General features: G+C 34.4%; 4 protein-coding genes and 1 long non-coding RNA gene across 6 annotated transcripts; 4 read left to right on the forward strand and 1 right to left on the reverse strand.

Annotated features, from left to right (window-relative positions):
- Positions 1-119: 119 nt before the first annotated feature.
- Positions 120-1103, reverse strand: mRpL35 (mitochondrial ribosomal protein L35). Its single transcript, XM_076409117.1, has 2 exons — positions 963-1103; positions 120-688 (listed from the first exon to the last, which is right to left on the reverse strand). The coding sequence occupies exons 1-2, from the start codon at positions 982-984 to the stop codon at positions 180-182; spliced, it is 531 nt and encodes a 176-aa protein (XP_076265232.1). The 5' UTR covers positions 985-1103; the 3' UTR covers positions 120-179.
- Mitofilin (mitofilin) lies at positions 995-5663 on the forward strand. 2 transcript variants are annotated; one of them, XM_076409114.1, is made up of 8 exons: positions 995-1159; positions 1267-1678; positions 1786-1905; positions 1965-2707; positions 2772-3000; positions 3192-3497; positions 3560-3704; positions 5226-5663. In XM_076409114.1, exons 1-8 carry the CDS (start codon positions 1109-1111, stop codon positions 5401-5403), a joined length of 2184 nt encoding a protein of 727 aa, XP_076265229.1. In that variant the 5' UTR covers positions 995-1108; the 3' UTR covers positions 5404-5663. The 2 variants fall into 2 exon arrangements, with proteins under 2 accessions (XP_076265229.1, XP_076265230.1); XM_076409115.1 differs by lacking the exon at positions 1786-1905.
- Positions 5664-9890: 4227 nt separating this feature from the next.
- Positions 9891-12787, forward strand: LOC143199359 (oxaloacetate tautomerase FAHD2A, mitochondrial). Its single transcript, XM_076409118.1, has 4 exons — positions 9891-10319; positions 11457-11673; positions 12044-12372; positions 12435-12787. The coding sequence occupies exons 1-4, from the start codon at positions 10051-10053 to the stop codon at positions 12583-12585; spliced, it is 966 nt and encodes a 321-aa protein (XP_076265233.1). The 5' UTR covers positions 9891-10050; the 3' UTR covers positions 12586-12787.
- A 24515-nt stretch (positions 12788-37302) lies between these two features.
- Positions 37303-81401, forward strand: Ems (empty spiracles). The gene is made up of 3 exons (XM_076409119.1): positions 37303-37983; positions 63547-63719; positions 81010-81401. The coding sequence occupies exons 1-3, from the start codon at positions 37449-37451 to the stop codon at positions 81253-81255; spliced, it is 954 nt and encodes a 317-aa protein (XP_076265234.1). The 5' UTR covers positions 37303-37448; the 3' UTR covers positions 81256-81401.
- An 8348-nt stretch (positions 81402-89749) lies between these two features.
- LOC143199864 (uncharacterized) lies at positions 89750-90721 on the forward strand. Its single transcript, XR_013006575.1, has 3 exons — positions 89750-90016; positions 90248-90343; positions 90410-90721. It is a non-coding gene; the product is annotated as an uncharacterized LOC143199864 (long non-coding RNA).
- Positions 90722-144179: the final 53458 nt, after the last annotated feature.

Below are 144179 nucleotides of genomic sequence, written 5' to 3' on the forward strand. Positions count from 1 at the left end.
GCAAAATTTCGTATAAAATTTAAGTTATTACAATCCTATAAGGCTTTTACATTTGTTAAAAAATATAAACATTCAACATGTTATAACGGGTTGCCTAGTAACAGTTAAAATAAAAAAGGTTTAAATACACTAATTTATTTTTATAAAACAATTTCAATTGATAAATACAGAACTATAAATTACTCAGGTGGGAAATATGGTTTTGGTTTCCTAGAAGTAATAGAAAATTCCTCTCTTGTGTGGTAAGGATTATAAGGATCATCGACGAAATATTTCGGTTTTCTCCAATAATCACAGACCATTTTATCCAAGAGCATACTCTGTGAAGCGTTGCAAAAAACGTGTTGTCGCAATCTTCTTTTTCTGGGGGGGCTTTTCTTCCATAATCTCTTATGGCGTCCACAAAGTGTCCTAATCCAAACTCCCCAATTTAAGCGGTAAAATCTCTTGACTACTGCTTTTACGGACTTTCTCTTTCCTTTACGAAAAGAGTATTTCGTCACGTTTCGAGTGTTGGTGAGAACTACTTGGTTTTTCAATTCTTGAGGCTGATTAAATAGCCTACATAGTGTTTGAGATGAAAGTAATGAAAATTGTCTCTGATAAGATTGTTGCACTAGTGATGGTTGATAAAAGTTTTGAATTTTCTGTCCATTAGTTGCAATTGTCGAAACAGCCCCTCTTGCAGCTAAAATTAAGGGAAGAAATGTATTAATACATATAGCTTCTCTTTCAGAAAACGTAATGAAATAGATAAAGATAACGATAGGATGTTTGACGTTTTACTGCCAATGTTAAAACAAATTCCCCACATTATAACCTAGAAATATCAAACAAAAAACAAAAGATCGTAATATTTTGACAAATAATTAAAAAATCCTCCAACAGTAAGCGATACCGACAAACCCATTACCCCCCTCATCATTTTACAAATTATCCGTGCCCAAACAACCCCAATTTACCTGAAATCAGGGTCCGAAACATTTCGACGTTTGAAGTTCACATATGACTTTTACACACTAAACCCGGTGTTGGGTAGTCGTCCAGAAAGAAGAACTGAAACTGCAGAAAATACGTTTCCACAGACCCATAGTGGTTTTACCAGAAAATGTTGATGCTTCAAATTGTTCGTAAAGTTTTAATCCGCAGATCAGCATGGGTGAGACCAATCATTTTATATCACAAATTACTCTTTTTCGATATTAAGTGTCGCTTGTTATGTCATCTTTATTTACATCAGTCGAATCAATTTTTTTTCTTTTTTAGAGCTTTTTAAACGTATCACAATTGAAACCACGACATATATCTCTGAATAATAATTCAATTGGTGCAAACTTAACTTTAGGAGTGAGACAATACAGTGACAAGAGTATATGTCCGCCAAATCCACCTCCAAAATCTGATCATGGTGGAAGCGGAGGCAAATTCTTTCTCACTCTTGGTGCCATAGCATTAGCTGGTGGAGCTACTTTGGGTTATGCAAAGTACGACTCAGATTTCAGGAAGACCCTTACAACTTACGTTCCCTACACCGATACAATACTGGAAACTCTTGATAACAATTCAATATCATCTCTTTATGATTCTACAAAAAAATCGATTTTAAGTGTGTTTGTAGGGGATGATAAACCTGTAGCAGCCAAAAAGGAAATTATTCCTGAACCTAAGGAGTACAAAGGTAGGTTTATAGGTTAGACATAGAGTTTTTTTGCTTTTAATGTGGCGCATACTAATCATTACTATTTGATTATCGAATGCCTTATTAACAAACTGTTTGTGTGTTAGCTCCGCCGCCAATAGTGCCTGCATTAAAAAATGAAGTGAAAGAGAATACTAGTGCAAATTATAATGAAATAAGGCTTGAAAAAATAGATGAACCTACTGGAGAACCCAAAGTTGATATTGGTGATTGCTTTTGCAAGTTTTGCTTGTATTGATAGAATAATATTAATAGTCGTTTTCAGCTGGTGATCCAAAACCAAAACCATTGGAAACTGACAGCAAACTGATAGCCGACTTAGAACAACAGATTTGCACTTCTGCAGAAGAAGCAGTGAATGCATACAACAAAGCTGTCCATGTTCTTCTCAGTTACAACCAGGATATTGAGTACATAATTGACGAAGCAGTAAATCAAGTCAAGCCAGAAGTTTGGGAGGAGGTTAGACAGAAAACCAGATCAAAGAATGAATGTATAAGAAGAGCCGAGGAGAAAGCCCAGGAGGCCACCAATGCTATAAACAAGCTTAAAAACCTGGTTTCTAGTCCCGGTTTTATAGCCAGCGATAGTACCAGAGTGATCATCCGGAATAACATCTCCAAGGTACAGGACGACGTCGAAAAAGCGAAAAGCGACTTTCAGCTGACCCTGAAGCACGGCAACGTCGCTGAGAAATACTGGGACAAAGTGGAAAGGGCTCGCAAGAATTTCTCTGAAGAACTGGAGATTCTCTTCCCCAATATCGATCTTTCGAAAAAGAAATTATCGGTAGACCAGGAGGAGCTGGACCTCTTCATTTTGCACGTGTACGGCAACGTGTTGTTCTACCAGAAAGAGTTGGCCAAGATGGAGACTATTCTGCAGGGCAAGGTCGAGCAGGCGGTGGAGGCGGCCAAGAGAGGGGGCTTGGAACCCCTGACGGTCGCTCAGATCTGCGAGGCTGTGGAACAAGAGAAAAGACGACTCACCATTTGCTTCCAACAACAGGTGGCTTATGACCGTTGATAATATGCGGTTTCGTGATTGATTTGTTGTTTTCTTTTTCCATCAGGTTTTGAAACTGAGACAAGAAGCTGAACAGGAGCTAAGGGAACAGTTGAAGAGGCAGTCGCAGGCCTTTAACGATCACCTCAACGAGGCGATCAAAACCCGCGAGACTGAAATTGAGCGTCTTTTGTCGAGGAAGTTCGACGAGCAATTGGAGGAGGAGAGGTGCAAGTTCAAGCTGCAACTATCGACCATGGTGGGCAGGCTGAGGGGACTGGACGAAGGAATCAAAGGTAAGACCTCGCACCTGAGATGTCATCGGTTTTTGTCAGTATTTTTTTGGCGTTTTATCCACATATGTTCGAGTTCTTTTTTGTTGATGGGAAATTTATTGGTTTCTGCGTCTACCCAGGTAGATTTCCATTTTGTTTTCGCCTGTTCGCTCATACCCCCGTTCATACCGACTCATAGAGGAATTCTTTAGCTAGAAACGATGCCGACGCGTCCTCCAAACAGGCACAGGTGCTGTGGAGCGCCTGCCAGTCGCTGCTCAGAGCCATCCGGGCCGGCTGCCCGGGAATACCGTGGAAAGACCAGATACGGCCGTTGGAGCCGGAAATCAATGCTGTTGTCAAAGCCGCGGCGCCCAACGATGAGTTAGTATCAGTGGTGATTCAAGGCATTCCGAAAGAAGCAAAGGAACGCGGAGTGTACCCCGAGGACGCGCTGCGGGAGAGGTTCCTGAAGGTAGAGAAGGTAGCGAGGACCGTCGATTTGATTCCAGCGGAAGGTGCGGTATATTTTCGAAGGGATATTGGGGAGTTGTTTAACGTTTTTCGATAACCTTTGCAGGTGCCGCTTTACCCGTACACATTCTCTCCTACATTCAGTCGTTTTTGTTAATCAAAGCCGCTAGTCCCATTCCTCAGTCCGAGCTGAACGACGAGAAGGTGGATTTCAGTAAGCTGACCACGAACGACATCCTGCAAAGAGCCAGGTAATTACTCGCCTACGTCACAGTAGATATGGAGTTGATTTCTACAAGACACTACAGCATAACATCTTTATTTACACGTACACAAACACTTCTCGAGGAGCCTTCCACTTTTAAATTTATTAGATGCGAACCTCTTGAAGTTGTCAATGTCTGGGTTCACTCTTCTTCCAGTAGAGATGGACTTAACAGTGATTTAAGTCACTGCTAGTTTTTTCTACGGTTTCTAGCATTTGTTGGGCCCTTTGTGCATTGCTTGAGGGAGGGACCTATCATAGTTGGCTATTTGTTAACGGTAACAAATAGCCAACTATGATAGGTACGACGGTTTTCTATCCATATGTAACAGTGAAGAATGAACAAAAAAAAGTATGATTTTTAATACCACTAAAAATATAAATAAATATCCATGTTTGGTCAATGAGCAAAATCTTTGAAAATTTATTTAATTGTTTGATATCATACAGCTAAGGTCTTATATATACAATTTTTTAAAATTAATTTAATGAACTTGCGCTGTTTCTTTTTTGTGTTTCACATCAAATGTGTTTGTAGAGCAGAAATTTCATTTATGAAAAACGATGTTATCTCAAGCTTTTATTTTACTTATTGTCTTATCGCTCTCTATGTTGCTTTCTTTGTGCCCTAGGAGGATTATTTTATTATATTTCTCTGCTCTTTGGCTTTTTCTTTCACATTTGTTAAAATTTTCCTTTTTTTTATTCTGTTTTTTTTACAATTTAGATTTTTTTTCAGTATATCACAATATATATCACCAACCACGACATATATCCCTGATTAATAAATTAATTAGTGCAAACTTAACTGTAGAGTATTTTAGAGAGACAGAGTATTTGTCCTTAAGTGCTCGTCCAATAGGATTGTTTTTTCCCTCTTTGTTTTGGCTTTTTCTTCACATTCGTCTTAATCTGCTATTATTATTTAGTTATTTTGTCTACATCCATTTGAAATTGCTGATCATTTTGCTTTGATCAGAATGAAACCATACTAGAACCAAGTAGAAAAGCAAAAAAAGCCACAAAAATAACAAACAGGATAATGTCACACGCGATAAATATGGTTCATCCTGGTTTGATAAGCTTATTTTCTTAAAGCACATCTTCTTCATTAAGTACATCTTTTATAAATGCAGTTATTGTTTCGGTTAATAGAGTTTTCATTAGTCAGAGTCACTTGGTTCTAATCGTGCTACTATGTTTCTAATTCGAGACTTTCGTTTCTCCCAGAATCTCTCTCATCATAATAAACACACAATTGTAACAATAAATAGAAAAGATAATCATAATTCCACATGGTGGAATGAGGCTTTTGATTTCGTGAGCGTATTTAGATATTACATCAACTTTGGATTTTTCGATTAGTCTAATGTTCTGTTTTGTTTTAAACTTACTCAAAGATCACTAGTATCTCTATATTTCACTGTTTGTAGATTCCGTTTTAGATCTTCACTACGTTTGTCATTTTTTCACAGCAGGAGTAATCGTGATGGTTTTTTGTTTTCAGGTATTGGTTGGATCGAGGAGACTTTGCTCAAGCCTTGAAGTACATGAACCTGCTGAAGGGCGCGCCGAGATGCGTGGCCAAACAGTGGATGAACGAGACCAGGATACTGCTCGAGACCCAGCAAGCCGCCAACACGTTGATGGCGCACGCCGCCTCAAGCGGTCTAATGTATTTGTAATAATTTATTTTTAGATAATAATCCACGCAGACCCACTAGTTTATCGGCCACGTCTTTTATTATTTTCCCCCGTTGTTCTTCACGTACCGCAAAGGAGTCCCGATCCCGCGTCGAGACCACGAAATTTCTGATAAAGTTTTCCCGTATTTTTTTTTCAATCGTTACACCGAGCAGACGTTCATAAAGTGCAGACCGTCGCGAGTGATGATCGAGTTGGTGAAATATTTTGTTTTTTTAAATAAAATATATATTGTTATTTACTGAGTGGTTTTATTTGTTCAACACACAGAGATACTTGACTGGGTCAGTATACGAAGATGTGCATTTGATTTCATTGCTTAAGAGTTAATCTAAAGCACCATCGTCATTTTAAAATGGAGGTTCTTTGAGGCTGCGGCAAAGATAATTTCTAATGTTTTATTATTTTTTGTTCAAAATCTGATCTAATTTTAATCTTGATTTAAACCATCAATAATTTCACATGGAGCTTCTTTGATATTTATTTAATTGCTCGTTGAAAAAATTCTTCCATAACGCAGAGTTAAAGAGAGCTGGGCCGAAATTGTATTTTTTATTGTTTAAGACTTAATCTAACGCACAATTATCATTTTGATATGAAGAGTAATAAATCATAGGTAGTTGTTTAAGTCTTAAATTCAAAACACCATCATTATTTTAATATGTATATTATCATTTGTATCATATATATATTATTATAGTTATCAGTTGATCAAAACGTAACCAAGCTTTAATATTAATTCTCTTTCTGAAAAAAATTGAACTCAGATTAATTGAAATCTAATTGTTAATGATTATTTATTAACCAGAGATGCTTATTAATCAAGGCACCATTGAAAGTTGGAAAACTACAACAATCAATGATTCACAATATCATACGTTAGAGTTTGAATAAAAAGAAAACACTTTGTTCAGGTCGGTAATTTATTGATTCAGTCTAGAAGGACCAAAATGTATTGTAGTTGGCGTTGATTTCATTTTAACGTGACAATGAATTTATAAGCATACATTATCTCGTTTAGTGGCCAAGACAATCAATTTAATCGTTTTGTAAGTCATCCCATTCAGTTTTGCCATTGCTTAATATCATTTATAGTTAATTGATTTGAAATTAAAAGTGGGATTATTACGATGGCAAAACTACTAAAAAAATGTACGATGATAATTTGATATACAGGCAAATATATTTGATAGGGCTCTCAAGATATTCATTTTACATAGTTTATAGTAACTAGAACACAAAAATAGTTTGAAATAATTTACATTTGATGATGGACATTTATTTTCTTAAACTTTTAGCAGCTCTGTGGAATGAAAAAGTGTATCTAGTATTGTATCAAATTACCTAGCAATATCAGGGTAAATAAAATGAACAGCATTGAAGGTTTAATGAGTTCAGTGAGACATTCATTTTCTTCCGTTTGTATGGCAAATGAATCTTGTTGAAATGTTTGCTGATTCGTGCACTCTTGTACTACCAACCTCACCACATTATATTAAATTTAATTTTTCATATTATTTGGTAACTAAAAAATGAACTTTTAGAGCGCGCATTTAAAATTATAGTATTTCAAACGTCAATTTTTCTTTCCCATCCTTTTTTTTGTAGAAATAATTTTTATTCAGGACAAAATAAATACGTTGAATTGTCATAAAATATTTTTTTAATAGTCATCCAGCCAGTTGTATGACATTAATGTCATTGATTTACTAGATTATTGTAAAGTTAGTGACACATTATCATCATCCATATTAATTAATTCATCAATAAATATTGCTGCCTGGTGTCTTACTCATAGTTCTTGTCTCTAAGCCACGGTTAATTAAGAAGAATTATGTCATAAAAGTCAGCTTACCATAAATATAAATATCATAATGATCGATAATAATCCACCAAGGATGTCGTGACGGAAAAAAAAGACGGTTTCACTTTTTTTGAACAACAGTGTCGATAAGTGGCTCCTAAATATAAACATCGAGAACAATTAAATTAATACATATTTACCGTTCACCGTTGGCAAACATTCGCAATAATTTTAGCCGCATAACGATCGCTCACGCAAGTGGCGTTTGGCGAGTAAATAAATCTCGTCGGTTCCAGGAAAATCCTCTCAAATATAGCGGCGTTCCGAGAATTCGTCCTATGTATTAGGTCGGCGCTCGTGGTGACTGCGTCACAGGCCAAAGTGCGAGAATTTATTGACGATAATAGGCCTCCTAAAAAAATCGCCAGAGAATCCAAGTTTTTTTTTTCGTCGAGCTTATCAAATTGATCACCCATGATCCGAAAACGAGGCGATGGGTGAAGGTTACCATCTACGTGACCAGCCGATGTATCCTAGGTCATAGTTTATATAATTTAACACTAACTGGAATCTGTATAATTTTTTTAAATTTTCAAACTTTTGTTTATTCTTATTTCTAGACTTTCGTTCTTATTCTAGACAACTTTCAATTAAATACGGTGACCATAGAAAATGACGGCGACTTCTTAGTGACATATGTCATATACTTTTGACACTGACAGTGACATTTAGAGCTACACTGAAAAAATCTTTCTATAAGTATCGAACGAAGTATCGTTTGTATTATATAATATAGAATGAGTTATCCTATCCTGATAATTTTGTTGATGTTGTCACATCTAGAATAAATTACAATTTTTATTTATATATTTTAGTTACATTTTCGAATGAATTTTGTACGGAACACATGCTTATTGAGATTATTAAACTCAATTTGTCACCTCAGATTCGCCATATTTTTTAAATTTCTTCTATTACAAAAAAAACTAGTGTTTTCTTTTTTTTATAATAAGTTTCATAAAATTATATAGTCCCTCCAGTAAAACAACCAATCGCATGTCACAAATGACGTGGAATATACTGCAAGATGTAGTTTGTAAAAAAGTAATATTCGTCTTAAACTCGGAGTGTATTTTTTCTTCTTATCTTACTCTATATATATAAATATATATATATATATATATATATATATATATATATATATATATATATATATATATATATATATATATAGCCCTTTTAATAAAACAGTGAACTCATGTCCTCTAAATTTATTATGTCAAAACGTTGCAGTGTTGCCACATCAACTTTGAATTTTAATTTTGTAATAGTGTTTTGGTTTGATAAAAGTATTTTTATTTAATGAAATAATTAAACAAGAATAATGTTATAAAATATAATGTATTTTAACATTACAGCATATCTAAGGCATATATTAGCTCGTTCAAACAAACAAAGCGCCAAAACAACGTTTGCCGTGTACAACCAGTATTTATAACGTTTTTTTTCATTATTTTAGTTACATTAGCATTTTGTTGTCAGAGTAAAAATAAACGAAAACTTAAATTTGGTGCGGCAACGTTGCATTATAAATTTTGATAAACTACATTGGCTGTTTTATTGGAGGCCTTCTTATATATAAGAAATTAATAAGTCCGTCAATGCATCAACAACGCAATCTTTAAGTATAACTTGTTCACTTTCTTGTAATCTTATGTCATGTCATATACGTTTGACACTGACACGGACGCTCTAGAAAAATCTTCCAAAGATATGTAGTATTGAACTAAGCCGTTATTCTGAATAAATGTGTGTGTATTGTAGAATGCTTTATGGGTGAGTGGTAAAATTTATTTGTAACAAGATTATGCAGTATTCCACACAAACCACGAAACAATCCATCTTTTATGCATCAAGTTTGATAAACAATATTCCATAAACAATCGACTGTGGTAGAAAACTGAGTCATGATCAAGCTGGTCAACTATTAAGTAAGATTCTTTAATATAAAACAATCATTTAATTTTTTTTTAGATATTTATGTCAATAACCTTATAAAAAATAACCCAGCTGGTAGAGTTCTCATTAAATATGCCGATATATCTGGCTGTCCTGTATGACAACAAATATTCAAGGCCCCAAATTTTAAATCAACTCGGCCTTGTTGCATTCAGGTTTTTTTTTTGAAGGAAACAAAAGCGTGTACGAACTGACATTTAAAACTACGCTGTAACAAAAAAGAAACAAAAATATAAATGTTGTCGAGTGGTGATTTGAGATGAATTTTGCTGTAGAATTTGCAAATATTATGTAACATGAATCTAGTAAACAATACGCACTCATCAACACACTCGATTATTTATACCTAAACGAGATAAAACAATAATTATCTTGTAAACATTTTTTTTCGCGGTTATATAGATATATAAAGGTTTGCTGCAGTTTTCGAGTGAAATGAATCTCAGATCTGTCATCAAGGCAAACCTAGGGGATTCATTCATGACTGATCCGTTTTAAAATCGTTCCCATGTGGTGTTCATATATTCCAGAGGATAACGACTTTAAAAATCCTAATAATACCATACAGATTCATCGACCTCCGATTCATTGGAGTCGCTAGACACGCGCAGGTACCTTATATAACACGTCCATTCGGAGAACGGTGCTGTTTTTCCACGGCAGACGCGATACTCTCTTATCGCGAAAATCCTGGACGTTTTTAAGAAGCCCCGTAGCCGCGGCGACGCTTTTTCCCCCGTAGCTATTTCGCCGATCGCATCGTCTTCGAGAGGATTGTTTATTTTCTCATTACGGTGCTATTATAATGACCCTACAACTACCGATAGTTAGTGCTCGAGTATTTACTTCGCTAGCGACGGCTGGCAAACAGTTCAGTCGCAAATTCAGTGTCACGAGGAAGAACAACATGAGGTACGTGCAATACAAGCTGAAATCGGGCGGGCCCCAGCACCTGGGGGCTCAGCTGTCGCCTGGAGGAGACATAATCGACATCAGCGCGGTGGACTCGACCATTCCCAACAACCTGGTGGATTTCCTCAAGGCCGGATCGTCGACATACGAAAAATCCAAAAGGTAAGACGTCGATCTGTGTTTAGTCGCCGTTTTATCGTTTAAATATTGCCACGTGTGTCCTCCGAGGACCTTAATTTAAAATCACATGTTCGTTCCATCACTGATACGGCATTAAAACGAGAAAACCATACGTGACACTTCGCGAGATGGAAGGAGATAACCCTATCCTGATACTACCCCAATAAATCAGCTGTTTTCATACCATTTTACAAGTGTTTTGTTTGCTTACCGATTGTTAAACACGAAACCCCGATTTCAGTGCGTATTATGTTGACAAGTTCAATGTTATTTAAAAATAACCACATAATAAACCGAGGATTGTATTATTACACGGGTATTTTAACACAAGTTTACGTGACTTCTCAAATTTATTGTCGCATGTTGTCCTCTACATTAAATATTAATCATCTCAAGTTCAAGCTATTTAGTAGAGTGTGCCATGGTTTCCGAACAATTAGGTTTATAACTGACATATATTACGGCCAGTATAATTCACAAGACCGTGTTAATTAAATAACGAACGTGGTTATGTAAAAATAGTCAGTGAAAGTGCTCAAAAGATAAGTTCAAACAATATTTTGCAATATTGTAATACATACAGAGTGAAACATATTTATATTTCACAATATACTGGTAATTTACTTAGCAGTAGATGTATCCTTACAACTATAATTGTAATCGTTACTAAAAACATCATCTAAATATACTTTTTACTTATAAAACACCATATATTATTACAAACATATTCCAACCTGTCAAAATCGTCGTGACTTGCCATTACATAAATAGAACTTGAAATAATTTGTTTCATTTGACAGATGATGTTTTGTAATTTCGAAAACTTATAAATGATATAATATAGCTCACGATCAAGATAATATTGACGAGGTTAGGTTATATACACACAGACATTTCAAGTGTTTTGAAATACTTTGCAATTAATGGTACTCTAATCTCGTTTGAAGAACATCTCTTGGAAAAAATGTTACGTTATCTTGTGTAGATAATTAAAAAAAATTAAACCGTACGTTATAAAACTAAAAAATATAATTCACTGTCAATATTAATAGATAAAAATAATCGTTTTAATCTTCCCTGTTGTTGGGTTTGAATTTTATTTATGACCGTTATTTTCAGAATCATTGGTGAGAGCAAATCCGTCACGTCCTTATCCAGCGCCGTGTTGCTCGCTCCTATCACGAATAACGATAAGGTCGTGTGCGTAGGACTCAACTATAGCGGACATTGCGATGAACAGAATATCCCTTATCCCAAGGAACCCATGTACTTTAGCAAGTTCTCTTCGGTCGTCGTGGGACCCAACGATAACGTTGTCATTCCTCCAATCACCAATGTAAGAGCACTGAATCTATTAGATGCGTGAAAAAGTAATCCGCGTTAAAATTAACTTGTTTTAATATAAGGCTTTCATTAAAAGAAAAAAGCAATTTTGAGATAATTACATTTTACCATCATTCTAAAATGGTGACACTGCAGGATGCAGAATTTAGCCTTTAAAATGAAGGAATTGCATGGATAAATGTCTGGACTATATGCTGCATGCGTTAAATCCTCTGTAACAAGTGTTCAGACATTATTTTGATGTAATGGCGGAGGCGAAGGGATCTGTTGGACTCAAATGTACGACAAAAAATGCGGATTGCTTTTCTACAAACTTAATATTTTATTTTGTCCTCTGGAGTAATCAATATCTCAATATCTAGTCAGTAGATTGGGAAGTAGAACTGGCCGTTGTCATAGGACGGACGGCAAAGGCCATCAGAGAAGACCAAGTACAAGACTACATCTTCGGCTACACCGTGGCCCAAGATATCAGTGCGAGGGACTGGCAGAAGAAGAGGAACAACGGACAAATGCTCCTCGGTAAATCCATGGATACCTTCTGCCCTCTGGGACCTGCCGTCGTCACTAAATCCAAAGTGGACGTCAACAATCTTAACATTAAATCCTGGGTCAACGGAGTACTGAAACAAAACGGCAACACATCAGAAATGATATTCAAGGTTAATTTCTTGGTTGCCTATCTTTCACAGTAAGTTGATATTAGTATATTAGCGATACATATGCAACTAACAAAACGCATTTTTTAAATAGAATCGTTACGTTGTATCCTGGCGATGTGATTTTAACCGGTACTCCTGCTGGCGTGGGAGTGCACAGGAAACCACCAGAATTCCTTAAACCCGGCGACGTTCTGGAGAGCGAAATCGAAGGGATAGGTCGTCTGAGGAACGAGATCGTTTGAGCGTTTGCCCGAAGCAATTTCCAAAGTGATTCGATGGTCGACAATACGAATTCGTCTTGCATTTATTTTCGTTTTTATTCGGAGTACGTTTATTTTTTATTGTACTATACCATGTACAAAACACTTAATTATCTCGTGTTTTCAACGAGGCTCAATAACGTTGTTTACATTTTGTTTAAGATAAATAAAAATTTCTATTTTATATGTTGTTTAATTTCTATTTGTTTTTTTAATATTTAAAATTAAATTACATTTAATTGATCTAGTAATATTCGAGCAACATATTACATATGCAACATACAACATATTACAGCTGCTGTTGTATTAAATATTACATATTGCCACTGAAAATAAGTGTTATACATACTGAATAGAAATATGGAATCAAAATAACCTGCACTATCTCTTATCTGATAATAAATCCTATTGGGAATCCTAACAATAAAATATTAGAGAAAAAATAATTTTGTTAAAATGGTGAAGGTATGTTTCTAATAAAATTTGATATTATAAACATACTTAAAAAACACATCGTAATTATATTTAGTTCCAAGTATTTAATATTAAATTATATCAGGCACTATATAATTCTAAATTTCGCTAATATATTATATATAGATATTTAATTAATAATTATTATAAAAGTTATATTGAGTATAATATGGTGAAGGTAAAATAAATTTCATCAATTTTAACTTCTACAGTTTTGAAAAAACTAATATTAATAACAATAAATATTTTAACATATTTTAAACGCGTTTGTTTTTATTGTTACTGACAAATAACTACTAAACTTTATTCATGTAAATACAAAGAATTCAGTAATACATTTATAAAATTTTGTACTATGATTTATTAAAAAAGCGTAATTAGTTTTTGTTTATTCTTTTATTTACTTTTAAATATTAAGGACCTGTTTTATATTATTTTTCTGTCGTCTATTAATTTACAAGGCCCAACAAACCGAAAACAATGGTTATAATTAATATCCTTTTCAAGTTTATTAAAAGAAACACCCGTTATTATACCGACATCATCAACTAATCGACGAGGAAGATCATAAATTCCGACTATTACCCCCGAGACAACACACTAACAAGAACGGCCATCGTTTAAATTAAAATACCGTAGTCTGGTCACCGTAAACACAGAGAGGGCGATGGAAAAAAAGATATAATCGATTGTCGAAACAAAAGAGCAGAGATCCTATCGCCTTTATAAAGCAATCAATTATAGCAAAGTGTCAAATCGGTCGAAGCAGGTCGGTAGACGAAAATAAACAGATGAATTAGATCGAACAGTCACGTGGAAGATTTGATTTTTCTACGAACTCGCTTCATGGGAACGGATAACGTTGGGATGGCTTGTGTTTTTTTTTGTTTTTTCTTTGATTTTTTTTTCGTTACCGTTTCTGGGTAATGGTAAAATGTGCGTGTAAGATACAGTATTTTTCGATCAACTTGCCGGGTAAATGTTAATAGATATTAGGAGTTTAATGAAAATAATTGATAAATTTGTATCAATTATTTTATATATAAGAAATAAGATATAAGAAAATGATTTTTCAGAATTTTCTATAACTTTTTCGGAAGCATGTATAGAGATAATACTTCACCAATTTGGTTAACTGATTATAACAATAATTTTTTAAAATGTAATCGATGACAGATGAATGTCAAAACTATCAAATTTGACAACATAAACCGTAAATTGATAGATGATAGTCATTCTAACCTATAAAAATTGACGTTCGTTAATCTAAGTTGAATTTGTGGTGGTAAATGACGATTTCAGTACCAGAAAAGCTATTTATCGACGAACCAAAGGGTTCGGCCCATCCCATGACCGTATCTTCGATATCGGTCGCATCCAACGGCCCGTTACCACGAAAGAAAGAGCGGCTTCAGCGTATCGAGTCCTCGCTGACGGTTTCCCTGTTTATTTTAAAGTGTTGTCGGGGGGTTATTTCGCAAATTGGGTGCTCGAGGCCCCGAATTTGTAACTAAACTACGTATTAGCGGCCGATCGAAGGCCAACTAATCCCTATAATCAGCCTTAAGGTCCGATTCGTGATGTTTGAATATGCTGACGCTGGCGGAGTCAGTGCGAAAGGTGTTCGGAACGGTTTCGCAGGCCCGGACTCGACACGGCACCGAGAAACGTCAGTAATTCAATTAATAAGTTATCAATGGAATAACAAAATAACAATAGTTTGATTTAAATCATTCGAAAATGTTTTGTTAGATATGTATGTAACTAAATATACACGTAGCTATTAGGATTTATTAAATGACAATTTGATTAGAAGTATTCTACTGAATATATGCATCTCAATATACACACTCTCAATAGAATTTGTATAGAAACTTAATAATTATTTATAAATAAATTATCGGTCTAATTCTATATAATTTATAAATATTTCAAATAATTCTAAAATAATAAATTAATGTTCTTAGAATGAGGATATTAATTTTTTTCATCACATGAAGTTTCTCTGAATTGTGTTGTCAATATTTTAAAGAAGTGTCAAATCCGATTTGAGTGACGTTGCCATATGTTCATATTTTTCATTATTTAAACTGCATGTGGTAAATTTACACTAACCCTAGTGTTAACTGAGCTGATATTATAGATTTGTCTTCGTGTTTAGATGGTAGCATACACATTAAAACGTGTATTTTGATCGTGTCGGTTCCAGTGACCACGAGATAAAAATCGAATCACTGCTACGAAGAGAAAAAAATCCGAGCAACGATGGCGACTATATATAAAAAAAGCCCCAGTCACCAAGAAGGACCAAAGCGAATTCCTACGGCCGGGGGAATCAATTATATTAAATGGTTTATGCTTCCGTTGATATGGATCTTCTTCATCATGCTTATCACTGTTTACCTTTGTTAGCGGGCTACTGCTGTCGCTCTCGGTGGACCAGTCCATTACTCATACTAATTTAGCATTGCGCTGACTAAGCAACAATTAATATTTCATAACAGCCATTGACAATCGGCATTCGAATCGTTTCGATCGCTGCTGATGAATGGGACGTTCTTTCTCAACCGGAAAATTCCTTCACTTATATTTATTTGTAATTCTTGATCGTATATATATATATATATATATATATATATATATATATATATATATATATATATATATATATATATATAAAGCCATTTGAAGTCCCCAACCTACCATAGTAAAACAATTTTTTTTTGGAAAAATTAGTTTCTTTATTCAATATAATTCCCTTCAAGGGTGATACACTGATTATAGCAACCCTCCAATCTTTCGATAACATTTTTGCAGTACGCTTTGTCCATTGCTCCAAAATAGGCCTCAGTTTCGTCGATCACCTCTTCACTCGACGAAAATTTCTTCCCAGCGAGCATTCTCTTGAGATCTGAGAACAGGAAATAGTCTCTGGGGGACAGATCTGCAGAATACGGTGGATGAGGAGGTAATTTGAAGGCCAATTCATGGAATTTTGCCATCGTTTTCACTGACTTGTGATAGGGTGCATTGTCATGTGCACGCTATGTAATAGTCGCTGTTGATGGTCCTCCCTTTTTCAAGGTAGTCAATGAAAATTATTCCATGCGCATTCCAAAATACAGGCGTCATGACCTTGCCAGCCGACTGTTGCGTTTTTCCACGCTTTCGAGCGGGTTCATCGTGTGCAGTCCACTCGGATGACGTCGATTGGACTTCGGAGTGAAATGATGGAGCCATGTTTCATCTGTTGTCACATATCGACTCAAAAACTCGGGTTTATTACGTTTGATCATCTTCAAACGCTGCTCCGAATCATCAACTTGTTGTTGTTTTTGGTCAAAAGTGAGTTCGCGCGGCAGCCACATTGTACAGAGCTTTCTCATACCCAAATATTCGTAAATTACATCATATATACGTTCATTTGATATCTTTAGAGTGTCTACTATTTCATGCAATTTTAATTTACGGTAATTCAAAATTATTTTGTGGATTTTTTTAATGTTTTCATCGGTAACAACCCCTCTTGGCCGTCCATTGCGTTCGTCTAAATTTAGCAAACCAATCCTTGATGGTTGATTTTCCTGATTCAAGTGCCCGGAAGCTCGGCATCAAGCCAATTTTTTGCTTCAACTGTATTTTTTCCGTTCAAAAAGCAATATTTACGAATACGCGAAGTTCCTTTTTATTAATTTTTTTTACAATAACAAAAGTTGCTTCACTCAAAATGCTATAACTCACAAAGTAATGATCCGACAGCTGTCAAATTTATACACGCATCTTTTGAGGGTTCGGGCTAACTAAAAAAGATGTGGATTTGTAGGAAAGTTCGTTGGGTCGGTCAGTCGGTCGAAACCTGTGGCTGCCGCTACGATTATTTGTCCGAATACTCACTATTATTTTTGGAAGGAATTTGCACGAGAACTGAAAACACTGGTTGAAGAAACACGGTTTATTTTAATATTAAATTATACATGTGGTCGACGGGAAAATTGACAGGATATTAGGTGAGGTAGAGGAAGTACGGTAGCGCTGTGGAAGTGGTACTGTTACAAGGGGATGGAAAAAAGAAAAGGGAACGAGACGCCGTTGTGATGGTCTTTTATAGCCTGGAACTGCATGGTACCAATCCACCGGCGTTGCCAACCTTTGTAATTGTTGTTGGTGAATTCGTGGTTGCCTAAAGGGTCGTTGTGGTCGCCACAGATTTAATTCTAGCAACGCCATCTACGTGTCAGCCCGGGCACTTTTCAATTAACCTGTTATATTTCTTAAATACGAACAAAACTGGTAAATATAATACTTTATGCGTCACATTTTAAATTTCAGTATTATTATATGGATTTTTGTAGGAATGTTCGTCGGGTCGGTCGGTCGGTCGAAACGTGTGGCTGCCGCTGCGGTTATCTATCAGAACACTCACTACTATTTTTGGAAGGAATTTGCACGGAAACTAAAAACACTGGTTGAATCAAAGTTGTTTATTTTAACTTGCGATTGATACATGTGGTCGATGGGAGGATTGACAGGATATTAGGTTAAGGTGAAGGAAGTACGGTAGCGCTGTGGAAGTGGTACTGTTACAGGGGGACGGTGATAAGAAAAAAGAGCGAGACGTCGTCCTGATGGTCTTTTATACCCTGGAACTGCATGGTACCAATCCACCGGCGTTGCCAACCTTTGTAGTTGTTGATGGTGAATTGGTGGTGGTCTAAAGGGTCGTGGCGGTCGCCACATTTTTTTAACCAGTGGCGTCCTCTGTGTATTGAGTATTTTTAATAGCTTACATCTTAAACTGTAATGTGTTTGCTTAAATCACAATTGGCTAGGGTAATAAATGTTTCTGCAATTTTCGAATTTCTAGGAATCCACGAATTAGGTGTAGTATATGTAGTATACTCAAATACGATTTTTTTGGGCCTGATTTACCTTGAAGCTTGAAGAGTCGCTTTTGGGGGGTTACCGGATTGGTAACGCCTCTGACAGGAATCTGATGTGGAAATTGTTGGAGAGAGCTGAGGTTGCATGGAATTTCTTGTATAAGGAGAAAACGAACCGTCTTATTTGTGGTGTGCCGGTTTCCCGATAAATTTGGGCATTTCTGACGAACCATGGCGCGTTCAGAGTTTGTCTGAAAACTAAATGCTTTATTTATTATTGAACGGAAATATTATTTAACAAAACTCGAGAGAGCAATCGAAATATTACCTAGTATTGGCCTAAAATCAGCCAAAAATCTTTTACTATTTATCACTCACGATTTAAATTTTTATATCCTATTATATTAGCAATCTTGAAAAATATCGTTCCAAAATGCTGGTATATTAATATACAATGTATTGTTATTTACAAGAAAACTACCAAAAAAATCATAAAACTACATATAGTACATTTTAATCTATGTAAGTATAAACTGGGTACATTTTTGTCAAGGCCGCGGTTAGCACGACAGAGACAGAACGTTAAAAATCAGTCGAATGAAACTAGTAGAACCAAAAATAGTAACTAAAAGTACACGACTGAAACTGTATATGGTAAATAGTAACCAAATAAGTCGGACCGAAAATAGCGACTGAAAACAGTCGACTGAAACAGTCGATAGTAAAAAGTAGCCAATAACTAAACAATCGATAGTCGTATTCAATCGATAGTTCCCAACGCTAATTTTTCCCAAATTGTAGTAGAATTTTGGCTTTTAATATTTGTTATTCGATATTATTGTTCTTTTAGATATTTTCAGCTCTCCATGATTATATCAAGTAAGCCATGTATATCTTGTTATCGTAAACAATAAAACAGCTATAACAATTTCGGTTATTTGTCATCGGATTAATTATTAGGTGTAATTATGATAAAAAATGAAGTAATTTATTCTAGTTTACTATTTCGGACCCCTCTGAAGTCTCCCCGCCATCCATCGTTGCCGTAAGTAGGTCTCCACCACGATAAACCATCACTACAACGTTCACTAATGACCGTGGAAGTGTCAAAACCGAAAGAAACTCAAAACGGACACCCTACGTTCTCGGTAAAAACAATGGGGAGTCGGCTTTCTCGATTTCTCTTCGCTTTTTTATTCGTAGATAAGGCCCCCACAAAACACATACACTATACATATATATTTCCTCGCTTATCTTGTCACACTATCGTTGCCTTTAAATACCGAAACAGATCCGAAAAAAAGAAATAACCAAAAACAACAACTTAATATGCCACGCGGTTCCAGCCCCGATAACATCTCGGAATTATTCAAATTTCCGACGCGTTTGCCATGGTTTCTCCTCTCTTTTGTTCGGGTACATTAGTTCCCCAGTGTTTTACGTAATTTCGTTAATTCAGATATAAAAGTAGGCGCTGGATTATTGTTTTATAGTTGCTACGTTTAATGTTTTATAGTTGTGACAAATGTCATGGTTGACATATAAATGTCAACGTTAACCTCTTATGTAGACGTGCGTGAAGTTTGTTTTAATAAATGTCAATTGATTTTTTGGTGTTAATTTTATACTATTATTTATTCTGTTAATTTTTTTATATAAGTTTTTACCTAAATACAATAATAATTTTCTTTATTAAGTATTTATGGAATTTGGAATATGGTACTCTATTATTTTATAGTTTTGACAAATGTCAAGAGTGGTATATAAACGTCAACATTAATGTCTTCTGTGGACGTGAGTGAAGTTTGTCTTTAATAAATGTCAATTGATTTTTTGGTGTTAATTTTATACTATTATTTATTCTGTTAATTTTTTTATATAAGTTTTTACCTAAATACAATAATAATTTTCTTTATTAAGTATTTATGGAATTTGGAATATGGTACTTTATTATTTTATAGTTTTGACAAATGTCAAAAGTTGTATATAAACGTCAACATTAATGTCTTCTGTGGACGTGAGTGAAGTTGATCTTTATTAAATGTCAATTATCTTCATTTTGATTGGGCAGGTGTCAATTATACAATTTTTTTAGTGTATTTTATACAATGTATAAAGTATAATAAATACAATAACTTTAATTATTAAGTGTATATGAAATTTGGAGTATGTTACGTTTATGTTTTATACTTATGGCAGATGTCAGGATTGACATAGAAATGCCAACGTCCACTTGTTCTGTGGACGCGAATGAAGCTTGTCATTAATAAATGTCAATTACCTTAATTTCAGTCTTACAGATGTGAATTTCGATATTTTTAGGAGCAATTCTTTACTGTTACGCCCAAAAAGTGTTTTAAAAAATGTTCTTACCTCTTTTTAGTATAAATTTTATATACTTTGCCTTGCTTACACATAAAGACAATAATTTTAATTTTGATAAAGTGGTTTTGTGGGTAGTTTTATTCTACTACTATATTATTATGAAAAGAAGAGCTCTAAAAGTGATTAGATTTTTAGTAAATTATGCTCTTACGTCATATTATTACTGGTGCTGATATATAGAGATATTTAAACAACCCAAGCGCAGAGTCTTGGGTTAGCTAAGCGTAAAACAAGCCATGATTTCTTTCCTCTTTTGTTCGGGTATATTTCCGGTTCCATATTTGTTCAGATATAAAAGTAGGCGCTGGATTTGTCTACGTTTATTGTTTTATAATTGCCAGAAATGTCAAGGTTGACTTGTAAATGTCAACGTCAGCGCATTCTGTAGACGTGAGTGAAGTTTGTACATAATAAATGTCAAGTACCTTCACTTCAGATTGACAGATGTCAATTTTGATATTTTTAGTGATAATTTTATACTGTTAATAATTAATGACACTGAAAATAGTTTTGGTAGATGAACAATGTTCTAAAAAAATTTGAAATTAAAAAAAAGAATGATGTAAATTATATTTTAACGAACATTTTTTGTTAATTTCATCAGAAAATCAAAGCACTCTTTGATTCGTACATAAATCATCTAAAAAAATAAATTTATAATGCTTATTAGAGTTGGATAAATTTATATCCATATATATGACAATTTAATTAAGTTCCATCTCGAACGGCTATTTAACTAAATTGATCTAATTTATTACCCAGCAACTTATACATCTATTAATTAACTAATAAACAGATGAATAACCGATTAGAGAGATAATAAAGGCTGAAAACTAACGAGTTTGACGATGGTTTTGTTTGACCAATGACCAATTTATATTCATGCGGTATGTGGGTTGTTTCTTGTTTTAGATTGAATTATTCGAGATTTTGATTTTGGTTTTGTAGCCTTAGTTTCTTCGTCCAAGTATGGCATTGACATATCGTTGAATTTGATCGACTATTTTGCTTGACAGTCAGAATAACTTTTAACGATTCACACGATGACGTGTAACCCAAAGCATTCCTTGATTTAGGTAGACATTTTTTTAGTTGGAAAGCACAAACTGGTTTTTTTGTCTTATGTTCTTTAATACAATTATTTTAACGCATGTTTGTAAACTTTGCACGTGGTATTCACTATGATAATAATTGTAAGTGTTGGTGGTTGTTTCAATATTTTTTCAGATTTTGAAATAGGAAATAGTTACAAGAGACTAAATCGGGAGAAATGCTGGACGGAGTAGTAGTTTGTAGCCCAATTTATGGACTTTCGCTATGGTGACACCATACTGGTCTGGACTAGGCTTTGCCTTGATGGATTCTGACAAATGAACACTAGATAATTTTAAATGAGACTTTTACACTTTTATTTATAGGTTCTTAGGTGGAAAAAAACTATTTTTAAAGACATTTACATATGAAAATAAAAATAATTCAAGGCACTTTTAGATATGGGTAAAAACAGTTGTAGGTATGTTGAAATTACAGAAATTTTTATTTCAAAGGCTTAATTTTTTTGTTTAATATAAATATAAATCCATGTTGTTTAAATATTAATTTGACAACTATTGTTGTTCATTAAAATTTGTTGACAATCATGTAAATAATCTGTTTAAATTAAAATCTTTGCTATATTTCGCTTCAGTGTCGATGTGGGTGTTTCCCATGGGCTAATCCATGACTTTTTACCTTTGGAATTACAGTAGTACATCCAGTTTTCATCACCAGTCATAATACGCTATAGAAAACCGTTCTTTCTTGCCTGGAAAGTAATCAAACCGCAATATTGGAACTTTTGGATATTTCTCATTGGATGTAAACGTCTAGAAACATTTGATTCATTAACTGCTCATCTACCTGAAGGCTTTTGGGAGTTTTAGTTTGATTTCTTTCCAAAAAGTCTTATCAGGTCAATTGGAAAATCCCAGTCTGACACATAGATGGCGCTACTAGAGGTAAATCCATATATTTTGTGAATTATAGCATTTTGAGTGAAGCAAATTTTGTTATTGTGAAAAAAATGGATAAAAAGGAATTTCGCGTGTTGATAAAATATTGGTTTTTGAAGGGAAAAAATACAGTTAAAGTAAAAGCTTGGCTTGATGCCGAGTTTTTCGATACTGCTCCAGGAAAATCAACTATCAAGGACTGGTATGCTAAGTTTAGACGTGGCGAAATGAGCACCGAAGACAGTGAACGCAGTGGACACTCAAAAGAGGTTGTTACTGACGAAAGCATAAAAAAAATCCACAAAATGATTTTGAATAACCATAAATTGAAATTGAATGAAATAGCAAACACTCTAAAGATATCAATTGAACGTCTACATCATTTCATTCACGAATATTTCGGTATGAAAAAGCTCTGTGTAAAGTGGGTGCCGTGCGAGCTCACTTTTGACCAAAAACAACGACGAGTTGATGATTCGGAACAGTATTTGAAGATGATCAGGCGTGAAAATGATCAAGCGGCTTTTGCCGTCGATATGTAACAATGGATGAAATATGCCTTCATCATTTCACTCCGAAGTTCAATCGACAGTCCTCCGAGACGATGTATCCGCTCCGAAGCATGGGAAAATGCAATAGTCGGCTGGCAAGGTTACGGCGTCTGTATTTTGGGATGGACATGGAATACTTTTCATTGAAAAAGGAAGGACCATCAACAGCGACTATTACATAACGTTATTGGACCGTTTGAAGGTCGAAATCGCCGAAAAACGGCCGCATTAAAAAAAAAAGAAAATGCTGGTTCACCAAGACAATGCACCCTATCACAAGTCATTGAAAATGATGGCAAAATCCATGAATTGGGCTTCGAATTATTTTCTCACTCACCGTATTCTCCAGATCTGGCCTCCAGCGAATATTTCCTGTTCTCGGATCTCAAAAAAATGCTCGCTGGGAAAAAAATTTCGTCGAATGAAGAGGTGATCGCCGAAGCAAAGGATAAATCGTACTACAAAGATAGTATAGAGAAGTTGGATTGTCGCTATAATCAGTGTATCACCCTTGAAGGGAATTTTGTTGAATAAAAAAAACTAATTTTGCAAAAAAATGTGTTTTACTATGGTAGGCCGGGGACTTTTCAATTGACCAGTTAATCATTATTTTAGTTATTTAATATATATTTTTTATATATTTTAAAGTCTCATTTTTTTTCATCGAGGGTTCCTCTGGACTCTTTAATATTTATTTACGTGAATATCCATTAGAGACATCTAATATTCAAAAGCGGGATTAAAAATTTGCCCATATCAATCGTGACGCGTCAATTTCAATTGTCAATTGCTACCAAGCGGTCACCATGGATAATCCATTACAAATAAATCCCTAAATATTATTAAACACAATTGTTCCGGTCTCTAAACTGCCCGCTTACTGTTGTAAGTACCAGATTAGAAGGGTATTATTATACGGTGGGTACCTATTTGTTGGTATGTAACAATGGCAGCGATTTACCGAAAAATCGTCGGCCAGAGATGACAGCCCGTCCTCCCGCGTTGCCGGATTGTTTACTCAAAATTGGCGTTGGCCGTGGTCTTTTGTTGGTGTGCGGTGGCCGCAAAACACAATGATTCAGCCGAACGCTCCTTTATCTGCCCGTAATCTTTTCCTGGTCCCTAGAAACGGCTCTTAACAGTTATCGATAGCGCAGTGGCGTCACGCGCAATTGATCCCGTGAAAACTACACATATACAGTAAATATCATCGTGGTCTGGAGATTCGACTACTTTCGGCTGTATTCGTATATCGGTCGGCGCAATATACCCCCGGCAAGCCGATATGCTAAAAGTCGATGTTGCCAAATTTACCTTTAGGTTACTTGCCTTATGCATGTAATTTATTTTAGAAAAATCATTTATTTAACAAAACTTTCTGATATTAATTTTTATGCTTATATATTTTTATATTTTATATTTTGTCTTGAAACAGAAATAATAATAGATTAGATACGTTTTTATTATTTAGTACAATATATAGTCCTTGCCTTTATATTTGGCAACACTGCGGGGTACTGCAAGCTAAGCATTTCTCATAAGAAATGGTGGAAGGAACATGTAAAGAAGAAAAGAAAAGAACTGGAATTGAAATATAGGAAAATGTACTGGCTAATTGGAAGAAAATCACAATTATCAGTACATAATAAATTGTTATTATATAAGTAAATACTGAAACCTATATGGACATATGGAGTTCAATTATGGGGATGTTCTGCAAAGAGTAACATAAAGAAAATAATTTTTTTTTAAAACAAAGTCCTGAGAGTTATTGTGGGCGCACCCAAATACTATAGTACTGATTACCTTCATCGAGACCTACAGGTACCCACAGTCAGTCAAGAAATCAAGATAATTGTAAAGAGGTATGATGAAAGACTCCATTGTCATGAGATTATTGAAGTACAACAGAACAGTATTAATTAATCAATTCGTAAGTTAAGTTTGTACTAAGTATATTTAACGTAATATGTAAATTAAAATATGGTGGGATATGCAAGGTGTAGGGTATTTAGAGTTATTAAAATCATACAAAAGTGCTTCTGCAAATGTCTATGGGCGTCAATTCAACAAATTAAACTGTTTGTTGCAAGAGAAACTAGCAATAACGACTAACAGATACATAGTCATCAACTTGCATGTTAACACTCGGTCACATGGTGCAAGTTCTGTCGCACAGACGTCAGAATGAATATAACAAATTCAAGTTTATAAAAAAACGAAATGAAACCGTGGTGTTTACATTATGTGACCGTTATTTATTGGCAATATAAAAAAATTGTACAAAATACAAAATAGATAAAACGGATGGCAGCGGTCTTACCTGGAGACGAGGCTTGGGCAGTCGATGGTGGCACATCTAAACCAAACGATGGTCGGTTACTGAATGATTGGAAATACCCTTCAATAACATCCTAGATAAACGTCTCGGGGTTGCCAGCTATTCGTTATTGGGTTCTAGTTGGCGCTGCTGGCACCCCGCCCGTGTTCAACATCTGGGATTAGACTCCTGGGTACTTTGTAGACCGTTATTCCACTATGTAAAATTCGACATGCCTCAATGTCGCTACACGAGCAAGAATTAAGAACAAATATCGATGTGGTAGTAGTTTCAACACGGACGCCGCTGTCTGTCGGTATTTAATTTAGGAATCTGAGTAGTACCACAGCGAGAGGACCATAGGTACGCCCATCCTAAATGTTTGCCTAATCCTCTTACAGAAAGATCTGCATGTAAATCGATGTAATTCCTAATGCAAAGTTAAAAGGATTAAACTACCTACAAGTTTACGATTATTTTTAAATTGTTTGCTGCTTGTTATCTTCTCCTTGCGGTTGTCGCTTTACTTTTCGGAAGCACCGGTCCATTGTCGACCCATAATCACCGGGTTTTAATTGAATAAGTATTGTCGTGGCTTTACTGACAAGTTAATAGTTTGTTTAGCACTTCTGCTACATGAGTATTATGTGGTTTCATTCTTATTCGTAGCTTTTTTCATATTTGTGGTGAAACTAGATACGAATGGAACTATGATATGAAGACAATGTTAATTTAAAAATTAATTTATTACTGTTGTTCTGTCGTAAGGATGCCGAAGATATATGAATATATCGATATTTTATGAAAAAAATATCGATATTTTCGAGCGATGTTTTTTTTACGATTTTCGACGTGGATTATCACAAGAGTGCATCAATCAACTTAATTTGACTTTTGGCGATGAGGCTCCATCAAAAACCACCGCGTATCGTTGATTTAGTGAATTCAATCGTGGTCGTAGTTCGCTGTCCGACGAGTTTCGTGAAAGTAGTCCAAAATCGACTCTTATGCCAGAAAACATCTATGCTGTGTACGATGATTGATTAAGCAAGATCATTATTTCACCTATTGTGAGATTGAGGCATCCCTAAGCATTAGTTCCATCAGCATATATAGCGATTTTACATGAATACTTAGCTTTGCGAAAGTTATGTTCGCGTTGGATCCCACAATATTTGGCAATCGCTCAACAAAAGGCTCGTGTCTATTGGTGCAAAGAAATGCTTAAAAAATTCAATGGCGGTGCTTCGAAAGACGTTTGTGACTTTTTATATTTTATCTGTCACAATTTTTTAATGGTGACAGATGACGAATTATGGATATATTCGTATTAGCCCGAAAGTAAGCAACAGTCGACTGTATGGGTGTTCCACGATGAACCAAATACAACAAAAGTTGTTCGCGTAGGATACACTTCAAAGAAAATGGTGGCCTGTCTCTTCAGGAAAACTGGTCATATAGCAACAGTGCCTCTAGAGGATGGTAGAACAGTAAATTCTGATCGGTACACGACCATTTGTTTGCCAGAAGTCTTCGGTGAAATAAGGAAAACAAACAAGAGACACCGGATATACGCCGTACAGCCCTGATTTGGCATCCAATAACTTCTTTTTTTTTCATCTATGAAGAATAAACTGCGTGATCAACGATTTTCATCGCCCGAAGAAGCCATTGAAGCGTTTAAAAATCATGTTTTGAAGACACCTCATTCGGAATGGAATAAATCCTTTGAAAATTGGTTTAAGCATATGTAAAAGTGTATCGATCATCTTGGCGAGTACGTTGAAAAACAGTAAAAATATGTTCGCAGCTTAATTATTTGTTTTTTTCTTATTCCCGAATAAGAAATAGTGACCCTCCAAAAACTCAGAGCTGATGCGGCAACATTGCTACGTTTTGATGTCACAAATTTAAATGACGTACGGGCAAAATAACTTTGAACGGACTAATATGCTTTTTGTGTTGCGTAATATATAATCACCAATTTCTTCCGTCTTTGGTGTTGTTTATGTTCACATAAATCGAATAATAGTGAGATAATTGTGCGACGCTTCCATTTATCTTCAAGGATTCAAAACTAATACCGTAAAGAAGCAACTTTGTAAGTTATTATCCCCCATTAATACCAGCAGACTTATCATCAAAATAAATCGACTCGACAAGACAAAGAGGGAAACAACAAACTTCCGTGAAGGCAATTAATCTTTCCATCGAACCATAAACGGTTTATATTATTTTCCACACTAAGTAAGACGTAATTTCTTAATCAATCCCGTCGCCATTAAACTAAACAATATGTTGCTTGGAACAATGAAAAGTCCATTAAAACGGTCATTTTTATATCTCACACTTCATAAAATAACACGTCTATTGAATGCGTAATAAGTGAAAAAGTTGTTAAAGGCACGGAGGAAAAAATTGTCGATGGATAATAATAAATATTCATATTTTTTAGAATTAATCGTTAAAAAATCGTAAAAAAACGGGTAAAATGATTTATAACGCTTTTTTCTCGATAGAGTGTTGTATAGGGTTCAGCCCAAGCATATTAATAGTGAAGAAACCCCAAAATATAATCATAATTTAGTTAGTACTGTCCTACTGTTTGATATTGAAACTTTGTATACCGAAATACCAATGAGGAATGAAGACACTTTGAAATAATATAATTTATGTGCTTTGTTTAATAATTAGTATAAGATCAATAACAAATATTGTTTAATAAATATATTTATTATGTCGAAAGGTAATTAATACTTTTTTACGTATGTTTATAAAAGGTTAGAATTAAAACGAATGTAATCTCTCCACATGGGCTAGAAACAATAAAGGGAAGCCCGACATTTTCTCGAAACACTTAAAAAATGTTTTTAAACCTTTCCAGTCTCAGCTCCAGATTCGCCATTTCAAATGAACTGGCCGCACGAGAAATTAATGGTCAAAAAAGTTAAACCAACGATAAGGAGAGAGATTAATATTAAAAAAGCTCCTGGTTATGACTTAATTACTGGTAAAATTTTAAAAGAACTATCAGAAAAGGGTATAAAACTATTAACATTCATATTTAATGCTATGCTACGAATTAATTACTTCCCTGGCATATGGAAAGTAGTTAAAATATTAATGATTCTTAAACCAGGAAAAATACCAGAAGATGTGACCTCCCACCGGCCTATAAGTGAATTACCGATAATCTCGAAAGTTTTCGAGAAACTATACATAAAGAAGCTAAACTATATAATAGAAAAAAGAAAAATTATTCCAGAATATCAGTTTGGTTTTTGCAATAAGCATGGGACTATAGAACAAGTACATAGACTTGTAAACAGAATAAACACTGACCTAAATGCCAAAAGATAGTGTTCGGCTGGTTTTCTAGACATATCTCAGGCTTTTGACAAAGTATGGCACACGGGCTTGCAGGTTAAACTAAAGAAACTTCTCCCTCATCCGCACTATCAATTACTAAAACCATATCTCACTGATAGACATTTTATTGTAAATCAAGGCGACGACATAGCAATCTTAGCATCCTATGAAGATCCAGTCACAGCATCATGTTGAAGATATGGCGCATTAAAGCCAATGAAACAAAATTCACGCATGTAACGTTTACTCTGCGTAGAAGAACATGTTCACCAGCGAACGTCAACATAAATCATCGTCAGCTCCCTCAAGCAGAGCATGTTAAATATCTTGGTATGCACTTAGATCGATGCCTAACCTGGAAGAATATCAAATGTATTGGCTCATCGGGCGCAAATCCAAGTTATCATTAGATAACAAGATATTGCTGTACGAGTCTATACTGAAGCCTATTTGGTCATATGGAATCCAACAATGGGGTACCGCTAGCAAATCTAACATATCCATCATTCAATGGTTTCAAAATAAAGTGTTGCGTGCCATTGCTGATGCTCCTTACTGTATTTCATATAAAGTGATACAACTCGATATTCCTCTAGAACTTATAACGAGTGTAATTCAACATGTTTGTGTGAAGTACTTAGAAAGAGTGTCAGTGCATCCCAATGTACTCGCTAATCAGCTAAATATGCGACGTGATAGTGAAGTGCGTAGACTAAAACGTTTAACACCACATGATCTGATTATTGGACATATATAGACTTTAGAAAAAGCTTTAGAATAAGACTAATTAAGATAATATTTTATAGAGGAGATTGTTTAATGAAGTGATTTTCTACATGCCATGTATATATATATATATATATAATATAGACATAACAAATACTTATTGCCGATAAGGCAGATGAAATCACAAAGAATAAAAAAAATACATATTTCCACATTTATAGGCGAAAGTTTTTTCTTTTAATACTAAGCTGTATTGTATATATTCAGTGATATCTAAATTCGGGTTGTTTATGATCAACTGAAACAGAGCTACAGAAAGGAGATTTTAAAAAAGCACTTATCTATCAAATTCATCCATCAAAATCACTTTGTTTTATTTAAAACCTGATTATTTTTTATTAATAACAAAACTTAAATCGTTATAATTAACATTAAAAAATTGTGAAGCAGTCAAAATAAAAATTAACAAAATTACATTTAGTGACTGGTCAGAAGGGATTCTCACAGATGACAAATTTCGCATGGTAAGTTAGTGATATTAATTTACAGAAGAAAACTGTAGTAATATCTTTAACAACACGCTATTATTGGAGCTTGAACATAAAGTTAGAAAAAAAATGTGGCAGATCAGAGTCAAATTAAAAAAAAATACTTGGACAAAGATCAAAGAGATTGGTTTATAATTAAATTAAAGCTACACGAAGTTGTTCGATTAATTAGTATTATTCATCGCTAGATATCCAACGAAGAACTGTATGATGAAATGGATTGACATTAAAAATGTTACTAAACTATAGCAACGTAGAAGCCATATAGATACTGGAAAATGTTCAAAAAATCAGAGGAATGACCCGAACCAAGCTAACTTTAGCTTTATTAGACTAATATAATTTTAAATTGTTATAATTTTTACTTCCTTGTGTATTGACGCAAGTACAATAGAACAATGACAATAAATTAATATGTAAACTAAGATTGTACTAAAAGTATTTAATGTAAAATGTAATAAAAAATGTTGAATATTATAATTATGACATCTGGAAATAAGTTTGGGATTTCTTGATAAGTTTTAATAAAAATTGACATTATCAGAGTACCAAAATATGTTATTTACACACCAGAAAAATGACAAGTACAGATATATATAAAATGATGATTCTTTAACACCAATATAGTTATTAGGTGGTTTGATGTGATTATTAGGAAACGATAACTGAGGCCAATGTTTCTTAGAGTTTCTGATTGGTGTTCAACTTTAACGCGAATTTTAAAAGTTTCTATTTTTAATTTTAGTAAAATCTTAGTAATTTCACTTTTCCTTTAAAATTGTATGTATTTTTAATAATCTCTCTATGGCATGTTATTATTATAAGCCAATATTTTTTTATTCTTTATTACAGTTATCTAGTCTGTTAATTGATACATCAGTCCTTTTAGATCCTAGATCAAACTGGAAGTATTTTTCGACTAACCAGTTCAGTTTTCTGAGTTTGATTCTAATTCGCCATAGTCTATTCAAAGTTTTTTTGTACATATATCATCAAGATGTTTAAGGTATTGCCTGTCGCAATGAGTAAGTTCGCTTTAGAATCAGACAATATTTTCCTTCTCATTTTATTCTAGTTAAAAACAGACTGGAAAATGCTCAATAAATTAGAAGAATGAAGCGAACCAAGCTATCTTTCGTTTTATTAGTCTGATATAACTATATTGGGAAACAGTAGAACAATGACAATAAATTAATTTGTAAACTAAGATTGTACTAAGAATATCTAATGTGACATTTAGAAATAAGTTTTGGGATTTCTTGATGAGTTTTAATAAAAATTTACATTATCAGAGTACAAAATATGTCGTTTATCAGTTATTAGATGGCTTAATGTGGTATTGGCTATTGCAATTGTGCGTTTTGACCTCATTAGCTTTATTTTTGAGGAATTTAGTGAAGTTGCAACAACATACAGACCATCGTTCAAATTAAACTGAATTTATATGGCCGAATAAGGGAACATTTTACGACTCGCATCCATGTCACCGTGAGAACTGAAGCTTCACATCGTAAAACAGCTTATTAAATAAAAAGAGAAAGAATTTCGTCAACTGAAACACAGCTTTTTTCGCCCCATTTGAAGATCGACTCGTCCTTGTTGAAAATCCCTGTTATGAATATGTCATGCAATACAAAACATGCAAAATCATTAAACAACAGAATATATCAATAAAAAATACGACAATTAGAATTAATTACAAGATGTGGGTATACAGACATCTCGACTAGAGTTCTACTAGTTATTACAGAGTTGGAGGCCGAATGGCAGGAGGTATGGGAAGCAGGATTGAAGGTACGGGTGTGAGCCATAGGTTTTATAGAGACTTCAGGATAATAGAGACTGTTCTGATTATATCAAACTAGCGACCCGCCCCGGCTTCGCACGGGTGCAATGCTGATACTAAATTAAATACACTACAGAAAAAATATGAACGTTGTATATAAAAACATAGCGGCCCGCTCCGACTTTGCACGGGCATAAAATATATATGCCTATGTCACTCAATGAAAACATGATTAAAATCGATCCAGTATTTTTGGTTCATTCATTACTGCCCTTGGCCTGCACGCATTAAATTTGGAGTAAAACAATTCCTCTTCCCCTATACTTACTATGAAGATTTCCTGCTATCTTTGGAATATCTAAATTCATACAATTTTTATTACATTACACATTTTTAAACGCAAATTTTAAATTTGTAATATCTCCGAAAATATTTGTTTAATTTACATGCTGTAAGGAACCATATTGATCTATATTAATTGCACACTGTATTTAAGGTACTTAATTCGATAAGGATTAATGCCGTATTGCTTAAAATAGATTCGTAAATAAGCCATTTTCTCACGTAAAAAGTAAACAATAAAAATGGTTAATGTGGGTTATCCCTAAAAGATAAACATATACCATCGCGAACTTTTTTGTAGACCTTTTTATGGTGTACAATACTGTAGTACATTAATTTGATCTAACTCGTAGGGTTAGGCAGCGTTTTTGCTAATTGCTAAATAAGCCTAAAAAAATAGGTTAATTTACGACATCACGTTAGAAACCTCTAAAATTAGCAATGTTGCCTTAGTATATTATGCATGTATTATACATATAAGCCTTCCTCTTGAATCACTCTATCGATTGAAAAAAACCGCATCAAAATCCGTTGCGTAGTTTTAAAGATTTAAGCGCACATAGGGATATAGGGACAGAAAAGGCGACTTTGTTTTATACTATGTAGTGATGTAGTGTTTTTTAAATACTATATTATGATATATGACACGGACAGCAAATAACACAGTAATAGAGTCAGAGAGAATTAAACTTGTAATTATCCAAATGTAATTGTGAAATATTGAGTGTTTAAAATAATTCTTTAAAAAATGGTAACTAGACCGTAGTACTAGTTGCATTAGTAACTTCATGATAGGAAGAAATAATATCCTGTAAATACGACGGACAGGCACACCACATGACCGAGTGTTGTCATGCAACAAAATCATTTTGTCACATTTCCGCTTGTATAATAACCGATAATCTTCCATGGTATGTCAATTTACCTATATTTTAACATAAAGACGAATAGAATTATCAATTTTATATGACAAATAATTAATTAATTTTATTTCCTACATATTGCAATATCTCTCATATGCTACTACAATAAATAAAGCATGTATTATTACCTTTATTTTTAATTTTATTCCCTTTATTTGTATATTTGAAATTACTCTTAAATCACCAAAATCGTCTTTGTGTTTATATAATAATTCAGCATATGGATTTATAATTGATGCAAAATTCGGGCTTGTGATTTTAATTTTTCAGAAATTAAATATGTACGAAAACCAAGGAATCAGAGACAATTTAATTATTAATATATATCTATTATAGCATACTGCATCTGCGTTTATCAACGATTGATCATTTTTAGAACAATACGTTTTAATATTTTTATTTTTTACGAGTTTTGGCAAATGCTAAATGATGTTTATACAAAAATATGCAGGAAAGTAGTAAATTTCTATTTTTGAATATGCCTGCTTACTACTTTTATTCTGAAAAAGTTTAAGAGCATATTATTATTCTAGTTATATGTCCGAATAGTTAATATTTTTCTTTTCAATGAAACACATAGGGTAACTTAATATAAAAAAATCATTGAAATTCACACAGGGTATAATATTTTACTCTTTTAAATAAGTAAGATTGTATAACATAATAAATAAAATTGTGGATTGGATTTTCCCGAAGGTTTAAGAGACAAACATCCTTTGAACGAGCATAGTTAAGCTAATTGATTTTGGGTCTAAAATCTTGGATCTGAATTTTAAGAACAATATTAAGCAAAAACTACTAGATAGTGAATAACTAGTTGTAATATGTATGCCATGTGTTTCTGAATAAAAGGATATACATACAGCATGGATATTCGAAACTCTCTGTACATTTGTACAAGAAATTTTAATTTGTATACTTCATTTTGTTAAAAATTTCTTGAAATGTGTTTCACTACACAATGAACATATTATATAGAGTCTTTATATAATTAGCAAATATATATCCAAATTATTAGGAATGGAATAATTTTAGATTAGCTGGTAAGAAATCAGACATAACATATTTTTTTTATTATTATTACTCTTAGTAGTTCCATAATCTGCCCAAAGGGCAATATGTATTTGTTATGTTAATATTATAAATACATGGCATGTAGAAAATCGCTCCATTAAGTGATCTCCTGCATAAAATACTATTTTAATTGATTAGTCTTATTTTAAAGCTTGTTCTAAAGTCTATATATGTCCAATAATCAGATCAGGTGGTGTTAAACGTTTTAGTCTACGCACTTTACTGTCACTTCGCATGTTTAGCTGATTAGCGAGTACATTGGGATGCACTGACACTCTTCAGAAGTACTTAACACAAACACGTTGAATTACACTCGTCATTGGTTTTAGAGTACTTAGTACGGAGCATCGACGATGGCAAGCAAAATTTTACTTTGGAGCCGTTGTATGATGGATATATTAGACTTGCTAGCGGTTCCCCATAGCTGGATTTTATATGGTCAAATACGCTTGAGTATAAATTTATACAATAACACCTTGTAACGTGGATTTGCTTGGTTTGGTAAGTAATATAATATATATGTATCATGGATATTCGAAACTAGACATTTGTAAATGTAACAAATTATTTATTGTGTTATTAGTTATATATTTACAAAATATATTGAACACCACCTTTCGATCTAACAAATATTGCATAAATTATAAATTCAAAAGCTCTAGTTAGCGTGAATATATATCGAAAGTGTTAGGAATGGAATGAGTTTGGATTGGAAAAAACGTCGTGGTCTAATTCCACTCTCCCAATGCCCAAGCTAATGAGGAAGTTTAGGAAGCATTTTTTTAAAAATAATTTAAAGTCTCCTTTTTACCAAAGAGGCTTTATCTAGACTGGACGTATAATTTAACGTGTGCTCTGAACCACAATCCTCGGCGTTAAGCCCACCGACTGGCGAGTGAACAACTTGAACTTACCCAGCCTGGTTACTACTGTCATGACTGGGATCATTTTCCTTGTCAGATTTTGCACTCTTGCCTAAGGACAATCACAAATATTAAGCAATTACAAACACATATTTACGACCATGTCCTAGCAGGATTCGAACCCGCGGCTATCGCAACAGTTGGAGGGCCGACCTGTCGCCTTACTACTGCGCAAACCAAGCAGGCTTTAGGTTGCAACTGAACAAGCAGGAAGCAGAAATTGTACGTAGTATATTCGAAACTTTCTGGACATATTCAAATAAATCTTATAAAAATGGACATTGCTATTTGTTGTAATTTTGTATATTTACATAATGTATTGAAAAGCATATTGTGGCGTAAGAAACTATGGCATAAATTAAAAATTAAACAGCTATAATTATGGTGAATATAACAGGTCAATTGAAAAGTCCCCGGCTTGACATATAGATAGCGCTACTAGAATTAAATCTTTATTAGTTATATTTAGTTAGTCCTAACCCTCAAAAGATGCGTGTATAAATTTGGCAGCTGTCGGATCATTAGTTTGTGAATGATAGCATATTGTCTGAGGCAACTTTTGTTATTGTGAAAAAAAAATGATAAAAAGGAATTTTGCGTGTTGATAAAATATTGCTTTTTGAAAGGAAAAAATACAGTTGAAGTATATCAAGGATTGGTATGCTAAGTTCAGACGTGGTGACATGAGCACCGAAGACGTTGAACGCAGTGGACGCCCAAAAGAGGTTGTTACCGACGATAACATTAAAAAAATCCACAAAATGCTTTTGAATGACCGTAAATTGAAATTGAATGAAATAGCAGATACTCTAAAGATATTAACTGAACGTGTACATCATATTATTCACGAATATTTGGGTATGAGAAAGCTCTGTGCAAAGAGGGTGCCGCGCGAGCTCACTTTTGACCAAAAACAACGACGAGTTGATGAATCGGAGAAGTGCTGAAAGTTGATCAAGCGTAATAAACCCGAGTTTTTGCGTCGATATGTGACAATGGATGAAACATGGATCCATCATTTCACTCTGAAGTTCAATCGACAGTGATCCGAGTAGACTGCACATGATGAACCCGCTCCAAAACGTGGGAAAACGCAACAGTCAGCTGGCAAGTTTATGCGTCTGTATTTTGGGATGCGCATGGAATAATTTTCATTGACTACCTTGAAAAAGGAAAGACCATCAACAGCGACTATTACATAACGTTATTGACCCGTATGAAGGGCCAAATCGCCGAAAAACGGCCGCATTTGAAGAAAAAGAAAGTGCTGCTTCACCAAGACAATGCACCGTGTCACAAGTCAATGAAAACGATGGCAAAAAATCCATGAATTGGGCTTCGAATTGCTTCCTCATCCACCGTTCCCTGTTCTCATATCTCATAAATAATTCCTGTTCTCAGATCTCAAAAGAATGCTCGCTGGGAAGAAATTTTCGTCGACTGAAGAGGTGATCGCGGAAACTGAGGCTTATTTTGAACCAAAGGACCAATCGTACTACGAAAATGGTATCGAAAAGTTGGAGGGTCGCTATAATCAGTGTAGCACCCTTGAAGGGAATTATGTTGAATAAAAAAAACTAATTTTGCCTAAAAAAATGTGTTTTACTATGGTAGGCCGGGGACTTTTCAATTGACGTGTTATATCGTAATCGTTATTAACTGAATTACTTTAGATTATCCGTTTTTGGAAAAAACCGTCGTCTAATTCCACCCTCTCGATTCCCAGGCTAACGAGGAAGTCTAGGAAACAATTGAACGAGCAGGAAACGGTACCAGAATCGCACCTTTTTGCAGTCGCCTAATGGCCATAAAATATCGGTTATAAAAGGAGGAAATGTCCACGCCGGCGTTAAAATCGAATTAAATTATCAATGAGCCCGCGCGCGCTCCTCTACCGCGCGGCGATAAAACTCCGTGAACCCCACCACCCCGACGCTCGTTCAATCCAACCAATTGCCGTGCGGCGCACGCACACGCTCGGGGGGCGGAGAAACGCTAATTGCGGACAAAAAGCGAAACGGCCGCGCCAAATTGTCTACAACCTGTTTGTTTTAAATTTATCGCGCGTCCTAAGTGTAATATCTGAGCGTTTACGGGGCTAAACTGGTTTTTTCAGGGCCGGCACCGCGGAGAGGCGAAAAGATGGGGCGTGGTCGCGTGGCCATATCGCCGCGCGACGCCGGCCAATCACCGCGCGGCGGGCGTGTCCCGCGCTGTCCTATGCGCGCCGCCGGAAACGCCCCCTTGCCCCTCCGAAGAGCATCACGGGCTCCGTACCGGCGGCAGGGGCTTATTAACAGTTGAGTAGTGTCGCGGGTAGCAGCGCGCGTAGTTCCATGTGATTTTTTTTGATGTCTGGTCACTGACAGGAAGAGCAGCAACAAAACAAAGGGAGAGACACGTCGGGATGGAATAGAGACCGAGGTGTGTGTTTTTGGGGGTGGCAGTGAATCTGTGATCGATCCGATCGACGAACGTCCGACGAAGCAGATGATGACGTGTTCGCGCCGCGGCCGATGAAGTAGCTCGAGACCCGGTGCCCCGAACCCAAACATGATGCCTCTGGCCCCGACGCCGGTGATCGCGGTGCCCTCCAAGCCCAAGATCGGCTTCTCCATCGACTCGATCGTGGGCGGCCAGACGACCAGCGCCAGTCCGCAGCCCCCGTCGCCCGTACACTTCTCCGAGAGTTCGGCGCCTCTGTCGCCGTCCAGCGACGTCGAGCCCAAGGTCAACGTCAGCCCCAAGCCGTACTCGCCCGTCGGCTCCCCCAAACCGCCCATCATGGTGCCCGGCATACCTGCCCACACGCTGATCCGGCCCAGTCCCACGTACGACCCCAATCTGGTCGGCAAGAACGGCTTCCTGCAGCCGGAGCTGATGCACAACCACGGCGGCCAGCACCCGTTCGCGCTCGCCGCCCATTTTCAGGGAGCCGCCCTGGCGGCCGCCCTCAGCTCCGGCCAGCACGGCTTCCCGGGACAACCGTCCCCCCTCGCCACGCCCACTCCCCCGCGGGATAGTTACCCCCTGTATCCGTGGCTGCTGTCCAGGCACGGACGGATATTCCCGCATCGTTTTCCGGGAGGTAAGTACCGCAAAACCAACATTTATCCACTTTTACTAGCCGAAAATCTCTCTTTAAAGATGAAACTAACCAAATGGTCGATGCGTTATTTCGAGAAAAGATAAAGATACATGTATACATTCCAATATCTATACCAGCACTGATACTTGCCAGAAAATTCTGAGTTTTGTTAAAAATACAAATATTATCCATTAGTTCGAAGCTATACCTTTCAATAGAATTCTGCGTTTCAAACGACAAATAAAGATAAATTAAACAATATAAAGATAAATATTGATCCTTCATACAGTTCGTTAGAAAAGTAAACTAAAATGAAACCGGACAATGATTTTTGAAACATTATTTGCATATTCTTCATTATCTTACTATTATATTATAAATATATGTTATAAGTTGGTTAAAGATTAACTATTATGGTTAAAATTTATTATTAAAGATAAATTAGTCAAGATAAAGATAATAATAAGCAATTAAATGAAATCGGTAGAATATATAAGATTATGTTTTATAAGATGGTTAAAGATTAATTGATATGGTTAAGATTGATGATGAAAGATAAATAAGACAAGATAAAGATAAAATTGCCATTTAAATTTGGTCAATGGAACACATAAGATTATGCGTTATAGGATGGTTATATAAGTTATAAGGCGATTCATTATTATAGTTAGAATTGATGATTGAAGACAAGAACATTTCTCAAGTTTATTTCGCTGAAAGAAACATTAAAGATTAACAAGAATTGATACTTGTAGAAAATAATTAAATAAAGATAAAAAACAATGTTGATATTACCGATTAATTCGCAACTATATTTTTCAATTGATTACCATGTATCAAACGACGATCTAAGATATATTAGACAATATAGAGATAAATATTGATCCTTCACACTGTTCGTAACAAAAGTAAACTAAAATGAAACCGGACAATGATATTTTGTAACAGTATTTGCATATTCTTAATTATCTTACTATTATATTATAAATATGTGTTATAAGTTGGTTAAAGATTAACTATTATGGTTAAAATTTGTTATTAAAGATAAATTAGACAAGATAAAGATAATAATTGGCAATTAAATGAACTCGATGGAACATATAAGATTATGTATCATAAGATGGTTAAAGATTAATTGGTATGGTTAAGATTGATGATTAAAGATAAATAAGACAAGATAAAAATAAAAATTGGCAATTAAATTTAGTCAATGAAACATATAAGATTATGCGTTATAAGGTAGTTATATAAGTTATAAGGCGATTAATTATTATAGTTAGAATTGATGATTAAAGACAAGAACAGTACAGATTAACAAGAATTGATACTTTTAACAAGATTGATAATAGTACAAAAGAACTAAATGAAGATAAAAACAATATTAATATTAGCGATAAGTTCGAAGCTATATTTTTCAATAGAATACTGTTTCAAACGACGATCTAAGATATTTTAGACAATATAAAGATAAATATTAATTTTCGACACTGACCCATACCGAAAGTAAACTAACGTGAAACCGGACAATGATATTTTGTAAAAGTATATGCATGTTCTTGATTATCTTACTCTTAGATTATAAATATGCAATATGATATGGTTGAATATTAATTATTATACTTAAGATAAAGGTAAAAGTTGGAAATTAAATTAAGTCAATTAAAAATGGTCTGATATTTTCTAATGTATATAGGAAAATTAATATTATTGAATGAAGAAAAAGAAGCAACATCTCGATTACCAATATAACACAAAAAGATCATAAAAATATTGACGTTTAAAGATAAAGTCTGGGGAAGATAAAGATAAGCATTGACAAATTCATTAATAAAATTGAATTAAGAAAAGTATTCCTCGATTTTACTGATTAAAATATTCAAACCGACTGTTAAAGATAAATTGGACAAGATAAAAATATATCTTAATTTCTATAATCCATAGGTTAAGCTCGATAATTTATTTCAAATTTGTTCATTAAAGACTCACCATTAAAGATAAAGATAATTGTCATGTTTGCTAAATTAATATATATTGTTCGACTTTTTCTTAGATAATAACCTTTATTAGGATAAAGATGTATTTTCTGTTTAAAGATAAGATAAAACTTGCCGTATGCCGTCGATTTTATTGGAATGGAATGAAGATAAGTGATATGACAAATTAGTAAACTCGCAATTTGAAACTAGGAAATTAGGTTAGGAAAAATTGATTAAAGATATCTTAGAGTTTATTGATAACATATATAACAGGTCAATTGTAAAGTCCTCGGCCTGACACATAGATGGCACTACTAGAATTAAATCCATTTTTCAGTTAGCGCTAACCCTCAAAAGATGCGTGCATAAATTTGGCAGCTGTCGGATCATAAGTTTGTGAATTATAGCATTTTGAGTGAAGCAACTTTTGTTATTGTGAAAAAAATGGATAAAAAGCAATTCCGCGTGTTGATAAAATATTGCTTTGTGAAAGCAAATATAAAGTTAAAGCAAAAGTTTCCAGACAGTACCCCAGAAAAAATAACCATCAAGAATTGGTATTAGTTTAGAAGTGGTGAAATGAGCACAGGAGTCGGTGAGAGCAGTGGACACCCAAAAGAGGTTGTTACCCACGAAAACATTTAAAAAATCCACAAAATGATTATGAATGACCATACATTGAAACTGGATGAAACAGCAGACACTCTAAAAATATCAACTGAAGGTGTACATCATATCATTCATGAATATTTGGGTATGAGAAAGCTTTGTGCAAAGTGGGCGCCGCGCGAGCTCACTTTTAACCAAAAATAACGACGAGTTGATGATTCGGAGCAGTGCTTGAAGACGATAAAGCGTAATAAGGCCGAGTTTTTGCGTCGATTTCTGACAACGGATGAAACACGACTCCATAATTTCACTCCGAAGTCCAATCGACAGTCATTCGAGTGGACTACACACGATGAACCCGCTCCAAAACGTGGGAAAACGCAACAGTCGGCTGGCAAGTTTATGGCGGGATGCGTATGGAACAATTTTCATTGACTAACATAAAAAAAGGAAGAACCATCAACAGCGAATATTACAGAGCCTTATTGGGCCGTTTGAAGGACTAAATCGCGGAGAAACGGCCGCATTTGAAGGAAAAGAAAGTGCTGCTTTACCAAGACAATGCACCGTGTCACATACCGTGTGCTGCTGTCCTATCCACTGTATTCTCCAGATCTGATCCCTAGTGATTTTTCCTGTTCTCAGATCTCAAAAGAATGGTCGCTCGGAAGAAAAAGAAAAAAAGGGGCCTATCTTGGACAAATCGTACTACAAATGAATAGTACTTTATATGAATAGAATAATATATATATATATATATATATATGATGTGTGGAAATATAGTCATAAATCAAATATAAAGAATGCCATAGATACAAATAGAATTTTAACAAATGATTAATTACTCAAGAGAACTAGAATCGTTCGATTACCTCTGTCAATACAACGAGTGATAAATATCCTCATAATGTATTATACAATAAAAAAGCGCTCTAATGTCTTTCTAAAATATCACCTCCGTTTAGAATGAAACAACTCGTTCAGTAATATAACCCACCGTAACTATTATCTTACAAATTACCTTGATTGTATTAAATAGCATCGTATTAGTTACCGTCACGGAGCAAGGAACGGTACGATATTCGGTCGGTTTTGGACGCGAAAACAAAATTAGAATATTAAAACGCATTTATTATCTTATTTTATGTAAACCGGACGATTAAAAACCCGTAAAATACCGGATAAATTTCGTCGGACGCAACGGTAGTGACGTCTCGCCGTCTTTTGTGTCCGCATCTGGAGCCATTATACGACGAGAATTTATTCAAATATTCCTCAGGACGATTAATATAGTCGGGGACATCTTAATTATCGGGTTAGGAACGCTGTTATTAGCATAAAATTCAACGGCGGTTGATAATATCGTTAATTTATCTCTTAAAATGTTATTACCGCCCGTATTATATAAGTCTAGATGGTCAACTAATAATCTAATCGCTGTTGGGCTAGTTAAGGGGATTGGACACGCTATTTACGTGGCAGTTTGAGATAAAGATACACGGGGAATAATTAACAACTTGTTAATTATAAAATACAACGACTAACCGATTTATATTTACATAACGGGCGTAAGATTAGAGATAAATTTTCATATTACTTGTTATATATATATATATATATATATATATATATATATATATATATATATATATATATATGCATATATTATAAAAGATATATCAAAAAATTGAACGATATATCACGACAAATGATGCACTGATATTTTCCTATGTTAAATATAGAATAATGCAAGTCATGAGGTTTAGATAAAGATAACGACTAAATCAAGAAAGATATTATCTTTATTATATAACAAAATATATACTATTTACTAAATATTTCAATATTTCAACATTATTTAATCACAATAACAAGGTAGATTCAACAAGCCAATATATATATATATATATATATATATATATATATATATATATATATATAATATAATATATATCTTTATCTAAAAAAAATTTATAGGATTTGAGACAACGTAGATTATAAATTAATGTTCATTAATAAAGATGAAAGGTTTCGTTTAATAGAAACATTAAAAATACATTTTCTTCATAAAATTGTGATTGATTATAATACATAGAAAAATGTAAATATTACACTGAATTTGAATATTTCTAAAGATAATTGATTTAATTAAAGACATAATTAAATAAATAAGCAACGAGAAAAATTATATCGATAAATTTGATGGTTAAAGATAAATTACGTAAGTTAAAGATAAAAGTGTACAAATAGATTCAGTGGCAAATCAATCATTTTTCCTAAATCATTTAATACCAACAGAATCTTCTAATGGATTATAAGACGTAAAATTGTAAAAGTTACATTTAACCGGATTATTATTAGAGATAATCGAACTAATTAAAGATAAAACTAATTAGAGCAGAAAGATAAAGTTAATATTTAGATGGGAGATATACAATAAAACTAGATAAATATTCAACAAAAAAATAACCATAAAATTGATGGTTAAAGATAAGTTACGCAAGTTAGAGATAATATTACATTATTACCAAGGAAATTATAACATTACTACCAAGCAAAAACTAAGCTCTTGTATCTTCTAATATATTATAAGACATGAAGATGTAAAAATTACTTTGAACCTGAACATTTCTAAAGATAATCTACTTAATGAAAGATAAAAGCTAACTAAAACCAAAAGATAAGGAGAATATTCAAATGAGAGATGCAGAATACGATTAAATAAATATGCAACAATAAAAATAATAACGATAAAATTAACAGCTGAAGAAAAACTGAACAAGATAAAGATAAAAATTGAATTAGTGATACTGAATGAAGTGTAATGATTAGATTTATCGTTTTCCGAAAAAAGCACTCATATTCTCTAATGGTTTATTAGACATAATGTAAAAATTATATTGATATTGAATATTTTGATAGTGAAGATAAAATATAACTAAAACAAAACGATAAAGATAATATTTAGATGAAAGATCTATAATAGAACATGCTATTAAATGACTTGAAATTTGTTACATTTAAAATTATCTTTCAGATGCAAACTACAGCAGTGGTAACAAATAATAAAAAGTTAGTATATTAAAGATATTAACATGAATGTATGCGCACTATACGATGAAAGATAAACACTGATTATTTATTAGTGATACAAATTAAAGTTTCATTTCCATGACTCAAGATTTAAAAGTATCTGAGTCATAAACTGTAAATAATTAAAAAATTATGATTTTAGAGATAAAATTTATTCAGGGATGTATGTACGGGATGTACACTCATGGATTGTTTTTTCCTTGAATATTGTAAATAATTATTATTTTATAAATTTTACAGATGTTTTAATCAAATATTGGCATCGATAGACACATTAGTTTGTTAAAGGAGTGACGGCAACAACAGAAACAAACTCGGGTCTCATTCCTACGACTGGATGGCATCGTTGAGATTCTCCTACGTCTTCCCGATAATTAATTACCGTCCTGTCATTCGAACGATGCCTTATATCATCCGAAACGGGTAACAAATCACCCGAAAGGTGCCGTCGGGACTCGAAAATATTTTTATTAGTTATAATTTAGCGTTTTTACGAAATATCCTGGACGTAGATCAGTGCGGAGTCCGCCAGGGTACGGGAGAGACAGCGGATGGTCCGACAAAAAGGCCAGAGGAGACTGCCAACGTGTCTATTACGGAATCCTTCAGGTAGTCGCGGGCAGTCAAGGTCGCTAAGACGCCAATCTGAATGTTTTGTCGAAAATGCGAATAAGGTAGGAACGTTGAAACAGGAACAGTTTGGGTTTCTCGTTAAAATCTTGCTGAACAAGCTTCTTTTTGGTATGTAGAGCTTCTAGTTTTCTTGTACACCTATTGTTGAAGATTTCTGATGATTTAAATTAATTTTAAAGGATTTATAACAGATAGTGTTACTGTACATTATATAGCATCGCGGGTACATTTATAAACATATTCATGTTGAAGCCTCACTTTTCATTATGTGTTATTTCGTCGAAGTGTGAATAAAAGATATTTTTAGCGCGTTGACTATGTCTGAATTAGTACCGAGTAAGTGGCATTTGCAGGAAGTTTTACTTTATACTTCAATTTGAGGAAAGAAACAGATGAAGGTCAACGAATACTGGATGAAGCTTACGACAACGATCTTAAAAGTGGTTATTTTGAGACCGAAGACAAAGAACTTTCTAGTCAGATAAAAAAAAATGGAAAGGTGGATTTGAAGGTATCACTCGATGAAACTATCAATGGAGATCGTTATAATTGATGTGTTTGAGCGTGTTGATGTGTGAGCCAAGCACAGTGCGAAAAACTGCCGGAATACGAACAAAGACGCAACAATGTTGTTCTTCTATTCGACCACATGTTGCAAAACCGGTGAACATACATCCATCATACCCGGAGACATTGAAAAGGGGAAGTGCTATCCTACCCGCCGTATTCTCCAGACTTTGCTCCTTCTGATTACTATTTCTTCTGACATATGAGGCACTGTTTCGATATTTCACAACAAATCTACAAATAAGCACAAAAAATTGAAAAAAACTTTTAAAACTATTTTAACCACGCTAGATATCTATACAGTTAAATCTATAATTTCTGTGATAGTTCCTATGTCTTTTTACATTCTTAATTTTGATATTTTTGTTATACTATTTTGTGAGATACTATGTTTTTTAAAAAATCATATTCACGATATTCCTTTAAAGTCATTAATTTAAAAAAAATCAGAATTTCCGAAAATATTCCATCTTCACTACAATAAATTGCGAAACTTATTGGACGAAAACCCAGTTAAATTCCCAAGGAATTTTAGGCAGCTTAGTAGTTATGAATCAAATGTTTCTAGATGTTCTAAAAGATGAATCGACTGAAAATATCACTTTAAACAGTTGCTTATCACCCAAAAAAGAAATTTCTGTAGTAATGAGAAGTGGATCTACTATGATAGTACCAAGGAGAATGATCCCGATCGACAGTGCAGAGGGATATTCATTGCCGTAAAGCTTTGCTGTAAATTTGGCTGGGCTTGAGTAAGATGTGATGTATTATGAACTGCTAAAACAGTTAATGCAGATGTCTTTTGACTTCAATTGGATAAATCGAATGATGTATTATTGCTAAAGCCAGTAACAGACTCGTCTTGTACACACGTAGATACACTGTTGATGATCGATGCATAGCTTGGCTGGTACACGGTTTCGAAAAACTGAAGAAGTACGAAAATATTTTGATTAATATATGTTGTATCAATTCTTGCTCTTAATACTCGAAAATTGTGTATTGTTTCTTTATCAACTTAATCTTACGTCTTAATTTTCTTTTCTTAAGCATCATTCTTAACATATTTTGTTGTTGTTACATTTTATTAAGTTTTTATGATTGGAAAGAGTGGTAAGATATTGACACAATGTCATATTTCCAAACATGTATCTATACGTATGTTTCTTTACGTATTCTCATTATCACATTAAGCTTTTTCTGACTTCAACTTGATGATTCAACTGATGAATAACTTCTTGATTTTCGAACGCTTCTTAGGATATAGTCCCATGTTTTATGAAACTATATTTGGTGAGCGCTTTTTATAAGGTGCAACGTTGTTCAGGTTCGATAATTTTCCTTATTTTGTAAAAATAATAACTATAACAGAACTTATATAGTAGTAACTGTACTTCACAGTGTTGCCAAACTTATGGCATAGTATAATGTGTTGTCAAATATTGTTAATTTTTAAGTAACAAGTAAAAATAACTTTTTCGTGGTGTTGCCGTGCTTTATCCTAATGTTTACTGAAACTATATTTGGTGTAATTCTATGTTGGTTCGTTTCCTTTTTTTAATATATAACGTTGTCAACTCTTGCTCATTTTCCTTATTTACTGAAAATATAACAATACCAGAGCCTATATTTCACAGTGTTAACAAACTTAATTCTTCACTTTATGAAATAATATAAATAACGCGCAACGTTGTCAAATGTTGTGAATTTTCCTTATTGAATAGAAATAAAGCAAAAGCTAATACTTCAAAATTATGGATTCTTTCTTTATGAAATTAATCTTTCCGGCTTCTTAGACTTCTTAGACATCATATTAAGTTTTAACGATTCAAGATCATCTTTAAAGTGATAACTGGCAATATTTATAGTGATAATATCTAAGGCACTTTATTCTTTGAATATTTTTGGTTATACCATCACTTATAACAAGATACTGTCAGAATGTCTTATTCCTGAACGTGTAACTCATAACAACGACCATTTAGTAGCGTAAACCTATGGTTTTCATACTATTTATCTTCTTTTACGTATTATTAATATTATATGAAGCTTTTTCTGACTTCAACATCATCCTCGGGCTTTCAAACAGTGAGATTTTGAGCGAGGTCTTGATTTTCGAACGCCTTTCAGGACATGTCCTCGTTTACGTCGTAAATACCGACGAGGCATCTTGTTTCCGAAAGTGTGGTCATAAGAACGATGCTTCGGTGTCGATCGCCAGCTGGATAAGCCGTTTTTGGTGGCGGAATCTGACCGAATCATTGCGGAGGAGCGTTCCGACCCTGTCCGCCGGCAATTATCTCGTGAACATTTTGCATGTCTTGAGCCTCCTCGGAGCTGGCGCTTAATGGCGCTGTTAGGAACTGAAGAGCCAATTAGGAGGGGGCAGGGGGGGAGCGGGCGTTTTTAACCGGGGCGAGCGATTACGCTATTAAGGTATTCATTTCGAAAGTTAAGGCTAATAGCGTGGTCCGACTGGCTAGATATAATTATAGCCGATCTCGCTAATGTGTAAATAATTATGGTCGATATCGTTGCCTCGACGGGCTACACCGCCCCACAACCCCCCGTCCTCCTCCCCGCCCTCACCCCTCGGGCTCCCCGACCCGTGTTATTCGGCGTCTAAATTATTATAATTTTAAATCATTATTTCGTCCGTTTTTTTTTGTTTCTTTCTCTTCTCCTCTGTTTCTCTCCATCACGCCCCGACCCGTTTCGGCTCCGACCCAATCTATTAAACGCGTATTATTATAATTACGTCCATTATTTACATATGGATACGTCAAACGTCGATAAAACCTCGGAGTTTCCTCCCTAATTACCGTCCACTGTTCTCCGCTCGTTTATCTTCCACATGGACCGTATTATACGCTTAATTTATGTTTGGCGTTTATCATTTCTTCATGTTCTGCGTCTGTGATTAGTGGTGTGACTGTAGGTCACGGGTATTTGGCGTTTTTTTCGAAGTTCGAAAATCATTTTTGGCAAAGCTATGGTTGTATGACACATATTCACGACTAGTGGTGCTGAAGTTCATCAAATACTTTTAGAAACTTATGGCGATATTGTTCCAGCATATAACAGTTGTCGGGTTTGGTTTCGTCGATTTAAAAATGGTGATTTTGATGTGAATAACAAAGGCCATAAACGGGCAATGAGAATGAATGTTTCCAATGCTTAATTAGGTGTAAGTTACCATACTAATTGACTGAAAATGCCATTTCGAACTCTTTTATTGTAGCCGGTGATGAAAAGTGGATCAACCACGGAAATTGTAAGCGCAAAAAGACGTGGGTTAGTCCGGAAAAACTATCCATATTGACACAGAAGTGTCTTGTCATTCTTATGGTGGCATCAGCAAACTCTAGTGTATTACTAGCTAATAAAACCAAAAAATCTGTTTACTGCAGGTATTTACAGTGGTAACTGAACAAACTAAACGATATATTATTTCAAGGCAAATCAGTAATAGCGGGTAACATCATAAAGTCATCCGCTTCCATGATAACGTTGCAAGAGTCCTGAAACCTAGACACATTGTTACATATAGAATGGAAAGTTTTTTTCCTATCTAGCGTACCCCCCAGACCTAGCGCCTTCTGATTACCACTTGTTTATATTGATACGACGCGACTAGCGCACGGTTTCGAAATGCTGAAGAAGTGGGAGAAAAGATGGATGGTGAAACCAATATCGCCTTCTTGTAATATATATAATAGTAAAAGTATTAAATATTACGAAACATTTTTAATAATGTTAATAAATTATTAAAATACAAACATTTAATACATGCAAGCACTTAATAAAAGGATTTTCTGCTGAAAAGACATCACTATAAAGGAAACAAAGTAGTGTAATAACTAGGGTTATTTGACTCTGACGCCAATTCATGTCCAAGAATTGAAAAATAATTTGTTACAATAACATTTGCGAATCCTTATCGAATAAACCTAGTATTTCTTAATTATAGTTCATTTTGTGTTATTTTGCTCAATATTTCTTCTCAGCTTCGAACATGTCTAATTACAAAGAACAAAACACCATCTTAAGTATCAAGTACGGTCAAGAGTCATTAAACACCGTATGAAATTTAAATACAATTAAAAATAATATGGATGGAGACTGAATACTTGATAAATCATAACTCCGGATATCATAATTATAGTTCATTTTGTGTTATTTTGCTTAATATTTCTTCTCAGCTTCGAACATGTCTAATTACAAAGAACAAAACACCATCTTAAGTATCAAGTACGGCCAAGAGTCATTAAACACCGTATGAAATGTAAATACAGTTAAATTACTATTAGATAGCTTCAAAAGACATAGTTTTTTAGAAATAATTGACAAACTTAAACGTTGCTTGAAAATAAAATCACTACCTAGCTATCAATAAAATGACTCAATATTATCATAATAGAAAACAATATAAAAAAGCCCTTTTTTAAATGTATTTCTAGTGTTTTTGTTTTGTTTTGATGTTTTTTTTGCTTTGATTAATATAACATAAATTATGTTTATAAAAAATAATTTTTCAATGAATCTCTTTACTAAAATAAACAAAAATATTTTATAAACATATGTAAAGTATCCTTAAACTTTTTTGCTACTCAATCTCAATATTTGGTTAAGGATCCTTGAAAGCTTTTGAGTGCATGCTTGTTACTCCATATCTGACATTTCATGTAGGAGTATTCTTTCTTTTAGAAACGATTTCTAGATCATTTAAAGTCGGTTTCTACTTTCATCTTCTTCTATGAACCTTTAAAAGATACATTCTTGTAGAATAACCTGCTTTCTTGAACTTTTTTAACTTTTTATTTAATGTTTTGAAGATTGGTGATTGATAAACCTAATTTAGTTTTATATATTCTTACATCCATTCTTAACAAACGGAGAATTCTTCGAAATAATCATTGCGAAATCATGAAGCATTTAGTCAAAAACCTCTCACATAAACTGTAAACGTTTGAACCAAACTAACCTAAAACAACATAAATAATCTTAATGGTTGTGATTTTATGATCTTGTGCTGCCAGTTTTATACGCTCGCCTCTAGTATAATAATTGTTTTAAGCATAACAACTTTTAAAACGACTTACGCTGGAAAAACGAAAAAAACAACAACGAGCAAACAAAAGAAACGTCATAATAACTGTGATAAAATCATAATTGAGGACATTCGTTATGGTTAGTCTTTTAATGTTATAACATGCACGTTGGTAATTACTTGAGTTAGGAAAATCTGTTGCCATTCAGAAATCTTATTACTGCTGTGAATGTTCATTATCTGAGTTATGATTCAAAAATGGAACGAATGTTAGAATGAATAAGAATAAAACATGACCAATGAGTATGGGAAGGGGAAAAGTATATAAATATAAGGGGACTTTTTTCAGAGTGACTTGTATAACTTGAATAGGGTTAGCTGTTATTTGACAGAGGGTTGAAGCCATCTTGTTTTAGTATTTATATTCGGTAAACATTAATACCAAGTTTTCTGCGATATGTAGCAAGCAGTATTAACGAATACGCGAGAAAACAATTCATAAAAAACTGACCAGGTACTATTGTATATTTAAAAATACACTGTAACATATGGTTTATGTGTTGGAGTCATCACCAGCCTTTATTTCTTTTAAAATTAACTTAATTGAAGAGTTAGTAAGTATAATTATTGTTGATGTCTAAAAACGCTGATCCAAAGTTTTCATTATTATAACTAACATTTTACCTAATATAATGTTGAATATACCATGGTGCCATATTTCATTAAATATCCGAAAACATCGGTAAATACATGTTGCCAGATTTAACGTTTTATCCCTAACTATCTGAAATTTTACGTACCACCATATATTGTTATTAGTTTTATTAAAAACATAAAGTAAAATATTTCCAGTTTCTTGTACGCTATGAATAATGATGAATTAACAAAATATAATATCGCTTCGATACCGGATAACTATACATCGTGAAAGTTATCAATGCTTGTAAGTATGTATTTGCAAGATTCATCCCTAAACACACCCATTTACGTGACTGGGAAGCCAAACGGGGATATCCAAGAGAGCCTGTTCTTCGATCGTCGAATATAAATACTCCGATATGCGAAAACGATTCACAGAATCGATAGTGGTTATTAACTTGTACGTGCTACTCTTTAACGCTGATTATGATTTTCCTCGTCGTGTCACCACAGGATAGTCTCGCTGATGCTAGCCGTTGATTTATTACCGGCCTGGGAATATTTTCAGTACCGATCGTCGACCGAGCAGCAGCAGCAGCAGGTACAAGACAAACTAGATCCTGCGATATTAAGTTCTTTCGCTATACGCAACATTAGGAAATATCATTTAGTTAATTAGTCGTAAATTAAAAATATTACTTTTAATAAAAGTGTCGAACATGCGACGTTGTCAAAAATTGTAAATTTTTCTTATATAGTCGAAAATACAGTACTTCACATTGTTGCCAAAATTATAATTTTATGATATACTATAATGACACAACGTATTGTTAAATATTGTAAAATTTCCTTACTTAGTAGAAATAATGGTAAAAATAATTTTTTCCTGATGTTGTCAATTATAACGTTTTATCCTAATGTTTAATGAAAATATATTTGGTGTTACTCATGTTACTTATGTTTGTTCGTTTCCTGTTTTACAATGTTGTTAAGTTTTTAAAACTATAACAGAATATATATTTTAGTATTACCAAATATACCATTTTATGATATAATATTTATGTTGTGCAATGTTGTCAAATATTGTTAATTTTCCTGGTTTAGAGTAAATAAGAGTAAAAATTTTTTTGCGGTGTTGCCAAATTTGTCGTTTCGTCCTAACGTTTGACGAAATTATATTTTATTAGAGCCCGTACGTTGGTTAGTTCCGGTGACTGACTTAATTTTGACGTTTGACGTGGGCAGAGCGCCCGACCGGTTCATTATACGTCCATTAACTCCGGTAAATAGCTTTTTAAAAACGCTTAACGTCGATATCTAGTCGGCGGTGTAGCATCGCGGCTAATTGCCTTCCCATGGCGGAAAATATCATCGGTGCATGCGACCGGTGTAAACGAGATAGCAGCACAGCGCTAGACTTATTAAATAGCGATTAATCCCTCATTCGACGGCAATCGTTACCAATTTCGTACATTCTTGCAGTGCTTCTTCGTCTCTATCACGATAATCGAGCTAGATAACCGAAATAACAGCGATAATTTACCACTTCCGTTACGTTCTCGAACTTGCACACTTGAGCATTAATGTGTCGTTGATGTAAACTCGTTTCTGAATTATTGCGGCCGAAGCGTGTCCCCGTAACCAGGTGATAATTTAAAGGATAATGTGGAGGATAGTTTTTTTATTGCTTTATTTTGACCGAGATACTCGAATTATAACTAGCATCTTACCTAATGAAATATTAAAGACGCAATGTTGCCGTATTTCGCAATATATCCCTAATTATCGGTAAATACAAGAAATTAACGTTGCCAGGTTAACGTTTTATCCTTAATTATCCGAAATTTTGTATATTACCTTTTAAAATATTACCTTGGCTTATTTAACAAAATGGACATTTAACTATTCGTTTTGTTGTTACTTTACTTTCACCGTGATACTTGGAATGTAACTAGCATTTTACCTTATGAAATGTTAAAGACATTGTGTTCATCATCAAATAGTTCATCATCAGAAAGTTATATTTCATCAAATATCCGAAATTATCTAAGAAAACATGAAATGTAACGATTTAACGTTTTATCCTTAATTTATTTGTCCCACCTTTGAAAAAAATTACCTATATAGTTTTAACAACATGGACAGGTATTAGATCATTGGCTTTCATTATTACATATAGTCATATGTAATGTGACCGAGATATTCTAATTAAACTAGCATTTTAAATAATTAAATATAATAAAGACAGTGTTTCACCAAATATCCCTAATCATAGGGAAATATATGCTATTAGTGTTGCCAGATTTAACGTTTTATCCTTAACTATCTGAAATTTGATTTTGATTTTATATCATTTATCTTTAAGGAAACCTATCTTTAAAATGATTGAATTTTATCACTAACATCTTAATCGTTGTTTAGCGTATTATTAACTACAAGAAAACCGGTAATAGTTTAATATAAACTCGCGTATATTCTAACCAAATCAATTACAGCTGACCTTACGTATTATTTAATTAGAAAAACGATTAATTAAATGATAGGTTGTAAAATAAAACGCAGGCGGACCTTAAGTCGTATGTTGCCAATCTTAGCGTTAATTATTCCGAAAAATCACCATCAAATTGGATCAGGCAGATTGTTTCGAATCAATTATTATGTCACACCGTTCGTTATGATATTTAATGAGCCGAACGATTAATTAAATAATGGGTTATAAAACGAGACGTAATCGGACCTTTAACGGCGGACTATTTATTTTCCGTGACGCGCGGCGTTGCCAAATCCGGCGCGTTTTCCTTAAAAGACCGTATACTTTTTTGTATATATATCTCGACGGATCTCACAAAAAATTTATACGCATTATCAGAGGCATCGTAATGGCTCCGTAAGTAACTCCGTAAATGGTCGGTGCTTTGTTTTGTTTATTGCCGCGGTGGATTAGATGACAACTAAAACGAGAGTGTCGTGTCCTTCTGTACAGGGAGTTTTTAAATTGAATTTCTTAGCATAAGCCGTTTATTTATTTGTACTTGTCTTGTACCCGATGTTGAAAAAAATTGAGATAATTTTTGTTTGTATATCGCTTCGTGGTGGAGAAATTTAACCCCATGAAATTAAAAAGCAAAGAAATCAAATATATGTTTCTATAGTAAATAAAGTAAGGGTAGGAACTCTAGCAAAGACTAGCAAAGGTAGAAATACGAAAAGTTATCTTTAATATTTTGAAATAATAAAACATTTTATTGCGAAAAATAAACTGAATGAAAAACGCCATATTTATATACAGACCATATTGGATCATCAAGTCCTTGCACCATATATATATAAAGATTTATTTATCTCAAAGGGAAATCTTTATCTTGTAGACCATCGTCCTTTTCACATGAAAGAAGTCACCAGTCAATTTATCATCACTTTTGAATAACAAAAATTTATTTACCAATGGTCTTAATTAAAAATATATTGTTTTTTCCTTGTTTGGTTTACTGTTCCACCTTCCCAGTGGCAATTAAATCATTAGGACATCTTTGATGATTAATATTATGTTTTGTTCTCCACTATTTTTGCATCCTGCAAAATCCTATCTAATTTCTTCTCTAATTCTTCGCTCTCTTTGGCTTTCGCCGTCAACAAATTCTACCAACATTTTTACCAGTTACTGCAATTTTTGATGGACAAGTCCCACTAATGAATTGACTATCTGCAGTTTAGTAAACTAGGTTTTTATTAATTTTGTTGACTGATCTATGTATTTGTTCTGTTGTTCCGTGTTTATTGCGGAAGCCAAATTGATGGTTCGGAATAATATTTCTCTCTTCTGTTTTCTACTGTTCTGACTTATTCCCAAGTTTTTCACAGCTTTCTCTCTTAAGTAATTTTTTTGTTTAATTGTAGATGATATAATTAAACTTTTGATATGTCGGGCTATTAGGTGTTGCGTACCATGTGACCTTTTGTATAGTTTTTGTTATAATTTTGTTGGTTCTGTATCTCAATCTGTTTTGAGATTGATTAAACTGTCTAGTTTCTCTCTAAATAATGGTCGGTTAGTTTTGGTGTTATGCAAATAAGGTGGTTTTGTGAAAGAAGTGATCAAATGATAGATCAAAGCATGATTCGGCTTGCCATTTTTTGGTGACAATATTCTTTGTAACACAAAAGTCTGTGGTATCGGGAAAACATAAATAAGTCAACAAATTTTAGTGGATAGAGAAAGAGCGCAATATATTCGACTGAGTTCATTCAGAAGTATTTCTTCGGTAAACGATAGACAAAATGTCGGCGTTTCAATATTACCACGCCACATGTTCACCCCATAAAAAATTACCAGTTCAATGGATCGTTTTTTTGTGTGTCTCTTGCTCTATTATACGCTTCAGGCGTCAAATTCACGCGTGGTCGATCGCGTAACGTTCAACCCCCGAAATCAAAGGGCGTGAAACTAGATTAAAGCCTATTGTTGCCGTTTCGGTATTATTAAATTAATTCGGAGTCAATCATGATCTTGTTAGCCGGGTCTTTTCCACGAGTGTTCGGCATTCTATTGTAGAAGGGAGGGTCGCTCGTACAATGGGCTTGATTGGCAACAATATCCTTTTTTTTGGTTTGATACAGTTTAAAACGTTTTCGTATATGACAGATACGGAGTCCCGTGGGGACCGTTAACGTATGGCGACGCCATCATCGACACTAACGAGCTATAAATCGGGAGTAATATAGTTCATGATATCTTTTTTATTCATGGTGTCTATTTAAACGAATATTTCAGTCTATTGGAGTGTTAACATATTTATTTACGTTATGAGATATGGAAATAATTAATAGTTAATATTAGTTTCTGATAACTTAATTTTTTTGTTCGGTCCTGTCATTTTTTAAAAATTATTAATACATTGTCTTGTTTCTGTTATCTACATCAGTGTACCAGAAAATCAAATGGTTTGATTCTTTAGAGTCTGTGTCCTGTTCTGATTTTGTCTAAGAATTGCAATATTTTGGTATTAGTATGAGAATGGTATCTCTACTCATGTCTCTTTATGATTCTCTCCATTTTCTGAGTTAGAGTGGATATCTGTAGGTCTCAGTGTAAATGAACATTCCTATACTATCTGGGTTTATTTATGATGCTCTTTTATTCCGAAAAATTTGTGTCATCATCCCCATAACTGCATATTTCCACAACTGGATAAATCCATATTCCATATCCTCTTTCTTATTTTAGAATTTGCTTATACAACAACAACTTATTATGTACGGGTAAATAAAGTTACTTTTAAAGAATATTTGATTTTAAAGGAGTCGCAATGTATTAATTTTTATAATGAGGTTTGAAAGCATTTAATATTTAAACCTACTTTCTGATAACTATAACATCTAAAACCCATTTTCTCTACATTTATCTTCTACCATTTATTAATCTTGTAGAGGTTGATATTTGACGTTCATTTTTGGATAAAAAATATTCTCGTAATATTTCCAGTGTATATGAAACTGCGTTTCCTTCTATATGAAAAGGAAATACGTAATATTTAAATATAGAGTCAATTGTTCGAAATCAATTATAAACTGTTCATTGTTTTATTTAATTAATAATTCGATAATTCAATAGAACCATGAGATTAGATCAATCTTTAGTGAACACGGTTGCCAAATTTTTACAATTATCCTTAAAATATATTCTGTATTTTTGTAAAAATACAGAATATATTTTCAAATCTTCAAATAGTCCACTAGACACCAATGCATTTTATAGGTTATTTACATAGCGTCATAACGTTATGCTTTAAATAAATAATACATTACATAACTTTAAACTGAACCAATATGTTTTCAACTTGCTATTACAAAAGTTGTAAAACGGTAACCAAAATTTTATTTCATTATAAATAAAACGTTTCACAAAAAGCTTAACTCAACTCGATTAAATGAATACTGGATAAGATTAGCATTTAATTTATTTATCGAAAGACATATTTTTAATAATCGACGGTGTTGCCAAATTGGACGAATTATCTTAGAGAATTCGACACATTATAAAAATACGACCGATACCATGTAATTAGGAAATATGGTAATTAAGCATATCTAAAGTAATATTTAATAAAAAAAAGTGACTAACATTTGATTTATTAATAGAAAAACGCGTTTTTTGTAATCGGCGGTGTTGGCAAATTTGGCGAATTTTCCTAGAATACACGGCACAGTATAAAGAGGTGACGGACAAACTGGAACCAGAAACAACTGCGGCATGCCCGTCTATCGTACAGTAAAATCGTGGACTCTCTCCGATAATTATAACCGTCGGGTCAGATCTTCATGCAGATCGCAGTCGGCCTGGCCGGGCCGCATTCTTTTTATGCAAAATCGGCCGGGCTGCCGTACAAATGACCGTCTACAAATTGTTGGAAATTGTTTCGGCTACGCGCGCCCGTAGTGAAATTACCGATAGCTCGGCAGGATCGTTTACATAAACTGGCTGTTCGATTGTGGTCCGGGATCGCTTCGGACGAGATTACGTACGGATAATGGTGATCGGCGATACAATTCACACCCTTTCGATGGGACAGCGACGTTTAAGGAAAGTCGCGTCAACAGCGATGGTAATATCGCGCTTGGATTTGCGCGTCCTGCTGATTTTATGGGTTCTGGTGATGCTCGCTCGCCGTCAGACGCGTTTATCGTGACCGTAAGTGATATATAGCGTTTATTGGCGACACATCGATGATAATGTCAAACGGTTTTCTTTAAATCGGTCGGTATTTGAAAGGCAACTGCTCTGGGTACACGAAGAAAGTAGTATATGGCTTCAGCTATAAGTTACAACAGGTATATTAAGGAAAAAATATCCTTTGCTTATATATAGTGATAAGAAGTCAAGCAACTCTATTGGTGAGTCGGAAGATACTCTCAACTTGACCTAAAATCGAAGAGATTGATTTATTAGTCAATCATAAAGCCAATTTGGACCTATGTGATGTAAGTATGCAGATTGCACTAAAACATTAAACCAACTAGTAATCCAACCCACCCAAACCAACAAATTCCTTGGATTAATTATCAATGCTTGTCGCTGCATAACCAACGAAGAACTGCACGATGACCTCGGAATCAAATGGATATATGAAGTGATCCAATATTTCGCCTTAAAATATGAAGTAAGGTTACTAAATCACAGGGACGTGGAAGTAATACATCTACGGGACGAACCAAACCACACGAACTTGTTTAATTAAAAAGTCCTCGGCCTACCATAGTAAAACCCATTTTTTTGCCAAAATTATTTTTTTTAATTCAATATAATTCCCTTTAAGAGTGATACGCTGATTATAATGACCCTCCAATTTTTCGATACCAATTTTGTAGTACGATTTGTCCTTTGCTTCAAAATAGGCTTCAGTTTCGATGATCACCTTTTCATTCGACGAAAATTTCTTCCCACCGAGCATTTTTTGAGATCTGAGAGAACAGAAAATAGTTGGTGGGGACCAGATCTGGAGAATACGGTGGATGAGGAAGCAATTCATGGATCTTTGCTGTCGTTTTAACTGACTTGTGACACGGTGCATTGTCTTGGTGTAGCAGCACTTTCTTCTTCTTCAAATGCGGAGGTTTTTCGGCGATTTTGTCCTTCAAACGGTCCAATAACGCTATGTAATAGTCGCTGTTGATGGTCCTTCCTTGTTCAACGTAGTCAATGAAAATTATTCTATGCGTATCCCAAAATACGAATCCCCATCAACTCGTCGTTGTTTTTGGTCAAAAGTGAGCTTACGCGACACCCACTTTGCACAGAGCTTTCTCATACCCAAATATTCGTGAATGATATGAGGTACACGTTCAGTTGATATCTTTAGAGTGTCTGCTATTTCATTCAATTTCAATTTACTGTCGTTTAAAATTATTTTATGTCCTTTTAAATGTTTCGTCGGTAACAACCGCGTTCACCGTCTTCGGCACTCATTTCACCACGTCTAAACTTAGTATAGCAATCCTTGAAGGTTGATTTTCCTGGAGCAGTGTCCGGAAAATCGACATCAAGCCAAATTTTTGCTTCAGCTGTATTTTGTCCTTTCAAAAAGCAATATTTTATCAACACGCGAAATTCCTTTTTATCAATTTTTTCACAATAACGAAAGTTGCTTCACTGAAAATGCTATAATTCACAAGCTAATGATGCGACAGCTGTCAAATTTATAGACGAATATTTTGAGGGTTAGGGCTAACTAAAAACATATGGATTTAATTCTGGTAGCGCCATCTATGTGTCAGGCAGGGGACTTTTCAATTGACCTGTTATATGAAATGTAGAAGAAAGACCAGTTCACTAAGTGATATTCTACTAGCGAAATATCAGGCCGGGGATTTTCAATTAACCTGTTATTGATGTATTAATTCCATACTCACCTTGCTTGTGTATTAATGGAGAACAGAAGAGCAGTAATAAATTAATTGGTAAATTAATGGTCTTGTTTGCGACAATATGTCATGCTCTTTATTCAGTTGATGGCGGTAGACATCTGCGATAACAAACCTGGACCAATCCATGACTTTTAGAACTTGGAATTGCGATCAGCAATGGAATCAGCGATGTTAGAACCATTTGAAAGGGCATTTTCAGTGAATTGGTGTGGTAGTAATTTTTCTCAATTTTGGATCTTTCTTATCACATGTAATCTTGGAAAAAGGACTTGGGTATGATAGAGCACCATCACGATAAGTTTCTAAAAGTGTTTAATGGGCTTCGGCATCAGATTTATCGAATCGGTGAATAGCTCAATAGTATTAAATGGGAAAACCGTAATTTTATGTAGAAAAATCACCAAAACCATCGAATTTAACTAGCAGGGAGCACTTGATAAGAAAGATAACAATGAAAGAAATTAGAGATGAAGGATGAGATAGTCGCGGAGGCCTGATCCGACCCTGTTCGTATCGAAATTTCGCAAATGCCAATAGAGGCGTATTGTTGAGGCTATTTCACAAGTCAATTAGAACCGGGTTGCGTGTCCGAAAGTCATTAAGTCGGCCCAGGCCGATTACGGTGATACCAGCGTAGCCAGAGAGTTGCCAGTTCCGTCTCGAGCCTTTACACGTCGGCCACAGTCTCGATAAGTGTTCATTATATGAAAAACGGACCTTACAACTCGCCAGTCGTGCCTTATTATTATTGTATTAACTGCAAATTGAAGCTCAACGCTCGCGAAAAATTACCCATTGGCCCGAGTGAGCCTTTATCCGTTAACTATTTATCGAACGCTTGCCAGTACGGCGCGCTACGTCTGCGAAACATTAGGAATGTCAAGGAATTATCATTAAGATTGTTTTCACAATGTAATTATCGTAGGAAATAGGGATATATTTACGATTTATCAATGATTCATGATTTTCAACAGCAAATTTTTGATGTCAATGGCTTGATCTTGTGGTAAACAGTTTATGAACAATAGTGAGACTGTATCAATGGGTATGGTTCAAGTTTCCCATGATCTAGCAAGGATAGCTTACAATATTTTTTTTATTATTTAATTATTACATTGTTACTAGTCGTTTCCGAGTAACCTACAATTTGTCTTTATGTTAACTTAAATCTAGGTATATAACTAGGAGGACCCATCGGCCCTATCTCAGTCTCTGGTGAAATAATGTTTATACATGTTACTGCTGTATTTTTTATTAAATGCACCTCATTACACAACACTACACAATATCCGATGGATTAATCCTTTTGAATCTGTGTTCTGCTCTGGTAGTATCCAAAAGTTGCACTACTTTAATATTCCCATGAGAACGGAGTCCTGAGAAGTATATATAACACTTCTCAGGACTTTGTTCTGAAAAATTTGTATTTTATTTAAGAATAACATCTTTGCAGAACATCCCCATGATTGAACTCCGTACGTCCATATAGATTTCACTATTTGCTTATATAATAGCAATTTATTATGTACTGATAATTGTGATTTTCTTCCAATTAGCCAATACATTTTGTTATATTTCAATTCCAGTCCATTTCTTTTGTTCTTTATATGTTCCTTCCAGCGAAGTTTTGCATCAAAATTCATTCCGATATATTTAGCGTTGTTGCTATATGGAATGTAGTATTATTTAATATTATTGGTGCTTGTACGGTCTGATTGTAGGTGGATGCACAGATTTACTTTCGTTAAGTTTTATTTCCCAAGCTTGTGTCCAATTATTTATATTGTCACTTGACTGTTGTAATTTTCGTGAGGCTTCTTTACTATTGTCTCCAACAGCTATAATCGCAGGATCATCAGCAAATCTAGTCATTGTAATATTCTCCATTTGTGGTATATCACAAGTGAAGCGTAGATAAAGCATTGGCCCCAATACACTTCCTTGTGATTCTTTTGTTGTAGATTAAGCTTATTTTTGTTTAACTCAAAACCTTCTGTTGTAATCTTCTGCTGTAATGTACGATGTTAGTATTTCGGTGTGTTGTTAAGGTCTTCATGAAAAAACTTATCGAAGGCTTGTGCTATATCTCAGAATACAGTTGAGCATACTTTTTTACTTTCGTAGACTTTTTCAATAACATCTGTTATTCTGTGGACCTGGTTAATTGTTCAATGCTCGTTAATAAGCCCAAACTGGTGTGTTGATATTAGGTTTTTTCTCTCTATGATAGCTTACAATATAACGAGTTATCAGTCATTTTGGAGACATTCAGATGCTTTTCGACATAGCCAGTATATTTTTTATATACTCAATGGACAACAATTGACTAAATTAGTGTGTAGATACCCTTATTATTTGTTCTTTGTTATTAATAAAGTACAGGGTGCTCTCTCCTCTAGAGAATTTTTCTCCCATAGTTTTAAATAGCCTATGTTAGCTAACTACAGAGTATTCTCTTCAAAATTGTCTCTTTTAAAGTAAATATCCCTTGGATACAATGTATTTTTAACATTGCTTTTCTCATTCGTCGAACTCTGTTTCTGAATCTGTTTTATCAGTTGACTGAATACGAGTTTTGGTGATAAGTCAGACGGAGTTAAAACAAGCTAGTTGATTCAATAGAAATGGATGGTGAACAAGTCGAGCGAGAAGGACATTTTTGTGGTAAAAAAACTTATGGGATTATAATTCGATTAAATTTGATCATATTAGTAGTTCATTATCACAAATATATCAAAAAGAAATCGAAAAAATATAGTTAGAAGAGATCCAAAAGAAAATTTTTAGAAAATAGTATTTTGTAAGATAATTTCGGCTTTTTTTTGAAGAATATATTTTGGTAAGGTTCTAGTTACCCACGACCTAGTAATAATAGCTTATAAGGTAACGTGTTATCAATCATTTTAGAGACATTCAGTTGCCTTTTCAACATAAATAGATTATTTTTTAAATAATCAGGTGCCCTCAATTGACCAAATAATTGGCTAGATTTGCTTATTACCTGTTCTTTGTTATTAACAAGGTATATGTTGCCATCTCCTCTAGAAAAATTTTCTTCGATAGCTTCAAATAGCTTATACTAGCTAACCACAGAGTATTTTCTTCAAATTTTTTTCTTTTAAGGAAAATCTCCCATGGATACAATGTTTTTATAACAGTGCTTTTTTCATTCTTTGAATTCTGTCTCCGAATCTGTTTTAATATTATCAGTTGACTGAATTCGATGATTTCAAAGTACGTTTTTTTCGAATTTGGGTAGTAATCAGAAGTCCGACGGAGTTAAATCAGACGTGTTGAATCACTAGGAATGGATGATGAAAATGTCGAGAGAGAAGGGCATTCTTGTGGTAAAAAAGACATATTGGCTTATTATTCCGATTAAATTTGATCGTAGTGGTACTAGTAGCAGTATCGAGAGAAAAAATGGATCAAAGATAGATAGTCTAAAGAGATCCAGAACAACATTTTTAGAAAATAGTCTGTTATGGACAAAAAGTTTATTTCCCAAATTATTGGACCGATTTCATCTAGTTTTATATTTGAAACATTACAGCATAGCAGTTACATTACTGCTACTTATATCGACGTTTGCTATAAATAATATGTATAATAGAAAAGTTCTACATCTTACAATAGATATGCTTACTACAATCATAATTTATATATTAATTTGTTACCATTGTTCTGTTGTATTTTTACCAATAAACAACCAAGGAGACAGCAGGATTAGTACATCAATACGTATTTCCCATATTAAAATTAAATTAGTGTGCTTAAGCTAGAGTTTAGAGAAACACTTATATATTATACAATTTCGCGTCATATGGTTCGTTTCATACTTCTGACTTCCTCTGTGTTTTCTGTAGCTGTATTGCTTCGATAGTGATACGGTATAGTAAGCTTATTTTATGTTTTAAGGCGAACCATTGGATAACTTTGTAAATCCACTTGATTTTGATGTCATCTTGTAGTTCTTCAGTGGTTACATAACGATAAGCATTGATAGTTAATCCAAGAATTTTGTTCTGGCAGCGTAATTTCAAATAGTCGATATAATTTTCTGATAAATTAACGTCTTTGACCTTAGGTGAAGTTTCTAGCTTTATTATAACTAGTATTATTGAGAAGGCACGGTGAATGAATACTCTGAAGTCTCTAGAGGTCTTTCGTACGATAATTAGCACAGGTATGGTTATACCATAGGTAACAGTCCCTTTGCCAAATTTATTTCTAATTTTACTTATGTCTTCCATTGTTTTCAACTGATTTTTAATCTATTAAAGCAAACTTAACTGAATTTTATATAGAGTCTGTGTAAATGCGACAGTTATAATATTTTATAACTAAATCATCATCATTTCATGTGTTAACTAACTATAAAGATGGTGAATAGGTGTTATGAGAGAGGATATTGTTTTATTAGGTAATCCGAAAATTTTGGAGATGTTTTTAACATGTAATTCGCTTTCGAGATGATAATTAACACTTTTAGATTGGCGGAAACAAACTCTCGCCATACTGTCGATAACAGTTCCCGTCAGGAACCCACTACAAATGTTTTCTCGTTCGTTTCAGGTCCCGATATACCCGGATTCCTGCTGCAACCTTTCCGGAAGCCGAAGAGGATCCGGACGGCGTTCAGTCCCTCGCAGTTACTCAAACTGGAGCACGCCTTCGAGAAGAACCACTACGTGGTGGGCGCTGAACGCAAACAACTCGCCCAGTCCCTATCTTTAACCGAAACTCAGGTAAATTTTAATATTTAGTTATTGCTTCCTCTGATTTGATGTCAATTCTTATTCGCTCAAATAATGTAGCAGGAAATTAATTTAATTATTATCTGGAGGTAATAAATCTGGGATAAGGCTCTTATCTTCTCCAGTTACAGTAAAGATGTGTAATTCATGTTTCTTTGAAGCTTTGATATATCAAAACTTGTCTACAAATTTATTTTTCATCGTTATGCACTTATATATCGACATTATTAACACATATGATAAATGACGGCAAGTAAATGAAATTTACATGAACAATTTTTGGCAATGTGTATGCAGGCTTCCGATTCTTCCTTGTTCTATGATGAGTTGAGATACAATAGATATTAAACCAGTATGGCTGAATTTTTCAATAATAACTGTTAGCGTTTTAGTATTTTAAATCAAGTCATTGATTGGTTGTAAAAGTAACGCCAGCAGATTAGATTAAACTTAATCGTCTCCGAGACCATATAGGGAGAAACTTTTGTAAGATATTATTTAAATGTATTTCACAGTTTCGTGTCAAATAACGTGATATAATAGGAAAAAGAGAAACCAAGTTTTGTACGATTACAATTTTAGATTAAAAAATCATGACTATATCTTGGTTAAAACGAGATAAGTCTGTTTGATGTTATCATAAACTGAAATAATACATTTTATGAAAGCTATGAAAAATAATACAATAATATTAAGATATAAACCTTTGACAACATACTAAGACTGATTGAAAGATTGGAAGTAGTGTTAAATCATCCTGTGTTCTAGATATCTGAACAACTCATAGTTTAATGGAGTAATATTTGGTAAATATGATACCTAAAAATAAAGTTATATACCTTATTTTAGTTTTGAGCTTAGGTGGCCCCTGACTTATTTTGTTATAATTTTACTCAAATGTTAATAGGTTTAGTGAATACAATCAAAATATTAGAAATATTATTTTATTAGTCAGTATATTACTTCAAGTTCATTAAGACACATTCAGTTCTAAGAAAGGAATTAAGCAAACATTTGTGAGTTGAGACCAATTCTGCTGTGTTATGGTACCAAGTTTAGTTTAGCTTGATATATCGAAGTACGTTTGCAATTTAAGAATGTTTTACAAGTGCTAACTATTTTTCACCAGTGATTTGAGCTTATCACTGGCGTTCAATTCCCATGTTATATTTGATGGATTGTGTCTCTACAGTAACATTTGATGACTATTAGTTTTTTTATGTTTTAATTATTACATTATTACTAGTCGTTTCCAACTAACCTACAATTTGTCTTGATGATAACTTCCAGAGGATCTAGGAGGACCCATCGGCCCTATCTCAGTCTCCGGTGAAATGATGTTTATACATGTCACTGCAGTTTTTTTATTATATGCACCTCACTACACAACACTACACAAGATCAGATGGTTTGATTCTTTTGAGCCTGTGTCCTGTTGAGGTTGTATCCAAAAGTTGTAATATTTCAATATTCGCATGAGAATGGAAAGACTCCATCATGCCCCCTTGCAATTTTCTTGATTTCTTGACTGACTGTGGGTATCTGAAGGTCTCGATATAGGTAATCAGTACTATAGTATTTGGGTGCGCCCACAATACCTCTCAGGACTTTGTTCTGAAAAATTTGTATTTTATTTATGTTACTCTTTGGAGAACATCCCCATAATTGAACTCCGTATGTCCATATAGGTTTCAGTATTTGCTTATATAATAGCAATTTATTATGTACTGATAATTGTGATTTTCTTCCAATTAGCCAGTACATTTTCGTATATTTCAATTTCAGTTTCTTGTCTTTTCTTCTTTATATGTTCTTTCCAGCGTAGTTTTGCATCAAGATTCATTCCGAGATATTTAGCGTTGGTGCTTGTAAGATCTGTTTGTAGGTGAAGTGAATATGTACAGATTTACTTTCATTAACATTCTGGTTGTAATGTACGATTTTATAAACAAGGCCTTCATGTCAAACCTTATCGAAAGCTTAAGCTACCTAAGAAAATAGCTGAGCATACTTTTTTACTTTCGTAGGCTTTTTCAATAACATCTGGTGTTCTGTGGACCTGGTCAGTTGTAGAATGCTTGTTAATAAACCCAAATTAGTGTGATGGTATTAGGTTTTTTCTCTCTATGATCGGTTTTATTCTTTTCAACAGGAGTTTTTCAAAAGCCTTAGATATTACTGGCAGTAGTAATTTAGGTCTATAGGCTTTTACTTCGTTATGACTATTAGTGACTCAGTATTCAACAGTGTTTCTTTGAATATAAAGATCCATCCGCATCCACAAGGTTCATGATGATGATGATATTATCTTTACTAGTTCAACAACCTACTTAATGGGAAATATATATTTTTTATGATGATCATTATCTATATGACATCTCGAAGGAAGATCAGTTCAGTAAGTGATCTGTATAAAATATTTTTTTTTTTTTTTTTATTACTCTTCGTGAGTCCACAATCTGCCCTATTGGCAATAAGTATTTCTTCTGTTTATATTATATATACATGGCATGTAGAAAATCACTTCATTAAGCAATCTTCTGTATAAAATATTATCTTAATTAATTAGTCTTATTCTAATGCTTATTCTAAACTCTACATATGTCCAGTAATCAGATCAGGTGGTGTTAAACGTTTTAGTCTACGCACTTCACTATCACGTCGCATATTTAGCTGATTAGCGAGTACATTGGGATGCACTGACACTCTTTCGAAGTACTTCACACAAACACGTTGGATTACACTCGTTATAGGTTCTAGAGGAATATCGCGTTGTATCACTTTATTTGAAATATAGTACGGAGCATCAACAATGGCGTATAAAATATAATATTCTAAATATTGTTCTAAAGTCTATATGTGGCCATCAATGAGATCGGATGGTAGCAAATGTTTTATTCTATGCACTTTACTATTATCACTCACATATAGCAGAATGGCAAGTATGTATATTAACGTAAACTGACACTCTCTCGAAGAATTTAACACTATAACTATGGATTATATTCCGTATAGGTTCTAGAAGGATATCAGACTGTATCAACACTGTATCGACTATAACACCCAACAATTTGACTCGAGCCGTTGAATGGTGGCTATATTAGATTTGCTAAAAGTATACCATAGTGGGATTTTGAAGGATCAAATAGGCCTACTAAGATTGATTCACAGCAATATCTTGTTATTTAAAAACACACATTTTAGAGTTAGACAGTTTAGACGTTCACCAAGATATATTAGTATATTTCGCTTGGGGAGGTTAGCAATTAACGATAGTTATTGATGGGCATGTATATTTGATTTTCTTTCATCGGCTTTAATACGCCAAATTGTTTATTTATGGTGTTTGATGATGAAAATGAATGATATAGACGTTATTTATTTATTTCTACATCAGAACTAACATTAATTGTAAGAATAAAAACGGCAATTACGATATTCCGACAAACAACGACAGTTCTCCCAATAAATCCTTACAAATCGTAACGAGCCGTATCAATTTCATGCCCGACCAACCCCCAGGGACTACTGGGGACAGATGTACAAACAAAGACACCACGGCGCATCCCCGGACCTCCCTCCCCCCCGCGAATTCTGTAACCTCCCCTCGGTAGGGCGACACCCATCGAAACGCGCGCATAGTTACCTCCCTCCTGTCCCTCCGGATCCTATCTCGCCCCTCTCGGCTAATTGAACAATTGTCCCGGATAAACATCCCCTGGCCAATTCCCGATCCGATTTTCTGCCGGGGAGGGATGAAGGGGGACTCCGTACCGTTTAAACGCTATTAAATCGTTTCGGAGGGTAGGGGGTTGCTTTATTATTGGCCGTAACCGGATCGGGGGTCGATGGTTGATGGTGTGTGAACGACGGTCGACTAGAGGGGACGACGATGATGATGATAATGGGACCAATTTGACCTTGGGAGCTAAATAAACGTTAGTTTAATTAACTGGGATAGCCGAATCCGTTTGGAGACTGTTTTCGGGAAGTGGAACTCGATTACTTTTGGGGGATGACGGGTGAGGTTCGGCGTGTGAGAGACGGAGAGAAATATGATGAAGGGATACTATTAGGGGTGTGAACATTGAACTGTTACGAGCTGTAGAGCTGTTTGATCTGTATTATGTCAATTTTAATAAAAACCCAAGAAGAAATAACCAAATTAGCATCATTAAAATTCATCAAACTATTATCTGCATTATATTAGAAATTGATGGGGTTTCATTTAAACATCTTCTACCTTTTGTTAATCTTTTCAAAGATCGGGTAAAGTAAAGGGTAAGTATAAACGTATACAAAAGTAATAACTTTCCATTATTAACTTTACTATCATCTTCAAACAAGTTCTAGCTTCATAATAATTTATTAATTCTTTATACAAATATTTTCATATTGTCTACTGCTGAGTTCCTCTAAAAAGCTTTTTTATTTATATTATTACTAGTCGTTGCTGATTAACTGACAATTTATCTTTACAGTTACAGAAACTAGGTACTTATCTGGGAAGATTTATTGGCCCTTATTTAGTATCTAATTTTTTTATTGTTAATCTCTTAGAACGTCTACAATCTGCCAGTGGGCAATACGTTTTATTATATGATTTCCGTTATATGATATAACCATCCTGACATGTAGAAGATCACTTCAGTAAGTGATCTGCTGTACAACTTGTAATCTAAATCTTATTCTAGATACTATTCTAACTAATTTTAAATCCTATCCTAATTTATTCTAAAGAAAATGTTATTCTATCTTATTCTAGAGATTACTAAATCTCACTCTATGTGGCTATTAATCAGTTCGGTAGTTTGCGTTTGAGCCTATGCACTACACTATCATCGCGCACATTTAACTGCTTGGCGAGTGCATTGGGATACACTAATAGCCTTTCAGAGTACTTCGCACTAATTCTTCGAATCATACTCGTTATGGGTTCTATGGGGATATTGCTCGATGAATAAAGCTTATACAATCATAAGATAAGATAGATTTTTTAACAATTCGGAGTCATTAAACCACTTGTTAATCTGTTTGAGCATCAGCAATATTATAAGATATGGAGATAAGTCTACAGAGAAGGCTCACATCAAATTTCAAATAAATCGGTTCAGTAGAACTTGAGATATACTAAAATAAGTTATTTCGATACAAACACGTTTAAAGTTTCGTCTTTAGTTGTCACCTCATTTAAGCGGTTATATTTCCGAAAATAATCTATATATTTGGAAAATCCTTTTAGGGACATTTTACTAAAGGTTTAAGCTTTGTAAATATGGAAAGATAATCGATATTTTCAAGTATCTAGGCTAGAACACCTCCTAAAGTTACAGATAAAGTTACGGGCAGTCTTGACGATGTTTCACTAAAACAGCTATATCTCCGAAAATAATTGAAATTTTGAAAAATCCTCTTAAGGTAATATCCTTGAAGTGTTAAGCTTTGGAAAGATAAAACAGATTTTTTCAAAGTTCTAAACTAGAATACCGCCTAAAACGTATATAATTGTAGCATATTTTTTTTATTATATTCCAAACAAATATAAGTATTTCCATTCTATTTAAAATAAATATCCATTGGATAGATTCCAATTCACAATTTAGTGTTAGAAAATGATAATAATTCCTTATAATAATTTTCACCTAACACTTTAAATTAGTACAGGCATTTTCATGTTGTCTACTGTTAATTTTCTGTTATTTCGTTATTAGATAATGTTTAATTTTGTTATTTTAAAAATTCAAGGAACGATTGCTTTGATTGACCATCAACAAACCTGAACTTGTTATGATTGTGTTTAAGATACTTGATATTTAAATATCAAGAGACGCGGATTACTTTTTCGCACGCCTAATGGCAATAAAAACCGATATCGGCTGAATGTCTAAAGAGCCTCCGTAGATTTATTGTTGGGGTAATTTGAATTCGATTGATGAACGGTTCAGCGGAATGCGAATTATTAGTTGCCTAATTATCGATACGTTGCAGGTTCCGAAGTGAACGTCCTCGATTGTTGTCGGAAAATTGTTTTATTGCTTTTGTTTTATTAATATAGACGGACGGCCGGTGAATATTAGTGTGCCATTATGTGCGTTTAAATCTTTAATCGACGTGCGGGCGGGTTCTCACATACGTCACGCGGTTTCGGAGATTTCTGACATCGATGCGATCGAGGGCGATTAGAAACGGGGCGATATCTCGAAACCGAAATGGTGGTGGCGTGAATTGATAATTAAAAACAAATAAAATCGCGATAATTTAAGACGATATAATCCACGGACAAGGCACGCCATTCCGAGCCATCTCTCTAGCATATCAAAGATGGCCAAGATACTCCGCATGGAACCGTACGGAACGAAAAACGACCGTCGAGCTTTCCCCATGTTCACTATTGGTCCCGGACGAGAGAATCACATAAACAATTTGCTATCGAATCGCTCGGGGCGCGACACAATAAACCATCGCCTCACCAAACTCCGGGTCTGTAATTAAATTATTAATTTTCGATTCTCCATCAATACAATTAATTAGAATCGATAATGAGGTACGGCCGGTGGGTGAACGCGGTCCTTCTCCGAGATCGTTATCGGCCGGTTTCTATTGGCCGGGGATCGGTCGGCCGGGCTCCAGGCCCCATCCGTTCGAGATAAGACCGTTCGAGTTTAGTCGGATGATAAATATTTAGGATTGTTTCTTTTTTATCGGACGGGTGGGTGTTTTGTCGATGTAGAGGGAGTTTTGTGGTCTTATGGTAGAAGCGGTGGCATGACCAATACGTGAGCCCTTATACGTCGTTATTGCTGCATGATTATTTAATGACGCTTATCATTTGTTTCCGTTTTAGGTGAAGATGAAAGTTTTTTATAAAAATCTTGGTATGAATATCTTGCTGATGATCTGGGGATTTAGTATATCGTAAAACCATAAGCACCATTAGTCTACTGAATTATTAAAGACACTGGTAGTATTATTAATGGTATTTTTGTGGTTATGTTAGAAGCCTCAGCATGACCAATGCTTGAGCTCATATACATCGTTATTGCTGAGTGATTATTCAGTGAAATTTGTAAAGGCTTTTCATTTGTTTCGGTTTTAGGTAAAGATGAAAGTTTTTTATAAAAATCTTGGTGATGATCTGGGGATTTAGTATATCGTAAAACCATAAGCACCATTAGTCTACTGAATTATTCAAGACACTGGTAGTATTATTAATGGTATTTTTGTGGTTATGTTAGAAGCCTCAGCATGACCAATGCTTGAGCTCATATACATCGTTATTGCTGAGTGATTATTCAGTGAAATTTGTAAAGGCTTTTCATTTGTTTCGGTTTTAGGTAAAGATGAAAGTTTTTTATAAAAATCTTGGTGATGATCTGGGGATTTAGTATATCGTAAAACCATAAGCACCATTAGTCTACTGAATTATTCAAGACACTGGTAGTATTATTAATGGTATTTTTGTGGTTATGTTAGAAGCCTCAGCATGACCAATGCTTGAGCTCATATACATCGTTATTGCTGAGTGATTATTCAGTGAAATTTGTAAAGGCTTTTCATTTGTTTCGGTTTTAGGTAAAGATGAAAGTTTTTTATAAAAATCTTGGTGATGATCTGGGGATTTAGTATATCGTAAAACCATAAGCACCATTAGTCTACTGAATTATTTAAGACACTGGTAGTATTATTAATGGTGTTTTTTGTGGTTATGTTAGAAGCCTCAGCATGACCAATGCTTGAGCTCATATACATCGTTATTGCTGAGTGATTATTCAGTGAAATTTGTAAAGGCTTTTCATTTGTTTCGGTTTTAGGTAAAGATGAAAGTTTTTTATAAAAATCTTGGTATGAATATCTTGCTGATGATCTGGGGATTTAGTATATCGTAAAACCATAAGCACCATTAGTCTACTGAATTATTTAAGACACTTTTAGTATTATTAATGGTGTTTTTGTGGTTATGTTAGAAGCCTCAGCATGACCAATGCTTGAGCTTATATACATCGTTATTGCTGAGTAATTATTCAGTGAAATTTGTAAAGGCTTTTCATTTGTTTCGGTTTTAGGTAAAGATGAAAGTTTTTTATAAAAATCTTGGTATGAATATCTTGCTGATGATCTGGGGATTTAGTATATCGTAAAACCATAAGCACCATTAGTCTACTGAATTATTTAAGACACTGGTAGTATTATTAATGGTGTTTTTTGTGGTTATGTTAGAAGCCTCAGCATGACCAATGCTTGAGCTCATATACATCGTTATTGCTGAGTGATTATTCAGTGAAATTTGTAAAGGCTTTTCATTTGTTTCGGTTTTAGGTAAAGATGAAAGTTTTTTATAAAAATCTTGGTATGAATATCTTGCTGATGATCTGGGGATTTAGTATATCGTAAAACCATAAGCACCATTAGTCTACTGAATTATTTAAGACACTTTTAGTATTATTAATGGTGTTTTTGTGGTTATGTTAGAAGCCTCAGCATGACCAATGCTTGAGCTCATATACATCGTTATTGCTGAGTGATTATTCAGTGAAATTTGTAAAGGCTTTTCATTTGTTTCGGTTTTAGGTAAAGATGAAAGTTTTTTATAAAAATCTTGGTATGAATATCTTGCTGATGATCTGGGGATTTAGTATATCGTAAAACCATAAGCACCATTAGTCTACTGAATTATTTAAGACACTTTTAGTATTATTAATGGTGTTTTTGTGGTTATGTTAGAAGCCTCAGCATGACCAATGCTTGAGCTCATATACATCGTTATTGCTGAGTGATTATTCAGTGAAATTTGTAAAGGCTTTTCATTTGTTTCGGTTTTAGGTAAAGATGAAAGTTTTTTATAAAAATCTTGGTGATGATCTGGGGATTTAGTATATCGTAAAACCATAAGCACCATTAGTCTACTGAATTATTTAAGACACTGGTAGTATTATTAATGGTGTTTTCGGTGGTTATGTTAGAAGCCTCAGCATGACCAATGCTTGAGCTCATATACATCGTTATTGCTGAGTGATTATTCAGTGAAATTTGTAAAGGCTTTTCATTTGTTTCGGTTTTAGGTAAAGATGAAAGTTTTTTATAAAAATCTTGGTATGAATATCTTGCTGATGATCTGGGGATTTAGTATATCGTAAAACCATAAGCACCATTAGTCTACTGAATTATTTAAGACACTTTTAGTATTATTAATGGTGTTTTTGTGGTTATGTTAGAAGCCTCAGCATGACCAATGCTTGAGCTCATATACATCGTTATTGCTGAGTGATTATTCAGTGAAATTTGTAAAGGCTTTTCATTTGTTTCGGTTTTAGGTAAAGATGAAAGTTTTTTATAAAAATCTTGGTATGAATATCTTGCTGATGATCTGGGGATTTAGTATATCGTAAAACCATAAGCACCATTAGTCTACTGAATTATTTAAGACACTGGTAGTATTATTAATGATGTTTTTGTGGTTATGGTAGAAGCCTCAGCATGACCAATGCTTGAGCTCATATACATCGTTATTGCTGAGTGATTATTCAGTGAAATTTGTAAAGGCTTTTCATTTGTTTCGGTTTTAGGTAAAGAAGAAAGTTTTTTATAAAAATCTTGGTATGAATATCTTGCTGATGATCTGGGGATTTAGTATATCGTAAAACCATAAGCACCATTAGTCTACTGAATTATTTAAGACACTTTTAGTATTATTAATGGTGTTTTTGTGGTTATGTTAGAAGCCTCAGCATGGCCAATGCTTGAGCTCATATACATCGTTATTGCTGAGTGATTATTCAGTGAAATTTGTAAAGGCTTTTCATTTGTTTCGGTTTTAGGTAAAGATGAAAGTTTTTTATAAAAATTTTGGTATGAATATATTGCTGATGATCTGCGAATTTAGTATATCTCAAAACCATAAGCACCATTAGTCTACTGAATTACTTAAGACACTGGTAGTATTATTAATGGTGTTTTTTTGTGGTTATGGTAGAAGTCTCAGCATGACCAATGCTTGAGCTCATATACATCGTTATTGCTGAGTGATTATTGAGTGAAATTTGTAGAGGCTTTTCATTTGTTTCGGTTTTAGGTAAAGATGAAAGTTTTTTTATAAAAATTTTGGTATGAATATATTGCTGATGATCTGCGGATTTAGTATATCTCAAAACCATAAGCACCATTAGACTACTGAATTACTTAAGACACTGGTAGTATTATTAATGGTGTTTTTTGTGGTTATGGTAGAAGCCTCATAATGACCAATGCTTGAGCTCATATAGATCGTTATTGATGAGTGATTATTCAGTGAAATTTGTAGAGGCTTTTCATTTGTTTCCGTTTTAGGTGAAGATGAATGTTTTTTCTAAAAATCTTGGTATGAATATATTGCTGATGATCTGCGGATTTAGTATATCTCAAAACCACAAGCACCATTAGTCTACTGAATTACTTAAGACACTGGTAGTATTATAAATGGTGTTTTTCGGTGGTTATGGTAGAAGCCTCAGCATGACCAATGCTTGAGCTCATATACATCGTTATTGCTGAGTGATTATTCAGTGAAATTTGTAGAGGCTTTTCATTTGTTTCGGTTTTAGGTAAAGATGAAAGTTTTTTATAAAAATCTTGGTATGAATATATTGCTGATGATCTGCGGATATAGTATATCTCAAAACCACAAGCACCATTAGTCTACTGAATTATTTAAGACACTGGTAGTATTATTAATGGTGTTTTTTGTGGTTATGGTAGAAGCCTCAGCATGACCAATGCTTGAGCTCATAGACATCGTTATTGCTGAGTGATTATTCGGTGAAATTTGTAGAGGCTTTTTTGTAAAATCTTGGTATGAATATATTGCTGATGATCTGGGGATTTAGTATATCGTAAAACCATAAGCATCATTAATCTACTGAATTAATTAAGACGATGGTAGTATTACTAATTGTGTTTTATGTAATTATGGTAGAAGCAGCGGCATGATGGAAACAAAAACCTTATTACTATTCAATGATTATTTAATGAAATTTGTAGACGATTTTCATTGGTTTAGGTTCTAGGTGAAGATCAGGGTGTTTCATGAAAATCTTGCTGAAAATATACGTTTGATGATTTGGGGATTCAGTATTTTTAAAACCATAAACACCAACTATTTAATACAGTATTTTAAATGCAGCAGCATGATGAATTTGTGATAAAAGATGTGTGAGATAGATGTTCATGTTTGTTTGTTCATGATGTTATCTGTTTGTGTCGAAATATGACAGTTAACGTAATTTATAAACAGAAATGCTCTCTAACTATTAAATGACAGTTAATCTGATTCACATTCTGATCAATATTTTGTGATACTTGAAAGAACGGAATCAATTTGAACCCCTATTATATTTTTTTGTAACGTGAAACTAGCAAGAAATCAAATTAATCACAAGTCGGAATTGTAGTTCAACATATCGTCGCTAAAACTATTCAATTATTCAACATGACCGTTTCGTGTGTTACTTGATATATCGTATTCTTTTTGTCTTACACGGGGCTACGCCTCGGGCACAGCTGGCAATTGTCACCGGCTAAAAAAGCCTACTGCAATTTAACGGGAGTCTCCGTTTTTTTCTCTCCTGTAATATTATGATAATTTCACCTTATTTCCTATCGATGTAGATAAAAGAACGAGGCGTGACAGCAGAGAAAAAACAACAACGTGTAATTTTTCTAGACCGTATGTCACGAAGCGTTTCGCATCGCGACATGATTCCTATAAACGTAAAATGCGACTGTTTCGATGTCCGGACATCGAAAGGGGGTTGGCGAGATGGGGGTGGGGAATGAAACATGGACGAGAAAGGGCCACGGCGTAGGCAAAAATAAACGACCAACTATTTTGAATGGGAACGAAATCATTTGTCAACTGGTTAATGGTTTGTGAATTTCGACGTCGTTTTTCGTGGTCTTGTTTCGTTTTCGGATGCAGGATTTGGACGGTGGGTGGGCCTGATGCCAAATAACAGAACGATTATTCAACTCTCGAAATAGGATACGAAAGTCATCGTTTGTAGTCCGCTTCTTCCTTCTTTTTTTTCGACCCGCCGTTCTTTGTTTCGTTATTGGCGCGCTTTAACGGTTTTTTCCCTTCCCCATTACAGAAGCGATGTCATAAATTATCGATGAAAATAGATTTTGTTCAATACGTGAGTTTCTACCTCAGTTAACATAGTTTACGGTAGAAAAAATATCCCATGGAACATCATCTAAATAATGAAGTTGCTGCAATTGTGTTGATGTGATGTCATAAGTTAATAATAAAAATATGTATTGTTCAATATGTATACTACGAAGTGTTTCATTATCAGTGCAATGTTATAAATTATCAATGAAAATATGTATTGTTAAATACGTGAGTTTCTACCTCAGTTAACATAGTTTACACAAGAAAAAAATATCCGATGGAACATCACCTAGATAATGTAGTTGCTCATCACCCCAATTATATTGAAATTGTCATCATTAGTTAGTAAAGAAGAATGGAATGATGTGATGTCATAAGTTAATAATAAAAATATGTATTGTTCAATATGTATACTACGAAGTGTTTCATTATCAATGCAATGTTATAAATTATCAATGAAAATATATATTGTAAAATACGTGAGTTTCTACCTCAGTTAACATAGTTTACACAAGAAAAAATATCCGATGGAACATCACCTAGATAATGTAGTTGCTCATCACCCCAATTATATTGAAATTGTCATCATTAGTTAGTAAAGAAGAATGGAAGGAAGAAGACCATACCATACAACAAATCTGTATAAATAATCTGTAAAAATAATATATAAAATGTTGATCTACTTCTTCGACGAAATGAAAACCCTTTAAAACTAATCCTTTTAATACAAGTAACAATAAAAGAACAATTAATTTCATCCGCTCGATTTGGTCGGTAATTAAATTACCATATGAATTGAAAAAACGAAAAGAACGTTTTTCATCCGGAGAAAAATCAACACTCAGATACCCGGGGTGATTAAAATCGGCTGGTTTAATCTCTCCATTCGGCCGGTACACGTTCACACATGGAGGACGAGTCTGTTTACATTTTATTAAAATATAAGCGGAAAACAACTAGCCGCACGTTTTCAATTACCGACGACAAACAATCCAATGGAAAACTGCCGCCGCGCGTTTATTGAATCTTATAATCGTATTTTTCCATTTCATCTCTCGTTACAACTAAAATCGACGATCTGGATCGAGTAACATTATAGAACATTATTTATTGATTGATGTAATTAGTTCTGATGCGGAACTTCTTGAACAAATTGTAATTTGGTAGTTGCTATTTTAAATAAATTGTGTTTATAATATTTATATATAAAATTTGGTATGATTGTGTTAATGTAAATGTAATTATGAGCATTTTATGATTAGTGTCTTTATATATTGAATAACTCAAAAATAATAAACAGAAAATTGTTATTTTATATAATGGAGAATCGTTAATAACTGTTAGGTTAGTTTATTCGACGGTAGCTCTCACATCGATAATTCGTCTTTCAGAATAATGTAACTTGAAATATAGAGGCATATTGAGACCTGAAAAAAAATGAAATTAATAGATTTTGTAGAGGCTTTTAATAATTATTCACAACCAAGAGAGTTGTAAAAATCTGACCCAAGAAAATTTAACAGTTCCCAACAATATTTCAACATATTTTAGGTGCAAAAGTTTGGTACAAACTGTATTAATTTAGATTCATCGTGCTTTCATTAGCACCCACAACATTTTTAGATGTTTTCGACAGATTTCTTACCGACTTTCAAACAATATCTTGATTATTAGATTATTTACAACTAAGTGAGTTGTAAAAAATGGAGACCAAAAATACTAAACAGTTCCCCACAATGTTCCAACATATTTTAGATGCAAAAGTTTGGTACAAACTGTATTAATTTAGATTCATTATGCTTTCATTAGCACCCACAACATTTTTAGATGTTTTCGACATATTTCTTACCGAATTTCAAACAATATCTTGATTATTAGATTATTTACAACTAAGTGAGTTGTAAAAACTGGAGACCAAGAATACTAAACAGTTCCTAACAATGTTCCAACATATTTTAGATGCAAAAGTTTGGTACAAATTCTATTAATTTAGATTCATTATGCTTTCATTAGCACCTACAACATTTTTAGATGTTTTCGACATATTTCTTACCAAATTTCAAACAATATCTTGATTATTAGATTATTTACAACTAAGTGAGTCGTAAAAACTGGAGACCAAGAATAGTAAACAGTTCCCAACAATGTTCCAACATATTTTAGATACAAAAGTTTGGTACAAACTGTGTTAATTTAGATTCATAGTGCTTCAATTAGTACAAACCACATTTTTAGATGTTTTCGACATATTTCTTACCGAATTTCAAACAATATCTTGATTATTAGATTATTTACAACTAAGTGAGTTGTAAAAACTGGAGACCAAGAATACTAAACAGTTACCAACAATGTTCCAACATATTGTAGATGCAAAAGTTTGCTACAAACTGTGTTAATTTAGATTCACAGTGCTTCAATTAGTACAAACCACATTATTAGATGTTTTCGACACATTTCTTACTGAATTTTAACCAATAGCTTGGTTATTAGATTATTTACAACTAAGTGAGTTGTAAAAACTGGAGACCAAGAATACTAAACAGTTCCCAACATTGTTCCAACATATTTTAGATGCAGAAGTTTGGTACAAACTGTCTTAATTTAGATTCATAGTGCTTCAATTAGTACAAAGCACATTTTTAGACGTTTTAGACACATTTCTTACTGAATTTTAACCAATAGCTTGGTTATTAGATTATTTACAACTAAATGAGTTGTAAAAACTGGAGACCAAGAATACTAAACAGTTCCCAACAATGTTCCAACATATTTTAGATGCAAAAGTTTGGTACAAACTGTGTTAATTTAGATTCATTATGCTTTCATTAGCACCTACAACATTTTTAGATGTTTTCGACATATTTCTTACCGAATTTCAAACAATATCTTGATTATTAGATTATTTACAACTAAGTGAGTTGTAAAATCTGGAGACCAAGAATACTAAACAGTTCCCAACAATATTCCAACATATTTTAGATGCAAAAGTTTGGTACAAACTGTGTTAATTTAGATTCATAGTGCTTCAATTAGTACAAACCACATTTTTAGATGTTTTCGACACATTTCTTACTGAATTTTAACCAAGAGCTTGGTTATTAGATTATTTACAACTAAGTGAGTTGTAAAAACTGGAGACCAAGAATACTAAACAGTCCCCAACAATGTTCCAACATATTTTATATGCAAAAGTTTGGTACAAACTGTGTTAATTTAGATTCATAGTGCTTCAATTAGTACAAACCACATTTTTAGATGTTTTCGACACATTTCTTACTGAATTTTAACCAAGAGCTTGGTTATTAGATTATTTACAACTAAGTGAGTTGTAAAAACTGGAGACCAAGAATACTAAACAGTTCCCAACAATGTTCCAACATATTTTAGATGCAAAAGTTTGGTACAAACTGTGTTAATTTAGATTCATTATGCTTTCATTAGCACCTACAACATTTTTAGATGTTTTCGACATATTTCTTACCGAATTTCAAACAATATCTTGATTATTAGATTATTTACAACTAAGTGAGTTGTAAAATCTGGAGACCAAGAATACTAAACAGTTCCCAACAATATTCCAACATATTTTAGATGCAAAAGTTTGGTACAAACTGTGTTAATTTAGATTCATAGTGCTTCAATTAGTACAAACCACATTTTTAGATGTTTTCGACACATTTCTTACTGAATTTTAACCAAGAGCTTGGTTATTAGATTATTTACAACTAAGTGAGTTGTAAAAACTGGAGACCAAGAATACTAAACAGTCCCCAACAATGTTCCAACATATTTTATATGCAAAAGTTTGGTACAAACTGTGTTAATTTAGATTCATAGTGCTTCAATTAGTACAAAGCACATTTTTAGATGTTTTCGACACATTTCTTACTGAATTTTAACCAAGAGCTTGGTTATTAGATTATTTACAACTAAGTGAGTTGTAAAAACTGGAGACCAAGAATACTAAACAGTTCCCAACATTGTTCCAACATATTTTAGATGCAAAAGTTTGGTACAAACTGTGTTAATTTAGATTCATTATGCTTTCATTAGCACCTACAACATTTTTAGATGTTTTCGACATATTTCTTACCGAATTTCAAACAATATCTTGATTATTAGATTATTTACAACTAAGTGAGTTGTAAAATCTGGAGACCAAGAATACTAAACAGTTCCCAACAATATTCCAACATATTTTAGATGCAAAAGTTTGGTACAAACTGTGTTAATTTAGATTCATAGTGCTTCAATTAGTACAAAGCACATTTTTAGACGTTTTAGACACATTTCTTACTGAATTTTAACCAAGAGCTTGGTTATTAGATTATTTACAACTAAGTGAGTTGTAAAAACTGGAGACCAAGAATACTAAACAGTCCCCAACAATGTTCCAACATATTTTATATGCAAAAGTTTGGTACAGATTGTGTTAATTTAGATTCCAACCGAATTTATAAGTACTAATCATGTTTTGAGATGCTTTCCACATATTTCTTACTCAATTTTAAACAATCTCTTGGTTATTAGATTCTTTACGACTAGGCGAGTTTTAAAAACTGGCGACCAACAATACCAAACTGCTTCCAACAGTGTTTCAACATATTTGAGATGCAAACGTGTGGTACAGACAGTGTTCATTTAGATTCATAGTGCTTATATTAGTACCAACCACATTTTTAGAGGTTTTAGACAATTTTCTGACTCGATTTTATAAACAATATCTTCATTATTAGATTATTTACGTTTGTGGAAGTTGTAAAAACTTGAAACCAAGAATACCAAACTGTTCGGAACAGAGTTCCAACATATTTTATTAGCAAAAGTTTGGTAGAAATTGATTTAATTTATATTCATAGTGTTTTCATTAGTACCAACTCCATTTTTAGATGTTTCCGGCAATTTTTTTACTAAATTTTAAACAGTATCTTGATTATTATATTGTTTACGACTAGGTGAGTTGTGAAAACTTGAGACCAAGAAGACCATACTGTTTACAACACTGTGTCATTGCTATACAATATATAACAGATGCGTTTTAATGCTGATTACCGTTTTGACTTAGATTTCTAATATTTACTCAAATAATTCGATGATTCACTGACGATTTTCAACAATTTCCTCTTTTGGTTCCAGGTAAAAGTTTGGTTCCAAAATCGGCGAACAAAACACAAACGGATGCAGCAGGAGGAGGAGGCCAAGACGAACCAGAACGGCAGCAGTAAACCGGGCAGCGGAGGCGGCAGCACGGGCGGTGATTCCCAGCAGGGCAACGTCCACCACCTCAACAAGTGGAAACAGGAGGGCGGCGAGGAGTACAGTGAATACATCGACATGGACATGGACGAGGAATGTGTTAGTGATGCGGAGAGCGATGCGTAATAGTGAAGACATCGTGTGAATGTTACAATGTGCCAACACAGACTGAATTGACGTGGAACAGGTCAGCGTTTAGAGGATAGACTGAGTGGACTGACGAGCAACGAACCCAAGAGTCAATTAAAGCTCCCGCTGGGTCTAGACGCGCCCGTTTCACCTCAAATTCACGGCCAACTAACGTGCCAAGTAAATGTAAATTAATATTCTCGAACCTTTCGATGTATAAATAAAATCAACTCAAACATTATTTATTCAAACTTATATTTATTATTGTACATATATATAAAGAAAGGAAAAGAGCAGTTCTGTAAATATAATTATAGATAAGATATTGTGTATATTGCTTTATATTTTTTTTTGATATATTGATATATATATAAATTTAGAGACCATATTTTCTTGGTTGTATCTGATGCTTTGAGCAAAAAGAACTATTATTTTATTTCTGTGATTCATGTCGTCGACATATTGTTGATAATGTTTTTATTATTATGATGATTTTATTTCCTTTCGAAACAACAGCGAACATATCTCCCGACATTCGATGCGAAATGGCTTTTTGCTAAGTTGGAACTGGGCGACTCCTTCCTGGTGTAGATAGTCCGTTGATTTTCGTGCAATTCAATTGAAGAGTCGGGCCCGGTTCCAAGGGGCCAAAGAGTCTTTTCTAGTCTGTCGGCGAATAGGAAGAAGTCACGCACACGTGGAATGTATTTCGTTTTGTTTTCCCGAAAGCCAGTTTTATGGCGTCATTGCGTTTCCAGTAGGCGAGGAAGCGAAGAAACTTTTTAGAATAATCATTAGCGAAGAATGTTTGTAAGAGTACAAAAAAATACAGATTAATTTTTACTAGATTAGCCTTTTTATTTGTCCTTTTAATTCAGATCCAATGAGCAGATGTACAGGTATTTTTTGGGATCTTTAATATCAGTTCTCATAACTAATTTGTTGCATTTTTTACTGAATTAAATGATTTATTGGGAAAAAAATCGTATAAATATGATAAAAATCATAATATATTATAATTTATCATCAGTTCTATTATAAATCTCTCGTTGTGGAATGTTTCAAAATGGTAAAATATTATTGTGTTTAAAAAAATAGCAGAACAACTACCTTTGGATGTATACATAAAATCAACTCAAATATTATTTATTCAAACTTATATTTATTACTATTTAAGTTCAATTGAAAAGTCCCCTGCTTGACATACAGATGGCGCTACTAGAATTAAATCCACATGTGTTTTAGTTAGCGCTAACCCTCAAAAGATGCCTGTATAAATTTGACAGTTGTCGGATCATTAGTTTGTGAATTATAGCATTTCGAGTGAAGGAACTTTTGTTATTGTGAAAAAAATTGATAAAAAGGAATTTCGCGTGTTGATAAAATATTGCTTTTTATACGGAGAAAATACAGTTGAAGCAAAAACTTGACTTGATGCCGAGTTTCCGAACACTACTCCAGGAAAATCAGCCATCAAGGTTTGGTTTGCTAAGTTTAGATATGGAGAAATGTTACCGAAAAAAACATTTTAAAAAATCCACAATATGATTTTGAATGACCGTAAATTGAAATTGAATGAAACAGCAGACACTCTAAAGATATCAACTAAACTTGTATATCATATCATTCACGAATATTTGGATATGAGATAGCTCTGTGCAAAGTGGGTGCCGCGCGAGCTCACTTTTGACTAAAAACAACGACGAATTAATGATTCGGAGCAGTGTTTGAAGATGATCAAGAGTAATAAACCCGAGTTTTGCATCGATATGTGACAATGAATGAAACATAACTCCATCATTTCATTCCGAAGTCCAATCGACAGTCGAGTGGACTGCACACGATGAGCCCTCTCCAAAGCGTGAGAAATCGCAATAGCCGGGTGGCAAGTTTATGACGTCTGTATTTTGGGATGCGCATGGAATAATTTTCATTGACTACCTTGAAAAAGAAAGGACCATCAACAGCGACTATTACATAGCGTTACTGGACCATTAGAAGGACGAAATCGCCGAAAAACGGTAGCATTTCAAGAAAAATAAAGTGTTGCTTTACCAAGACAATGTACCGTGTCACAAGGCAGTGAAAACGATAGCAAAAATCCATGAATGGGGCTTCAAATTGCTTCCTCATCCACTATATTCTCCAGATATGGCCCCAGTGACTATTTAATATTTTATTTAAGAAATTTTCGTCGAATGAAAATCAGGCCTATTTTGAAGCAAACGACAAATCGTACTACAAAAATGGTATCGAAATGTTGGAGGGTAGCTATAATCAGTCATGACTCTTGAAGGGAGTTATCTTGAATAAAAAAAAACTAATTTTGCCAAAAGAATGTATTTTACTATAGTAGGACGGGAGTTAATGAAACTAGCGATATATAAATAAAATATTATGTCTTGTTTTGAAACATGTAGAAATGGAAGGCATATTATAGTTTGAACTGTATATTTATCAAAATTTTCAAAAGAATCTTAGAGATAACCCACTTAAAGGTAGTTTAAGGATTCAAATTAGTATTTTTCGAAAGAAATATATTTTATTATTCATGATTTAAGTTCCTTAAATTAAAAATCAAGTCAAACGACCGTCCCAAAAGGAGAAAACAACGAAAAGAGTAAAAGGAATAAGAGAGCGATAATTCAAGCACCGTACACTTTTTAGGATGCAGTGACTTTAGTACCACAACATATAGGTTTACAAAATTATACCAAAAGCTCACAGAGCCCTATTTCTATACGTAATATTAAGGATTACACCAACTTTGACAAAAAACAAAAGATAGAGCTGTAATATTACTAACAAACAATATTATTTCCTTTTTTCTGTAACTGTAACGAATATAGTTAATGAAAATAGCAATACATAAATAAAATATTATGTCTTGTTTTGAAACATGTAGAAATGGAAAGCATATTATAGTTTGAACTGTATATTTATCAAAATTTTCAAAAGAATCTAAGAGATAACCCACTCAAAGGTAGTTTAAGGATTCAAATTAATATTTCTCTTAAATTAAAAATTAAGTCAAACGACCGTGTCAAAAGGAGAAAACAACGAAAGGAGTAAAAGGAATAAGAGAGCGATAATTCAAGCAGTGTACACTTTTAGGATGCAGTGACTTTAGTACCACAACATATAGGTTTACAAAATTATACCAAAATCTCATGGAGCCCTATTTCTATACGTAATATTAAGGATTAGACCAACTTTGACAAAAAACAAAAGATAGAGCTGCAATATTACTAATAAACAATATTATTTCCTTTTTCCTGTTACTGTAACAAATATAGTTAATGAAAATAGCAATATATAAATAAAATATTATGTCTTGTTTTGAAACATGTAGAAATGGAAGGCATATTATAGTTTGAACTGTATATTTATCAAAATTTTCAAAAGAATCTAAGAGATAACCCACTTAAAGGTAGTTTAAGGATTCAAATTAATATTTCTCGAAGGAAATATATATTATTATTCATGATTTAAGTCCCCTAAATTAAAAATCAAGTCAAACGACCGTCCCAAAAGGAGAAAACAACGAAAACAGTAAAAGGAACGCTAAAGAGAGAGCGAGAGAGAGAGAGAGAGAGACAGAGACGAGGTAAAAAAAGTGGTAGTAGTGTAAATTTCTCGGTACTCGGACGTGGTTCACAGGCCAGCTAAATTAGCTATAGGGAAATTAGTGAGGTAATTTATAAAACTGGTAAAGATAAACGGATGGTGCGGCCCAGACCGAGAGGTGTGCCTGAACGGGCAATTTGTTGGCCTTCTTGAAAGGTTTGCTTAAACTCCAGATTAAAACTAACTGATAATTACATAATAACCACGTTGAAGAACCCGCAACTGTTGCAGTACCATTAATAACGGTGCTTTGGTAATTTATTTGTTTAATTACTGATCCATAACGAAATAATAAATTTCGAGGGGTGTTTCTGGAGTCGGTCGGTCGAGAGAACGACCCTGCCCCTCGCCGATCTCGGATGCCTTCGAGCGTTGGACCATTGTTTGCTCGCTCTTGGACTAATTAAGGCTCCTTTTAAAGGTTTAATCTCTAACAGTTCTGGTTCTTATATAAATCTCTCTCTCTTATTGATTTATTATTAACATTTTGACGCTACTACTACATATAATATATTAGTAGTTGCATTAAGAAGTAATCCACGTTATTACATTTTTCTCATTTTTATTCAACAATTTTTTAAAATCATTATAAGCTATTTTTATCCTAATTTGTCATGGGTTTAAAATTATAAAGTACTTATTCGATGATAAACAGTTCGGGCTTAACATCTATGCCTATGTTTTTAATGTGCACTAAGAACAGGTCAATCGAAAAGCCCCCTGCTTACCATAGTAAAACACATTTTTTTGGCAAAATTAGTTCTTTTTATTCAACATAATTCTCTTCAAGGGTGATACACTGATTATGGCGACCCTTCAACTTTTCGATACCATTTTTTAGTATCATTTGTCCTTTGCTTCAAAATAGGCATCAGTTTTGACGATCACCTCTTCATTCGACAAACATTTCTTCCCAGCGAGCATTATTTTGAGATCTGAGAACAAGAAATGGTCACTGGGGACCAGATCTGGAGAATACGGTGGATCAGGAAGCGATTCGAAGCCCAATTCATCTATTTTTGCCCTTATTTTCACTGATTTGTGACACCTTGTATTGTCTTGGTGAAGTAGCACTTTCTTTTTCTTCAAGTGCGGCCGTTTTTCGCCTTCAATTAGTTCAATAACGCTGTGTAATAGTCGCGTTGATGATCCTTCCTTTTTCAAGGTAGTCAATGAAAATTATTCGATGCGCATCTCAAAATACAGACGCCATAACCTTGCCAGACGACTGTTGAGTTTTCCCATCTTTATCTAGGAGCTGAAGAATTTCAGCATTGATGTGCTGATGGAGCCTTTGTTCCTGTCTTTGTACACAGTTCTTTGTGTTTACTAGATAAGATTTAATCTAAATGGCATAATTGTAATTATAGTACATCTGAAAACTACAGTTAATTATAAAGCCACAATAGTTAGACTTACAGTTATAACCTCTTATCACTGTTGCTTTCAAGAATTTTGCATACATCTGACAACTGGACGACTTTGTCCTTGTGTCCAGCTTTGTGTCCAGTCTTGTGTCTATTTTTAGCTAGAATAAAATGAGAAGGAAAATATTTTCTGATTCTAAAACGAATTTACAAATTTCAGCAGGCAATACATTAAACATCTTGATGACGTATATACAAAAAAACTTTGAATACACTATAAATACGTAAAGGAATATTTATATATTAACAGTTCTGGATTCCGTCTATTGATTTATAATTAACATTTTGATATTGATTAAAATATGCTACTAATACATATAGTTTGTTTCCTTTTTTGTTTAAATTCTTTTATTATCATTTATTATAGCAAACTAGTATATTAACACTATTAAGCTATTTGTTTTTATTCTAATTTGCTACGGTTTTAATATTACAAAATATTTATTCTACGATGGGCACTTTGGGCTTAACATCTATGTTTTTATTATACACTGAGTTTTACTTATATTGTTGTTGGTTGTTGTTTAGCCAGTAAATGTTTCTTCCTTGTTAGGCGAAGGTCTAAATGCATACCAAAATATTTAGCCTTCTCTTGGGGAAGTGGACACTTATTGATATTCACTAGTGACTGACTAGTGAATGTTACATGGGTAGATTTTGTTTCATTTGCTTTAATATGCCATGGCTTCAGCTACAGTTGTTTTATTAAGGCATGTTTGGAGGTTCTTTGATTATATTATTCGATCTTTTGTATAAAGGAAGTACAGTATCGGACCCAGTATTGACTTGTGGAAATCCTGAATATATTGGATGCATTTCAGTGATCTCATAGTCTCGTTTTATAATGAAATGTCTGTGAGACAAGATTTTTTATTCAAATTAAGGCTCTGGAATAATCTATGTGTTCTTTATTCAATTTTTAAATTTCTGTATATATAATTTATCAAAAACTTTATCGGTAGGAAACTTATAGGTCTATAGGAGGTGACATCTTTTGAAGATTTTCCTAGTTTGAAAATCACTCTTATATTTGCTACTTTACAAATCGTAGGAAAATAATTTATTTGTAGAGTTAATTCGTAGTAATTTTACACTCTTCTGTGAGAATTCTTGTAAAATTCTTCCGGTTACAATTCCGATTTACAATATATATCTCTAATTATTGTTTGTTTATCTTCTTTGACTGAAATTAGTGTTGGGAACAATCGACTGAAATCGACTATCGACTGTTTAGTAATTGACTACTTTTTACTATCGACTGTTTTTGCTAGTGACTGTTTTCAGTCGCTATTTTCGGTCCGACTGATTTTATTACTATTTACTATCGACTATTTCAGTCGTTTATTTTAGTTACTATTTTCGGTTCTACTAGTTCGTTCGACTGATTTTTAACAATGTGGCTGTGTCGTCTTGGCCGCCACCTTGAATGTATTACGCCGAATTTATGCTTATATAGATTTATATATAATATATGTGGTTTTATGTTTTTTTGTAGTTTGCTTGTAAATAACTATATATTGTAAATTAATATAGCAGCATTTTTGGAAAGCTGGTTTTCGAGGGTAAGAAAATTAAATTGTAAATGATAAATTATAAGATACTTTTGACTGGTATGATAGGTAATACTTTGGGCTGGTATAATAGGTAATACTTTTTTAATAAACTCTTAAGAATTTTGTCCAAGCCTTTTGTTTGTTAAAACTTTTTTCCTAAAATCTTGAAAACTAAAATTAGGTTACAAAGGTTTGAGAAATTGCATCGATTCCAAAGATTTGAAGAATTTGTTTGTAATAGTAGTTGTTAAATTTCTTTTAAAAATATTAACGGTAAAGAGGTGAATAAAGTATATTAAATATTTGTAATAAATACATTTTCTGATAGGAAAACTCTCTTATTCAACAATTTATTTTGATGGCTATTAAGAAGAGCACCACAGTTTTTATTTCTTGACGAATGGACTATCTTAACAGAATGTGTTCAACTTTTAAAGCCCATTGAAATAATGACCACCGAGTTATCTGGTGAAAGATATCCCAGGATGTCTTTAATTATACTGTTAATAAGAGGACTGAATCATTCCATCTAATCCAGGATTTTAACAAGTGAATGGGGAAAAAAATACAAAATTGTCTATTAAATGTCATCAATAAAAGACTGGTAATTTTAGAAATGAACACGGTATGCGGGAAATCGCCATTCAGATCCTAGATGTAAAAAGCAGGATTTGGTATTGCAAATAATGCTGAGGCGATACAAAAAGTTATCACAAAAGAGGTATCTTCCATTCTTCCAACTTTTCCAAAAAATACAAATATAGTTCCACAACTCAAAATTCAAGACACAACTACTGACCAAGAATGTATTGACATCTGGAGATACTTTTATAAAATAAATGACTAGAATGGAAGAAGTAATTACTCCAAGTATTGCAGTAACTTTACAGATTAAGCAGTATTTGGAAATGCCATTTATTGGGCATTTAGAAAACCCATTGGATTTTTGGCAAGTTAATAAAATGGCACTGCTTGAACTATATCAGTTTACTGCGTTTAAAATGTAAGTAATTTAGTAGTTATGGTTATTGAACATCTTTAATTTTTAGGGGTTATTTAAGTTGTATTGTACTATTTATATTTATTATAATATGTTATTTAAAAATAGCAATTAATATAATAAAATACGATAAAACATTTGTGGTTTTATTATTCCATTCCCTTTTACAAATCGACAGAACATTCAGTATAAAAGTAATTCTACTTCCTTTAAAATTAAATTTTTTATTACATTTTAATAGAAATTAGTAATTTTTTTTTCTTTTTTAAAGTTATCTGGTGAATGAATAATAAGCGATGTCATACAACTCTGTCTCACTTATACTACTATTGGGGAATATAAACACATTTAAAATTAACTGCTGCAAGCGTTTATCTACATCCTTTCCTATCTCACATTTTATACAGACAAGAATACATACATCTTCGCCTGACATCACGAATGGAAAAAACAGCCGAACCGTGCATTTGATTGAAAATAGTAATTACTATAGACTGTTTCGACTGTTTTGCGACTATCGACTGTTTGGACTGTTTTCAGTCGATAGTTCCCAGCGCTAACTGAAATGTTTTCACGCGGCAGGTCCATCTAAAATGGCGAAATACCTGATAATAAACTAAATTGTGAAAAAGAACATATTCTTAAAGGGTTAAGATTTGAAGATATGAAAAAAAAATGACCAGGCCTCTAGACTAGGATACCCCCTTAAGTATTCTTCGCTTTACCTTTATTTATTATGCTAATTATTTTTCACGAATTACTTCATTAATTCCCATGCGCATTTTTTAAACATGCAAATTAGTCGCGGAATAATCGTAAGTAACAAGCGAGGAGAGACGACAACAAGCGAATTAGAAAACCTCATTAGTCGATATTAAGTTCCATGGGACAACGGTACGGGCGATAGCCATCGCTTATTATGTACAATTAATTAGTGGAACTGGTTGATTGATAAGAGGGCCGCTCGTATTTCTATTGTGGCGTGTCGCCTAATCGGCACTATCGAACCGATCCGAGTGGGCCGCGGACACTCGAACGTATGTCCGAGGCTTGTTTCGGTTGTTCCCGTGACTTTACACCAGTCAAATAGGGCGACAACAAATGGTCGAAGGAAAAACACACAATCGAACAGAACGGAGACGATATACGGGGTGCCTACGAAAGTGGCTTAACGATATATTCGGTATTTGAGTGTAACATAAGCATGTTTTATTTTAAAATTCTAGAATATATTATTTTTAACAATATTTATCCATATTTACATATTATATACATATACACCAGATCAGCTTGATGTTAGCTCTATCAGGAACTAAATATACGAAATGTATACATGTAAGTAGTTTTTCACATAGAAACTTAATTTAATACAATCATTTCAGATTTGATACATTAATATTTCAAAATGGTACATTGGGTCACTAATGGCAAGGTGATAATAAATATAGTGTAAAGACAACAAAAGTTGATGGAAAGAGGTAAGCGTTGGAATAACTATCGATTAGGTTTTGTTAGTCCTAACATTTATTAATAATTCATTACAGGCATATAGTGCTTCCTGCTGGAAACAGAAACGGTTTTATTTTTGATGCAGAATTAGTGATCCAAATTCCTCTCCAAGGGTCCTCTAAAATCCAAGGCCGACTACCATGGAGAAATAAACCATAATTTGCTTTTGCAGTGGTTTAAAAATCAGCTTCTAAAGAACTTGGAGGAACCATCATTTATTGTTATGGACAATGCTCCATATCATAGTACACTGGTGGAGAAGATCCCAGTAGGTGCATCAACAATGGTTGCAATTAAAGAATGGTTTCAAGTATATAAAATAAATTTTAAAGAAATCATGTTAAAGAATGAACTATTTCAAATGGTTACTCGGTAAATATAAATGAAATATTTAATTTAATTTTATTTAATTTAGTTTATTAGAAATAACCCCGAGAAAAGTTATATGCTAACATTAGGGCGATAACAGAGATAACAGAACATTTTAACAGAGATTATAAAGCACTTTACGCTGAATCGAATGGTAGTATAATAACTTTTATGTAACCCTTGCTTTTTAATTTATACAAAGCAAAGTGTATTTTTTCTTTTACCGAGAGGTAATAATATTTGCTACGTTTTCCATATTCCATAATTCCTAGTTTTATTGTTGTTATTTCCTTTAATATAATTACAAGTATTATAAAGAATTATAGGCTGAATTCAATGGTAGTATAATAATAGTTACGTTAGTGTGATAATCTCTAATGATCGCTAATGAACAAAAAATGATCAACTTGAACCACGAATTGATCAAAAAACGTCCAGAATGGGCTCGAAGACTCCGTAAAATGATTTTACAGCAGGATAACGTGCCGTCTCATAAAGCAAAAACAGTCAAGGAAGCGTTGTATGGAATTAGATAAATAAATATTATTGCAACCGCCGTACAGTCCAGACCTTACTCCATTCGACCATCAATTTTTCGCATCAATGGTACAAGCAGCACTTCGCCTATTTCGAGGAAGTTAGACAATGGCTCGACGAATAGTTTTACTCAATGGGCACACAGTCTTTTTGGGATGGCATCCATAACAAGAGTTTTTTTATTCAATATAATTTCCTTCAAGTGTGATACACTGATTATAGCGACGCTCTAACTTTTCGATACCATTTTTGTAGTATGATTTATCCGTTTCTTCAAAATAGGCCTCAGTTTCGTCGGTCACCTCTTCATTCGACAAAAATTTCTTCCCAGTCAGCATTCTTTGAGATTCGAAGCCCAATTCATGGATTCTTGACACGGTGTATTGTCTTGGTGAAGCAGCATTTTCTTTTTCTTCAAATGCGGACGTTTTTCGGCAATTTCGTCCTCTAAACGGTCCAATAACGCTATGTAATAGTCGCTGTTGATGGCCTTTTCTTTTTCAAGGTAATCAATGAAAATTATTCCATGCGCATCCCAAAATACAGACTCCATAATCTTGCCAGCCGACTGTTGCGTTTTCCTACGTTTTGGAGCGGGTTCATCGTATGCAGTCCACTCGGATGACTGTCGATTGGACTTCGGAGTAAAATGATGGAGCCGTGTCTCATCCATTGTCACATATCGACGCAAAAATTCGGGTTTATTACGCTTGATTATCTTCAAACAGTGCTATGAATCATCAACTCGTCGCTGTTTTTGTTTAAAAGTGAGCTCGCGTGGCATCTATCTTGCACAGAGCTTTCTCACACCCAAATATTCATAAATGATATGATGTACACGTTCAGTTAGTATATTTAGAGTGTCTGCTATTTCATTCAGTTTCAATTAACGGTAATTCAAAATCATTTTCTGGATTTTTTAAATGTTTTCTTCGGTAACAACCTCTTTTGGACGTCCACTGCGTTCACCGTCTTCGGTGCATATTTCACCACGTCCAAAACTTAGCATACCAATCATTGATGGTTGATTTTGCTGGGGCAGTATCCGGAAACTCGGCATCAAACCAAGTTTTTCTTCAATTGTATTTCTTCCTTTCAAAAAGCACTTCCTCTTTATCCATTTTTTTCACAATAACAAAAGTTGCTTCACTCAAAATGCTATAATCCACAAACTAACGATCCGGCAGCTGTCAAATTTATACACGCATCTATTGAGGCTTAGGGCTAACTAAAGAAACGTATGGATTTAATTCTAGTAGCGTCTTCTATGTGTCAGGCCGGGGACTTTTTAATTGACCTGTCACATTGCCTGAAAGATGAGCAAAATGTATGGAATTAAATAGCCAATACTTTGAACGAACAATTTTTTCTATTTTCTTGAATATTTTCTAGTAAAAACGGTAATGACTTTACGGTACACCTGGTACCAAAAAAAATCTGAAAACTAATTTATCGGTATAATACCTTTATCGACATGATATCTCAAGACTTATTTGAAAATTCAGTCTACCGAAACACAGCAAATCCTATATGGTCATTATATTTAAAAGAAAACCCGCAACACTTTCTCCTAGAACCGTACCAAGACCAAAAAGAACAGGCAGAACCAAAAGGAAAAATCATCAAGCTCGCACTCGGAACAAGTCCGGACGCATGTCCAATCCCGTGTAACCGGCGTTGCCAACACAAACACCTGAAATACCCCAATATCGTTAACAAATGACCGTACACGTACAGAGGTGGGTATAATAGCTACGGCTCAACAATTACACTGTGACGTAGACCATTAATTATAACCTAACCTGTGGTTAGGACTTAACAAGCTGTCACTAGTAGATTGTTAACGGGTTATTTATGAGAATTTAAAAGCAGACATTGCGGTGTCCCGAGCGAGAGCGACGAGGACGCCAGTCGAAGACGACAAGGAGAGCACGAAGAAGAGTTAGAGGAGCGGGTGGGGCGAGAGGGAGGGTCTCGCTTACGGGGAAGCGGGGCGGTCGGGGCGCGGTGGTGTATAGTGTAGCGGTGAGTCGCATCGGCTTATTGTATTAATTAATTTTTTCGAACGGGCCAGTGTTAAATCGGTCTCGTTTCGTCTCTCTTTTTCCCCGTATTTATTTTGTTTGTTCGCCTGTCTCTGCGTATGCGTGTGTGTGGCTCGAGACGCGGAACAATGGAAACAATTAGAGAGATCTGCTTTATCGGTCCGATCGGGATGCCCGATGATAATTTGTTTCGTTCGCCCCGTTACTTGATTGGTTTCGGTTGTGTGTTTTTGGGTTCTCGATGATCGGCGGACTAATAGTTTCTTTGTTTTCTTGTTTATGTTGTGTGTTATGTATTGAAATGTTGTTTTTTTATTCTTCTGAGTTAGTTTATTCACATATAACAAAAACACCGATCAATGATACATGTAATAGAGCTTGTACATATTTATTATATAACAGGTCAATTGAAAAGGCCCCGGCCTGATATATAGATGGCGCTACTAGAATTAAATCCATATGTTTTTTGGTTAGTTCTAACACTCAAAAGATGCCTGTATAAATTTGACAGCTGTCGGATCATTAGTTTGTGAATTATAGCACTTTGAGTGAAGCAACTTTTGTTATCGGAAAAAATGGGCAAAATGTAATATCGTGTGTTGATAAAATATTGCATTTTGAAGGGGATACATTTGAAACAAAAACTTGGCTTGATGACGAGTTTCCGGATACTGCCCCAGGAAAATCAACCATCAAGGATTGGTATGCTAAGTTTAGACGTGGTGAAATGAGCACCGAGGACGGTGAACGCAGTGGACGCCCAAAGAGGTTGTTACCGACGAAAACATTAAAAAAATCCACAAAATGATTTTGAATGACCGTAAATTGAAATTGAATGAAATAGCAGATACTCTAAAAATATCAACTGAAGGTGTACATCATATCATTCACGAATATTTGGGTATGAGAAAGCTGTGTGCAAAGTGGGTGCCGCGCGAGCTCACTTTTGACCAAAAACAACAACGAGTTGATGATTCGGAACAGTGTTTGAAGATGATCAGGCCTAATTTTTTTTTATTATTTAATTAATATTTTGTTATTAGTCGTTTCCGTCTAACCTACAATTTGTCCTTATCCAAACCTTATCGAAAGCTTGTGCTACATCTAAAAATATAGCTGAGCATACTTTTTTACTTTCGTAGGCTTTTTCAATAATATCTTTCTGTTATTCTTAACATTAACAGTTAACATTCAATCTGTTATTCTGTGGACCTGGTCAATTGTTGAGTGCTTGTTAATAAACCCAAACTGGTGTGTTGGTATTATATTTTTTTCTCTCTATGATCTAAGTCTCCTTTTACCAACTATGGGTTTATCTGGACTGGGTTTAAAGTTTAACGTGTGCTCCGAACCACGGTCCTCAGCATTAAGCCTACCGACTGGCGAATGACCAACTTTATAAATCATCCGAGAAGACATCCGGTCTTACCCAGCCTGGTTACTGACGTGACTGGGATCATTTTCCTTGTCGGCTTTTACACTCTTGCCTCGAACATTCACAAATATTAAACAATTACAAATATAAATTTACGACCATGCCTCCATGTCTTTTTTGTGTTTTGATTTGTTTGACAAGTTTGATTGTTTTTTAATTTTTAGTGACTTCCTTATTTACTTTTTGAAATCGGTTCAATTTTTTGTTAAAAATATATTATTATTGTTTCCATACCGGGATCCAGATACATATACCGGCTGCTTATGCTTCGAGGAATGTTGACCATGTTCTTTAAAGCCTTGCTCTGGAAACTTGTTGCTTTGCAGTTGCTTTGCTGGACCCCGTAATTGAATGCCGTATGTCCATATATATTTCAGTATTTGCTTATATAATAGCAATTTATTATGTACTGATAATTGTGATTTTCTTCCAATTAGCCAGTACATTTTCCTATATTTCAATTCCAGTTTTTTTCTTTTCTTCTTTATATGTTCGTTCCAGCGAAGTTTTGCATCGAGATTCATTCCGAGATATTTAGCGTTGTTGCTGTATGGAATGATAGTATTATTTAATGTTAAGGGTGCTTGTACGTTCTGTTTATAGGCCAACTGCACATGTATAGATTTACTTTCATTAATTCTTAGTTTCCAAGCTTATGTCGAATTATTTATATTGTCACTTGCCTGTTATAATTTTCGTGACGCTTCTTCACTATTGTCTCCGCAGCTATAATCGTACTATCATCAGCTAATGTAGCCATCGTAATATTTTCCATTTGTGGTATATCCCAAGTGTAGAGTAGATAAAGCATTGGCCCTAGTACACTTCCTTGTGGTACACCTGTTTTAGCTTCTTTTATTGTAGAGTAAGCTTCTTCTTGTTTGATTCTGAACATTCTGCTTGTAATGTTTAATTTTAATAGTTCGGTGTGTTGTTTTGGTAACATTTTCTGTAGTTTATGAATAAGGACTTCATGCCAAACCTTATCGAAAGCTTGTGCTACATCTAAAAATATAGCTGACCATACTTTTTTACTTTCGTAGGGTTTTTCAACAACATCTGTTATTCTGTGGACCTGGTCAATTGTTGACTGCTTGTTAATAAACCCAAACTGGTGTGTTGGTATTTTTTTACCCAATGTAGTACCCAAAGTCCAATTCTGAAATATCCATGTCTCATATAAATAAACAAATTTAAATAATAAATCTTTCTTGATTTTATTATATGTTTTTTTTTTATTTTAATACTATATTACATAACAGTGTGTAAGGATGTTCTGCGGTGATGAATTACATATGTCTATGCTTTCTATGAACGCTTTTCAGACTAACAGTTTCCTCTGAAATAATTGTATTAAATTATGTTTACATTGAAAAGAATCTACTCACTGTTTTTATACATTTCGTATATTTGATATGTAATAGAGCTAACATCAAGCTGATCTCAATTCGTTACCTGCTTCATATGACGACGGTTTGCTTTCGGTGAATCCAAGATTATATTTTTCGTTTTTTGAAATATTTTAGCCGTTCCCATAAGAATAAGCAGTGCAACTGCAACACTCTAAACATATTTTCAATAAAAGCCGCAGCAATTTAATATTTAACAGTAAAAATGCTTACTTCTGTAACGAATTTTACTGGCATCTCGTATCTGAAGTAACTAATTAGAAACGTAATCTGTTCTCTCTGCTTTTTCAATCAAAATAATAGTAAGTAGGGGTTTAAAATTTACCCAAACTATCAAAGCGTTGAAACAACGTTTGCCGGTTTATAACCTGTAGTTATTATAACTAAAAATGTAAAGAGTTTTGCAAACCTTTGACAAATGGACGAAATTGAACGTATCAGGCAGCATTGTATCTCTATTTAACTAGAATACATTAGATACTTACATTAGATATGCTTAGTTTAATCTTAATTTTAAATAATTTTATTACTTCAGTTCGGTTGTACTTGCATTAATACACAAGCAAGGCGAGTACTGGATTAATCTATCAGTATGTATTTCCCAAATTAAAAGAATCTATTAGAATAAAATGAGAAGGAAAATATTGTCTGGTATTTTTTATGTTTTAAAGTCTCCTTTTTATTGGATCTACTGTTTAACGTGGGCTCTGAACCACGGTCTTCGGATTAAAGCCTACTGACTGGCCACCGACCAGCATAGAAATCATTCCGGAAGATATCCGGTCTTACCCAGCCTGGTTACTGGCGTGACTGAGATCATTTTCCTTGTCGGATTTTACACTCTTTCCTAGGACAATCACAAATACTAAACAATCACAAACATAAATTTACAACCACGCCCAACAGGATTCAAACCCGCGACTATCGCAACAGTAGGTGGTTAACCCTGCTGTCGCCTGTACCAGTGGGCCAACCAAGCCGGCTGTCGGGTTAACACAATCTGCCCGTAGGTAATAAGTATTATTATATGATTTCAGTTATATAATATAACCATCCCGACATGTAGAAGATCACTTCAGTAAGTGATCTGCTGTACAACTTATAATCTGAACCTTATTCTAAATACTATTATAACTTATTTTAAAATATATCCTAACTTATTCTTAAAACTATTCTAGCTTATTCTAGAGATTATTAAATCTCACTCTATGTGTCTATTAATCAGTTCGTGTGGTAGTTTGCGTTTGAATCTATGCACTACTCTGTCATCGCGCACATGTAACTGGCGAGTGCATTGGGATGCACTAATAGTCTTTCAGAATAGTCAGCACTAGTAGTCTTCCAGAGTACTTCGCACTAACACTCCAAATCACACTTGTTATGGGTTCTATGGGGATAACGCGCTGAATCAGTTTGTTGGTCACGTAATATGGGGCATCGACGATGACTCGTAATACTTTATTTTGGAACCTCTGGAGGATATCTATGTTAGATTTGCTAGTAGTACCCCACAGTTCATTACCATAGCTCCAAGTGGGCGTAAGTATTGACATAAACAACAAAGCCTTGTTATCTAATGATAATTAGATTTACGCCATTAGATCAGCCAGTACATTTGGTTTAGTTTAAGCCCAAGTTGTTTGCATTTCGTCACTATATGTTTGTTTCATGTCAAACGTCGATCGAAAATGTATTTCCAGATATTTAACGTTGTCTGCTTGCGGAAGTTCATGATTATTTAATTTTACTGAGGGACATGTTCTTCCAGAAAGGGTGAATGTCACATGGGTAGATTTTCTCTCATATGGTTTGACACGCCATGTTTTCAACCACAATTCGACTTTGTGACTACATTATATACATGACACGTAGAAAATCACTTTAATAAATGAATCCCGGATAAAATATGTTACGAAATAGAATTTTGATATTTTTACCGTTGTTATAGTGTCTCGTACGCAATTGATTTTCATCGAGGGTAACTACCTTTGATATTCGTTATTATTTCCATAATGGACGCTTATTTTAACAGTTAGCAACGGCCAGTTCTCGGACGTACTTATATATCAAACCCGACCTGAGCACACAAAACATTTCGCGAGCTATTATAACGTGTACTAACAATTATCGTGGCCATAATAAAACGCGCCAGCACAAACCAGAACAATAAAAGGTCATAAACCATATTCGTCGTTTTTAACTTTTAATTTAAAGTCGTAATAATTCACGACGCTCGAGAGGAAGAAGCGACGGACGAGGACCAAGAAGAAGATATACGAAAATAAATGTTATTTAGTCAACGGGACGACCGCTCCGGGGAAATGGCCGTTCTTCTCGCCAGGGGTCGACACTTATGCCGGTCCCCCAAACTCCGATACCATCTAGAATAGCCGTGGAATTTCGACATTTCTTATTATGATACAACATGTGCCCGAGAGATAATATCGGAGCAGAAATAGGTGTTTCTTAAATTATCATCTATTCCTTATGTCTTATTTGTCAGCGGCGGACGTTTGAGGAGGGTCGGGAGGCAGGGGACGGGCCAACTGGCCAATTAATGTTATCCGATGACGTTTTCGTTTTCCTTTTTTCTTGTGGGGTTCTTGATGGCACAAACCACTAATTATCGTCTTTTGGACCCTTAATTAAACATCGATAGTTAGCAATGCAGAAAATTTCGATAATATTTAGGGTGTAGAAATATCTTTAAGATTTTCTAGACTTTTACGCAACATATGGTTAAACAAGGATAATGGATGATGGAAGGAAATAATCCACTGTATTAAAATATCGACAATTAGTAATGCATAAAAATTCTATAATATTTATTGTGTAGAAATAAGTTTTTTGTAATTTTTACGTTTCCCTAATCTTTTAGGTAAAATGCGGTTAAGCATATATGATGGATGAGGGAAGAAAATAAGCCCCCATATCTTCTGATTATATCTTTTTTTTTAATATGTTCTAAAGTCGCTTTTTTATCAACACGGGTTTATCTGGACCGGACCTACTGTTTAACTGGGTTCCGAACTATGATGCTCGGTATTAAGTTAATCATCCTAGAAGAAGAAGCGGTCTTACCCAGCCTGGATACTAGTATGACTGGGATGATTATTCCTTATCGAATATTCCACTCTTGTCTATAAATATGACATTCACAGTTACAATCACAAACATAAAGTACATCCATGCTCTAGCTGGATTCGAACCCGCGACTATCGCAACAGTAGGAGGACCGTTCCGTCGCCTTGGCCACTGAGTCAACCAAGCCGATTCCGATTTTATCTACTAAATGTCTTGCATGTATTCTGATTATTTTTTCGCTTTGAAAGGGTATTTATTGGGGAAAATTGCTTCAATATATATTAATCCAAATATTTTCCGTCTTTTTCCCATATTTCTGGCAACATGGGGATAGCGTCTCTAAAGAACGATGCTGGTTTGATATTGATCCATTTTCGTACTTTTTCGCAATAATACGGTGGTTGCTGGTCTTTTGCAACAATACGTCGACAATATAACAACTTAGAGAAATCATCCCAGAAGACATCCGGTCTTACACAGCCTGGATACTGGCGTGACTGGGATGATTTTCCTTGTCGGATTTTGCACTCTTGCCTAGGGCAATCACGAATATTTAACAATCACAAACATAAATTTACTACCATACGCAAGCAGGATTCGAAATCGCGACTATCGCAACAGTAGGAGGACCGTTCCGTCGCCTTGCTCACTGAGCCAACCAAGCCGGTTCTGATTTTATCTACTAAGTGTCTTGCATGTATTCTGATTATTTTTTCGCTTTGAAAGGGTATTTATTGGGGAAAATTGCTTCAATATATATTAATCAAAATATTTTCCGTCTTTTTCCCATATTTCTGGTAACATGGGGATAGCGTATCTAAAGAACGATGCTGGTTTGATATTGATCCATTTTCGTAATTTTTTGCAACAACAGGGTGGTTGCTGGTCTTTTGCAACAATACGTCGACAATACAACAACTTAGAGAAATCATCCCAGAAGACATCCGGTCTTACACAGCCTGGATACTGGCGTAACTGGGATCATTTTCCTCGTCGGATTTTGCACTCTTGCCTAGGGCAATCACAAATATTTAACAATCACAAACATAAATTTACGACCATACGCAAGCAGGATTCGAACCCGCGACTATCGCAACCGTAGGAAGACCGTTCCGTCGCCTTGCCCACTGAGCCAACCAAGCCGGTTCTGATTTTATCTACTAAGTGTCTTGCATGTATTCTGATTATTTTTTCGCTTTGAAAGGGTATTTATTGGGGAAAATTGCTTCAATATATATTAATCAAAATATTTTCCGTCTTTTTCCCATATTTCTGGCAACATGGGGATAGCGTATCTAAAGAACGATGCTGGTTTGATATTGATTCATTTTAGTAATTTTTTGCAACAATAGGGTGGTTGCTGGTCTTTTGCAACAATACGTCGACAATACAACAACTTAGAGAAATCATCCCAGAAGACATCCGGTCTTACATAGCCTGGATACTGGCGTGACTGGGATCATTTTCCTTGTCGGATTTTGCACTCTTGCCTAGGGCAATCACAAATATTTAACAATCACAAACGTAAATTTACGACCATACGCAAGCAGGATTCTAACTCGCGACTATCGCAACCGTAGGAGGACCGTTCCGTCGCCTTGCCCACTGAGCCAACCAAGCCGGTTCTGATTTTATCTACTAAGTGTCTTGTATGTATTCTGATTATTTTTTCGCATTGAAAGGGTATTTATTGGGGAAAATTGCTTCAATATATATTAATCAAAATGTTTTCCGTCTTTTTCCCATATTTCTGGTAACATGGGGATAAGGTATCTAAAGAACGATGCTGGTTTGATATTGATTCATTTTCGTAATTTTTTGCAACAATAGGGTGGTTGCTGGTCTTTTGCAATAATACGTCGTCAATACAACTACTTAGAGAAATCATCCCAGAAGACATCCGGTCTTACATAGCCTGGATACTGGCGTGACTGGGATCATTTTCCTTGTCGGATTTTGCACTCTTGCCTAGGACAATCACAAATATTTAACAATCACAAACGTAAATTTACGACCATACGCAAGCAGGATTCTAACTCGCGACTATCGCAACCGTAGGAGGACCGTTCCGTCGCCTTGGCCACTGAGTCAACCAAGCCGGTTCTGATTTTATCTACTAAATGTCTTGTATGTATTCTGATTATTTTTTCGCATTGAAAGGGTATATATTAGGAAAAATTGCTTCAATATATATTAATCAAAATATTTTCCGTCTTTTTCCCATATTTCTGGTAACATGGGGATAGCGTATCGAAAGAACGATGCTGGTTTGATATTGATTCATTTTAGTAATTTTTTGCAACAATAGGGTGGTTGCTGGTCTTTTGCAACAATACGTCGACAATACAACAACTTAAAGAAATCATGCCAGAAGACATCCGGTCTTACACAGCCTGGATACTGGCGTGACTGGGATTATTTTCCTCGTTGGATTTTGCACTCTTACCTAGGGCAATCACGAATATTTAACAATCACAAACATAAATTTACGACCATACGCAAGCAGGATTCGAACTCGCGACTATCGCAACCGTAGGAGGACCGTTCCGTCGCCTTGTCCACTGAGCCAACCAAGCCGGTTCTGATTTTGTCTACTAAATGTCTTGCATGTATTCTGATTATTTTTTCGCATTGAAAGTGTATTTATTGGGGAAAATTGCTTCAATATATATTAATCAAAATATTTTCCGTCTTTTTCCCATATTTTTGGTAACATTGGGATAGCGTATCTAAAGAACGATGCTGGTTTGATATTGATCCATTTTTGTAATTTTTTACAACAATAGGGTGGTTGCTGGTCTTTTGCAACAATACGTCGACAATACAACAACTTAGAGAAATCATCCCAGAAGACATCCGGTCTTACACAGCCTGGATACTGGCGTGACTGGGATCATTTTCCTCGTCGGATTTTGCACTCTTGCCTAGGGCAATCACGAATATTTAACAATCACAAACATAAATTTACGACCATACGCAAGCAGGATTCGAACCCGCGACTATCGCAACAGTAGGAGGACCGTCCCGTCGCCTTGCCCACTGAGCCAACCAAGCCGGTTCTGATTTTGTCTACTAAGTGTCTTGCATGTATTCTGATTATTTTTTCGCATTGAAAGGGTATTTATTGGGGAAAATTGCTTCAATATATATTAATCAAAATATTTTCCATCTTTTTCCCATATTTCAGGCAACATGGGGATAGCGTATCTAAAGAACGATGCTGGTTTGATATTGATTCATTTTAGTAATTTTTTGCAACAATAGGGTGGTTGCTGGTCTTTTGCAATAATACGTCGACAATACAACAACTTAGAGAAATCATCCCAGAAGACATCCGGTCTTACACAGCCTGGATACTGGCGTGACTGGGATCATTTTCCTCGTCGGATTTTGCACTCTTGCCTAGGGCAATCACGAATATTTAACAATCACAAACATAAATTTACGACCATACGCAAGCAGGATTCGAACCCGCGACTATCGCAACAGTAGGAGGACCGTCCCGTCGCCTTGCCCACTGAGCCAACCAAGCCGGTTCTGATTTTGTCTACTAAGTGTCTTGCATGTATTCTGATTATTTTTTCGCATTGAAAGGGTATTTATTGGGGAAAATTGCTTCAATATATATTAATCAAAATATTTTCCGTCTTTTTCCCATATTTCAGGCAACATGGGGATAGCGTATCTAAAGAACGATGCTGGTTTGATATTGATTCATTTTAGTAATTTTTTGCAACAATAGGGTGGTTGCTGATCTTTTGCAATAATACGTCGACAATACAACAACTTAGAGAAATCATCCCAGAAGACATCCGGGCTTACACAGCCTGGATACTGGCGTGACTGGGATCATTTTCCTCGTCGGATGTTGCACTCTTGCCTAGGGCAATCACGAATATTTAACAATCACAAACATAAATTTACGACCATACGCAAGCAGGATTCGAACTCGCGACTATCGCAACCGTAGGAGGACCGTTCCGTCGCCTTGTCCACTGAGCCAACCAAGCCGGTTCTGATTTTATCTACTAAGTGTCTTGCATGTATTCTGATTATTTTATCGCTTTGAAAGGGTATTTATTGGGGAAAATTGCTTCAATATATATTAATCAAAATATTTTCCGTCTTTTTCCCATATTTCTGGCAACATGGGGATAGCGTATCTAAAGAACGATGCTGGTTTGCTATTGATCCATTTTCGTAATTTTTTGCAACAATACGGTGGTTGCTGGTCTTTTGCAACAATATGTCGACAATACAATAACTTAGAGAAATCATCCCAGAAGACATCCGGTCTTACACAGCCTGGATACTGGCGTGACTGGGATCATTTTCCTCGTCGGATTTTGCACTCTTGCCTAGGGCAATCACGAATATTTAACAATCACAAACATAAATTTACGACCATACGCAAGCAGGATTCGAACCCGCGACTATCGCAACAGTAGGAGGACCGTCCCGTCGCCTTGCCCACTGAGCCAACCAAGCCGGTTCTGATTTTACCCACTAAGTGTCTTGCATGTATTCTGATTATTTTTTCGCATTGAATGGGTATTTATTGGGGAAAATTGCTTCAATATATATTGATCAAAATATTTTCCGTCTTTTTATCATATTTCTGGCAACATGGGGATAGCGTATCTAAAGAACGATGCTGGTTTGCTATTGATCCATTTTCGTAATTTTTTGCAACAATACGGTGGTTGCTGGTCTTTTGCAACAATATGTCGACAATACAATAACTTAGAGAAATCATCCCAGAAGACATCCGGTCTTACACAGCCTGGATACTGGCGTGACTGGGATCATTTTCCTCGTCGGATTTTGCACTCTTGCCTAGGGCAATCACGAATATTTAACAATCACAAACATAAATTTACGACCATACGCAAGCAGGATTCGAACCCGCGACTATCGCAACAGTAGGAGGACCGTCCCGTCGCCTTGCCCACTGAGCCAACCAAGCCGGTTCTGATTTTACCCACTAAGTGTCTTGCATGTATTCTGATTATTTTTTCGCATTGAATGGATATTTATTGGGGAAAATTGCTTCAATATATATTAATCAAAATATTTTCCGTCTTTTTATCATATTTCTGGCAACATGGGGATAGCGTATCTAAAAAACGATGCTGGTTTGATATTGATTCTTTTCGTAATTTTTTGCATCAATAGGGTGGTGGCTGGTCTTTTGCAACAATACGTCAACAATACAACAACTTAGAGAAATCATGCCAGAAGACATCCGGTCTTACACAGCCTGGATACTGGCGTGACTGGGATCATTTTCCTTGTCGGATGTTGCACTCTTGCCTATGGCAATCACAAATATTTAACATTCACAAACATAAATTTACGACTATACGCAAGCAGGATTCTAACTCGCGACTATCGCAACCGTAGGAGGACCGTTCCGTCGCCTTGCCCACTGAGCCAACCAAGCCGGTTCTGATTTTATCTACTAATTGTCTTGCATATATTCTGATTATTTTTTCGCATTGAAAGGGTATTTATTGGGGAAAATTGCTTCAATATATATTAATCAAAATATTTTCCGTCTTTTTCTCATATTTCTGGCAACATGGGGATAGCGTATCGAAAGAACGATGCTGGTTTGATATTGATCCATTTTAGTAACTTTTTGCAACAATACGGTGGTTGCTGGTCTTTTGCAATAATACATCGACAATACAACAACTTAGACCATACATCCATACATACATCCATTAAAGGAAGAACCCTCTACAAATAATGCCAACTAGTGGGTAGAAGAAATATAGGACTGAGCAGGAAGGCTGTGCAACTGATGACAGGACACGGAAATATGCGAGCCTACCTGCACAGATTTAAATTAAAGGAGACCGACGGACTCTGCGAGTGTCCCACAGGCCCAGAAGACACGACGCATATACTAGAGACATGCGAAATTATGAAAAGGGTAGAGGCCCGAAACAGGCATCGGACAGCCGACGGGAACTACCAGTTAAGGAACGCAGAGGGAATAGTACGGTGGTTGCTGGTCTTTTGCAACAATACGTCGTCAATACAACAACTTAGAGAAATCATCCCAGAAGACATCCGGTCTTACACAGCCTGGTTACTGGCGTGAGTGGAATCATTTTCCTTGTCGGATTTTGCACTCTTGCCTAGGGCAATCACGAATATTTAACAATCACAAACATAAATTTACGACCATACGCAAGCAGGATTCGAACCCGCGACTATCGCAACAGTAGTTGGACCGTCCTGTTGCTTCTACTAGTGCGCTAACCAAGTCGGCAGTGTATTATATTAATATATACTAATATATAGAACTAGATCTATACGAGAATCGAGAATCGAAGGCAAACCGAATCATTCGTTTAAAATTTCTGCTGCAAGAACATAAAAGCACTAAGTGACTAACGTCTGGATAGCAAGTTCGATAAGGAATCTTTTATGGGTCGCCCGTAATCCGAAACCAGATGTTTTCACACCTTTTTACTAAATTGGCGCAGATTAACGCTGATTTATTGGCCTGTTCATTTGGGTTTTTGTCCTGACAATTAGGCGGTCGTAAAACTATCGGTACGAAGCCCCGGACCGCTCTTTCTCACTCTCTCTCTCTCTCTGTACACTCTCGCTATCTCTCTCTTTCTTTCTCTCACTTATTAGCCGGCCAGCGCTTATTATAATTTTTTCCGATCGTTTTTTCTGTTATTTTCGATGATAATGAGGCGGCAGCGGCCGGCGGGGGAAGATTTATAGGGCGGACGCGCACTTAAGCAGATCCGTTCGATGTTAAATTGATTTAGAGGCCGTCCCCGACGCTGTGGCGAACGGCGGATAATGGGAAAACGTTACCGTAATTGGTTTGTTTATTTGCGAGCGCACCGCGAGTGTCTTCGTCTCCGTTCGCGCTTCCACCGATCCCGTTCTGCTACGTGGTTTCGTCCTCGGGTCCCGAAAGAAGGAGATTCTCAAAATATTGCCAGTATGGGAAAGTTATCGCTATCCCTGTTGAACGTTTCTCTTTTTCCAAGCACAGATATATGTCGAGTCAATTATTCCCATTCTTTGAAACATCTAGAGGTCCTAGGTACCTAGACGGTAACATTCTTCATTAACGTTTTTATTTTATCATATAACAGGTGGGGCCAAAGTCCCGCTACCATTTTGATTGCGCGTCATCTTGGTTATGTGACGTTTAGCTCAGTTTCGCTTTAACCATAGTATTGAATGAGCAGAAAGAGCGACAATATTTATTGAAAATAATCGCTCCATTATTGCCACTCAGCGGAAATTGCGTCAAAAATATCCTAATCGTCCAGTGCCTCACAAAACCACAAACTATGAAGTTATCACATCAAATACTGTTAGGAAACATTGAAATAGTCAGAATATTGCAGATATATTGTTATTCATGCTAAAAAAAGGAATCCAATAGAAAGATCCCAACAAGTGATCGGCAAAGGTAGTAATTAAGGAACGGCTTGCAAAACATAAATTAAGTTCGGAAGATACCATGTCGAAGAATGAAGCATTTTAAAATGCTAATTGGTAAATATACATAAATTGTTTAGTGCTTAAAATGTTTAAGGGTTGTTTGGATATGTGGAAAGGATTGTCTACAATAACATCCATCGGTTTGGATGAACTCACATACAAGAAGAAATTAATAATTGTTAGAATTGTGATTGAATTAGACTTGTTATCGGTCAGAATATGACAGCGAATGAAAGAAACTTCTCGAATATGGAATTATATTTCAATGTTGACAATATCAAGACAGCGTGATTAGAGTGAAAATTTCTAATGCTGAGTAATTAATATAGAATAACTGTAGAAAATCGTATTTTACTTGTTAATGATACAAACAGGGGAGCTAAAAGTATAAATAGTGTACTTAAAATTTAAAAATGTGCACAAATACAAGACTACAAACACAACCTTGACGATGTAGAGGCTCTATATAGACGGTACACATTACAACCAATACCGATGTGGTAATTGCCATTTGGTCAGTGACACTTTACTTAACATAGGCTAGATTCTAAGAAGAAGCCTATCTGTATTTTCTCCTGTTACGGCATTTCTAAAATTTTGCAGCCCTTACATAGCTCTAATCTGGATGAGCCGTGGGCAGTCGTTCAGTATATAATAGTTTGAAATGGCATGGTGACAGAACTAACAGTGATTAGGCGGGCTCGAAATCATCAAGTTACCGTGTGATACACGACAGTGAAACAGTTTCAGTCGATTCAGAGCTAGGGCATAATGATGACTGAAAGAGCCTGTTGTGGTTGGCCTCCTGTGCCAAAACACTTTATACCTCGTTCATGCTGAAACTGTTCGGGGTGCTTGAAATGGAATGCCCAGTTGTCCATCACAAATGCACTGTCAAGCTCGCTGCGAGATTTGGAGCTATCGGTATATATGTGCTTGCGGCCAGGGTAAGAGTGAAGAACACTTGTGTACATAATTTAGGCCGAATAATGTAAGGGCAATGTTCTCTTTTATAAAATTGAGAGAATGATGTGTTTATGAAGGGGTAGTAAAAGTCTAAGGGAAGAAATGGGGTTAATGGATAAGGAGGGGATGTATCAAGACAACAATATGAGACGTACGAGCAGGTAGGTAGGGTAGGTACGGATAAGACGGTCCAAGAGGGGTGAATGACTCCAAGTGGAGACAGTTTTGTTCTTTTACAGTCGGTTATAGATATCATTAATACAAAAAACAAGAAAGCTCTAAAGGCAGAAGAACAAAATCATCACAAATTTTAACTCTTTTACGCAAATAATTAAAATGATCTTTATTAGATACGCTTAGAAGAATCTTAATTATAAATTAATTTATTACTACATTTTATTTGTACTTGGATTAATTCACAAGCAAGACGAGTGCGAGAAAATAAATCAATATGTATTCCTCAATTATAAAATTATAATAACGTGTAGCTATAGTTTACACTAAAGGTATACACTTTATATAAGTTCGTATGGTTTGGTTCGCTTCAATCTCCTGATATCCTGCGCGCTGTCCAGCAATTGCATTATTTCCACGTTAGTATGATTCAGTGATCTTCTTTCGGGTTTCAAGGCGAAATCTTGGATAACTTCACAAATCCATTTGATTTCCAGGTCATCGTGCAGTCCTTCGTTGGTTACGTAACGACAGCCGTTGGTAATCAATCGAAGAACCTTGTTTTGATCGCGTTGGATGACTAGGTTGACTTGAATTTTTAGTACAACCGCATATTTGCACCCCATAGCATCTAAATTGTCTTTATAGTTGTCTTATAAATCAACCTCTTTGACTTTAGAACTTGAGAGTATCTTCCGAGTTATCAGTATAGTTGTTTTATTTTGGTTCTAATGTGTTTTGCTTTTTGTTTAACATGATGCCAGCGGAAAGATGTCTCGAATTTTGCGTAGGCGTTCCTCCACCTCCCCAAACAAACAAAACGACAGAAAAAATAAGAAACGAATTAGTTTCAATCTACCAGATCGAATGAAGTAACTAACCTTTTCTCAAGACATTCGATATGGAACAATGGAATTTTTAATAAATGCTCGCCAGTGATTTTACAATAGGTAATGGATCCGGGGCGTCGGGCGTGTATAAATTTTAATTTTACTAGTCCGAAAGAATAATAATAAAACCGGTTTTATAACCGAAACCAATTACGGATCTGTCTAATAAATCACCAATACATTTTATACGGCGATTGAATCCCGAAAAAGAACACAATCGCTCGCCGGGCGCAATTATAAAAATCGTTTCTCTCTCCGGTGACAAGAGCGACGTTTCGCTTTTGTTTCGCTTCTAGTCGTGTGCGCCTACTTTGATATTTCGTGTCGTTCGTGTCGAATGGGATCAGTCGATGGAGGAAGGTTACTTGGGAGACGCTTTTTATTCTATCTGTTATCGTTGTGATTGCCATTGATGGCTGTTAAATTGACTTGTTGATTAATTATGCTCTAAACTCGATACGGTTCATAACTGAAGAGAATACTCTAAACTTAAGGTAATTTCAGTTTAGCACATGCGCATTTTCATTTATTTGAATTAATACCTTGTGTGAAGAAGCACTCTTGCACTTCAGTGTTAACTCTGGCGTGGATGATACATTACTCCAGAACGACAGTAAAAAAGTATGCTCAGCTATATTCTTAGATGTAGCACAAGCTTCGATAAGGTTTAGCATGAAGGCCTTGTTCGTAAACTACAGAAAATGTTACCAAAACAACACGCCGAACTATAAAAATCGTACATTACAACTAGAATGTTTAGAGTCAAACAAGAAGAAGCTCACTCTACAATAAAAGAAGCTGAAGCATTTGTACCACAAAGAGAAAAAGAACACAATCGCTCGTCGGGCATAATTATAAAAATCGTTTCTCTCTCTGGTGACAAGAGCGACGTTTCGCTTTTGTTTCACTTCTAGTCGTGTGCGCCTACTTTGATATTTCGTGTCGTTCGTGTCGAATGGGATCGAAGAGGAATGTCAGCTGGGAGACGCTTTTTATTCAGTCTGTTATCATTGTGATTGTCATTGATGGCTGTTAAATTGACTTCTTGATGGGGAGTATTAAGAAAAATGAATTAAATTATTTAATAGTTCAATAATGTGAAAAATACCTTTAATTAATTACTATCTATTAAAATAATAGATATTAAACTCAGTTAGACTTGAACTTGAGATTCAAGTGAGATTTTAAGTTAATTTGTGAATTACAGAATATATATTCTACTCTTCAAGTATACGAATCATTTACAAGGACTATAACTTTAGTTTGTTAATGTAGTGGATATATATTGAAAAATAATTACATATTGTTTTATTTTCTCTTTTTCCTTTGCCAAATTATTTTAAAATAAAAAATGTTTATAAAGTTTATTCATATTACCTTTTTTTATTATAGGGGACGTTAACTTGTGAATTCAAGATGATTTATTCTATTTGTATAACATTCCTCAAATACACGTATACTTTTTATAACTGGCAACGTTGGAAATTCAAATCATTGTGCGCATGCGGGGATTCTCTAGAACTAGACTTTCGTCAATCAAAATAACAACGTCACGCGCAGATTTTGAGAATTTTAGCGCAAATTTAAAATATCATGATTTGAAACCTCAATTTTTCTTTTAAATCGATTTTTTTGTACAAATAACTGTTATTCCGGGTAAAGTAAATACGCAGAATTGTCATAAAGTGTTTGCTGAAAAAAGCAATATAAAAGGTCTATTTAAATCGTCGAAAAACGTGTGGATTTTCGAATGGATGGTATAGTTCGAAACCCGAGCGGGCCCGAGGGAAGAGAAAAGGCGGCCGTGAGCGGGTAGCGCAATTAATAACGTGAGAAGCGGCGCTGCGGTCACAAAAATGGCCCCGCTTATTTACGATCGCTTCTCGGAATCCGAGCGTAATCGTTAATATTATTATTAATAAGGCGAACAGATATAAATAGGCAGTAAAATCTCGGATATGTTAATAATGATAATAAAAAAGGGCGTCGGGGGACGGGGGAATGCGCGGCCGCGGCCGCAGCCGCCTTCGACATATATCAGGACAATTTATGTTGGTTTTATTGATGTAAAATCGCGATTAAATCCAAATTAAATATTATAATGGCGTGGAGGTCGGGCGACAGCCGCGCCCAGCCGTCCCGGGGATAGACCGGAGGCCGGCGTGACGTCATCGGGTGCCTGTTGATACGCTCAGCGTAGTTATCACTTCTTGGGCCTAAGCGAAGCATTTGACAAGGTTTGGTGCGAAGGCTGAGTAGCGGAATGCATTCGGTTAAGTTTGCCCGATGACCTAACCGTTCTTATCAAGTTATTTCTGTCAGGACGATCGTTCCAGGTGAAGATTAATGATATTCTCTAGCCGGAAAATCATAGACGCAGGAGTTTCCTTTCAGATATCCCTAGGAGACGGACAAGTTGTGGCAACTTTTTACCCCGACGGCACTGTTAACTTTGCTTCTTCAAGAGTAGTACTGCATATCCGAACGCTGGCGTACCTCAAGGTTCCCCGCTGGCCCCAGCCTTATATAACCTCTTAATTTCAGATCTTCCAAGAAAAGACACATTGACGTCGCGTTTTACACTGACGAGGCTTTCTTAAGGTTTTCAGGCTCGAGGTTACCATTCAAAAACTTTTACAAAACCAGCTCGATCATGCGGTCAAGTGGTTGAAATTCTGGATGTTGCAAATCAACCCCCTGGAAACACAGGGCATCATTTTCTATAAGAAGTGTTACGCACTGCGCGTCTCGCAACTTAAGATCGGCACCGCAACAACTTCATGGCTGGATAACGTCACGTATCTAGGTCTCCATTTCGACCGACGGTGCGGTTAGCATTCCCAAATCCAGAAAGCAACCGAGAAAGTTTCGGTGATAGCAAACCTGCTATCTTCTCTGATCTGCCCTTCTAGCAGACTTCCCATTCCATCAAATGCTTCTTTTACAGGATATTAATTCGGTCTGTACTCCTCTACGGATCTAATGTCTATTTCAAGTTTGTTACACTCAACCAGGTGATGCAGCTTCAAGTTTTCCAAAATAGGCTCCTCAGGAGAATTTCAGTGCTCCATGGTTTGTCAGAAATAATCAAGTTCACAGGGAAACTGACACTCCAGAAATCAAGCACTTCATATTTCAATCCTTCCACAAACAACAACTCAGCTCAGGTTCTTCTGAAAATTCGCTTGTTCGAGCTGGTGGACATGCTGGGAGCTTAGCACCGCGTCGCCGCTAACCTCCCCTTTTCCAGGCTGAAATGACATCGTTCGTCGCTGTAGTCATAACTTTTGCTCCCATGCGACATCATCCAACGTGTTAACTCAAATTCACGAATCTATAGTTAGTTTCACTATCTGTTTTTTCGCCGTGCCCTCTTGCCTAATAACGGTTGCGCGGTTGGCGTGTGCCATATCTCCAAATCTAATGTAGTGTTAACTGTGAGGCTGTTTCGATTTAGTATATTGGTAAACCTAGAGGCAGTCTCACATAACCCGGTTCAACTGAAGTCTCCGTGACTAGGTATGCGTCATGCATTCTACCGCCTAGTTTTAGACCAAAGCATAAGAAAAACGCATATCCAAGGCTGACTCCAGAAACTACTCGGTGAGACAGTCGAGTGGCTACATTTCTGGAGGTTGCATGTCAATCCACAGAAAACTCAGGCCATCTTGTTCCACAAGAAGCGTTTTTTACCGCGTGTTAAAATGGAGAACGTCCAAATTCCATAGTCAGAAGAAGCCATCTATCACGGTTTTCTCTTAGATCGACGGTTTATGCACATAAATGGCGGTACATGATACAACTTCAACATTTCCATGTATTTGAAGACTCGTTCTTTCCCTATGTTCATCCACATATATCCTTGATTGAATACTGCTCAAGGTAAGACTAATGATAAAAATATCTTACTAACTAACCTATTACAATCCAACTATTACCGATGATTATAAAATCTTAAAAACTACATTTTGTTTAAATTAATAATATCAAAGCAAAACCATCTGCTCATTACGTTTTCCACTTTATAATAAGTCGGCATCAAGCTGCTACATCGCATGTGTTAATTAAGTTTATATGTACTTCCGGTTGGTAATTGTTATATTAAAATGTTTGTAAGATGAATATTCAAGTAGCTGGTTTTTTTTCTAATATGATATAATATAATAATATTTTTTTTATAACATCTTTATTAGATACCCTTAGTACAATCTTAATTTACAATTAATTTATTACTACTTTTCCTATGTCCAAGTACAAGTTAATTAACAAGCAAGACAAGTGCGAGAAAATACATCAGTATGTATTCCTCAATTATAAAATTATAATTATTTATTAATTATTAACTTATAGCTATAGTTTACACTAAATGTATACACTTTATATAAGTTCGTATGGTTTTGTTCGTTTCGTTCGTTCGAAGAACCTTGTTTTGACAGCGTTGTATGACTAGTTGATTTGAATTTTTAGTGCAACCCCATATTTTCACCCCATAGGTCCAAATTGGCTTTACAGTTGTCTTATAAATCAACCTCTTTGATTTTAGATCAAGTTGAGAGTATCTTCCGACTAACCAGTATAGTTGTTTTATTTTGGTTCTAATGTGTTTTGCTTTTCGTCTAGCGTGAAGCTTCCAATTTAATCTACCGTCAAGATGGATTCCAAGTACAATTCAATATGTCTGGATGAAAGTACTGACCATATCGATATTAAACAATTAATAACATTTATCCTGCTCCTAATCGTTTAATATTTGTGATTTTCCTTAGGCATATGCAAAATCCGACAAGGCAAATGACCCCAGTCACGCCAGTAACCAGGCTGGGTAAGACTGGACGCCTTCTGGGATGATTTCTAAGTTTATCACTCGCCAGTCGATAGGATTAATGCCAAGGACCGTGGTACGGAGCCCACGTCAAACTGTAAGTCCAGTCCAGGTAAACCCTCGTTGGTAAAGGGAGACTTTAAGATATATCTAAAAAAAAATACGTTACCAATAAAAATCCACCACGTAGTTAAAAACAACGAAAAATCCAAAACATTATGTAAAATTATAAGGAATTCTTGCAATAAAATTTGATCCCAAAAAAAACAACCATAATATTCGATATTACACCAGCCCGACAATATTTTCTTCCATTTCTTTTCGCCTCTTGTTTCGAACGCGAGATCTCACCAAATTAATTGGCCCATCAACGGTTTTATTTGATTGCTGCCTCGGTTTATGATAATTTCATTAATTAACAACGTTCAAACAACGGCCTGCTACGATCCCATGCCTGGACCTTTCAATTTCGTGGTTAATTTTTTTAATGGCATACCCGCTACGAGTCCATTATGACCATTTAATAAGGTTGTTCTTGATGTTACGCATCAACCAGAAAGGTAATATTTTATTATTTGTTCCAAGTTAATAGATTATTTTATTCAAAGTATTGTTTATCGATACAATTCTCCATCTTTCGGGCAATTTAAGGATCCCGTCTGGAAAGGACGATGTATCTTTTGAGGGTGTCCGGGAATCGGTCCATTTTTTTGGTATCTCCATAGGTAATATCAGCACTGCTGGTTTCGACGTTTTAAAAGCGTTGATTTTGACGTTGAAGAGCGTTCTGGTCGTTCAAAAAAATGTAAAGACGAGGATTTGGGTGAATTACTCAATGGAACTATTTATAGAGTTCGCTATCAACTAAAATTGATCCGTTTGAGTCAACTACTTCGCGAAAAACGGCGGAAATACGAGCAAATACACAACAATTATATGCTTCAGCCCGACAACACTCGACCAAATGTTACAAAACAGGTGAAAACATACTTGGAGACATTAAAATGGAAAATGCTACCACAGCCACCGTATTCACCATACCTTGCTCGTTGTGATTACGATTTGTTCTGAGTCGTCACCTGTCTAGACGACTGATTTTTAACGTTTCGGCTCTGTCGTTATAGCCGTGATCTTGACAAATATGTACCCAATTTATGCTTACATAGATTTACATACATATATATATATATATATATATATATATATATATATATATATATATATATATATATATATATATTTTTTTTTTTTTTTTTTGTAGATTTATATAGATTTTTGTTAAAAAATATTTCATTTTCACTTCACATCATTTTTAATTATGCAATGCATTAGTTTTTTTTTTATCTAGGTTTAGTTATATGTTTAATTTTTATATAATATTTATGCTTATTGTACATTTTTAGTTTTTAGTATTTGTTTAAGTTGTATTGTTTTGTCTATATTCATTATAGTATATTATTTAAAAATAGCAATTAACACATTAAAATACAATAAAGCATTTTTGGAGTATTATTCCATTCCATAGAAAAATTCCATTCCTTTTGACAGATCCATAGAACATTCAAATATAAAAGTAATTCTACTTAGTTTAAAATTAAAATATAAATTGCATGTTATGTATTATTATTATCATAGTATTCAATAATTATTTTTTTCCTTTTCTTTTTTAAAGTTAGTTCGTAACGGAATTTATACATCTTTGTCTCGCTTATATTACCGTTGGAAAATATAACCACATATAAAATTAACTGCCCCAAGTAATTATCTCCGTCCTTTCCTCTCTCACAATTTAGACAGGAAAAGGTTCGTACATCTTCGTCTGACATCAAGAATTGAATAAAACAGTCGAATCGTGCATTTGACTGAAAATAGTAATTACTAGTTTTTTGCGTTCTTGTTTCAGGTGTTCGTATTATTTTGTCCATCCCTGTAATCTTCCTTCCGAGACGCTTTGTTTCTCAGAACAACTATATAGAAATGACTTTCTACCAATATTTTAGTGTATTTTCAGAACCTCTAAACAAAGATTTGTGAAATAACGACCAATACTTAGAAAGACAAACCAGCAGCGATCGATTATACCCCTCTTCTTGCGTGCTCTTTCGAGATAATTGATCGGACGTCCCTTTCCCCAGGTAAATATTTCGTCCAACCCTCGTACCCGATCCGAAACACACCAACGTATCGAATTATTGAAAAAAACGGACGTGGTCATTAATATCCCGTCCGATAGAATCTAAAACGCGACAGTTACAATGTCAAATTAATTGTTCAATTTATCGATTATTAAATAGTTGTAATAAATTCGAAGCGGTCGCGGCGGGAGAGAGACGGAGGGACGGGTCGAGGCAGGACGCGAACGTGCGGGAGCGAGATGGAGGACGAGTGTTTTTGTCCGTTCGACGCTGCGCTATGTCTCCACTTTTACCCGGTTAATAGAATGTTAATTTATGAGAAACCGAACAAAATGCATGCATCGCTGATGCTTTATTAGGCCGACAATTAATAAGAGTATCGGTGTACCGGGGAATTGTCATCAGATATGTCACCGTAATAACGATCAAAATATTTGATACTAGCGACACGCCCCGGCTTTGGAATATCTAAATTCATACAATTTTTATTACATTACACATTTTTAAACGCAAATTTTAAATTTGTAATATCTCCGAAAATATTTGTTTAATTTACATGCTGTAAGAAACCATATTGATCTATATTAATTGCACACTGTATTTAAGGTACTTAATTCGATCAGGATTAATGCCGTATTGCTTAAAATAGCTTCGTAAATAAGCCATTTTCTCACGTAAAAAGTAAACAATAAAAATGGTTAATGTGGGTTATCCCTAAAAGATAAACATATACCATCGCGGACTTTTTTGTAGACCTTTTTATGGTGTACAATAATGTAGTACATTAATTTGATCTAACTCGTAGGGTTAGGCAGCGTTTTTGCTAATTGCTAAATAAGCCTAAAAAAATAGGTTAATTTACGACATCACGTTAGAAACCTCTAAAATTAGCAATGTTGCCTTAGTATATTATGCATGTATTATACATGTAAACCTTCCTCTTGAATCACTCTATCTATTGAAAAAAACCGCATCAAAATCCGTTGCGTAGTTTTAAAGATTTAAGCGCACATAGGGATATAGGGACAGAAAAGGCGACTTTGTTTGATACTATGTAGTGATGTGGTGGATCTATTTCCGTTATTGTTTTTTATTAGCTTTTCTCTGTATTCATTGTTCATTTTAGCAACAAAATTAAGTAGTAATGCGTCGACACATTGCAATATTGTCGCATCAACTCCGAGTTTTAGTTCAGTTTGGCTTTGACATACAAGAAAATTCTAATCTATATAAAATAATTGAACAAAAATGTTATCAAATATAATTTATTTTAACATTATAGTATACCTAATACTAATATTATAGAAGAATTAAAAATTACAATTAAGAACATATGTACAATAGTGTGTAGGTTCGAGTTGTTTTGTTTACATTTAACTTTTTTTCCACACCACCCATGAGGTAGAGTTTCTAGGCGCGTTTTTTTATGTAGTGGCAGGCCTGGAGGCAGCATAACGCGTGGTGAATTAAAATGGACGGAATAGGAAGATACATTGTTGATTATGATATTTAATCAACAAACTACTAAATTTACGTAAAAAATATTCAGCAGAAAAACTAGAGAAATATAACTAAGTAAATGTTGCTATAAACAAAATATTTATTCAAGTAAATTGAGAAGTCAAATAAATAAATGAATAACCATATGCTAATACAAATTTTCACTAAAACTCACAAAATGAATAAAATCACTATTCAGATAAATCATCGAGGTCACTACTGACTAATTTTTGCGTAGTCTAAACAGTAACCAATATATCCAGGACATGCAGTGCATGCATAAATAGTATGTAAATAGTAAAACGTGTGTCCTCCAAAAAAGCTCCAGGCCCAAATGGTATAACAATAAACCATCTAAAAACTTCACCAGCAAGCAAGTATCTGAACTTGCCAACATTATCAATGTCATCCTAAGGTTAAAACATTTCTCAAAGTCCTGGAAACATGTGCTTGTCGCTGTTATTCCTAAAAAAATGCCAAGTGTAACCCTTCTGACTACAGGCCAATCAGTCTGATTAGTTCACTCTCCAAACTTGCCGAAAAGGCGATATTAAACGCCTTAAACGATTTCACAGACTCAATCACATAATTCAAATGAACAATTCGGTTTCTGTGTTAAACATTCATGCCTTCATCAAGCTCTATCCACCAGGCAATGATAAAAGGTCGAAAAACAGGAGCCACATTCTTAGATGTCTTCAAAGCTTTCGACCAAGTATAGCACCACGGTCTGATATTTAAAGCTAAACAATTAGGTCTACCGAGTGACCTAATATCCCTGATAGATTCATACTTGGATGGTAGGTCTTTCCAGGTGAGGATCGGTGACGCAGTCTCCTCTCGTAAACAAATCTCAGCAGGAGTCCCGGAGGCGCTCCATTAGCCCCAGTGCTATTCAATCTTTATATGGCTGATTTCCCGCTCCACAAACTTTCACACACATAATTTTATGCAGATGATACCGCTTTCTTCACAACGGGATACTGTCCTGACGCAATACGCAATAGACTCCACGTACAACTGAACCAAGCGATAGCGTGGTACAAATTCTGGCGGCTTCAGATTAACCCGAGCAAAACTCAGGCTATTCTGTTCCACCGCAAGAAGGAGTTTCGCGCCTATCGCCTCCAAATTGATGATGTCCCTATCCCTTGGCTGCAGACAGTCGCACACCTCGGTCTCCAGTTCGACCGCAGATTTCAATGGTCTGCCCAAATCCAGCACGCCATTTGCAAAGGAAATGGCACAGCCTATTCTTTCCTCTACTCTGCAGAAAAAGCAAACTCCCAATCCCACAGAAAGTGACTCTGTATAAAATGCTAGTCCGTTCAATCTGCCTCAATGGAGCACAGGTGTGGTACAGGTGTGTTTCGGAGAAACAACTTGAACTAGTCCAAGTGTCCGTCCGCAAACCCCGGTAGTAGACAAACTACGACAGTCCCAGTCGTAACCCTCTGTCGCTAGCAAAACAATCATTTCCCGAACCTGGAGCGACATCAGCAGAAGACCATTTGGTTCTAGATGGTTAATCTAGAAAAAAAAAAAGGAAAAATCTAGAGAAAAAAAAATATAAATATTATCTTTTTTTTGCAAATAACAATTTTTATATTGCTTTCTTATTACCTATCCTGCTTTCTTCTTCTCTCGTAATTTCAAAACATGTTCGCTGATGACCGCTCTGGAAGTAGGTTTGGACCGAGCCTTTAGCAACTTTTTTATGACAGACAAACGATAGTCGTAAGTTGGAATACGATTGTTTGAATATTTATTGTAAAGTTTGGGCACGTTTCATATCAATTTTTCCACTTTTAGGACGAGAGGGCCTTGATATATCGATATTTTTCCCCCATATGCAATGTAATTCATGTGAATTAAAAAGGAAAAATCGAAACCAAGCTACCATCTATGGTCTTCAGATAATGTCGATAGAACTGTAAGGGTATACTGAATATGACGAAATAAATACAAGGCTTGGAAAGACCTCCTCCCCGCTCGCTGGTGCGTAGTTGGCGTCCAATGAAAGCAGCACATTACTATAGTTAAGAATACACTTTACACTGAACAAGTTCGTGTGGTTTGGTTCGCTTCAATCTTCTGATTTACTGCCTGTTGTCCAATAGCTGTAGTGTTTTCACAAGTTTTAAGGCGAAATATTAGATTACTTAACTTTATGGTGCTGATTTTCATTAAAACATTGGTAATTAATCATACAACTTTGTTTTGTCTTCCATGGATTACTAGTTGGTTTGATGTTTCAGTGTAACCACATATTTGCACCATATAGGTTGAAATTAGCTTAATGATTGATTATGACGGGAAAAAATACAGTTGAAGCAAAAACTTGGCTTGATGCCGAGTTTCCGGACACTGCCCCAGGAAAATCAACCATCAAGGATTGGTATGCTAAGTTTAGACGTGGTGATGATACATCCACAAATTGATTTTGAATGACCGTAAATTGAACTTGAATGAAATAGCAGACACTCTCAGATATCAACTGAACGTATGCATCATATCATTCACGAATATTTCTATATGAGAAAGCTCTGTGCAAAGTGGGTGCCGCGCGAGCTCACTTTTGGCCAAAAACAACGACGAGTTGATGATTCGGAGCAGTGTTTGAAGATGATCAAGCATAATAAACCCGAGTTTTTGCGTAGATATGTCATACTGGATGAAACATGGCTCCATTATTTCACTCCGATGTCCAATCGACAATCATCCGAGTGGACTTCACACCATGAACCCTCTCCAAAACGTGGGAAAACGCAACAGTCGGCTGGCACGGTTATGGCGTCTGTATTTTGGGATGCGCATGGAATAATTTTCATTGACTACCTTGAAAAAGGAAAGACCAACAACAGCGATTATTACATAGAGTTATTGGACTGCTTGAAGGACGAACTCACTAAAAAACGGCCGCATTTGAAAAAAAGAAAATGCTGCTTCACCAAGACAGTACACCGTGTCACAAGTGAAAACGATGGCAAAAATCCGTGAATTGGGATTCGAATTGCTTCCTCATCCACCGTATTCTCCAGATCTGGCCCCCAGCGACTATTTTCTGTTCTCAGATCTCAAGAGGATGCTCACTGGGAAGAAATTTTCGTCGAATCAAGAGGTGATCTTGAAGCAAAGAACAAATCGTACTACAAAAATGGTATCGAAAAGTTGGAGGGTCGCTATAATCAGTGTATTGCCCTTGAAGGAAATTATGTTGAATAAAAAAAAACTAATTTTGCAAAAAGTGTTAACACCATCTGTTGAAAATCTTTAAAAATAATTTATAGACCTGATCCAAACTATAGTTGATAATAGATTAGAGGAAAAGCTATTTCCTTTATCGTGCTCCTTTTTCCTCAAAAACCTTCTCGTTCGGCCCTGGTATAACGAGAACGGCCGGTGATATGTTGTCGTGTGTGATTACCGCTGGCTATGTCGTTTCTTTTTCAATAAATTCATTAATTAATTAACAAATCGACCACGAGAAGGCAGGTTCTCGACGAAATGCCGGGCGATAAATTCCGAATGAGACTTCGTAAACACCGGTGCGATCGTCGTTTTTTATTTTCGGTTTGTTGTCGGTCGAGAGGGAAACACACACGCTCAATTAAACCTTTGATTTACACGAAACAATCGTCCCGGACCAAACGGTCCGTGGCCGCCTCGATAATATTCCAAACGATGCGGCTATTAAGTAAATTTCGACAATGATTAGTCCGACTAATAAACGTAAATTTCACCTAATAATGCGGTGTCATTTATGGGTTCCGATGACAGTCGGGTCGATGGAAGACGACGCTGCCCAAGGCCCTCTTTTCCTTTTGGCATATGGGGTTTTGTTACGGGAGTCTAATTATGGAGGATCCCGCCGTGCGCACAAGAATCTGTATTTGCGACGTTGCCAGTTCTTGCAAATTATACCTATATTTGACGAATATAATATAAATAGAATAAATTCTCTTGAACTCTCAAATTAACCCAAAATATACCTTAAAACGCATCTTAAAATTTCCTGGTACAATTTTTATGTAATATGAAGAACCTTTTCTAAATATATTTATTTCTAAAATGTCGGCTTGTTCGGCGAGGTGGTAAAGGCGACAGAACGGTTCTCAAGGAACATGATCCCAGTCACGCTTATAATCAGGCTGAATAAGACCGGATGTCTTCCGGAATGATTTCTAAGTTGGTCACTCGCCAGTCGGTAGGCTTAATACCGAGGGCCATGATTCGGAGCCCATGTTAAAACTGTAGGTCCAGTTAGGATAAATCTTCGTTGGTAAAAGACTTTAAAATGCATAAAAAAATCTAAAATAATTGTTAAAGGAATAAAGAAAACAAAACTGTATATAATTATTTATTAACATATATAAATTACAACAACCCAGAGTATAGCTGTTGTAAATTATTTATATATTATAAGAGTATAATATACACAGAATCTATATTCTAGAATTAATCTAAAATTCTTGTTGAAAATTAAGGTCAAATTTACTAAGTTTATTGGTACTATGTTCATTTTCTATAATGTAGCATGAAGAACCTTCCATAAACATATTTCATTTTAAAGTAATTTTTAAAGGAATAAAGAAAATAAAACAGTATGTAATTATTTATCAATATATAAACATTACAGTAACAGACCAAAGTTGTAGCTTTCTTAAATTGTTTGTATATTAGAAGAGCATAATATATATAGAACATATAATATGAAAAGCTTTTCATAAATATATTTTATGTTAAAATAATTTATATATATATATATATATATATATATATATATATATATAATTGTATAGATATATATATCATGTGATTGTAAAGATGAATGGACCTACCATATACGAAAAAATTGTAATAATTGTAATGTATTAAAAATAACTTATATAAATAAATTATATTTGTTATCTTACATATTATAATATCTATTTTACCTTTAAGAATTATTTTAACATAAAATATATTTATGAAAAGATTTTCGTATTATATGTTCTATATATATTATGCTCTTCTAATATACAAATAATTTAAGAAAGCTTCAACTTTGGTCTGTTACTGTAATGTTTATATATTGGTATATATATATATATATATATATATATATATATATATTTATATATTGTCTTCGATTACATTGTTTAACAAAGAAAATGCAATCCTTTTTCTGTTAAAGTTCTCATTTTTAGTTTCTTTTTGAATCAGCTCCAACACTTGTATCGTCCCTTGTATCGTATAAGCCTTGTACCTATGAAATTCAAACAATTAACTGCAATATTTCCAGATTGTCACTGGAACTTTAGTTTAAGCTTTTATCTTTTAGTTTGGCTGCAATCATAATTTTAACTGTCAAGTTGTGTTTTAACAAGTCATTTTAATGCACTACATATGTTTTAAAGTATTATATTTGATATTCTCTATTGTGTCAATTCTATACGAGTTGGACAATGAGCTTCGCACTTTGATACACTTATAAATTCTTAACCGATTACACTCGAATTTAGTCGTAATATTTTTACCAAAATAGGAATCCGAAATCTTAACAAATTAGGATCTAGGTTATTCATTTAATATCTTTCGTATGTAAAAATCTTCAAGGGAGTCAATACTTCAATGCTTCTTGTTCAGTTTTAATGTTTAGTCAGTCAGTGTAAAGTCATTCCACACTCTATATGATTAACTATACGTGATTTTGTTGAGATGTACACAAATAAAGGACAAAATTAAAATAAGAATTGAATAGATACGTACTTGGATGAATTTGTCTCATATATTTCAGCTCAATCATAATTTATGTGAACAAATAAAAGTAAGTTCTGAGACAATTATTTATCTGGAGTAGCTTGAACAGAACATTGCAATAAGATTGAACCGACTTCAAAAAATATATAAGGAAAACACTAAAAACTAAAAAATAATCAAACTTAGATTTTTAACACAAAGAAATATTTTAATTATATTTAACATTATTATATTTTAAAATAAAATATGTACATAATAATCGTTGTAATAGCTAAATAAAAAACAAAGCCTGATTTAAGCTATTTACTATAACTGATCTATTTTGAAATCATAACATATATATATATATATATATATATATATATATATATATATATATATATATATATATATATATATAACCAAACATAGAACCTCATACTTTTTCGAAGTCTATTAAAAATGACAATTTAGTGTTTGTTCTGATAGATGAGAAACATCAAAAAAAATTGAAAGTATGTTACCATTTAAAATTATATTTTTGGGACAATGAAAGACACTTAATTTTTGTTAAATTTAATAATTATCAGATTAGGTAGTGTTTTAGTATTATGAATATATATATATATATATATATATATATATATATATATATATAATCCTGTTCCTGTTAAAGTTCTCATGTCTAGTTTCTTTTTCAATCATTTACCAACTCTTGTTCCAACTCCAACACTTGTATCGTCCCTCTGAAGCCTTGTACCTATGAAATTCAAACAATTTGCTTGCTAAATATCATTAGGATAAGTTAATAACTGCAATATTTCCAGACTGTCACTGGAACTTTATTTCTAGCTTTTATCTTTTAGTTTGGCTGCAATCATATTTTTAACTGATGTTAATAGAATTAAGTCATCTAAGTCATTTTAATGCTCAACATATGTTTTAAAATATTGTATTTAATATTCCCTATTGTGTCAATTCTATACGAGTTGGACAATGAGAATATATTCTCATAATTTCGTGGAGATTTGAATGTGCTTCGCACTTTGATACACTTATAAATTCTTAACCGATTACACTCGAATTTAGTCGTAATATTTTTTACCAAAATAGGAATCCGCAATCTTAACAAATGAGGATCTAGGTTATTCAATTACTATATTTCGTATGTGAAAATCTTCAAGAGAGTCACTACTTCAATGCTTCTTGTTCAGTTTTAATGTTTAGTCAGTCAGTGTAGAGTCATTCCACACTCTATATGATTAACTAGACGTGATTTTGTTGAGGTGTACACAAATAAAGGACAAAATTAAAATAAGAATTGAATAGATACGTAATTGAATAAATTTTTCTCATATATTTCAGCTCAATCATAATTTATGTGAACAAATAAAAGTAAGTTCTGAGACAATTATTTATCTGGAGTGGTTTGAACATAACATTGCAATTAGAAAAAATATCTTTAACAAAATAATTGAACCGACTTCAAAAAATATATAAAGAACACACTAAAGACTAAAAAATAATGAAACTTAGATTTTTAACACAAAAAAATATTTTAATTATATTTAGTATTATTATATTTTAAAATAAAATATGTACATAATAATCGTTGTAATAGCTAAATAAAAAAACAAAGCCTGATTTAAGCTATTTGCTATAACTGATCTATTTTGAAATCATAACATATATATATATATATATATATATATATATATAACCGAACATAGAACCTCATACTTTTTCGAAGTCTATTAAAAATGACAATTTAGTGTTTGTTCTGATAGATGAGAAACATCAAAAAAAATTGAAAGTATGTTACCATTTAAAATTATATTTTTGGGACAATGAAAGACATTTAATTTTTGTTAAATTTAATAATTATCAGATTAGATAGTGTTTTTGTGTTATGAAAAGGTTTCATTAAAATGTTAAGTCCTGTTTTAGGTATCCCGCAATAAATATTTTCGCTTGCTGGTCCCTTTGGTGATTCGGACGCACAAAACTTGGTTACAAAAGCAATATTTGACTGTTTGATGGGGATAATTTTAAAAGAAATGCGTATAAAAGTTTTTTTTAAGTTTTAGATATGAGTTTTGAAACATTTTTGTCTCCTTCAACTTGTACATTAACTAAACACTGAAAGAAAACGATTAATAGTCATGTTTAATTGTCTTGTTATTTATTATATTGTTGACCATATAGTGTTAATAGAGCCATAAAATAAACAACAGATAAGCCACCCTATATATATTCTCATATTATACAAATTACTGTTATTATTAGCATCATATATCAAATTTTTTATCGTCATACACCAGGTATCATTATTACTGAAGTATTCAGAATTAGTGCGTAATATTGAATAACTCAATTAATATTTTTGATCTGTTATCTAATTTCCACGATTCTCGAGAGCCATAAGGATGTGGATGCTATAAATTCTTAGCTGTACACATGTAATGACTTTTAATGAGTGGCCGGCATCATTAAAATATTTTATGGTGACATAGTTTAGAACGACCTAGAGCCCCTAGACCGATTTCTATAAAGAAATAGGGTAGCACGAAGGAGTATTAAGCTGTAAATCATGACTTAGATGGGTTTGTTTAGTTTGGTTTGGTCTTTTTTTTTGTAAAGTGTAATTCTGTGATCGGTTTTAGTGATATTAAAGGAGGATATATATATAGTCTATTCAAAGTTTTTTTAGTTAATGCGTCATGGATATTTGGGACGTCAAATTCGTTGCAATTCTTTTATGCATCTCTAAAATAATTTTATTAAATTATGTTTATATCGATAAAATAGTTTGTGAACTTTCTTTTCTTATACATTTCGTAAATTTGGTCTTCAATAGAGCCAATATCAATGTGGTCAAGATTCGTCATCCACTTGATGTGTAGACGGGTTTTTTTGGGTGAATCTAAAGTATTATTCTTTATTTTGTAAGCGATGTTATTCACAGTAATCGCACAAATATTTAGCATGGCAGCAACCCGCTAAAAACATTTTCAATAAAATTGTAAAGACTTATATCATTTAATATCACCAATAATTACCTCTCTAACGGAATTTACCGGCAAAAGGGGGTCTCCATTATCTCGTTCCTTTTCGAAATATTTTATTAAAGCCGCAATTAATTTGTGACCCTGACTATCTATTGTTTTCGGCATTTTCAAATGAAATGATATCATATATTAGTGATTTAAAATTTATCAAAATAATCAAAGGGCTAAAATAACGTTTGTTGTTAGAATAAATAGTGTTAAGAGGTTTTAACTCTTACCTATACATTATTGTGGCTGTATAATTAACTATAATTTTCAGATATACTATAATGTTAAAATTATATTTGATAACATTTTTGTTTAATTGTTTTATTTAGATTAAAATTTTGTTGTATGTCAAAGTCAAACTTAACTAAAACTCACAGTTAATGCGGCAACACTGCAATGTTTTGATATAATATATATGTATATATATTATTATATATATATATATATATATATATATATATATATATATATATATATATATAATATATTTGGCTTTTAAACGATGTGAAATAGTTTGTTGAGTAACCTCTATTGAGAGGATAAGTCCCTTGGGACTTTGGTAATAATCTTCCTCCAGTAGATACTTCAAATTTCTTTACTCGTGCTGGGTACTTTTTTGCAACCACTCATACATTCGTCATCATATATCATTTTACGTGCTTCAGCTATAATTTCTTTGCAATTCAAAGTAAAATTTATCTCTTCTCGCAAGAGACGCGTGTTATTTACTTATTTTGATGTATATTACACTGTGATTGCGAATGAATTGTGGCCAAATATTTACTTTGCCACGTCAAATTCAGAGATGTCATTCAGTATTGATGCCTTACCATTTTGAGGTATCACTAATGCTATACTTTGTAAAACGACTTTCTGAGACCGTGTGTGAATTTTGTATTGAAAAAAACTCTTGTGTTGTTTAACAATCCAAGAACTAGTCCAATTTTCAGTTTCCCTGTAAAAAGACAAGTACTGTTATGCTAGAAAATGCTGTTATGTTGGTCCCAATATTATTCTTAAGATATGTCTTTCTTGTATAGTTAGCTATTCCTCGATTTTTCTTGCTCCTTGTCACTGTCATTTTTCCTGTGCTATACATTATCATTGGTTTTTTAAAGTTTTTATTTATTCTTATTTTAGTGCATATTTACTTTGCAATAACTATTATTTTGCCAATCTCTGTTTCCCGATACCCCAATGTATATATATTTAAACTTGTCTACTTCGTTGAAGTTCTTGGTTTGCTATTTTCCTATTTCTCACTGAGTTTGTGTTTCCAACATTTCGTGTTATTGTTCTATCCTTATTGATTCTCAATTCCAATTAATATTATAACAGTGCATATGTTACTAGTTGTCCCTAGTTGACATTAGTGTATTTTTATTTATATTTCTTGTTATGTTTTCTAAATTCTTTAGTTTCTTCCGCATTGTTATATCAATTTTGGCGTATTGGACATCAACATTTATATTTATAATAATATTGTATATTTATAATCAACATTCCTTTTTGCTTACTTTTATAGATATTTCTCTGAATGTATATATTATATTAACTGTTGATCTTCATTTCAGGAATTTACACTGAATATTTTCTATCTTCAATGTTGCCTCTACTATGTAATACCATTTCTAATATATCCTACTTATCTATTTCTGTATAATTTCTGTACTTTACTGATATTTCATGATCTTATTATTTTGCATAGTTCCTGCATAGTAGACACCACTTAATCTTGGTTTAATTTGTATTATAATTTCTTTCTCGTCTTTTTTGTTCTAGGTGTGAGCTGGTTTTTAGTTCAATAAGTTTTGCATTTATTTGTATTCGAACTTTTTTTTGACATGAAATCAAACGACAAGAATCAATATCGCTAGTTTTCAATCGTTGAAATAAAAACCACAGAGTATATAAAGTATTACTTTTTGATATGTTTTCTCTATTCTAACGTATCATACAATTTAACGGTTTTAATGATCCGTTTCACCATTTTCACAACAACATTTTAAAAATAATTATAACTTGCCTCAATAGCGTTGAACAAACAAGTAAAATATAAACAGACACAGATTTTCAGCTGTGCTGCTCTGTTTTCAGAAAGAGGGAACAAAATGATAGAAAATTTAGTACATTTTATTTAAACTGATAGCACCAAAGGAATATGAAAAAGTGAAAAAGCGCTATAAACAATTTTGATTATATTTGCCAGAAGATATCTTATGTATTCAATAAGACTGCAACCTTTCTTATATTCATATTTAATTATTTTTTTTATCTCCGTATTTATATTTCATTATATTTTATTTATATTCATTATATTTGTATTTATTTAGTATTTTATTTGAATAAATTATTTGAAAAAATTACCTTTTGGTTTTATATCAAATTTAATTGGTCAGTATAATGTAACGTCAGAGGTTGGTCACGTGATGCGTGTGAAATATTCGACCAATGAAATGCTTTTCTATCAAAATATTTTCTTTACAGGTGCCTGTAATGACTGAAATGACGTTCTCAGCGCCTTCCCGCTTCCTGAGACCACGGGAAACAAATGTGAAATCATTTGTGTTAACATAACATTCTGTATATTATTTTATGATCAAAACCGACAAGTGGAATATGGCAGATAAGTTTTAAAAGTGTTTAATAGATTTGGACAGCAATTTTCCTCAAATAAATTAATAAAAGTAATGAATATCGATCGTGCATGTTTGTACGGTTATTAGCCCTTGTGTGGTGTAGTTGTGCTGAGTAGCGTTGAAGTTGAATTGCTTATATTATATATGCTTATCATAACGATGGGTTTAATACTATTAAAATTGGGTTTTAGTTTGACTTCAGAGATGTTTCAGAAAATTAAATAGATAATTTTCTAGGAATATGTTGTTCTTAGTGAAAGAACGACACAATCTTGGTATACGTAACGAAATCATCAAAGCATAATAACGATATCAACAAGAAAGAAGAACATATAAAAGCCGGAGCATTTTAATAAGATGATGCTATCGAAATGGCCAAGCGAGCAGGACATAATTTAAAAATACGACGGACGGACGACACTAAATAAGTCCTTAGACGCGTTAAAAAGGAACCCATCGCCCAATTAAACGGGGAAACAGACGAAATTTTAATTTAAGTAATCGGCCAACGTAATTAGGCGTTATAACACGCGCGTTTTGAAATAATTATGCATAGAATGCATGTAATGGACGGGCAGCAGGATTCAGTGCTCTCGTACGTCGGGGGAATGAGAATAAGGACGGATTCCTCGGCCTCGTCATTTAATAACGTTAACTGCTCAGATAACTGGTCGCGATAAAAAGCGACGCTCGGAATTGCTTTATGGTAATGTCCGTGGCAGGGTCCGCTTGTGCTTCGTGGAAAATACGGTCACTAGTTGACGCGTTAGATCGTACATAAAATTCAACCAGGATCATTTCGACGCGGCCGAATTCGCCGTTATGACACGGCGGCGGGCTGCCCTCCACGTTATCCTATCTCGTCATTGTTTTTTCGGTTCATCGCCCATAGCTGTCGGTCGGGACGACCAGCTCTCGATCGTGATCCATAACTTTATCAGATATATATTCAGGGATCAGATTCACACACGTCATTTGTTTCCATTAAGGATGCCAGCGGTTATATAGTCTATCCGATTAAACAGTCAATACAAGTCATTAAATTGTATGACGACAAATTTTGTAACACAAACACAATATAAATTTTCTTTTAAAGAATTTTGCAAACATTTGGCAACATGGTTCACTAGTACCAATTGATATCCGACGCATCCAAGGAAAAATCTCCTTCAAGTTTAAGACGAATTTTACATTTTTACAAATTGAATTTGGCGGTATATTTGACGTCATCTAGTATATGAGGGATATTGGCAGGAGACATTATTTAGATTTTGGTCCCTGCTCATACGCACAATTACAGAGCGCACTATATGGCATGGAATAATCTATATTATCTTTCTTTTCTAATGACAGTGCATTCTATGGAATCGATCGAGTGAAAACAACAAAAATATCCATATATATATATATATATATATATATATATATATATATATATATATATATATATATATATATATATATAAGGTTAATTGAGAAGTCCATAGCCTGATATATATGGCGCTACTAGACTGAAATCCGTATGTTTTTTAGTTGCCTAACCCTCAAAAGATGCGTGATAAATTTGACAACTGTCGGATCATTAGTCTGTGAATTATAGCATTTTGAGTGAAGCGACTTGTGTTATTGTGAAAAAAATGGATAAAAAGGAATTTCGCGTGTTGATAAAACATTGCTTTTTGAAGGGAAAAATACAGTTGAAGCAAAAACTTGGCTTGATGCCGAGTTTATCGACACTGCCCCAGGGAAATCAACCATCAAGGATTGGTATGCTAAGTTTAGACGTGCTGAAATAAGCACCGAAGACGGTGAACGCAGTGGACGCCCGAAAGAGGTTGTTACCGACGAAAACTTTAAAATTTTTTTTTTTTTTTTTTTTTTTATAATTATATACATTGTTACTAGTCGTTGCCGACTAACCTACAATTTGTCCTTATAATAGCTTAAATCTAGGTATATATCTAATAGGACTCATCAGTCCTACATAGTCTCTAACATAATAATAATTGTTTTAACACTTTGAGTTTTTTCTAATGCACCTCACTGCACTACACTACAACACACTACATAAGTTCAAATGGTTTGGTCCTTTTGAGTCTGCGTCCGGTTTTGGTGTTGTCCAAGAGTTGTAATACTTCGAAATTAACATGAGAGTGAAGTCTCTCCTCATGTCTCTTTGCAATTCTTTTAATTTCTTGATTGACAGTCGGTATCTGAAGATCTCGATGTAAATAAATGGTCCGGTAATATCTGGGTGCACCTACGATGCTTCTTAGGACTTTGTTCTGGAAAACTTGTATTAGATTTATGTTGCTTTTTGCGGAACATCCCCATAATTGTATTCCGTATGTCCATATAGGTTTTAATATTTGTTTATATAGAAGTAATTTATTATGTATAGTTAATTGAGATTTTCTTCCAATTAGCCAATACATTTTTCTATATTTTAACTCAAGTTCTTTTCTTTTCTTTTTGACATGTTCCTTCCACCGTAGTTTTGCATCAAGTGTCATTCCGAGATACTTAGCATTATTGCTGTATGGTATGACAGTGTGGTTTATGGTCAATGGTGTAAGCGCGGCCTGTTTATAGGTGAATTGAACATGCACAGATTTGTTTTGGTTAATTTGTATTTTCCAGATTTGGGTCCATTTATTTATAGCGTCAGTAGCCTGTTGTAGGTTTCGGGTTGCTTCTTCGCTATTGTTTCCGACAGCAAGAATAGCAGTATCATCAGCAAATGTAGCCATTGTAATGTTTTCGATTTGTGGTATATCACATGTATAAAGTAGGTACAGAATTGGCCCCAGTACACTTCCTTGTGGTACACCTGCTTTAGCTTCTTTTATTGTAGAGTAAGCTTCCTCTTGTTTCACTCTAAACATTCTGGCTGTGATGTAAGATTTTAATAGTTCGGTGTGTTGCTTCGGTAATATTTTCTGTAGCTTATGGACGAGGCCTTTGTGCCATACCTTGTCGAAAGCTTGTGCTACATCTAAGAATACAGCTGAGCATACTTTATTATCTTCATAGGCTTTTTCAATAACATCTGTTATTCTATGCACTTGATCAATCGTTGAATGTTTGGTAATAAACCCAAACTGGTGTGTTGGTATTAGGTTTTTTCTCTCTATAATTGGTTTTAATCTTTTCAAGAGGAGCTTTTCAAATACCTTAGCTATCATCGGTAACAGTGAGATAGGTCGATAAGCTTTTATATCATTTGGTGATTTTCCAGGTTTTGGAACCATTATTATTTCAGCCATTTTCCAAACGTCTGGGACATATTTCAGTCGAAATGCTGCATTGATTAAGTTAGTGAGCTTTATAATACCCTTTCTTGGCAGATTGTGCAGCAATTGCCCTGTTATTAAATCATAGCCTGGTGATTTATTTGGCTTGATGTTAGTTTTAATAACGTTGGTGACTTCTTTCGGAGTTGTTAATTGAATTGTCGAATTTTCGCCGTCTATGTCCGGTAAAGTATGTTCAATTTCACTTTCGTTTGGTTTGAAAGTTTTCTCTAAATGGTCAGCGAATGCTTCTGCTTTCTCCAGGTTGCTGCGTGCCCAACTTCCATGCATGTTTCTTATCGGAGGACTATGTAGACAGGATCGTTTTAGGTATTTAGTGGCTTTCCAGAGCGAATAGTCTGTGTTCTTGTCGTCTGTTAAATTTCGTAGATAGTTATTTATGGAATTGTTTTTAATTTCCAAAATTTCCCTCTTCAACCTTTGTGTTATGTTGTTTAAGATATTCTTATTTTCAGGTGTTCTATTTTGCTGCCATTTTTTCCGTAGTTTTCGTTTTTCAGCTACCATTTCCTTGATTTCTTTCGGGTAATTTATTCCTTTGGTTGAAGTTTTAATTTCTGGAGTGTTATTCCAAGCAGCCTGTTGGATGTCTGCAACGAATTTTTCGGTTTCATAATTTAATTGGTCTTCTGTCTTAAGGGGAACATTTAGTTGAATTCGATTGTTTATTTCTTCAGCAAATCCTTCCCAGTCTGTCCTCTTGTTGGTTAATGTTGGATTTTGTTGTTTTCTTATAATGTTTTCACTCAGCGTCAAAATCACAGGTGTGTGATCTGAACTTAAGTCAAAATTTTCTTCAACTTCCATGTAGTTAGTGGTTATGTTTCTAGCTATAAAGAAGTCTAACAGGTCTGGAGTTTTCTCTGGATCGGTAGGCCAATAAGTTGGTTTTCCTGTCGACATGTAACTGCACCCTAGCTCAGCAGCTGCTTTATGTAATTCATTACCTTTAGTTGTCGTCATTCTAGATCCCCATCTTGTATTTTTAGCATTGAAATCACCACCGATTATAAATTTTTCTCCTAGGTTGTTTAGAACATTCAAGTAATTTTCTTTTTTTTGGTTGTATCTTGGAGGGCTATATATGGAAGCTAATGTAACCCTGTATTTGCTAGATATAACAGTTACTGCCGTTACCTGATTTTCTGCTAAACTGAGTCCGGGTTCTTGATGATGGCATATATTATTTTTTATTATTATTGCACTTCCTCCTCTTGCTGTGTTAGCTGGATGAATGGTGTGGTAAAAGTAATATCCTCTAAATTTAATAAAGGATTCCTTTGTCAAATGGGTTTCAGATATTAAGCAAATATCTATTTTTTGCAATTCTAGGAATACTTGTAGGTCAGCGTGATGTTTCTGAATCCCATTAGCATTCCAAATTGCGATGCGGATGTCTTTACTTGCCATTTTTAGTTCTTGAGGCCACCGCCCTATTGTTTTCGAGTTTAAGTAATCTTTCAGAAAACGATTCAATAATCTTTTCCTGGTTGTCCAGCTTTGCTATAAGTTTCAATAGCAGTTCGTTGGTTGTAACGTCTTCTTTTTTTGTTTCTTTTTGAGCGGTTTGGTTTATGCTTTGAGCATAGGTCATTTCATCGTTGACTTCGTTGTACATTTTTGGTTGTTTATTTTGAGTCACTGTTTTTTGCTCTTTAGCCTGACTGATTTTATTTCTTCTCTCTTGGAATGTTTTCGCAACTACGCATCCTCTGTAGCTTGCTGGATGCGCTTCATTGCAATTCGCACATTTCGCTTTTGTTCCTTTGGGTTTTTTGCATTCTCCCGTGATGTGTTTTCCTGAGCATTTTACACACCTTGGTTCCCTTTTACAGAATTTTTGTGTGTGTCCATGTAATTGGCATCTCTTGCACTGTGGCACAAGATTTGCCTTTCTAAGAGGTTCTATTTTTACTTCGACTCCTAGAATTTGTTTAATTTCATAAATTGCTTTTATGTCCGTGTTATGTTGGAATGATAACATAAACAGTGGTAAAGGCTTCTTCTGGACAACTATTTCTCCATTGTTATTTTTATTTCGTTCTTTTTTCAGGATATTTGTGACGTCAGTACATTTAAGTCCATTTTTTATTAACTCTTCCACTATTTTAGTAGTTTTAGCTGTCGGTGGAAGCCCTCTTGCCATTACTTTAATGTCTCTGGTTTGCTTATCTTCATACGAGTGCCATTGTAATTTTAGGAATTCCAAGCACTCAGCAATTTTCGTAAAAGTTTTACGACATTCGGCGTTTAATTTGATTTGTCCATTGTTTAATGTTGTTGCTCTAAATAGTATATTATTTGTTTTCATTGTTTCATATAGCAAGTCAAAGTCTGTGACATTACTTACTATAATTGGAGGTGGTCTCGGCACTTTTATTTCTTTATTCAATTCTTGTGCTTTAATGGTTTTTGGTTGTTGTGGTGAAGCTTCAGGTGTATAGTTTGCTTTTCGTTTCTTATTTCTTTTAACTGTTATCCAGCCTACTTCTTTTTGCAATTCTTCCTCGTCTGTTTCATAGTTTACAGGCAATTTGTTTTCAGTGCACTGGTTCACTACGGGAATGCTAGTTGGATTGTATGTGTTTTGGTTTTTTATTAGGAGTTGTAGTGCATCTAATTGTTTTTGCATATTTGTTAGTGCAATTTCCAGATTCCGTCGGGCTGTTTTTTCGTTAATATACGCATTATAGAGAGCTTGCTCATTTTGCGTTCTCTTATGGTTTTCTTGACAAAAGATTTGATTCTGTTGTGCCAGATAAGCTTCACCTGACGTTGAGGATTGTGTTTCCATCTCATTTAGTCTCTGGTTCTCTCTATTAATCATTTTTATTTAATGAATAGTTTAATTCACGTTTTTACAAAAATTTCAGTACCGGTATTTGTTTCAGAACCGTTATAACGCCGCATTTGTGGTACAGATGATGCACCTCCGACCCTTAACAGCCCCCAAAATTTTACCTTTGTTACTTTATTGCAGTGACCATCGTTTTAAACACATTTTCACTAAACATTTAACGCGCAGTTTTAACACTGTTATTGTCGTCACGGTTTTTACTTATTTTTTAAAATCGCATTTGTGGCACAGGTAGTACACTTTCAAATTTATTACACTGACCGTCGCTCCAAACACGTCTTTACTCTACGAAGGTCGAACGACAACCAACTTTAAAATAATCAACAAAATGATTTTGAATGACCGTCAATTGAAATTGAATGAAATAACATACACTCTAAAGGTATCAACTGAACGTGTACATGATCCCGAGATAACACCATCTTTTCATCAATGGTTCCAAACTTTGTATGTGGTGACGACTGTATTAATAACGTTAAGCTGTTTCCAAAAAAAAAGCCGTATAAAAATTACTACACTGAAAAAAAAAATTACTAGATTATTTCAATCAGTTTTCTGTGACGTATTTTGATTGACGATGAAGAATGAATCTACTATGACAATCTCTAGTGAAAAAAAAAATCATGGGATATTCCAGAACAGTCATTAACTTTGAGATATTTATGGTCATAGTCTTGCTGTCCATATGGTGACTTCACCAAGGTTTAGTATATTATAATCTTCTATAACTAAATAAAACTATTATTGCTACTGTTTACAGATGATCATTGAACTAACTGAATGCCATATTGTTGTAAGTAAGACCAGCAACAGCGAATAACCGACCCAAAGTCATCCTCTTGCATGACAGACTGTTACAGCTCGACAGAGAAGTTAGATCGATTCAGCATGGCTTAGCTGACACGCTAGTTTCGAAATGTTGAAGAAATGTGAGAATATATCGTTTTCACATCGTTCTTTCAACACAGTATCGTCATGTTATCAGAAAAATGGAGAAATATTGTAGAGAATTACGCAAAATAATTTGATTAATATATATTGCGCAAATATTTCTCAATAAATGCCCTTCTAAAGTGAAAAAATGACCAGAATATACACGACTATATATAATCAGTTCTTTAAAATGATATTAACCGATACTTAATAGAAAATATGCTTTTCTCACAAACCTTAACCCACCGAAACCGAACAATAATCCTTCGGGCACCGAGTATCGCCACATCCCATTGACTTCCCCATTAAACCGTCACTCAACCGAGCCATCTATGCGTAATAAGCCCATTACGACTTTGACTTTTTCCCAAAACCCATGTTACTACGGGTGGGTGGTCATTATCTAGCGGGCCACGACTGTGAAATGCCCCCGGGGCCGTAATTGAAATCAACCCCCGACACCTGGCCGGTGAACGACACCCTCAAAATCCAATTAAACAGTCATTCGGGAGACACACTTTTGGCCATTGTAGCCGGTAATGGGTACGGCATTGTGCGATTCGACCTTTAAGAGGACAATTGAATCATTTGCCGGAATGAATCGGTTCCGAAGGTTCCTTTTCTTCTGTTCGAGAGAGGATTTTATGGTGGTTTTCTCAGGTGAGCTGCAGAACGAATGGTCATGTAAATAGGATTGATATCGGTCTTTGTATGGTCGTCCGTTTAGCGTAATCAGTATCATTGATCGGCTTCTTTGTTACTCAGTGTTTTAATTATTTTATTTTATCATATTCTACGAGGATAGAGTTGTATTATGTTTAACAAAAATCGCTGAAAACACATACCAGGTGAAATATAAAGTCATCACCGGCTTCTCTAACATATGTCGCTATTATTACTGGACACATATGCCATTTTATTCTATCGACATCAAGCTTCAAAGCTATACGTGTTATATTTTGCGAATGTAACACCATCATAGATTTATACCTCCTTGAAAATATCAAGTTTCGTCTTGTCTGTGTCTAGAATGCTCTAACCTTAAAAGATGAGTGGCGTGGTTTAGAAAATTCACGATTGGTGATTTCGATGTCCAAGGGAAAGAACGTTCTTGTAGATCGAACATATTTGAAAATGCGAAACTTAAAGGGTTATTGGATGAAGACCCATCCCTAAATGTGACCCAAAAGACGATTAGCGACCGAATAGGAGCAATGGAAAAATCCAAAAGATGGTAAAATTGGTGTCACATCAATTCTGTTTCAATTACATCGAATAGTGACGGGTGATGAGAAGTGGATTTATTTTGAAAAATCCAAGCGCAAAAAGTCATGGTTATCACCTGGCGAAGCCGGTCGATCCACTCCAAGGCCAAATCGTTTTGATCGCAAGACAATGCTCTGTATTAGGTGGGACTACAGTAGCGTGGTGTATTACGAATTGTTGAAATCTGGTGAAACAGTTAATAGTGATCGCTACCGACAACAAAAGTTTAATTTGAATATGTATCGATTGAAAAATATCCACAGTAGGCTCGAAGACATGGTAAAGTGACTTTACAGCGTGATAATGCACCGTTTCCTAATGTAAAAGCGTCCAAGGGAGCATTAACAGTACTTGGATGTCTTATTCTTGATGTTTTATTCTTGTCCCGATTGACTATCAACTTTTCGCATCAATAGGACACGCGCTTGCAGAGCAACACTTCCCCAATTTCGAGTATGTTAGCAAATTGCTCGATGAATGGTTTTGCCCAAAGAACAAACATTTTATTGGGATGGCATACATAAATTGTCTAAAAGTTGACCAAGATATACAAAATCAAATGGCCAATACTTAATACCTATTAATAATGAACTTCAAGTAATCATAATTCATTTATTATCATTCAGGACACAGGGGATAGGCCATGCAAGATGGTACATCTTGCTGTATGTTGGCCACCAACACACTGCCACCGTATGTAAACCGTATATTTTGAATAAAATATATTCTTGTCCAAGTCACAAGAAAGCCTGATTTTATTTATATATGTCGTAATTGAAGTCATATGTCATCTTGAAGACTCCCAGAGTCTCTTTTTTATTTCTGACTCAGAAGGAATATATAATATATTAAACAATTACAGATCAGTCTTATATGCATATAACCCAAATAATCATTAGTAGATTTTTATTTGCTATTTTAATGGTATTTTAAAAATATTATTTTCTTTGTAATAAAATTAATTATATTCTTTGGGTAAGTCTTCTAGCTTTACTTGCGTTAATTTTAGTGATTTTAGAAAGCTAGTATGCAAACATTATAATACTAAAATTATTAAGTTTTTGATCAGTATTTTTATTCTATAACAGACATTAAAACGATGACATATTCTACGAAATCACTAGTATTTGATTTGTTGGTATTTTAAGATATCTCTTTAATAAACTGTTAAAAGAACAATATAGGTTTAAAGTAAACCAAACATTTTCAATCTCAACTTATCTTCATTGATCCGCATTGTTTAATTTCTAAATTATTGATATAATAGAAAAATCTGAAAAAAAAATGTGGTGAATATTTTGGTCATAAATAAAGGCGAACTAGATGACTTGGATACAACTAGGTTCTTGCGTTATTGAACCAGATATTGCTTACATATTTCAATATCCATGAAACAAGAAGGAAGTGGTTCACCACCCGCCATATTCACCAGGCGTTGCTCCTTTTGAACAACACTATTTTAAATTAATGGTATGCGGTCTGTATGACCAAGGCCTCTGGGTCTTACAGAGAAGTAGAAACTTCGATAGAGTCGTGTGTCTCTTCGAAATATTGTTTTGTCCCGATGAAATATTTTTGGGATATTATTTCTAGATATCCAGTTTGAATTGGGTAAAGATCTAAAGGCAAGATCTGAACTCCAGATTATGTATATTGCAAATATCACGTCGTATAGTTTTTTATACTGAAAAATTTGAAGTACTGGCAACATGGCAACAACAATATAAAACACGTTTGGGGTTGTTGATATTTTCTGATCTATTGTGTAATAGGCTTAATAAACGATTAGTTAGTTAGAAAGAACCAGATAATGACTATTTTAAAACGTAAAAATATACAGTGTTGCCAGATTATCCTATTTTTCCTAAAATATCCTATTTGCGCATTTAATCAATACTGATGGTGATTTAATTTATAATACCAGTTAAATAATGCTATCGATTACCTTCCACCCTCTTTCTCTGGTCAAACTAAACAACTTGCGGATATTGGATATTATTTAAGTGAAATTATATTAATAAAATTATCAAAAATGATGTAATATTGTGCCAAATATTGTATTATGTTATATTCATACGAATACTCAGAAACATACGAAAGTATGTAAGCTTAAATTTAATTGTATACATATTTTTAACAAAATTGATTTATGTTTATAAATAGGTCACTTAAATTTAATAAAAGTAGACAAATAAAATACATTGTTCCAATTTCCTTGAAAATTTATTTGTACGCCCTATAAGAAAAATATCAACATAATTAGAAATAGTCATGAATATTTTAGACACTCTATTAATAGTAATATATTATAATTACAAACAGTGTTGCCGGTTTTATGACGTCTTCCTGTAACAAACCAATAGGGAAAATAAAGACGTATAGAATTCTAATTACGGCGTTAATTCGTAAAGCTTTGAATGCTCATGGGCCCCGAAGGCGCGAGAGAGAAAGATATCGGGAGGGAGCGAGTAGGAAAGAGGTTGTTATCAATAAGGGCTGTCATCGTTCGAGATTGTAATACATTTTTAAGTTAAAACACCATAAAAATCGCTGCTAAAATATATTTTATGTAAATGGTTTCCTTCGGACAAAGCCTATTACATATTAACAAGGCGCTCTCGCGTCTATTACCATTAAACCTGTCAAAAAAGACACCGAATAATTGGTTAGCTAGCGCTACAGGTAATAAACAACCTTCGCCGTCTCGCTCCCGACCGCCCGTTCCGACCTCTCGCTCTCTCTCGGCGTCGATTTGCATTTTCAAACAGTGTACGCCTTTCGCATTACCATAATAATTCAAAAAATATTCCGAGAATGTGGCCCGCTAATTTACGATCTGCCCGGCAATCTTCACGGTCTCAACGAGCCACGCTGCCCTAATGAGACCCTAAACAAATACGGTGTCGATGAAAGTTAAATGGTACCACCGAACTCCCCTGTCCAACTCAAAAAACATTAATTTTATATACTGGGATTTAAGGAAAAATTGAGGTACTGGCAACATTGCGCGTTTATATATTATTATATAAAGGTACAATGTTAAACGTGTTTGTTTTTGATAACATTACGTGATCCTGATGATGAGAAAATTTTTAAAAATGAAAATATAGTGTTGCCAGATCATCTGATTTTTCCTAAAATTTCCATTTGGGGATTGAGTTAATTATATCAAAAATGAAAAATTGAAACACTGACAACATTGCAACATATATATATATATATATATATATATATATATATATATATATATATATATATATATATATAATATAATAATAATGAGATGTATACAGTATTGTCAAATAATCGCATTTTTATATTTGAGGATTTGATTAATACTGAATATAATTTCTCTTGGAACAACAGTTGAATTATTAAATGGGACTGACTTTTCTCTTGTTTCTTAAACAGCTAGAAATATTTTTTCTGGAGTTGTCAGGGAAATCGCAAACATTGGCAACATTGCCCGATTTTTATAGTATTATATAGGAATAGAACATGTTTGCTTTTAATGATATTGTACGATCCTGAGGATGACTATTTTGAAAAATGAACGTATACAGTGTTGTCAGATTATTTCGTTTTCCTTAAAATATTCTATTTGAGGATTTAATTTATATTAAAGTTTATACAACATGGGGCGTATTATACGTTTGATTTTGATGAAATGATCTGATTCGTTGATAAATCGATTCAGATTGATATTGTCGAAAACCACCTGAAACTGACTGTTTTAAATAAGGATATATCGAGTGTTGCCATATCCTTTAATTTTTCTTAAAATCTCCCAATTAATCAACTAATTATTACTGTAGTTTGTTTTTCTTGTAATAAAATTTTCGTTGTGACAGTGTTGCCAATGTTTCATATTTTTCTTTAAACTAACAGATATCATTTTACATAAGGTAAAGCTACATAAAACTTTTTTCATTAACATTGAACAGTAAGAACGTGATGTTTATATGAGGTAGATACCATCTAAAACAAAACTGAACGTGTGTACCGTTCTCTGATCGCGTTTTCGTCAGACAAACGATATTTCGGTTCATCTACTCGCCGTTTACCTCCTCGTTCCGAGTGCATCATCAATTATTAATCCCAGGTGTCTCGATAGGCATCAGATTTATAGTCCGGGCAGCTCTCGAACCGTAAGTTGCCATTGTCATAATGTAAAACAAGATTTTTTCGGGAAAAAACGATAGCTATCTGATGGCTCTTTTTTTTTCTTTCGTCTGTTTCGACGTACTCCAGCCTCATAAAACTCGGATATAATGAGTTGTCTAACTGGTACGACGGTAGCCTTAACAATGGCCATCAAACGCTCATACATCACCCGAAGACCCGGTACCATCTTTCAGTTTCAACAGGTAAATAAGACGGTACCGTTAAGCGTTGTCGTAAAATGCGCTATTAGTTCGTCGAATCCCGCGCGTCATGAGAACAAATTCTCGAAATTAATGTCGCCGCGTTACCTTTTATTTATGCGTCTATTTGTGCTTTTCGTGATTTTGTTTACTCGGAATCTTTTTCAGCAGTTTAACGACTATATTGGGTTAATATCACTGAACCTGTCCATTTCTTCTCCTTTATCATCGTCGAAACTCCCTTAATTTCAACCCAATATATAAACAAGCATCTAATTCTGGAGAATCATTGCATGTGCACAAGGATATGAATTTACAACGTTGCTCGTTCTTGCATATTATACGTAAATTTGAAGAATATAATACAAATAGAATAAATTATCTTGAATTCACGAATTAACCTAATATTTCTTTTGAGAATCAACATTTTTTCTTTTCTTTTAATGTAATTATAAGATATCGTCCTATAACGTCCTTATTCTATAATAATGTCCTTTCCTATAATGTAAAATATGTGAACCATACATATGAATTTTTGAATATTCTAGTTCTAATTAAATTGTTTTAAAAGTATATAATATGATCACTTTATAATTTGGTATATTTAAAAATGTCTAAGGGAAATATAAAGGTAAATTATCATGCCGATATAGTCGTTTCAGTTTTAATCAAATTTGATTCTTTTTGATTTTTTAAATTGTTTAAAATACTTATATTTAGCTAGTGTTGAGTATAGAGAATCATTTGTAATCCTTTTGTTTCGTTGGAAGTTCGAAATCAAAAGGAGATAACCATTTTACAATGTTTTGTAGAAATTTCAGCCAATTTGTCGACAATTTTCCTAATTTTTTAGATAAAATAATAATATTTCCTAGAGTATTTTCACAAAACATAATTTGTTTAAATGTGTTTGTTCTAAAATCGTGTAGAAATATTGTAAAGGGACTCAAAAAACCTACATTATTTAATATTACATACAGTATATCTATCTATATATGTCATCAAAGAAACCATTTTCCACTATTTAGATCATGGAAATCTTGGATCTCCGAATACAAGCTACAAAGCTTCACGTAAATAAACATAGATGTTTTAGCAGCCGAATGTTGCTTAGATCATTCTTAAGCACAATTTTAATTTCAATTTTGAATTCAGTTGAGTCATCGCGTTAGTTTCAAGTTTAACATTAAAATAAACCTATTTACAAAGAAGGGGCCAGTAGAATTAAGAGTATGTTTTATATATATATATATATATATATATATATATATATATATTTTAAAGTCTCCTTTTACCAACTATGGGTTTATCTGAACTGGGCCTAGTTTAAAGTGGGCTCCGAACCACGGTCCTCAGCATTAAGCCTATCGACTGGCGAGTGATCAACTTTTTAAATCATCCCAGAAGACATCCGGTCTTACCCAGCCTGGTTACTAGCGTGACTGAGATAATTTTCCTTGTAGGATTTTAGACTATTGCCTAGAACATTCACAAATTTTAAACAATCACAAACATAAATTTACCGTCCCATCGCCTTTACCACTGCCCCACCAAACCGGCTTAAGAGTATGTTGATAACGGTTTTTTACTACATATTACATAAAATATGCTATAGAGGCTGAAGTTAAGAGTAACACTATACACTGTTCAAGTTTCTGAGATTTGGTTCGCTTAAATCTTGTGATTTCGTGCGTGTTGTCCAATAGCTGTATTGCTTCCACGTTGCTGTGAAACCTATTTCATATTTTAAGGCGAAATATTGGAATAATCTCGTATTTCCATTGGATTTATAGGTTAGGGTACAATTCTTGGTTGGTTGCATTACGATTAGTATTGCTAATGAATCGAAATAACTGTGTTTTGGCAGCGTTAGTTTACTAGTCGGTTTGATGTTCTAATGCAACCCCATATTTGCAACTTATGAGTACATATGGGCTTTACAATTGACCGGTCAACCAGTCTCTTTGAACTTAGGGCAAGTTGGGATTATCTTCCGGCTGATCGAACTATCACAGTTCTTTTATTTGAGTCTGACCTACTTCTCATTGTTAGAGTCGGTAACGTATTCAATAGGAAATAGATGTAACGTTTCCAGTTACCCATATTTTTTTAAAATTATACAACTTAAACAAAGAAAAAACGTTGCCGGTTCTATCATATTTTCTCCGAAACCGGGAATCACGTCTAATTGTGCTGAATAAATGGTCAATTAAAATTCTAAACAGAAACGCGTCGTATTTCCCCCCTTGTTCAAGATGTATTACCAACAATAAAAGTCCGCGCAAGGCCTCGGTATTAATTAACCGTACGGAATCGTCATTTTTCTCATTAATTTCACGGAAATGAGATATGGTCGCGGCAATCTCGGACCGGGCCATCATTAATTAGCGCTCGTAATGATTAAAGTAATAGATCATTAGCGGCGATCGCGTCCGAATATTTCTTCATTCGTCCGGGCGGAGAGAGCCCGAGAGAGAGATGGAGAGTGACAAAGAGGGAGATCTAATCGAGCCCGGATCACCAATTTTAATAGCAACGTTAAATGTGTTAATTGTGGCAAATTATTACGTAATAAATTAGCGCTGGCAACGGCCGGGTACCAATAAAAACCAACGAGGCCTATTAAACAAGTGAACATCTTGATAAAGGCTATGTTTTCACGGCAAGATGGACGACGATGTACCGACATAAACATTAATTTCGTGGGGACAACGGGACGGACCGTATCAGATTACGCGTTTTCTTCTAGGAAAAAAGTTCTAAAGTCGACGTTTTGTGATGTAATTAAGGGATAGAGACCGAGG

The sequence above is a fragment of the Rhynchophorus ferrugineus genome, unplaced genomic scaffold (genome assembly GCF_030347505.1).
Source record: "Rhynchophorus ferrugineus isolate W39M unplaced genomic scaffold, kcgeb_rfMv2 rfM7, whole genome shotgun sequence".
NCBI classification, from domain to species: Eukaryota; Metazoa; Arthropoda; class Insecta; order Coleoptera; family Curculionidae; genus Rhynchophorus; species Rhynchophorus ferrugineus.

Coding starts and splice junctions, on each gene's coding strand:
- Mitofilin (XM_076409114.1), top strand. CDS start 1,109: ATGTTGATGCTTCAAATTGTTCGTAAAGTTTTAATCCGCAGATCAGCA. Junction 1,679..1,785: donor TGAACCTAAGGAGTACAAAG/GTAGGTTTATAG, acceptor TTTGTGTGTTAG/CTCCGCCGCCAATAGTGCCT. Junction 2,708..2,771: donor CCATTTGCTTCCAACAACAG/GTGGCTTATGAC, acceptor TTTTTCCATCAG/GTTTTGAAACTGAGACAAGA.
- Ems (XM_076409119.1), top strand. CDS start 37,449: ATGATGCCTCTGGCCCCGACGCCGGTGATCGCGGTGCCCTCCAAGCCC. Junction 37,984..63,546: donor CCCGCATCGTTTTCCGGGAG/GTAAGTACCGCA, acceptor CGTTCGTTTCAG/GTCCCGATATACCCGGATTC. Junction 63,720..81,009: donor TATCTTTAACCGAAACTCAG/GTAAATTTTAAT, acceptor TTTTGGTTCCAG/GTAAAAGTTTGGTTCCAAAA.
- mRpL35 (XM_076409117.1), bottom strand. CDS start 984: ATGTTTCGGACCCTGATTTCAG. Junction 689..962: donor GTTTCGGACCCTGATTTCAG/GTAAATTGGGGT, acceptor CCTTAATTTTAG/CTGCAAGAGGGGCTGTTTCG.
- LOC143199359 (XM_076409118.1), top strand. CDS start 10,051: ATGACCCTACAACTACCGATAGTTAGTGCTCGAGTATTTACTTCGCTA. Junction 11,674..12,043: donor TCATTCCTCCAATCACCAAT/GTAAGAGCACTG, acceptor CTCAATATCTAG/TCAGTAGATTGGGAAGTAGA. Junction 12,373..12,434: donor TTGGTTGCCTATCTTTCACA/GTAAGTTGATAT, acceptor TTTTTTAAATAG/AATCGTTACGTTGTATCCTG.